This window comes from Drosophila persimilis, unplaced genomic scaffold (assembly GCF_003286085.1).
Source record: "Drosophila persimilis strain 14011-0111.01,24,50 unplaced genomic scaffold, DperRS2 tig00000715-arrow-arrow-pilon, whole genome shotgun sequence".
Classification (NCBI taxonomy): domain Eukaryota; kingdom Metazoa; phylum Arthropoda; class Insecta; order Diptera; family Drosophilidae; genus Drosophila; species Drosophila persimilis.
In genome coordinates, this window is record NW_020825343.1 from 1,348,942 (window position 1) to 1,488,634 (window position 139,693).

Consider the following 139,693-nt stretch of genomic DNA (forward strand, 5'->3'; position numbering starts at 1 on the left):
TTCGCCAAAAATCATGACGGTTACATCATTAAAATTGCCAAAAATCGGCCTCATCTTCGAGGTCGAGATTTTGATGCCGATCGACGGTCTGGATCCTCACGATCCTTGGAGAGTAGGTCCTCCCCCGATCTGGACCTATTTGCCTGAAATATAGCCTTGCGAAGATTTGAATTTGCGTATCTTTGAAATACTGGTCTCTTCTGAACGCTATATCTCGGTTAAACAGTGGCCGAGGTCGAGATTTTGATGCCGATCGACAGGCTGGATCCTCACGATCCTGGGAGAGTAGGTCCTCCCCCGATCTGGCCCTATTTGCCTGAAATATAGCCTTGCGAAGATTTGAATTTGCGTATCTTTGAAATACTGGTCTCTTCTGCACGCTATATCTCGGCTAAAATGCGGGCGATCGGGGTTCGGCATGTCTTTTCGTGACCGGGAGAGTCCTGCCAACCGAGATTTTTTTCTTCTCCGATGAGAGGACTCATCATTGGCAGGAATCTCCCGGTGACGAAAAGACATGTCACGCCCCGATCGGCCGCTGTTTGGCAGAGATATGGCGTGCAGAAAAAACTAGTATTTTAATGGTATGCAAATCCAAAACTTTTGAGGGGTATATCTCATGGATATAGACCCTTTTGGAAGGACTCAAACAACCCCACCCAGTTATATTTCCCGATTCTTCGCAAGGATGATTTTTTTCAATAGTTTTATTCACTAAAACTTATCTTAGTATAAATAAATGAACAAGCGGAAACAATTTGTATCTACTATCTAAATGAATGGAATTTCATATCCTTAATCTTAACAACAATGAGATCTATCTAGAGTCTAGTAGCCCGCGTAGCTCCTCCCTTGGTTACCATAGTCAAAGTCCTTGTTGTCGATGGCCAGGTCGAAGGATGACGATGGCTTGCTTCGGATCTTTCAAGGTGTGTGCTTCTGTCTTGCTGGGATAAGATTTTCTCTGTCTGGAATAGGACTCAGTCTGTCTCGAATACGCCTCGGTAATGCTTGGATAGGTCTCCGTCTGGTGGGGCGCAATCGGATAGTCGTATCAGGCGTGTGGCAAAGCTTTGGGTACATAAGTCCTCTGTGAAGGAAGATATATTTTAAAATAAATCCATAATTATATACTTTTTCACTTACGCGTCTCGATGCTAAAGCCGAGCGTTTGATTTCGCCGTCGATCACTGGTCCCTGCTGCAGTGGACTGGCCGCCACATTGTCGACTCAGCGACACAGCAGGACAGCCAATGGCTGCCACAGTCCAGCTAGGTGCACATCCTTTGGGCCTCCCAAAAATACGAGGAGCTACGGCGGAGGAGAAAACAGCGTGGGACGCAAGGAAGAGGGCCATGGTACTGTCCGGACCCAAAGGTCGCACAGGCCGCAGGCCACAGGTCGCAGCTCGCGACAGGAAGCAGGTCCTGAGGGGCTCACGGCGTCGTGGTCTCCTGCGCGAAAGAGCCTGCGAGGAGTTTGCGATTTCAACCGGTCAGGCGGCTGGAGTGGACAGCCGTATACTCGCTCATATGAACCGGAAGACCAGAAGGGTGAAGCCCCTGGTAAAAGATGGTGGGCATATCGGTGTCCACGGGCACGCAAGAGCACGTTCTGCTAAAAAGAAAGGAGGAGTTAAATAAAGTAAATGATAATAACAATAGCTTAATAGCTTTACCTGACGGGGTATGAGAAGGTAATCGCGGCACACAGTTTGTGGGCAGAGGGGGGAAAATCACCAGAGCGGCGCAAGGCACGAAAAAGTGAAGGTAAAGAGCTCGATCCGCTTATCCGGAGAAATAGATCATGAAATATGCACTCAGAGGAAAAAAAGCAATTCGTAATCTTTATTGGAAGCTGGGATCATCGGTTTTCAGTTTATTTTCAACAGGGTTTCCAGGGTCTTCGGCTCTGGCTTTCCGCTACCGCCGTGTCCTAAATACCTCGAGGACCGTGTATAAACGAAAAGAATAACGGACAGCTCAATAGGGGAGACAACGCACATGAGAGAATAACAGACGCAGGCAGCTCTATAAATGCTTGTTATGTACTATGTAATAGCAATAAAACATAGCATAAATCAACAACACAAGAAAGAGCAGCACAGCTGTAATTTCTAATCAATAGAAACAACACCAGAAAGAGCAGCAACGATAGAAACTCGAACGCTGCTGCTCTTTCTGGTGTTCATATATCTACATATGTATGATACAGCTTGGATTTTCTATTGATCATTTTCATATATGTGACAATTTTTTTTAAATTTTAAATACAAAAGGTGCCTATCATTCATTAATGAACATTTTTCATTGAAAAATCAGTCGGTCTGTATATTTTAAAAAAATTTCAAAATTTAACCGACACAATTTTTTGTATATATGTATGTATGTACATATGTATGTATATGTCTGGCAGCATTAATTACGACAGAGTCACGACTTATCGATAGAAAATTTGGAAAAATTCGGCTGTTAGGCCGCCACTTAAAGCACAATTTAAATGTTGTTCTTGCATGAGGCGATTTTGTGAATTCCACGAGTTTTCTATGGCAAAAATATACAAAAAAACGAAAATAAATTCATTTTAAAAAAATTCATTTTTAATTTCTTTTACAGAACAGTTCTTCAGAAAGCTTGCTCAAAAAGTTTTAGTATTGCATTGCCGTAATTACCAAAGAATATGATGGCACCGACGATGAGAAGTCCGGCCAAAAACATGAACCTGTTAGGAGAACGCTGGCGAAGCAGTTTCCTGACTTTTTTCCCTTTCTGAGCAGGATCACGTAATTCCTTGATTTCCTGTGTCAAGTCCTGACGCACCTTCTCAAGACTATCAACTTTCTTCTGTAACATATCTTTGTCCTGCAGCTCCAGCTTGATGGCAGCCAGGGCGTCGTACACACGATCGGACACTTCAGTTGTCTCTCCACCAGCAGTGTGGCGGATGGACGCGTCCAAATTGTTAGTCAACTCGCAACGGACCCTGCCTTCCCACACTTTAGTCGAGTCCAGACCCCTGAAGAACTGGTGCACATCATCCACGTGATCTGTAACTTCGCTAGCCAAAATAAGGAATTTGTGACGCTTCTCAAACAGGTTCGGGGTCAGAGACAACGTCGTCGGCTGCATGTAAATTTTTATGTTGACCGACGATTTGGCAGAAAGTATCCCAACGTTCGGGCGAACACAGAACAATTCTGGCGAGGTTGTCTTCATCTTGAACGCGACATCCTTTTCGGTCAGACTGCGAATAACCAGAGTGCGCTTGAACGTCTTGTCGAACGGCCCCTTGAAAATAAGGGCATCAGCTGGCTCGTGGGCTATTATATCTGCTATATTCTTTGCCATTGTAATTTTGAAACTTATTTCAGTTCGGTTTACGGAATTTTTTTGTTCTGTTCAAAAAACGATGTGTCTAGATAAGTTTGTGAGACGAAATGACGAAAAGAAAATAAAACCAACGTAGCAAAATAATGGACAAAAAAAAGGCCTACTTTTACGGTTTAGGTGTACGGCTTACAGCACTGAAACACAGCTCAGTAGAGTTGCCAAGCCTGCTGGAAGTTTCAAATGTTGTTTCGTTAGAATATTTTTTATTATTCTTTGATTCGTTTTATATACAGTTTCGTCGTGGTAAAATTCGTTGAGTAATTGCTCTGGAGTGCTCTGGGAGTGGAGTGTATGTGGAGTGCTACCAGAATATCATGCGTCCAGCATTTGGGGAAGTGGCCTTGGCCAGAATTATGCCCGACAGCTCTTCGTCCTCCAGTTCGTTGCTGTTTTGTGCATTGAAGGGGGTAAGGAGAGTCGCATTAGGCTTACAGTTAACATGGACTTATCATGGTTTATATACACATTTATAGCTAATGTTATTGGTGTTTCTTGATCTGTTTTATTTGTTTCATAATAAATAACAATATGAATGTGGCTTGTTGTCGAGACAGCTGATGCTGGGGTGGTGGTGGGAGGCCGTCGATCACATCACCTCATTAGATGGGGGTTTTCGATGAGTGTGCTGATCGAAGTCGATTCGCAGTTGTGGGTGGTTTGATTTTTGGGTGTTTGTGTGTGGTGTGCGTGGGCGGGCGGGAGTACAGTCACAGGGATAACAACAGTTACAACGAATTGCAGCAGTAGCCAATTTTGCTCTCATGGTCTGCAAAACAGAATCCAGATAGCGAGAAAGAGAGTGGAAGAAAAGAAAGAAATAGAGAGAAAATATACAAATGGAGAAAGAATCAAATAAAAGCTAATCGAAATTCCGTTAGCAGCACAAAAACAAGACACAAAACGAAACAAAAAACGAAACGAAACAAAAAGAGGAATGAGAACATGCGTATGAGAGATGGAAAGATGTCAGATGGACTGATAAAGCAGGTGGACAGGGGGCAGGTGGCAGGTGGAAATAATACACATTTCATTTTATTAATTCACATTTTTTATTCTTTTTGATTTGTAGTGGTTGTTCTTTTCTCTTGCGTTTTCTTTCTGGTTTTGTTTTAAATTAAATCGTTTCGAGGCACTTAGTAGGCCAATTTATAGGCACTATTTAAATATTAAATATATATGTATATTGCAAAAAAAATCAATTAAAATATGCTAAAAATTAAGTATTGTACAGCATTTGTTTCTGTTATGTAAATTTTGCATTTAAATAAATTTCAGTTTCGTTTATCGTTTAAATATCACTTAAATAGGTTCGTTTCAAGCCACTTAATTGGTTTTAAATTTTTTTTTTCTTTTTTTTTAACTTTTTTGCGGACGGTTACAAGAACAAATAAAAAAAATATTTTAAAAAATATATTAACTATAAATAGAATATTACATATAGGGTGTGTTTCTATTGTATTTTTGTTTCTTCTTTTTTTGTTTGTTGGTTTATAAATTAGGTTTCGTGGTTATGCAGTCGTTAATGTTGTTTTGTGGTTTGTTTTCTCATAAATTAGTTTATCAATTGCAGTTTAAATTCGCTTTCTCATTTGTCACAAAAGATAATTAGTTAATTTACCAAAAATCAACAACTAATCACAAGGCAAATAGACTTTCTAGAGCGAGAGAGAGAGAGAGAGAAAGATGGTGGGAGGAGGGACGTTCGGTTTTGCTTTTGGCAACGCAGGCGAGTTTTAGTGGATGGCTTAGCTTAACGAGTATAAACAACGAGTGGCGAGCGATAATTTGCTAGCGAGAGTACCAACACCAGAGGGAGAGAGAGAGACAGAGAAGTACAGCGAGTGGAGAGATAGAGAGTTGTGTGGGGACCAGGGGTAGGATTAGACGTGAGTATGAGTATGAAGAAGGCATGAGATTCGGTATTAGATGGCACAAATGCAACGAGTAGCGAGTAACAGGCACTTAGTGAGCGAAATACTAAACTAGATGAGTGGAAGTAGCGAGTGACGCGTCAAGACAGCTTCGCTTTGCTCAACGTTTTGGCTTTGCTTGGCTTACGGTTTGGCTTACTTTTTGATCAGCGAGCGAACCTTCTTCATCGTGCGATTGAAGATGGTCTTGTTGTTGCTGGCACTGTTGTTAGAGCCCAGCGACGAGTTGGACGTCTTGTTGCTGTTCAGGCTCCCGCCGCGATGCACATGCGCCGCCGCCCGCTGCTGGTTTCCATGCGGCTGCTGCACCTGCGACTTAGGCGACTGCCCATCCTCCCGCTCGCTCTCCGTCGAGCTGACGCCCTCGGGACTCTGGCGACTGTAATGCGGTTGCATAGGTCGCTCTGGCGTTGGGGATTTCGAGGAGGAGCTCTGATCACGTCGCTGGGGCTGCGGCGTCAGTGGCATGGCCAGATTCTGCATGCTCTGCGTCTCGTCCGTGGGCTCGATGCTCGGAGGCAGTAGCTCAGCCAGCGTCTGCTTCGACAGTATGTGATCCAAGCTCCGCGACTTGCGATGCTGTTGCACATTCGGCGGCGGCGCCAGGCGCTTCTCTCGCCTCGTCACATGGTCGCACGTATCCGTGTCCGCTGGCTCCTCGTCCTCCGGCTGTAGGGTGCACGTGGAGCTGGCATTCGTCAGCGCTGTGCTGCCGGCCGTCACCATGGCCGCCGCTGCCGCTATCCTCTGCTCCGGCGTGGCCAGACTGCTCTGGCTGGCGGAGGCCTGGTCCAACAGCCCATCGACGCTGTGCGACCGATAGCCACTGCCCATGCCAGCGCTGTGCCCCAGACCAGCGGCGGAGCTGCGTCGCGGCGGCAGATACGCCAGTGGCATCATGTTCTGCATGGAGGCCGAGCCAGCTCCGGATTTGTGGAGCAATGCCGCCTGCTGGGTGCGATAAGGTGGCAGAATGTTGGAGCGCTTTCCGTGCCTGGCGTAGCCGCTCAGCTGTGAGGTGCTGCCCCGTTGGCGGGCCGGTGAGGGGGATTGCCGGTATCTATTTGCCTGGTGATTAGCTGCGAGTTTCGAGCGAGTTTTTAGCGAGTATCGAGTGGTGTTTTTTTGCAATCAGAATTAAAGTATTATTATCATTATTAGGTGGTAGAGTAAGAAAGAGAGAGAGATAGAGAGTAATGTGTGTGTTTGTGTGTGTCAGTGGGTGAGAGAGACTGGGGGTGGGTTCGAGGAGGGTGGGAGATAGAGAGTAGTGTGCTCAAAGGCTTGAACTTTGACCGTAACTTGAGGAGAATCTCCGCTTAACCTTAAGACATATTCGAGGGAGGTCGTGAGGCTCAGTTTTGCTTGTTTTTTTTCTTTCTATGGGGTCTCTACGCCGGACTCTGGCTCCGGTTGGGAGTTGAATTTGCATTTGCATTTGCGTTTGCATTTGAACTTGAACTGGAGTTGGAGTTGGGAGTAGTACTACTCGTTGTTGGCCCACCTTGTCCGCTGCCATTGGCCGCCATCAGGCCATCCACCACACTGCCTGCGCCGCCGACACCACCGCCGCCGCCGCCTCCTCCACCGCTGGATGATGCTCCTCCTCCTCCTCCACTCTGGTAGTCGGAATCGTTGCTGTGCATTCTTTGGTATGACACCGCTCCGGGCGTCCCAGGCACCATGGCCGCAATGCGATCGATATTCTTTTCGCCGCGCAAAAATCTGCCGCATCAGAAGAATGGGAATTATTTGAGTTTCGAAAAATTGACACAGAAATTGCAAGATTGAGGAATTGAGGTAGATCCCAGCCAGATCCCAAATTGCTTCCCATGCGCGTCTCTAAATGCGTCGCTTAATATACCTTTCGAGCTTGTCGATGCATGCATCCTGGTAGTCATGGATCCAGCTGACGCCATTGAAGTGCGCCACACTGCGCATATCCTCTGGCAGCTTCTCCACCTCCGGCCAATCAAAGTGCTGATCCATAATTGGTATAATGTTGCAATTGGAGTTCAAGGCAGCCACAATTTCCTATACGAACGAGCGAAAGAACAAAAGAAGGGGCAGACCGTTCTTGAGTAAACATTTCCTTCACTGTTCGATTGAGAGACACTTACGCGATGCACCCAATCCTTACAGTCCTCGTCGGCAATGCAGCGATGCAGGGCATCGGGTGTTAATACTAAAACAAAGTTCTTTGCCTGCCGAATACTGTTCAGGAGTCCATTGTCGAACTTTCCCGCCTCCAGACGCTCCACATCGATGAAAACTGAGAAGCCACGCAGCTGCAGATGGACCTACAGAGGAAGAAGTGTCATTGTTCCATTATTATATATATCTCTAAACTATAGCAAAAATATCCTTACCTTCAGTAAGCTGGCCAACTGTGAGCCATTGGAACGTCTGTAGCTGACAAACACATCCAGAGTCTTGGCCATGTTCTCCTCGGAGGAGCTGGGCAGCGAGTTCTCTAGATTCTTCACTGCATTTAGGATGCGCAGGCGATGGATGGAGTTGTGGATGCCACACTCCGTCATTAGCATGTCCTCGTTGACGTGCGGCAGGGCGCATTTGTCGATGCCGGCATTCAGCATGGCGTATGTGTAGGTGCAGTAGTCGGTGCCGATCTCCGAGAGAAACTGGTGCATTTTGGCCGTGTCCTTGGAGGAGTAGTCGGCCATGCGTTTGAGATTTTGCAGTTCACGCTCGAAGCGCCGCAGCAGGATGCCGTTGCCGATGCCAATGTCGTCGCGCAGGTTGTCCTGGTTGAGCTTCAGCAGCAGATCGCCGTCCACCTGGGACTCCTCGAACCGGTCGATGTAGCCATTGAACCCGATCTGCTTAACCCATTCCTGCACATCCTCGACGGACCACAGGGGCACCTGTTGCGACAGCTTGTGAGGCACTGTCTCTCCGATGAGGCGCAGCGCCTGGGCGGCGAACTTCGAGGCGATGGCGTTCGGGCAGCTGGCCACAGTCTTGAGCGCTTCGATGGCATTGATCTCGCGGAAGATGTCGGTGTTTCCCTGCTCCCGCTTGATGCCCGCCTCCATGCAGAAGTGGAAGGCGGCCAGGTTGCGGGCCTCCTCGCGATTGGAGCTGAGGACGGGCACCAGACGCTTCAGCCAGTGCTTGCTCTGGCCGTGCGCATGCGCCAGGTTCGAGCGGGCAAAGGCCGAAGGATCGTGGGTCGTCACAAACGGTTCCACCAGATCCAGGCAGCCAGACTTCAGGACCTCCGCCTCGATCTCCTTGTTGGCCACCAGAACGGCAATGGCCAGACAGGCGTAGTACTTGATGTTGTCGTCGTTGTGGAAGGCCAGCGGGAAGAGCCACATGGGCACCTTTCGCAGTATCATCTCCTCCTGGTTCTCGGCCCCGCCGTAGAGCGACAGATTGGCCAAGGCACTGGCACAGTGTCGCAGCGTCTCCACGTCGCTGGTGCGGCACTCGAAGAGCACGGCATCGAGGCCTCCCAGCCGGATCACATCCGAACAGGTCCCCTCCGAGTGCTTGAAGAGGTGCTCGAGAATGCCAGTGCCGACGCGCGAGTGCTCCATGTTGGATTTCTTCGTGCAGACGCAGGCCACATTCACGACCTTGTCCAGGCCGTTGTCCACCACATGCTTGCGGTTCTCGGTGGTGAGGCACTGCTCCAGCAACTGGGCGGAAGAGAACTGCAGCGTGAGGTCTTTGTGAACGCAGTTCTTCATGAGCAGATCGAGGCCGCCGCTCTGCCGGAGGGAGTTGCACAGGGAGTAGCCTAGCTCGTGTCCGTGGGTGGGCACAGCCCAGGCCCTGCGGATCACCTCGTTGATCTTCTCCAGATACTCGGTCTTCTCCTTGCCGACATTCATCGCCTGGCCGCTGCTGGTGCCTCCACTTCCGCTCTCATCATCCTGCAGCGAGCTGACGAACGAGGTGAGCACATTCGAATACTTGTTGATGGTCTGCTCGATCTCCTGCTGGCCACTGCCAGCCGTCAGGGACTTGAGGTCGTCCAGCTTGAGGTCCGTGAGCTTCACCATTTGGCCATTCATCGCGGACATCTGGGAGGAGGAGGTGATCATGCTGCTGCCCGAGCTGGAGACGCCCTTGTGGGTCATCGAGTAGTTGGCCTGCGAGGCCGAGGACACGTGCTTCTCCTGGCTGATGATCCCGTTAGAGGTCATCGTCTGCGACTGCTGTGACTGCGAGATCGCCTTCTTGTCCGCGGAGAAGGTGTCGCTCTGCACCTTAATACTGGCGGCGGCCACATTGTTGCTCGCCTGTTGTGTGATGTCGCCGGTGCGCAGCGAGAGGGCCTCCTAAATGGGTCAAAGGTAAAGTATAACAGTTAGTATTACACTGTAACATGGTTGAGAATACTATATAACATGCTGCATAAAGTCAGGATTTACTCAAGTCGAATACAACAAAAGTCTACGAATGTCTTAACATACAGGGGAATGCTGGGAATTGTTTATGAGACGTATAACACTTTATAGGACAGTCTTTTAGCATAAAAAACAATTTTTCAGCTGTCATAGACTAACACAAAAACAGAAAATTACTTTTGGGGTTCAATTAAGTATGTATAACAGATTTAAAAGTTTAATACAAACTGTTATACACTTTAATGTACGCTTGAAATGGTTGGCGATGCCTAAATATGGACGTATAACATTTTAAAAAGTGTTATACGCACTGTTATTCCTTTTGGTTTACAAAATCAAGAATTTTCCTTTAGATTTTCCCCTCTAGTACAACATAACCCCTGTTATACTGTTATACCTTGCTCTGTTCTACCTCTATGGGTATTTCGCGCACATTATTCATGTGTTTGTTGTTGCTGTTGTTGTGGCTTGTGGTTGTTGTGGCTGCGGCGTGATTGTTGGTGTTGTGGTTGTTGTTGTGGTGGCTGTGGTTGGGCGCTGGTGGTGGCAATTGTTGTGGCGGTGGTGTCGGTGACAGTGGACGGTTGGCAATTGGCTGTAAGGGCGGATTAGAACTTTTACGTACTCTGGTGTGAGAGCTAGAGCTCGAACTAGAGGACGACGACGAGGAGGAGGCCGAACAGGCTGAGGATGCTGAGGCCGCAGAGGACGAGGCTCCAGACATTCTGGCAGCGGACGCAGTGGACATGGTAGCGGCAGCTGTCGTCGCACCCACCACCTGGATGGGCTGCGGGGGCGGTGAGAGCGGAGAGGTGAGCCCAAAGCGATTGCTGGGCGTGGCCACAGGTGGCGGCGATAGTGGCATCTCCACTATGGGACTGGGCGAACGTCCGGGCGTAAAGTCCGACTGTCCGCTCGAACGGAAGATGCCCTTGCGGACGGGCCAAGGCGCCTGATTGTTGGACATGCCTTTCGCCGACCCCGGAATACAGGAAGGAAGCAGTGCCGCGTGGTGCCGAGTATTTCAATGTCAAAGTTGTCGAATCGGTAGTTGCAGATTCCTTTCCGATGTTTCTTGAACTATATATAATCGGACACTGAATGTTTCTCTTTCGCTTTCCGTGTGTACTTTTCTGCTATTCCGATATTCAGTCTTATATACTTTTTACATATATTTTCATTCACATAAAAATAGCGCACAAATTGGCTGCGCCGACGTTGCCGTCACTTTCTCTGTGTCCGTGTTTAAGAGAGTGTATCGTATCGGATCGCCGTGTCGGTGTCCGTGTCCGTATCCGTGTTTGTGGCAGAGTGTGCTTTGTGGATGTGCGTGTGACACTGACCGACAAATAGAGCTTGTAATATTTTACAGTTTCATGACAATTAGCGGAGCACTTGACGAAGCTTTTCAGTACAAAATGGGGATGGGAATGGGGATGGCGAAGGCGATGGCGATGGCGATGCCGATGATGCAGTCGAACACTTGTTGATCCACAATTTGCATACAAAACGGGGGATAAAAAAAAAACCTAATTAAAGCTCACATAGCGTCGCAGGCGGTAGGCCATCTTGTGTCAAGTGTTTTTATTGGTTTCTTTCAATGGTATTTCGTTGGGTTCCGATCCGTGTTATTTCCCTAAATTGTTGCTTTTCTTGTATCACACATGTTTCGTCAAGTGGAATTTCATCACTGATTTCGTTCAGTTTTTCGATATTTCGAAACTTGCTCGATCGTCAAGGTCAGCTTTCAACGTGGAATACGTACATATTTTCCATATAGTCCATGTATGAGAACTTTCACACTCCGCAAACCCAAAACCGATTCGAATTGTTTTGTTTCCCAATTAGAGGGTCTTTGTCACTTGCACTCTACTATATATCGTACATACACATGTATATTGATACAGTTGTGGATCTAGCCACAGACACACATCGGATTCGTTCGAGCACTCATCGTATATATGCATACGATTATATTCGGTTCTGTTCTGTTCTGTTTTGCTCTGCTCTATTCTGTTATATGTAGTATTTCTATATCTGCATAGATTTCATGTGTTGCTGTTCGAAACGCTCGCGACGCTCGTCTGTCTGCTACTGGGGCCCGCGCGTATCGCTCTGCGCCAATATATTCTAAATAATTTTCGAAAATAAAACAAAAGAGAACCCCCCGAAAGCAACGGCAGAGCAATTCTTTCCAAAATTCAGAGCGCAAGACCATGGGAAATAAATCAAAAATCGGATGGGGATATTGGGGAGATCACGGGGACGGGACCGCGGACTATGATGGTTCTTTGTTACTTCTGGGAAATAGTTTCGGCGGGAGCAATGCGTGCCGTTGCTTGGCTGTTCTGCAATTGACGCAAATGTCCTAAGACGATTTGGATTGGGTTCGTGGAACCATAAAAACGATATCAAAGTATTTTCATTGGATTTTCTTTATTAATATTCACATCTTGAGCACTTGTTAGCATCGGTCCGGTACGGTCCGGTCCGGTCCCTCCTTCTGTATTCCACATGGAGCGTGGCTGACTGTCTGTCTGTCTGTCTGTCTGCCTGCCCGATTGTTTGGCTGAGGGCCAAGCACAAGCAAGCACCCATTGAGATTGATGCTCTCGTGTGTCTTTGTTGTTGCTGTTGTTGGGGCTCTGTTGTTATATTGGGGCACTGTTTTTGATGTATGATCTGTTGATGGGTCGTATTGTGATGGATTTTGAGGGCGTATTTTAAAGTGCTCGGGTATAACAGTTTTGAAGCTGTTCTATGAACTGTTCTACGCACTTTAAAATGATTTTATTAACTGAGAATATGACTCTTGTAGCTGTTATACGCATGTCTAGGGTGCTATTTTACTTTGTCCAGCTGTTATACATTGAAAATACCTGTTCGTTCTACATATAAGAAACACAAGAACTCTGACCCTTGGCATTTATCGTATCATTGCGGCGCATTTGACAGCAATATTTCATCAGGCCGTCGTAAAATGATTAAGGCTAATATACCGCCAGACAAATCATCAATGATGTAATACAGCAAGCCCTCGCCGACCGTCCGATTAGATAAATTCCCTCGAACAGCGAGTGGTTTTTCCGCGTTACCCTGGGTAACAGGTGTACCCAAAACAGAGGCACAAACAAAAACGATCTGTGCAGGGGGGCGGCAGGGCAGTTAGGAGTGCCTCGTACCTCGAACCTCGTACCTGAACTCTTTTCAGCATGCTTCTTGGGGCTTTTTCCTTGGGTCCTGTCTTCGTTTTGCAATAGTTTCGCATGAAGTGGGGGCTGCTCCGCAGGAGCAGGCACTTGTTTAGGAACATTTCACATAACGATTGCCCGCTTTTTGGCGCCAGGGTATTGATTTTCTTTGTTCCAAACTTTCACTTTCTTTTTGGAAGAGTTTTCACTGGTCAGGACTGGGACTTGGACTTGGACTTGGACTGGGACTGGGACTCCATTAACGCCTTGGCGCGTGTCCCTTATGCGACCTTAACATGCACGCGATGGAATTCCAACTGAAAGCCGAAAGGAGTGCCCGTCTAACAGTTAGCTAAAGCTACCCTCAAGGGTTGCTGCTCCTGCACGCTCCCCTTTGTTACGCTACCACCCACCCACCCCACACACACACGCCAGAAAGCTTTGTGCGAAAGCTTTTCGCTACAGAAAGGGCAACAGATTTCTGGGGGCTGGTTCAATGACAGGTTCAATGCAGCAGGTTATTAGCTTTGATTCCAGATTGCATGCCATTCCCCCTGGTACCGCTGGGACCACGGGGACCGCTCTGGGAGACTCACCTTAATGACAGCTGCATTCTCCTCCGTTTTGACGCCGTCCACCTCCAGTCGATTCCTCATCGCCGACGCAGCCTTGTTCTCTTTGTAGTCTATGTCCCCGGCCTGGAGTCGCTTCATCTCCGCCGAGTTGCTGGTGGCCTGCTCGGAGCTGTAGCCATCGGTGACGACCTTCGTCTTGGACTCCGTTTTCATGCGCTTCTCCTGGAACTTGATCGTGTCGATCGTCTTGCTGGAGCCACTCAGCCCACTGCTGGCGCTCAGCTGCGCTGCCGTGGGATGTGAGAGGTCGAGGCCGCTGCCAAAATGATTGTGCGGGCAGTCGTCGTCATCGGGCAGGGTCACGATCACATTGCTGTCGTCGTCGTCATCCACGAGGTTCTCCAACGAGGCGCGAAGTCTGCAAAAGGAGGCGTTTAGTTTCGTTTCGAAAAGGATTGATGATGATGGCTGGGACCCACTTCTTCTGGAGCTGTTCGATCTTGTCTTTACTGCTCATACCCCTGAGATCATCGATCGATGGATGGGCCGATTTGAGTGTGCCCGGCGTGAGACGGGCTGTTGCCGTCTGCCCGCTGCCGGGCATTATGGCTGTCGTGGGCGTGGCTGTTGCGCTGTTGGCCAAGTCGTTGATTTCCGACATGGACTTTTGTATGTTTGTGAGATCTCGCTTGACCGCCGCCGCCTTCATCTCCGAGGATGTGGACAGTGCCTGTGTGGTCGAGGATGAGCTGGAGGATGAGGAGGTTATGTGATGGTGCAGACGCTGGGATTTCTTCTCCACCCGCGTCGTAGTGCTGCTGCTGCTATTGACAACCTGCCGAAAGAACAACAAGAACAGGAGACGGAATGATAAGTAATTCATATTTTTGGCCCACAACTAAGGCTAGAAATATGCAAGGAATGTGGGTGAGTTGCGTAGACCCACATTTCAGACCCTCTTCAAATATTATATGGTACATAGTATATGGTAGATATATGCTTTATTTTCTTTGCTGTGTGGCGCTATCTTTATGGCCGGGGGCGCTTAGCGGGCTCCTTATAAATCAAATGAGCCATTTGTTTTGGAATCGACATACTATATATACGAGTGTTCCATTCGTCTGGCTTCGGGCTTAGGCACTTGCCCCAGAGATGGATGGATGGGCCTTTCAAATATTTTTGATAATTAAGGAAATGCTTTATGGCAAAAACTTTAATTTGATTTGAAAGATTTGATGATCACCGATTGATGATACCCTTGAAGGCAGCTTTTCCTTTGTTCTTCAAGTCATTGACCCGCCACTTACTGATTCCCTTTTCGGGCATATATTTATCTATATGTTTCTCAACAAATTTAAATAAATTAACTCATAAACTTATTGGGAAAAACCCAGCAGACAAAACACTTTTCTATTTATGGTTTTGTTGCAGAAAAGCTCGAGGTTTACGTGAATTTTTGACAAACGCTCGTTCAGGCGAATTACGAATCAAATCTAATTTTGGCCAAGAAGATGTGCCATGCCGCTAAAACCAAACAAGTTCATCTGTCGTGAGTCGTCTCGACTCGAGTCGAGTTGAATTGAGTCTCCCCATCATCGTGTGGGTTTGGTTCTCGCATTTATTATGGCATTCATTCCTCATTCTTCTGGTGGGGCAATAAAACATGTGCAAATACATGGGAATCGAGAGCGATTTCCGAATGGATGGCACTACGCATGCGACATGTTGGCCAAAGCCAGAGGCAAACATTGCCCTCTTCTATCGCACATCACATTCTTTCCTGACATTAACTTATCGGCAAGGTAAGGCGGCAAGGCGGCAAGGTAAGGTAACAATTTCAAGCACTCCACACACTGATCAATAAATATTTTCCTCACAGGGAGTTTGGTTTGGACATGAAATCAAATAGATTAGATATCATCGTTCTACAATATACAATATGTATGTAGTACCTATTGTTATTGTTGTGTTTTCTGTTCTCTTCAATTTTTGCGTCATTTACGAAATTATCTGAATGATGTTGCGGGACTAACCTTTTTGTGAAGAGATTGTCACACACTCACACAAGTGTGGGGGGGAAAACTTCTTGGAAAAGTATGCGAAATTCAATTGAATTTCATATTACGTATACGCCTGCGTTTCGATAAAGCACGGACACACATATGTGCATATATTCCTATGGCATATAGCAGTATAATCAGCCTGGGATGAGTGCGGGCTTATCAGAGACACACTAGCACACACACACACACACACACGGCAATTGTGGAATAGAATATACTACATGTACTATATGTGTACTAGACATATATTTTATTTTATTTTATTTCTTTTTTGGGCTGATTTCTTTCACGTTTTCCGCTTTTACAAGTTGTACACCTTTATTTTTGTTCGTTTCGATTTTGTGTGTTTGATTCCTCTTCGCAATACTGATAACAAAAGAGTGTTCGTTTTTGTTTTTGTTTTTTTTTATGTTTGATTTTGGGTTCGTTAATGCCCAAGACAGAATTCCTTGGGCATTGATTTCGTTTCTTCGTTTTGTAATTATTTAATACATATATTATTTTGATTCGCGGGGCATACACGCTAGCAATGGAAAATACAACGACAACAATTCCGCCTTTCGGTTTGGGGTTTCAGGTGTTTGGGGTTTGGTGGATTTTTTTCTTTTATTTGCTCGAGTATTTCCTGAATTTCTTAGCGCGTCGCCACTGCTGTGTTTCGTTCGTTTCGTTAACTAAAATAAAAATGAGCGCCGTGCCGAGAAATGTCTAGCTTAAGAGCAGCAGAGCAGCAGAACAGCAGAACAGCGGAGCAGCGGAAGCTTCCGAAGCTTTTTTTTAGCGGCGTTGTTGTCGTCGTCTTGCCTGTCGCCAGTTTTAAGTGGCGATCGGCAAGCGGCAGAGGAGGCACGAGTTAGAGGGAGAGGGTGATACGTTCGAGAGATAACCGGGAGAGGGCGAGAGTGAAACGTGCCCGTGTGTGCTCCCAAGAGTCGCCCTCTGTGCGTGTGTGTAATTCTAGGAAATCAAATTATGTGTCCCGCTCTCTCCTTAGGGTTTCTACGGGCGTGTGTGTTAGACGTTAATTTATGCTGTGAATAATTTGCATTTCCATAATTCTACCAACTACGGCCTGTCTGCCTACCCCCCTCCCTTCCCACCGCCGTGTGTAGTGTTCACGTTTTAGAGCTTTTGCTTCTCTAATTAACGCGTTCACCCGCTTGGCTGTTCGGTATCCAAGTTTCTTGGCTTTGATTTGCTGCCTTTGTTGTTGCTGTATCGGCAGCTTGTTGAAGATCGTATCTCGTTTTTTCTCATTTCAATTTGCGTTGTTTACTTTTCTGATTATCACGGTACTTTTTCGCCCCAAAGAGTGTGAAAGAGACAGACAGACAGGGCAGCGGACAGAGCGAAAGAGAGGCAGCGAATTTTTGAATCAATATCCGTTTAACTTTTGTTTCGGAATATTTGAATAATTAGGTGTTAATCGATGCATAATTGTTTAACGAATTCGCGTGGAATTTTCTAATAATTATATTATTATGTCGTTTAATAGGGGCTTGAGTGCATTTTAAAAGGCTTTTAGCATAATTAAAGCTGCTGTCTGTCAGTGATCTTTTCCTTAACACTTCCACGATCATAGCTGTTTCCCTTTTTGTTATATTTTCTTCTCTGATCTTCTGTATGTTCTATATTTTCTATACCTTCTACAGCACCGCTTTTCAGGCCATAATTATTTTATTTTCTTGTGCCTTACCTCAACAAATTCTACGAACAGCCAAATCATATCGCCAAATCGGTTTCTTAAACCAACTTAAATAACACATTTTTCACCAGAAAACGAAAATTGTCACCCGTTTCGTTCCGAGTCATTGAGACAATCAATTCGGACGAAAGTCAAGGGACATTTTGTGTGTTATTCAATTGAATGCGAATATGAATATGAATATGAATGAATATGCATACTATACTATATACTATACTATATGCGGTACCTAATAGATTAGAGCAAATCACACTTTTAATGTTTGAACTTGGACCTCTACCAGGATGTAAGCAGATAACCCCCATAAACCCCGAGCCCCCAAAACCCCATAAACCACGGCTAATTTAGCACGAGGCGAGTCTAAGGCGAATCTGAAGCGAGTCTGATGCTGATGATGGCGATGGTGATGCTGCTTGAGGGGACGGGTGAATCTCTGGATCTGCGACCGGTGCTTACGTCGAAGTGTGCCGCCGGCAAATGACTCACTCTCCATATATAAAGCACGACCCACAGCCAGACAAACAGAAAGAGAGAGAGAGATGACGTCTAGACAGAGTGTGGGAGAACAACGAAAACGGTAGTCGTCTGTGTGTGTGTGTGTGTGTGTGATAGGGAGATGCTTTCCCTCCCGCCTCCTGCTCCTCCCCGCCCCCAGCAGAGACCGACCTCTAACGTGTGTCATAAACGTATTACAAAAGCCAACTATTTTCGCCTCAGTACTCGTATTTACTTTGATTACGAGAGCACTAGACCATCGTTTACCGCCATAAAGTCATAAATTAATGGAAATACTGCTTGACCAAGTCAGTGGCTATTTTTGGGGGGGGCCCAGCCGAAAGCTGTCATCTTTTGATGGACGTTTTTCCTTCTGCTCGCTGATTGGCAACTTCCTTATCAAAACTTGGGAAAGTTTTTTAGATAAAAGCAACACTCGTATGAGTACTATGCAAATTCTGGTGAATACCCAAGCACATATCTAATCTATTCGAATCATAAAAACACAGAGAAAATCATAAATAAATTGTTAACAGATCGTTAAAATTGTTTAAACAACAATTGGCACAAGCGGCACGTTTTCCTCATTCCTCATTCCTCGTTCCCCATTACCCATTATCCGTTCCCCTTTTTTTGTTTGGTATATTTTTGTGTATTTCTGTGAATTATTCACTTATAATTTTGATGGTTTTTGTTCGCACTCGAGTGATTAATGCGAGTAATAACGATTCTGTTCAAACAGCAGCCATGATGTCGCCGATCAGGCGGGTGTGTGGCTAAAGCAGCAGCATAATCTTATCGGCGCGGATCGTGCATGCCAGTAAATCGTAGGCGAGAAAAGAGAAGGGCAATCGATGGCTGTTAACCTCTAAGTAGGCTTATCGGTGGAGCACAGGTACTGCGAAAATGTTGCCTGATTATGCGGCCTCCTTAAGTAATGGGCTAAATATAGGGGCTCTGGTCAGCTCTCTACCATATCTCCCGCTTCCATTACGATATCTGGGAGCTGATATCTGATGACCAGAGGCTACGTCAGATACCATTCTTGTCTAATCGTGGCGTAGTACCCCGCCCCACCCCACCCCACCCCACTCCACTCGATTTCGATTCGGTTGGGTTCTCACCTGCTGCGATGTGGATGTGGATTGATGGGAGGTTTCCTTAAGACTACTGCAAGAACTCGAGCTCGTGTTGATCTGTCGGCCACCATTGGTGGTGCCCGATCCCGATCCCGATCCAACAAGCACTCCTCCTCCTCCATTGCCATTCATGGCGGTGGGAGTGGTGCTAGTGATGCTGTTGCTGTTGCTGTTGCTGCCGCTGATGGGCTGTGGGGAGCTGTTCTTCTTGTGGAAATTCTCTATCATTGTAGAGGCTGGACTCAGCACCCCACTGGGCGAGCTATCCGAGAAGTCTGTCATCTGTAAGGACGAAACACGAGTGAAAGAGAAAGAAAACGGTTATTATCGGTGGGAAATAGTTGGTGCCTTGTGAGGCAATGGGTTTAATCGGAAATCTGTTGCTGGGTAAATCTCGGCAAACAAATGGGAAAAATGTGAATTCGCCTCAAAATACATTTAAATAATTAAAACAAATTATCATAAGTGAGAAATAGTTGCTGCCCTACAAGGCAATGGGTTGTGGTGGGCTTTTTTCAGACCTGTTGCTGAGGAAATCACGGTAATAAAATGGGAAAAATGAGATCACATTTTTCTCGGTAATAAAGTGGGAAAAATGTGAACTCCTATTAAAATAAATATTTAATTATATTCTGAATTCTTTAACAATGATTTGTGGTTGTAGCCTCTACTTTTCTCCTACTGAAACCGCAAAAAAGTATTGCCTACAATAAAATCCATTTCTGTTGTTCTTTATTGTTGTTTTTCTTTTTGGTTAACTAATGCCGCTAGATCTAGATAATAACAGCAGGCGTCAGAGGCAAGGCCGTGGAAATTAAGTACCAGGGATTTTCGGGGGATTTTTCTACAACAAACAAAAGTTCCGACCGGCTCGGCTCGACCCGACCCGACCCGACCCTAGGCCTCCCAGATTTCATTGGATTTTTGGATTTTCTTTGATTTTCTGTGTATTGTTTTTCATTCAGAAAATATTAACATAAACACAATGCATTGATTTATGTTTATTTGCTTGAAATGTAATTAATTTCTGCAGCGATTCGATTCGATTCGATTCGATTCGAGGCGCGTGGGCAGGATTTATTTATTGGCTCTTTATGGGGCTGGGCCGCGCTACCAGCAAACGTTAACGTGTTCGTGTGGGCAGCACGAGACCTTAAAAGCCAGGCAGAGAACAGAACAGAACAGAACAGAACAGGACGGAAGATCAATATTTTTGCAATTTATGCAAATGCAAAAGAGCGTACAACGAATCGTTCGGCTGCCAAGCAACGCCAAAGAAAGCTTTCGAAAGCTGCAACTTCGAAACTCTAACGCTCTCTGGCGCCCATTGACAACACCTACAACGCCTGGCGACGGCTTACAACACTGCTTCTGCGCAGAACGACAATCAGCTGTTTGCGTGGTGTAATTTTCGTGTTTTTTGTGTTTGTGTTCGTCCGAAGAAAAACTAGGTTTTTGTGCAAATTATTGCAGAAAAACGCAGGAAAAAGTGTGCAACTCGTACGGAAAGCTGTGTGGCACGTATTGGTCATGGAGAAACGCGTGTGGCAGCTCTGCTGGCTGCTGCTGGCGATGGCGTCAGCATATGCCGACGTCATGGCTGGTGTAACGACGCAAAATGCTCTGCTGGCGACGGGGGGCTCTGCGGCCGCCGCCGCCGCCGCCGCCGCCGCCGCCGCCGCGGAGACTCCACCAGGCAGCAGCAGCAGCAGCAGCACCACTGGTGTTTGCCCTCGCATGTTGCGCCACGTCTTTGAGAATGCCACGCCGCGCGACGAGCAGCAGGCTGGGGTCTTCGAGGAGTACAAGCCCGGGGGCGAGGTCGCCTCCGAGGAGCCCCTGGAGGAGGAGGCCTACCTCTGGAACTGCCTGCAGGCGTGCTGCGACAAGTCGCGCAACCAGACGAGCGCCTGCAACGTGGTGCTCGTGTTCCACGGCAAGTGCTTCCACATCCGCTGCAGCAGCAACGAGGGATGCCTGCCCAAGCAGCGGGTGCGCAACAACGAGAAGGTGCAGATGGTGCTGGTCAATCCCGTGGGGGAGTCGGCCACGTGGTCGCAGCTGCTGAAGGCCTCCAAGCAGAACGCCGAGATCCTGCCCTACGACGAGCTGGCGGCCCAAGGGGCGGCAGCCCTCAACTTCTGGAAGCAGCCCCGTCGCCTGGGCTACCTGCCACGCAACCAGGTGAGTCTCCAAGCAGAGTGCTCACTGAAATCAGACCGTCTAGTAACCCCGCACCTCCAAAGGACTCCCCCACCTACGACGATGAGGACTTCCCCTTGGCGGACAAGCGCATGAAGCAGCTGCACGATCAACTGGACGAGAACGATGTGCTGGCCAGCGAGGATCTCAATTACTTTGGCGGCGTGGAGCTGCCGCAGAATGGCAAGTTCATGACCTGTGACCTGGAGACGCCCTGCCCGCCGCAAGAGCAGTGCGTGCCCCTCCATCCGAATGCCGCCACGGGACTGTGCACCTGTCCCCGCGGCTTCGATTGGAACAAGCAACGGAAATGCGTGATGCGTGCCATTCCCTACAGCGCCTATCTCACCAGCAACGAGGCTGTGCAGCAGCAGCAGCAGCAGGAGGATGCGGTGGCCGCCGCCGCCAGTGAGAACTCCCCCGAGATGTCCACTGCGCCAGCAGCCAAAACGGAGCCCAGCAAGGACATTGTGGTCTCGGTGATGTCCAAGGAGGTGCGCCTGCCCGAGCAGGAGGTAACGCTGGCCGCCTTCACCGTGCCGGACGAGCAAACGAGCGACACCAAGTACAAGTATCTGTGGACGCTGATATCGCAGCCCAAGGGGCCGATGAACGGCACCATTTCGGACCAGAGCAAGTCCAAGGTGAAGCTCTCGAATCTCTCCGAGGGCCTGTACACCTTCAAGGTCACCGTCACGGGGGACAATGGCACCTTTGGCGAGGCGGCGGCCAATGTGACGGTGCTGCCCGAGAACCGCATCAACCAGCCGCCGCAGGTGATCATCTCGCCGGGGAAGCAGATCATCCGGCAGCCCTCGACCAACGCCATCCTCGATGGCAGCACCAGCACGGACGATGACAAGATTACCAACTGGCACTGGGAGGTCATTTCGGGACCCATTGGCTACCAGCCCTCGCTGCCGGAGGTGAACACGCTGCAGCTGGATCTCACGTCGCCGGGCAACTACACCTTCAAGCTGACGGTCACGGACTCCAACAACGTGACCAACTCGACGACGGCCACGATCGCAGTTCTCAAGGAAACGGACTATGCCCCGGTGGCCAATGCCGGGGACGCCGTCATCCTGTACCTCCCGAACAACAACGTGACCCTCAACGGCACTGCCAGCTCGGACGATCACGAGATTGTGGCCTGGGAATGGACCAAGGACGCCAGCGACGAGGCCAAGGCCGTGGACATGCAGAACACGAGGACCCCCTACGCCCAGCTCTCGAACCTGGAGGAGGGCATGTACACCTTCGTGCTGAAGGTCACCGACGGCAGCGGCCAGTCGAGCACGGCCAAGGTGCACGTGTTTGTGAAGCCACCAACGAATTCCCCGCCGATTGCGGAGGCGGGTGCCAACGCGGTAAGCCGGAGTAGGTCCTTATTTCACTCTTGCACTCAATCTGACCCCTGTTGCCCTTGCAGACCACGAGTCTGCCCATCAACTGGGTGCTGCTGAATGGCTCGGAGTCTAAGGACGACATCGGCATCAAAACCTATCAATGGAGGCAGCTCAACGGACCCAATAATGCAGTGATTCTGCAGTCCAACACATCGGTAACAGCATCGAGCGGACTGTTTCCCCTCGCTCGAGACTAATCCCTGTTCTATCCACCAGATGGCCAACGCCACCAGCCTCACGTTGGGCCTCTACGAGTTCCAGCTGAGTGTCTCCGATGAGAACAACAACACAGCCACGGACTCCACTTGGGTGAAGATTGTGCAGGGTAAGAACCGAGGCAAAAGTCATCTGTGGACCCTTCTAATCCCCGAATTCTCGCCCTAGAGCGCAATGCTCCGCCGGTGGCCAATGCTGGCGGGGACCACAGCATCACAATGCCTGTCACAGCCATCTACTTGAACGGTTCGAAGTCCTGGGACGACTTGGCCGTCGTCAAGTATCTGTGGACGCGGGAGGACAACAGTCTGGCAGCGGGCATGATTGTGGCAGACACCGACAAGCAGCCCGTGATGATTGTAAGTTCGGGCCGCCCCGCCCCGCCCCGCCCCGCTCCTCTGGCATGGGACGTGCGACTCATATAAGACTCCTTCTTGCAGCTGACGAACCTCGTGCACGGCCGCTATGTCTTCAAGCTGACGGTGAGCGACGATCAGGGGCTGACGAGCACGGATACCGTCAGCGTGAATGTCCACCCCGATCCGATGCTGATGTACCTCGTGCAAATGACCCTCCCCATGGGCATATCCGTCATCTCCCAGTCCGAGCTGGATTCCATCGTGCAAAAGCTGCAGCTGCTGCTGGGCGACGACAACAAGATACAGATACGAGAGCTCAAGTACGATCTGCACACGGAGGCGGCTGTCCTTGTGTTCTACGTGACGGGCGTGCAGTCGACGCCCCTGAATGCGCTGCATGTGGAGCTGCTCCTGCGGGCCAAGCTCCAGAGGGACGCCTCCATTCTGGGTGCCCTGTTCGTGGACATACGCACCACCGTCTGCCAGAACAACTGCTCCGGCCACGGCAGCTGCAACCCGGCGACACGCGCCTGCATCTGCGAGGCCTTTTGGATGCCGTCAGCGGGCTACTTCTTCAGCAATCAGGAGGCCAATTGCGGTAGCTATACGGACTGTGTTTCCCTTGGGGGTATCGTTTCCTACTTCAGTCTCTCTCTTACAGATTGGTCCATATTGTATGTGTTTGTGGGCGTGATTGTGGGCTGCCTGCTGCTGTCGGGGGTCTTCTGGGGCATCGCCTGCGCCTGCCGACAGTCGAAGAAGCCGCGCTTGCGGCAGAAAGTGCAGAAATATGCCCTGATAGGCAATCAGGATGAGGAGGCGGCCAATTGTAAGTTATGGACTGGAGTTCTATTACCCTGCCAGCAGCTCACTTTCCCCCGTTCCCCCTCCGCAGATTCCCGCACTACTTCACTCACGGAATCAGAGACAGACTCCGATGTCCTCTTCGAGACACGCACAAAGCCCTCGCACAACGGGATTGGCGGCAAGCACGGCCACAAGTCCGCCCACGGCCATGGCAGCAGTGGTGGCGGCAGTGGCGGCTCCTCGGGACGCGAGGGCCACAGCAAGTATGCCGTCACCAAATTGGGACGCAAAATCAAGGCCTAAATCCCGAGGGGCAACAGTCAGTCAGATATGCCTATATATGTGTGTGTTTTAGTCGATATCTGTACTATATATACATAGTAGTAGTGTGTGTGTGCGTGCGGATGTGTATGTGTATGTGTGTGTGTGTGTGTGATATATATTTGTATTTGTATTTGTATTTCCATATATACTACTATATACTTGACATCTTTTTGTACTTTCCCACACATGTAAGAGGAGACGGAGACGAAGGAGGAGAAGGAGACGTGGCTCTGTGCATATGTTCCTTTTTTTTAATTGTATTTTTAAAGCCTACGTTAAGTATTATTATTTGTATAGTTATTTTTTACACGAAGCTGCTGCTGTGCAACCGCAAAACCACCTACACCTACACATTATTGTTTATATCGTTTTTACAATGCTTTTTTATGTATACCCTTATATATTCTAGTATATTATGTGTTACCTCTGTATGTGTATATAGAAGTAGTAGCTGTTCCACAATCAAAAATGTAACGAAACAAAAACTACATGTAACTGCTGCTTAAAAGTGCAATGTGCACTGCAATGCATTATGGTATTCCCCCAATTAAACAGAACACGAAATGATAGACGAAATGGCAATGGGATTTTCAATGGGAAGCGCAGGGATTATAGGTTGATTGGCAGCACTTTTACCCTAGAAAATATGTATCGGAAACCCTCAAAAAAAAGGTTGGTTATGGTTTTTGGGTTCTACATCTTTCGAAGGGATGTGTGCCCAGTGATGGTCCTCACAGGTACCCAGAGCCCTGTCCTGCCTGAATCCACAGCCTTCACTCGGATTCGAATCATTCCGAATCACTGAAACGACTCGAAACATAAGACGGGGTTCGTGTGCCTTCGAAGCTGATTCGAATACCGAATCCCAGCGTTTCAATTTGGCAGAGCTGAGTCCATTTAAGGGCTCTCAATCATTCAAGCACAGCAATTAAGTGCAATCGTTGATCATTTAAAAGGCGATTTGCATGCAAAAGGCATCGACGTGTGCGATGCTACGTGAATTGTACTTGCTCTAGACTTGTTGGGGTTTACCTGACCCTGAGTACAAATCCCCACAAAAGTAAAGGAAATTCAAAGGCCCCATTAAAGATTTCCATTTGGTTCCTCTTTTCATTCGTTAAATCAAACATTTTCCACAATTTAAAGTGGATTTTGAGGATTTTGTGCAAACACCAGCACGAAAGTACAGTGCCACCGGGGGGCAGGCAGCTGTCGTCCCAGAGATTGACACGAACACGAACGCTCTTGTTTACACGACTTTTGTTGACTTTTCGCATTTCGATCGAACGTATGTATGTACGTTTTTCCACAGGCAGCTTCTTTGTTTTTTCAAGCATTGCGAAATGTATTTCATGCAAAAACCCGCCCACACAAAAAACAGTCAACACCAAACTAGGTTCGGGCTCGCAAGCGGATCTCTGGGCTGGCCAAAATTCCTGGTAGCCAAAAACGAAAAATTCTGGCGAAATACATCGCACAGCGTACATCGTACAGCGTATATCGCACGTATATCGTATCTGGAAGACCTGATTCGACCGCTGCTGATTCGGGGGGCTTAAGTATTTGCGTGTTTGCTATTGATTTTAGCCGGATTTGTCCGGTCCAGGCCCCTGCCTCTGGTGTTGGCCCCACCCCCGCGTCCCGGAAACCTTTGTCACGCGCGACCCATTTTTCACAGCTGGGAGCGGCCGCCGGAGACACGCGATTCCACCATAGCCGCCGCCGTCGACTGGCGCCTGTGTCGCCTCTGTCGCCTGCCACATGTCATGACCATTGTCCGCCCCCGTTCTTCGTTCTTCGTTGTCCTTTGGTTGTAATTATCCCCCAAGCTCCCTGGCCATAAACTTTTGCATGCCGCACAACTAATGAAGAGGTTCTTGAACCTCAAGGAGGCTCCTTTGCCCTGCACCCCTTCCCCCGCCCCCGCAGCACACGTGATGTGGCTCGTGCCACTTCGATTTTTCCTGGTATTTAAAGCTTCCCCAATTGTTTGTTTTCCTCTTAAAACTCCCAATTAAACGCCTGCCATACACAATTCACTTCAGAAATTATTCAATTCTGTTGAAAAAACAAAAAACGATGAATTTTTAATTTCTTTTGAATGTGCCATCAATTTCCATGCCGCATTACAGCTGTTCGGAGATGGAGATGGAGATGGAGATGTTCGGACAATAAAAACAATCACCGCCGATCGCTGGAGTGGTGGGGAGAGGGGGAGGGGGGAGAGGGGGATGCCTGGCTACTGGTATTATCATTATTAAGATTGTCATTTGTCAAATGATCGACCGAAAAAGTGGCTTGTGTTTGTCTTAGAGTTCGAGTTTCGGTGTCGCATTGAGTTATGATGAGGATTTTGCATAAATTAAGCGGATGGCTTTATTTTGTTCAAAAAGATTATTAACAAATACCAGAGGCATGAATAATCCGAGGAATTCGGCGGTGGGTTCGATTGAAAGCGAATTCAAATGCCATTCGATTGCAGTTCCTTTTGAAATCTCCTGGAGACTTGTGCTCCTCTCTGGGCGGAGATTTGGCCCCCTTCGAAAGAGTATTCCCTCCTCAGCTTTCCTTTGACACAAAACTAAGCCCCTTTCAAGGTACTCGTGGAGGTCCAAGGTTACAATTCTGGTTTCTCCCACTCCAATTTGCTGTGACGCTCGTTGGAGCCCAAGTTCAGGTCGGTTTCATTAAAAACTTATAAAACTTGAATCAATTAACATAAAGAACGATGGAGCGTCACATAAAAATAGAAAAGAGACCCGCAAGAGAACATTAACGAAGGAATAAAACTGGCTTTAGTTCTATTTTGGTTTGTTGTTTGATTTTTATGTGATTTAAATGAACACCATGGGGGCATGGAGTGGGGGGTGCCTCCTGAGTGGTGGGGCAGCATTTTTGCAAGGGTAACAAAGGGTGGAGATGGGGATGGGGATGGGGATGGAAGGGGAGGAGAACAACAGAAATTGGCACACGAGACAACGGTTGAGTGATTTTTAATGTTGTCGTGACAATAATTTTTTGGCGTTCTACTGATACGCGTTTTGGCCAAAGGGGGAGGGGCGTTTGGGGGGGTGGGGTGCCACACTATAATCATAAAATGTTTTGTTTCTTTTGATTTTATTTGCGTTTTATAATTGTTTAATTAATGCTGTCGCTGTCGCCCGTCCCTGTCCCCGTCCCTGGCCCTGTCCCTGGCCCTGTCCCTGGCATTTCATCTATGAATGACAAACTTTTGTTTGCTTTTGCTCCCTCATTCGCTCTCTCTCTCTCTCTCTGTGAAACGCTTTTCATTATGAAGCAACTTCCTTTGTTCCCTTTTTCCCCCCCACTTTGGCGGCACATTTCAAATGCACAAAAGCAAATAAATAGAACAAACAAATAGCGAACGCCATAATGGATAATGGGCAGACGAATGGTAGAGGGTAAAGTGCAAAAAACATAATGTAATAATGAAAGACGATCCGAACCGATCCGATTGGGGGTTCGGAACGTGGGTCGTGGGTTGAGGCCATTCTGTGGGCGTTGAAAAAACACACAGTGCCAGTGCAAGTGGGCGAGGACAGTCTTGTAGAGCTTGTAGAGAGTCAAGCGAATCCAGAGATCCCAAGAAGACGGCCGAGGGGCACTGCCGCATAACGCGTGGCAGGCTGAACCTACAGTCTACAAAAAAAAACCAATTCCGGAATACTTTTAATCAGCTTTTCTCAGCGTAAACATCAATAAATCAATGGAACCAACTTCGACAAAGGCCTGCCTTACTGCACAGTGCCTAATGACAGCACAGACATTCCATAATTCAATTTTAGCAACCCCCCCGCCCCCTTTGTAGCCCCCGGGAGCGCACCTTTTGAAGCACCGATGCACCTGCTACCGAGTGGCAGGCGACAAGTTTCGCAATTTGTGCACTCGACGGTGGAAAATGGAATGAGAAACAAAAGTTGGAGGAGAGACAGAGAGAGAGAAGCTATAAATGACATGGCAGTCAAAGGCATTTCCGCCTCCGCCTCCAACGCCAACTCTCAGTCGATTTTCTATTCAAATTGCTTCAGAGTGCCCCTGCCCCTGCCCCTGCCGCTGCCGCTGCCCCTGCCGCTGGCCCTGCCATTACCCGGCCCGTAGTAAACGTTGAAGGGCGAAAACCGCAAAGCAAAGCGAAGCAACAAATCGAACACAAGTTCAAGGTCAATGCCACAGGCATACCAGGCAGACAATGGCATTTTCTCTGTTGCAACAGCTGCCTGCCGCACTGAGATTCTGGGTCTGGGTGTGCCACTGCACCGCTGCAGCACCACCGCCACTGCCATTGCCAATTAGAAGGTTGGTTCCCCGCGACTGCACTGCGGGTCTAGACATCTGTCTCATTAGCCGCAGATTAATCTAATGCTCGGGAAATTTGACGTTACATTTGTCGGGGCTCGAGCCAATGCGTGGGTGCAGGAGGTGCAGGTGCGACCAGTGCCAAAAGTTAAACCAAGAGGAACGCCGCCCCGAGAGAGAGGCAGGCACTTCTAGGCACTTGGTTCTTGAGAGATTTGCTTGCTCATTCTTGATTACCGATTAAATGGATTAATGAAGCGAAATATTGATCAGCAGATGAGCCCCCCACCGAGGGGCGCTGCTGCATGACGCGTTGAGGGAAAGAATAACCTTTCCGTGGAGTCAAAGATGGGTTTTTGATGGACTAGTTACGAGTCCAGTCCTATAAATAGTACACTCTAACTACCAGGAACTACGACTATAATCAGTGGGGGAGAAGTATTTGTGTGTGTGTGTGTAAATAAATCCATTAAATTTCCTACCATAAAGTTACCCAAAACAAGAGCGGCCTGTCTCTCTCCGTAAACCCCTTGCTTGCTGTTCAACAAATGACGCATTTTGTGAATTGTTTTCGGCAACTGCCACCCTTTTGTCGGGGTTCGCGGGGTCAGATTGCAATCCCTGCAATCCCTTGTGGGGACAAGGGTGTGTGTGTGCTTTTTTTGGGCCGCCTTTGATTGCCCGATTGCGTGGGCCGGGCCAATGTCTTTTTGACAAGTTTGTCGCGTTCTGCGATTCGATAACGACTACGAGTGCGAGTGCGAGTGCGAGTTCGAGTGCGAGTTCGAGGTGGTGTAGTGGCTGGAAAGATAAGCCATAAATAAAACACTGGGGGGGACATTCAAGCCCCCGTGTATCGGCGTGGAGACAACCGGTCCACAGATTCTTTGGGAGAGCCAAAGAGGTGCCAAATTGTATGGGCTTCTGTTCTCTGTGGCGTGTAATCGGGGCAATCGACCATGAAACGGAGAGCCGCACAACTACGCCAAAACTATCTATCTATCCATCCATCCATCCGTCTATATCTAGGGGATCTAGGGGATACATACATGGGGCCGATCGCCAGAAGGAGGGAAAGGTGCGCTATACACCCCTCGCATATAAACAATAACAATGGCGATTTTAATGTCTTTTCGGGGAAACACACAGCCCACACAGTTTATAGCGAATTTCCTGTTGAACTGAGCGCTTTATTCCAGAATATTTTGAAAATTCGAAACAACTTGTACCTTTAGTTTTCACCTTTAAATGTTGCACATTTCGAGCCCCTTCCACCCGCCCTTTCACTTGTTGCCTTCTGGAAACGCACTTTATCAGAAAAAAAAATCAAAATAACTCAAATCGGTATATCTTTTATTTGCGATTGCGATTTGTGTGTGGAGTAAGCCACGATTTTATTACGTATTTTTTTTGCTCTCAGCTTTTGCACGCGCGACGGCCACAGGCGACAGGCGACGGCGAACACAACGGAGAAACAGAACAGGAAAAACGAAAATAAGTGAAAAGCACCGCAGCGGCGGCGTATGCTTGATTGTGTCTGGTTGAGAGAGAGAGACAGAGAGAGAGAGAGCGACTTCTTGCAGAGACTTCGAGAAAGAGAGCGGCAACAATCTTTGGGCGCTTGTCAACACTGGCACGGAGCATTGCCAGCAGCCAAAAGCAGAGAGCGGATGGTGCCTGGGAGAGAGGGAGAGAGGTAGGAAGAGTAACTTGTTGCTCTTGCTGTTATTTTTCGGATAAACACCACAAGGTTGTTGAAAAGCTCCTGAGCCATACAAAAAGCATTTTCGACAGCGTTTTCATTGGTCGAGATTTTGAGAGCAAGAGAAAGTGGTTCCGAGAGAGAGAGAAGCCAGGGCTGGATTTTGATCTCATACTGATCCAGGGCCGATACACAAGAGGCGCGCGTGAAATTCAAATTTAAATTCAAATTCTTTCCTCATTCCCTGACATTGTGCATCAAAATTTGTTTCAGAATTCTCAAAAAGAAAATGTAAAACATACAGATATAGTAGAGTTTATTGTTTTCTAAATTTATGGCAAGTTTTAGCCAAAAAACACACCTAGAGCCGTGCATATGAACCCAGTCGAATTACTCTGTATTGGATATACATATGTTCAATATATGTATGAGTGTTTATATTATATTATATACTCGTATGTACATATATTACATCGAAACATCGAATATATGAGGTATTTTTTTCAAGTTTGGTCCTTTAGAATTTATTCAATCAAGTGCCCTTCCTTCTGCGTTTTCCACTTCACTTCAATGCTCTTCAATGGCATGAGTCCGGACTCCGGAGGTGTCAAATCCGGAGACCTGGCTGGCCCTTTTTCGATACCAGACGTCCAGAGAGTTTTCGTTGTTGAAAATAAATTGTTTACTTTCCAGTGGTGCATGGCGCAGCGTCTTGTTGAAACGAGTAGCCATTGAGACCTTTCTCACGCACTTCGACGGTATGCACGACTATTTTCAGTGTACAGGGTGACCACTGCAGTGCTTTGGTTCGGAGTGAGGCGATTCATGAGTGAAACTTTACTCGATGCTTACATGGCGCATGGCGCACCCTGTATTGTGGCCAGCTCTCCCTCTCTCTGGCTTTAATTGCCGCCACCGTTGCAAATTTGAATTAAAGCTTTCTGTTGTTGTTGTTGTTGGTTGGCTCCCTTCCCTTCCCTTTCCTTCCCTTCCCTTCCCTTGTAATTGAGTGGCGGTAAAGTGTTTGTGGAGCGTGTGATATCTTTGTCGAGCTCCACTCCACTCCAGTCCAGTCCATTCCCCTGCACTCCCCTCCTCGCCTGTGCTCATTTTTTAATTGAATTCATTCATGAATTACGAGCATTTGAACTGGACCCCAAACAAGTTCACATCTCAGAGAGATCTACGAAATGGGTCTATAATTCAGATAACCTAAGTGAAATGGCTATTTCCCCCCATTTGGATGCCCACTGGAGCGGTGCGAATATTTTGGAAAAGCTTGGAATTTGAACACTGAATGGAAGTTCAATTCAGAGATTGTTCTCTGAGATCTGATAGATCTATTCATCGAATTCGTACATATATGATCTATTATCATCTGCTATAGATTTCTTGGAGATTTCCAGCTATAATACCAAAGAAAATGTCTAGGATCAGAAGATTAAATCCTTGTATTCCTCGAAAATGCGTTGAAAAAAGCCTTCCTTGGATTTCCCTACAGAAATTGCCTTCCCCTAAGAGAAGATCCAAGGCAGAACTCACTGGAAACTCAGTGTATGTCCAGTTTTTCCCACTTTTGATTCACTTTTCAGCTGCAAAAAGCACAGAATTTCCCAAGAATCAAACAACAATGAGAATATATAATTTAGTAACTACACTCGATTCGATCCATCAATGCTATAGATAGAGATACGAGAGCGAGAAGGGGCGCCGAAAGATACATATCTCAACTTTGTTGAGGCAGAAATTCCCCCCATTTCCAAGTCTATAATGGGTGTAGGGTAGGGGTCGTCCATCCACCAATTGACGTCAGTGAGTGAGGCAGGCCACAACCAGGCACCAGGCACCAGCCACCAGTCGGGCTGTGGCACGTACTGGAAATCAAATTATGTAGTTTTTCTATAGAGACAAAGGCATATAGAGAGACACGGCAGAGCAGCAAAAGGAAAACACAGAGCAGAACAGAACAGAACAGAAATAAAACATTCGGTTCCACTTTAGAGTCGAAACAAAAGAAAGAAACAAGAAAATGCGCACAACAAAGATTCAGATCCAGAACCAGATCCAGATCGTGGCAGATCCACGCACAATATAGATGTAGATATATATATATATATATAGAATAGAGAAGTCTCTACAGAAAATGTTCTTTGAAATCATTAACCAATTTGTGGGGAGAGCCCTGGCAGTGCCCTGGCCCCGGGCTGTTCTTTTTTTTCGCCTTGTCGCAGGTCGAAAGTGCAAATTGACAGATGTTTTTTTTCGGGGAACGGATCGGAACGGAATGGAACGAAGCGCTTGAAAGTCCCGTCCCCTATGGAAAACTGCAGTTGACGCACATTTCCATTCGAATCGCCATAAACAAACGCCGCATGAAATTAATTATAAACAAATTCTGGGCGATTTATGTGCCCGCATTTTGAATACTTTGTGGTTTTTCCCTGCCATTCTTGTGGTTCGATTATCGGGCATGGATGTTGCTCTGTTGTTTTTTGCTCTCCAATGAAACGCAAAATCACAAAAACGTGTTCGAATATTTATGTTTATGTTTTTTCTCGATGGGTGGGATATTAAATTCAAGGTACAGCTATCCTCCAAATGCGTTTCGGCTTTCGGTCTTGAGTGCGTTTCAGGTTCACGTTCTGGGATCGTAAAGCGATTAAAATCACATTTAGAGGCGTCACAGAAAACAGTTTTGAAGGAACTGCCATTGCCATTGAGGCCATTGCTGATTGTTTTTCCTAAACTGTGGAGCATTTGATGGCGTTATCTGAAGGAAGGAATTTCGAATGGGTTGCTCTAGAACTTTCGTTCCTGGAAGATGGTTTCTTTGACTCGGCATTCAACAGGCCCGTGGGCGTTCAGAGTCAGTTTCCTGACATTCATTGAAGCATTGAATGGCTGTTTGGCCTTTGTGTGGGTTCGTTCAATCTTTTATCTTTATTCCTAGTTGGAAATTCTGGAACATTTCACACTCTCCGCAGTCGTGATTACAGTCTCTGGTTGTTTCAATCTGCATATCGAATGAACAAATTGGCATTTCCTCTGGAGACCTCCCTCTAGATAGTATTCCCTTTGCTCAAAAATGCTCTTATCAGCGGAGAGGGAGAGGGAGAGAGAGAGAGAGAGGGTGCAAGTGGAAGTGAGAATAGTGGATAGGGCGACAACATTAACAGTTTTACATTCCCTGGACTGCGGACTGCGGATTGCGCCTCCGTCTTAGGCCCTTTTTGTGCTCTGTTCTTTCCGGGTCTCTCTCTCTTACTCTCGGGGGGAGAACAATGGGAACGAGCACAAAAATATGGAATCATAAAGATTTCTATACACACACACACAAGAGCCATAAATACAGTATTTCTGAGTGCGCCTTTCTGCCTTTCACTTGATTTTATAACCATTAGGAGAGACGTCCGTCTGTCCGTCCGTCCGTCTGTCCGCCGACTGTCTGTCGTCTGCCCTACCGGTCATTTCCAGCTATGGCACGGCGCCTTGGGGTTAATGTACGCCTGTGCCACTGCCACTCATTGCTCTATGCCCCCCCTGCCACGCACCAAAAAAAAAAACGCATTGTTATGTCTCCATTTAGGGACAGGGGGCGGGGGCCGGGGGACAGGGACTGAAGGGGATTATCAATTACCTGATAATGCTGCCGGGGGAATATCAAGCGGGATCGCAGTGCTGCTGCCGCCGTGTGGCTGCCACTTGAGGCGGCATTCGAGGGTTGCGACTGCGCCAGCAGTGGACTTCGCGTCGAGGTGACAACCATGGTCGTAGATGGATTCACTGTCCACTCTCCGCAGTATTCAAAGACGTTCTTTATCGTTCACTCTATTCGAATACTTTATCCGAATCTTCTTCACTTCTTTCGCTTCTTTCGATACCGTTCGGATGGGGGATTTTTACCCTATACACTCTTTTGTTTACTTTTATTTTGCTTTATTGATATTCTGAGAGGTTCATTGGCATTTTTCCTGGAAATTCTTAGGCCAGAAAGCACACGAGAAAAACAATAGCATATTTCATTTGCATTCATTATTAACAATTAACAGAACAGGTAAAACAATTAGCATTCCTTTCAGCAAACAGAAACCAGAGAGAGGCAGAGACAGAGGAAAACTTTGGCTTTGTGTTCCATAATCACATTCAGAAAATTCCATACATATTTTCGGCAAAAGTTCATGTATTTCCCTCCCCCCGGCCCCCCATTCGGGGGCGATTCTTATAAACAAAAACAATTATCAAGCATCTGGTTGTCTGTGCGCGGGCATTGTGATTATTTATATGTATTTATTTCGCATTCTGTGGAACCGTTAACCAGACAACAAAAGCCACACACACACAAAAGATACAAAGATATAAAAAAGAGCGGCTTACGCACAAGAAGAAATGCCACAAGAACTGGTTTGCCGTGTCGGCTGGAGTGGCTAGAATTTCGTGTATCTCGGAGATACTGTGGGCCTGGCACGGCATGCCCCGGGGGCCTGCATTTCACAGCCGAAATGGAACTGATGGAACTATCATTGAAAGTGTGGCTCTGTTTGATGGCTGATCTTGGATCTTAACAGGCCTTTTTATGGTTATCTATGAAACGCTATGGAAATGCTTATGGAATCGCCCTAAAGATGACTAACCTAACAATGCAGCTTCTACTGGAAACACAACACCATAAAAGGAAGACCTTTTCGAACTTGAATCTCCATGGGGATGGACCAGATCGAGTAGACATTCCAGAATTTTCCATTGGCTCAAACTCCATTTGAAGCTCGATGAAAAAACCCACAGAATTTACATAAACTAACGTTTTATGACATTTCCATCTTATGGCCAGAGAGACCTTGACTCGGATTCGACTTTCGACTGGTTTTTCACAACTCAAAAGCAAGTTCAAAGCCCACACACACCCAGGGAGTGGGGTGGGGGGGAGCTCTCTGTGTTTTTGTGGGGCCCACGTGCTGATGGTTTTTCCCCCATTTCCGCTTGCATATTTTTTGTTTTGGAGTGTGTGGCTGTTGTTTTTGTTGGCTAATGAGTTTCCGCTCGGGCGAGCCGCAATAGGCGTCGTCGTCAGCACTGCCTGTTTTCCTGTTGCACTTTTGTTTTGGGCCACACCACACCACGCCACAGCCACTAGACTGGGCCCAAAGCGTGGGCCTCTGTCTGATTGATTTCTTGTCTGTGGATTCTGTCGATGCGGCGATGCCTACGCAATGATTTTTTAAGCTGGTTTTTGTTTGAACTGGTTTCTGTTTCTGTTTCTCTGCTGCTCTGCTGCTAACTCGTTTCATTAGCCCACTAAATATTGTATTTCAACAATTTATGAAAATATATTCTAATGTGCACTAAATTTTGTAAATTATTTCCTTGGAATTGCATGTAAATTATTATTTCTTTTCTTTTTTTTTTTTATGAAATTATCACACAAATTCTTCATGATTTCCATTTAAATTTATTTAGCCATTAATTCCATTTATTTTGTAGTAAATTATGCACAAAAGTTCTTAATTATTTCATGTAAAATTCCGACATTTTCATGGCGACAAAATGTGCTTTTAAAATATATTAGAAATATATTTTTATATACTTTATTTTTAGCATTCATTCAGATTTATGCTCTCAATTTTACGCACTTTTCACTTGGTTTTGAGGCATTTTCCCATCTATTTCACAACAAACAAAAACATTTCACGATTTATTGTAATTTTATATGCAAAAAAAAAAAAGTTTCATTTGTTGTTGGTTATTTTCAGAGATATTTGTTGCTCTTTTTAGAAAGATATTTATTGGATTTTTGTCGTTGTCTTCGAATGCGCTCAATGGACTCGACGGTTGAGGGTTCGACACAAGACTGACGGAGGCCCGCAGAACGGAGGCGCACTAGACGTCGGAGCCGCGAGAGAGAGAGAGAGAGAGAGAGAGAGTGAGAGGGCAGGAGAGAGAAGCACTGCCTGAGCGATCATCGTTCCTCTCCCGCTGGGGGGCTCTCTCCTGCGTTGGGGCCCAAACAAAGTGGTTTTTTGTTTGATTTTTTGGCGCATTTATTTCTCGCCTCAATGCAATTTTTATTTTTTTTATTTTTTGAATTCGTTGAGGGCGTGCCAAAGGCGTCAAAACAGCACACAAATAAATATGATTTCTCGGTATTTACTTAGTAGTTTTTACACGTTTTTCCTTCAAGCAAAGCAGGCATTTTTGGCAGGCACTTTCATGGTTTTCATACGAAAACTGGCATCGATTTTCACCTGCATTTTGTCTATTTAATTTGTATTTATTTACATGATTTTGCCATTTACTTTGTTTAAACAAAAGCCGATTTGGAAAACAGACACGTGTTTCGGTGGCTTTTCAAATGGAGCGGAGAACATCTTCTGGCATTTGTTTGGCTTTTGGGTTTCTTTCCTTCAATCTAATTGATTTTTTGGCCCATTTGTTTATCGAAAGTTGTGTGTTTTCCTTTTAGCGTTTCCAGGAAATGGCCAAGTGGAGCAAAATGTAAGCAAAACCGTGTCCGAAAAGCGTGAAAATCCACCTTGAACCGACTAGATACTCTCTTCACTTCATCCGCGGTTGTGTGTCCATTGAACTGCCTGGGAAGGTCACACATCTGTGAGTATTATGCAATCCATACGACGAATGGACCATTCATCATTCCGTTCATCGCTCAGAAGACACACAAATCCCTCGTTCTTTCAGATACTTTGGCTATTCGGGTCACCCGCAAATTAGTCACTAAATGCTGTGCCCATTTCTTTGAGTGAGAGATGTTTTGTGTCCAAATTTAAGACACAAACTTAGTCAAGTCCTGCCGCTCCTGAGTCACTTTCCATCTGAAAAGTATCTACAGCTGCTGCTGCCCCTCCTCTTCCTCCTCTTCCCGTATGGGAGGTATCTTCTATCCATGAATGAATCAATGAATGGTCGCGGCTTTCGCCTAAAAAAAGTATGAATCATCCGCACCTTAAAGCCGGGTATCAAGTCGCCAAATGTGCAGCAAAACAGCGATCGTGTGTCAAAAGTTTTCAGCGCTGACTCATCCTCGTGGGAGCCGCCGGCTGATGGAAGCATCCGCCATGCACGTATGTACATATCTAAGGCCTAGCTTGGGGCCGCAGCTCCACGCGAGTGAATGTGCAACACGCCCTTTTTCCAGGCCCCAAGCACCAGGCACCAGTGGGGGCGCCTGCGCTTCAGGTTTTCTCGTAGCTGGAATTTTCATGCGTAATTGATTTCTGATGCATTTCCCTTTTCCCTCGTCTGGAGACTGGAGATTGTACATTTTATTTATATGCAAAGCGTGCTTAACACGTTCTTTTCTCTCGTATCTCGTATCCCTCGTTTCTCCCTTTTATCTCTGCCTTTTTCTGTGTATTTCGTGATTTATTTGTTAGTCGAAGAATTGGGTCACTTGAGAGAATCGAGAATCGTAATCGTATTGCCTGGATGCAACATTTAATCGCTGCAACATCCAAAGGGGAGCATCGGCGGGAAAGACTGGTTCCTGCTTGGACCTTGGGGGGAGGGGGGCAATTTATGCTCCCTTTTTTGGTGTTTTTTATTTCACGAAGATTTTTACTGAAGTTTGCAATGATTTTGATGGAATTCCTTTTTGAAACATAATATCTGGAGAAGTACTACTTTATACGATTTATTTAACTACCTATTTAGTGATAGACTATCTATTATAGAAAGTATTTGAATCTAAAAAGCTTCAATTCAAAGTTGATCGTGTAATGCAGCAGTGCCCTTCGGTCGATGTGCAATTTTGCCTCAGAAGACCTACAATAGATGCAGACTCCAACGTAAACCTTTGAAGCGCTTTTCTTGCACCTTCTATTGAATAATCATCTGATAACCCTTTTAATTTATGCCATCATACATCCCCCCCCATTTATCCGAGTATTATGTACAATTTCAATTAGAGAACACTCATAAATTATCTGCGATAATCCCCAGCGACGAGACACCTTACAAGCATCCGCCTTTACACACAAGAAATGCTAATGACACCATCATCATCATCATCAGCATCGTAGGAGTCGCACACTGACACCCCGACCTTATCCACAAAACAAACAAAAAACAAAACAAAACCCAAATTATTTCATAGTTCTGGCCATGAACCTCGGAAGCATATCAAAATAATTCAAGTTTGTCTTTTGTTTATAGTTTCATTTCGGATTCGGATTCGGATTCCAATTCCCATTCAAATCATGACATAATTGTGGAATTCCATAGAGAATTGCACCGCACTTACCTTGACAGCGGAAGGCAGAAGTTGGGGATTGACTTTCATGCTGTTGCTGCTGGGATCCGCTGCAGTGTGGATGGGGTTTTGGATAAGCTCGCGATAGGTATGTTCTATGGTGGAGATGCCCGGATCTGGGTCAGATTTGCTGCTGGCCGATCCTTTCTTGTGGTTATCCTTCGTTAACGATAAACGACGGACGCTGCCAAGGCGAAAGGTGCCTCTGAAACCATCACTGACACTGCCACCGCCACTGCCACTTGACTTTCTTCGGGTTCTCTTGGACTTATCCGTGGCAATCTGGGGGTTCTCCTTCTCCTCACTCTTGCTGCTGATGTTCAATGTTGTTTTCTTGCACCACAGACCGCTCAAACGATTGCCCATGCTATACGAATTTTGCACATCCACTGCCGAAGCACCACCGAACACTCGACACTGAAACACGACACTGAGGGAAGCAAACTACAGCCACGGGCACAGCTCTCCTCCAGCGTTGGCTCAAACATTCAGGCAAAAGTGCGGCGAGTACTCGAGTAGGTAAGTGTAAGTGTCTGGGCGATTAATCAGAAAATATTTTACATAAATTCAGGGAGAATCCACAGAGAGATAGAGAGACAGAGACCGGAGACGGGAGACCGGAGACGAGACCTTCGACCGAACCGGTGCGCATCTCAATTCAGCAAATACTGAAAATGGAATTCTTTACGAAAACCACAAAATGCCGCACCAAAAACACAGTCTGTCTGTAGCTTTCATATATCTGAATCTTTGTGTATTTGTATCTGTATCTGTGTTTGTGTGTTTTTTGGGAGCTTTGGGTATATTTTACCCCACAACAAACCTCTCCCCGACATCGCGTTAGCTTTTTTTTTTTGGTTGTGGCGTCCCTCCGGCTTCATTCCCTCTGGGCTTCTGGGCTTCTGGTTCTGTCCGACTAATCGATTTTCTCTCTCTCTCTCCGTATAACACTCTCTTTTATATCTCTCTCTCCCTCTCTGTGTGTGTTCTTGTGTTCTCCCTCTCTCGTTCTCGCGGAAGAACCAATTAATGTGTTGTACATCCAACTTCTCATATAATCTTCACTATAATCTTCCAAGTTCGACAACAACTCACGTTCCTGCGTTCTTCTTTTGTGTGTTTGGAACTGAAGAGCTTGTCAAATAGTTAAGAATCGCCCAAGAAGAGAGAAATTAATTGATCATTGGGTTAAAGGAATACCCTATAGATCGGCAAAGAAGAAAAACCGATTTGATCGAACGGCGGGGAAAATCAATAACTATTTTTTTGAACTTTTAGGTTAAGATTCGAATCTAAGGCTTAAAATACTATTTTTAAGCTTCGAAATTTGCATAAAATACCATAAAATCTTTTACAAATTTTAATTTAAGGAATATTTGGATCTTTTATAACTTTCATATAATATTCTTAAAACGATCTACAGAAAGGAAAGCTCCCCAAAGGTCTTCCAAATGATCATCAAGGGCACTATAAATCATCTTTAAAACTCCAATAAAAGTATATAAATATCTCATTCTTGTACGCCCGTAATCATCTTATCATAGCCTCAAATATGGGTCATCTTTCTCCTGTTTTTAATTGAAAGTTTGTTGTAGGTCCCACCCCCTGATTCGATCTACAATTAATGTCCGACATTCCCCCCAATCGGTAATCAGTAAACAATAATACTTATGGAAAAGTGTGACAAACCTTTTGGTAGGATCGGATCTACCCCACGTAGGGCATTTCGCTTAACGACGCACGAGCCATGCTAAAAAATCAACGCCAAATGCCCGATTATTCATAACCATCCCATAAGCCATCCAATAATGTGGTTTTAGCTTTACGAATATACATACATATACTCTCTCTCTCTCTCTCTCTCTCTCTCTGTCGTTTGCCTCTCTCTTGTGACTCGTTTTGAAAACGTGCTAAATGTTATTTATTAATTAAGTCGAGTCGAGTCGAGTCGGACGCTATTTTCTACCTATTTACATAAAGAACAGCCACAACAAGCGCGAGAGGGAGAGCCGGTTTTATGAAAGTCCCCAAGAAAGGGAGTGCCTCCCCATTCCAGACCCGAGAACCCAGTCCCCAGAACGAGAGTCGTCGCGTGTGAGGTGTGAGTTATGTATTTTTGGGTAAATATGGCCTGTATGTAGAATGGGGGGGACTTCTGACTGCAAAGCTCAGTCTGGACTTAGCTCTGGGTCAACAGCAAAGGCCCAGAGCATGGTGTATCGGAAAGGGGCTCCCAAACGTGGAAGGAGGGGTTCAACTTTCAGAACTGGCCCTAAAGAGTTGTACCTCCTCGAAAGAGAACCAAGGGAAGACCCTCGCTCCAAAGTGAGTCATAAGCATTGGCTGCCGTTTCGAGAATCGAGACACAGCCTTGGGCTGAAAGTTAGCTCAAGAATACCCTACAGTGTGATGGAAATCTTCAATCCTCTATTCCCCAACTAGAGCCCGAGATGGTAAGCTACCCAATCTTCAACCGATCCCTTCTTTCCTTCAAGCGATTGGTTTGTTCCCTAACCTCTCATAAGAGTTTAGTTCTCCATCCGTTTCATCTCATATCTAAGGATCTATCAATGGTTGTACTCACGTTTCCATAGCTTCGTATGCTCGAAGGACTCAGGCTGAAGAGCCTTCCCAGTTGGTGGTGATGTGTGGGCGAGCCATTGCTGTTGGCTGAAGACATGTCCGTGAACAGGGGAGAGTGGGAGTGTTCTAAAAGCACAATTACAATGGAATCTTCCTCTGAAAATATGTATCTTTTATTCCACTCACCGTTCAACTCCAAAGCTGGCGACATGTCCTTGGGAAATGCAAACAAATCGTTGTTGTTCCTTATATCCGAGGAGTTCAATGTGAGGCTGGGCTTTCGTACGCCCAGAAAATTCGAGCCCGAAGAGGCGCCACTCGAAGAGCAGCCTCCTCCCACGCCTGCCACATTGTAGGCGATCCTCCCGCTGCCACTTCCACTCCCACACCCACTGTGGGGCGTCACATTGGGCAGGTTGTGGGACTCCAACGGTGAGGCGGACTTGGGGATGCTGCTGCTTCCAGCCGCTCTCTTGAGTATGGGCGCCGGTGGCAGCTGCGATGGCGAATGCCGATAGATGCCCCCCGTCTGTGGATGCGGATGTGCGTGTGCGTGGAGCGGCAGTGGGTGTGTGTGGGGGTGTGGATGTGGGTGCGGAAGTGCCAGTGGATCCCCCTGATGCTTGGGTATGGCCAATCGAAGAGTTTGCCTCGCGGCTAGCCTACGTCCAGGCGCATATTTATTTCCCGCTGGCGTCGGCATCGCCATCGGCATCGCCCCGGCGTTGCTGCCGCTTCCGTGGCCGCTGCTCTCAGTAGAGTCGTGTGCTTGCGCCACCAGCTGCGGCGAATTCATGGCTACGTGACGGACGCCTCTCTCTCTTTCTCTCTCTGTCTCTGTCTCTGACTCTTTCGCTTTTTATCAATGAATTCAGTTTTTCTCTTTCAGAGAACTGCAGCAACAAGTTGCATAATTATTTGTATAAACAAAAGCAACAATTAATTGCAGCGAACAACTTTTACGACAGCTGTTGGCTTTTGCCTCTGTCTCTGCCTCTGCCTCTGCCCCGGCCTCTGGCTCTGCCACTGCCACTGCAATTTTTTCTTGGAACGTGACCGATGGCTTGTGACCCACTTTTTGCCTTGAGAAATGTGCACTCAGCACCTCTTAAATGCGTTTCTTTTCTCCTCTTTATTTGTCACGCTTTAAATTAATCTTTCTTTCGTTGGATAAGCGGCAAAAGATGGTCCTTGGACGATTGTTTCTTCAGCACTTCTTTTCTCTGAGTTAAATTACGGCTTCGAAGCCATTTTTATTCATAGATGCACTTGGCTATAAGCATGGATGCTGCCACGCCGTCGTGGCACAGCTGTCGTCCGTCGTTCACTTTTGAACTTGAGTCGCGTTACGTGGTCGCATAGACAATGAGCAGTCGCTGTGTGGCGTCCGTCGCTTTGCTCAATTTTCGTGACTTTGCGTGGGATCTCCAGCGACCATAATATGGTTATGGTTATATGCCATTTAATTCTCGGCTTAATCTGTAATATATACAAAACAAAAAAACAAAAAACAACGCATAAACACACACATACATCGGCATCTGGGGTAAAATGAAATTAATTTTAGTTAAATTACTTGGAAACGCGAATGTATCTTAGGCTCATGGCTTTGTTTGTCTAGAAGTTTCGTGGGTGGAGAGATCGTTGATACCGAAAACTGCCCTTGAACCCGGGAACATCTGTCGTTATCGGGGCCTCTGGGGCCTTGATCTATGTGGAATCCTAACACCCAGTTCCCCTTTCACTTGGTGTACAGTCGCATAAGCCACTATGGGACGGCGTTTTCCAACACTGTACTGCTCATAGCTGCTTTGTGCTGGAGGAGGACCTTCTGGTACTCTTTCGATTGATCGATCATCGAGCCGCTAACCCAATTAGACATTCGCCATGCACAAATGCTGACAACTAATTAGCGTTTCTGTCAGAGGTGCACACACACCACTGATTGATTTTCATGCGACAGTGCGGCAGTGCGGCAGGGTTGCCAAGCCGCCGTCACAGATATCAGGCGCAAGGAATTTTCTTTTGAAGTGCCAGAGAGTCGCGGGACCAATTTGCATATGACAGAAAAAGAAAAAAAAAAAACAAACGTTCAGACAGAAAAGCGAGATTCATGAAAAGCCGTCGGCCTCTGGTTTTGCCTTAAAGAGCTGCAGCACAAATTTGTTGCATATTTGCACACGGATTTACAATAAATTGCAATTATGCAAATTGCAGCGAAACGAACGCTTAAATCTGAAAACGAAAAAAGATGCCAAAGATGCCAGACATTAATCATTCCAATTGAGACAGGCTAGACCGGACGGGTACGGGTGCGGGTGATGGAGTGGTGGAGTGTATTTAGCAATTATCGATATTGACAGGGCGTGTCAGTGTTGCACAATGCCAAGTTATTTAAGAGTGTAGGCAGGCCGGGGATACATCGTTTACTTGACACCGAAATTTATCAGTGAAATTTTCAAGAGTTCTGCACCAAAATTGCATTTTAAAGTTATGGCGAATACGCTGAATATACTGACGAGGGCTGTGTGCGGCCAGGATGAGAAGAAACGATGAAAATTCACTAGCAGAAGTGCAGTTGAGTACAGTACTGTTCAACCAGTCAAAGTTCACACTAAGGAGGCCTATTTGTACATACTTTCAGCACTGAGAAGGTGACTCCTCTCACGGCTCGGAATGTGAACCCAACTGGATTGCAGATCAGGATGGGGTGGTCTTCAAACATCATGCTCTAGACTTTTGTCAAATAAATTCAAATCTGTGAGTAAATAAATCACTTGCTTAGACGGCTCCGAGGCACTACTCCTCTTTGTTTTATTTTGTTTTAGCCCTGAGCTCCACTGGAAATAGGCTCGAGATGACATATGAGCTGAACTTGGAGAACCTGCGGCCATATCTCGAGCTTACAGACACGCACAGGCACCAATGCCGGGAGCTCTACTACAGCCCCCTTAAAGCCAAGGAGCTGGAGCACAAGTACGTGAAGCGAACGGATGACATACTCAAGAGGACCGCCACCATTGGATGCGATCAGGCGTGCGATTGCTTCCTGACCTTCGATGCCATTTCGCTGAACGCCAACTATACGGCTCTGGTGTTTAGCCTCTGCGGCATTTCACATCCCCTTCATCTCGTGCTCTACGCGAGTGCCGTGGAGGATGCCAGGGTGGCGGACATTGCCGAGTTTCTGAGCGATATTCTGGTGAATTTGGTCCGAAATGAGTTGCCCAAGCTACCGATGTTCCCGGCAGTTTTCGTGCTGCTCCACAACAACGTGATAAGCCAGAATGTGCTGAGGAAAATCTCCGACAAGGCTCCGTACGCGAAACTCTTTAAGAAATTTCTATTTGTTCTAGACGCTACCTTCTGGCGGTACTACAATATACACATTCCCTACATCCAAAACGCGTGGCTCGACATAATGCACACGGAAATCACAAAGGCCAACATAAAGGACGTCTTCCTGCAGCACCAGGAAATCGCCAAAGTCAAGCATTTGGGGTTCATGGAGGAGTTCGTCAGCTCCTACTTCAGCCTGGCCAAAATTTTGTTGTCCACCAGAGCGACCGTCATGCTGCGCCACTGCACCCTGGAGCGCGTGGATGACTTTGTGAAGATTATTCGAGCCAATATGAAGGTATTCCAGAACGACGACTCAGTCACACGGCAGCAGGTCTTCCAGCTGCTGCGGGCAGTGATCATCATCTACGACCATTGACCACTGAACGACTGAGGGGGCATCGACCATCGACCATCGACCATCGGGCACCGGGCATCGAGCGGAGAGTGAAAATTATTTATGTGGAACAACAAATTATACACAAGTCAACGAAATATGCACTTTACTTTTCTTCTATTTGTTCTCTGGCATCGGCCACGGTTCTAATGGCACTTTGGGCACTCGTCGGACACAAGTCAGGATGGCCGAGTGGTCTAAGGCGCTGCGTTCAGGTCGCAGTCTACTTCTGTAGGCGTGGGTTCGAATCCCACTTCTGACAAGATTTTTTTTTTTAGCATTTTGTATTTTTAATTAAATCTTAATTAGACATTCTCTTTAATTTTTTAAAATTATAAATCCTAAAAATAAAAAAATAATATAAATTCGTTTTAGTTGGATATGAAACTGGAATCTGGCACTCGCTGCTTCAACAGTCAGGATGGCCGAGTGGTCTAAGGCGCTGCGTTCAGGTCGCAGTCTACTTCTGTAGGCGTGGGTTCGAATCCCACTTCTGACAAGATTTTTTTTCATCTTACTCATTTTTCTTCATTTATTTTGTAAAATATATATTTGTACGAAATTCGGTTCGATAAGCCCTCTGAAATCACACACACAAGCAATTGTTGACTATAGGGCTTCAATAAAACAGCAAAAGCTCTATCGGAGAGACACGTTTTCCGAGTACTTTGCCGTTCGAATCGTAAGAGGGGGCATTAAAGTGCATTAGGCGTGCCGTGCCGTGCCGTACCGCAAAAGGGCTTATCACGAACACGAACAAGTCATTCATCAAATGTCTGACCATGAGCTCCATTGAAAGAGCTAATGGATACAGGTTTATGGCACTAGGAAATCCCTGCCCCGGCAATACGAGCCGCAATCGGTGGCAAAACAGACCAGACCTGCGACTGCAACTGCGACTGCGACTGCACTGATATAAACCTGTCCAGACCTTGTGCGACAAATGCCTTCGCTTGCGATTCCCATTACCATTCCCCCAATTTGTTGACGCAGTCGATATGCCATTCGATCCAGCTTTTTCTGCATATGTGCAGTACGTAATGCAACACAGAAATGACCCAGAGAACTGCACGAGAAATGGCATTGAGCCCCTAACCTGGAATCGCAGTCCACGAATTGGAATCAAAATACAAGCAAAAACACCAGAAATACACATGAAAAATAAAAGGGGAGAAATGCCAACTCTCCACCTTTACTCGATACCAAACGGTGTCACACATCACCTTTCTGTATTGCTGACAGCAGACTGGCACACGAGTCGGGTACGGGTATGCTGTATGTACACTGTACACTGTACATATATCTTGTTATGTGTATATTTACTTTATTTAATGGTTTTTTGATGCATTCTAAATGAATAAAAAATTGCGTGCGCAATTGCTGGCCTGACTTATGAGCGCTGACCCATTTCGATGATTATAAATTACTATAACTTATCAGCCGACTTTTGCCTTGAAACTAGAACTGGCTCTGGTTTTAGCTCTCCGCCAGCCCGTACTTGTACTTGTACTGGTACTTGCACTCGCACTCGCATTCGCACTCCTCTTCTACCTCACTTGAGAGCTGATTGCCTTTCCCCTGGAAATTGTTTATTTCATTTGCGGGAAAATCACAAGTTCAATGGCAAAAATCATTTCTCGCAGCTTGTCAAAACAATTTTCAATTTGAATTCCGAGTTTTCCTTTTTCTTCTTCTTCTTCGTATTTTTTTGGTTATTTTCCTTTTGGATAAACAAATAATTAGCCAGAAAAATGCGCAAATGCAAATTACGTTCATCTTTCAGACAGCGAAACAGACATATGTCTGGGCATATCTATCCGCAAATGTACACACACACACACACACATACACATGTGTGTGGAGAGGAATATATATATGTATTTATAGATGTCGGCATTGAGTCAAAGGCAAGGCATAAACAATGGCTCCGTCTATTCCATTCTGCTCTTCGGCAACAAAAACTAATTTCGAATTCTTTGAGGGAAAACTGTCGTCAAGTGTTTGCTCGAAAATCTCATTAAAATCAACATTTTCCAAAGATCTTCTTCGCAGAGAGGAACCAGCAAAGCAGCCAGCAATCATAATAAATTATTTTACGGAATATAAAACAAGACGAAATCCCCACAATAGAGGGGCCGCCGCCGCGGCGTCGGCTAATGAGAAGGGTTCGGTTCCCATGGTAGCAGGCGGCCACGCCCCCTCCAACCGGATTATTAGCGAGAGTTCGCTTTTGGCTTTGGCTTAAATCAGAAGAATGCTGCGGGTCTTGACCTCATTTCCAAGTCGCCTTTTGTGCTCCCCCCTTTTTGGGAAATTCATAAAAAAGATATCCATAGATATTAATATTGTCTGGGTTGTGCGCTACGTCACTCTTTTGTTCTGTGGCCGGCCCCACCCTCTAGAAGATAAATCTTATCGCTAGGCGAAAACCGACTTTGTTAACAATTTGTCGGCATTTGTACAAAGTGCAGCAGCAGCAGCGAGCAAAGCAGCTGATCGAATCGTTTCGATTTGCAATTATTCCGCATCGGAAATTGTACAGTTCTTGTTACTCAACAGCCAATTAGTATTGTAATTGCAGGGCATTAACAATAAATACAAACGGTAATCGAGTCGAGTCGAGTCGAGCGAGTCTCCAATTACAAGAAAAAGTACAAAAATTACCATACAAATATGGTTCTTCTCGCATGCAAATAGACTTTCTATAAAAATGTGTTTATGGTTCGAATTATGGCAGCATTCGAGTGCAAGGCCACCGATAGGAAATGTGCTTTTGGTCTGCTCATCCCAACAGTCAGGATGGCCGAGTGGTCTAAGGCGCTGCGTTCAGGTCGCAGTCTACTTCTGTAGGCGTGGGTTCGAATCCCACTTCTGACAAGAATCTTTTTGTCCTGTCCCATTTTACTCTATATTTTTCTTTTGTTTTCCCCACTTTTACTTATATTTTCACCTATATTTACTTTTCTGTTTTGTTTCCCTAAAATTGCTTATTATTTTGTGCAGTTTTTGGCTTCCATCAGGCAAAAAATGAAAATAAATACACCTCGTGGGTTTGCTTGTGTGGTGTGTGGGATCTATTTATGGAATATTTTTATTCTAAACAAAAACATGTGCAAAAGGCCAAAACTTCAATCAAGTGAAATGGAAAATGGATATGGAAATGGGAAAAGCATGTGGCGGAATATACAAAAACAAGCTGTTTAGAAAAACCACAGGCTGGTCATGAGGTTACGGATCGTATGTATGCTTCCCGGAATCACCCACCGCCCAAAGGGGGTGTGGACCGTGTGGACCGTGTGAACGATGTGTGTGGGTGTCATCAGCCGCTAGTTTGTTTGGAAATTAATGCGATTTTAATAAACTTTTTGCCAAATAAATTGCAGGTCTTTAAGGCAGGGGGCCTTGTGCTGTTTGTGTTTAACATTTAAATTGCTTCTTGGTGCTTGTCCGCCTTTAAGAGGCTAATATGAGCACTAAGAGATGGTGGCTATGCAAAGATTTCCTGGTATCAATGGATCTGTAAGGGTATCCAACTATTCGACTCCGCAGAATCGTTGCCATCCTGATTTTTCTGATCTTTCGTGTGAAATTTATCTGCAGAGAGCGTGTGAAGAGTATCGTTTGCCCTTTTCCTCTGATTGACGGGACGTTTATGTCGGTTTTTATGGGCAGAGCATTGACGTGCGTCTGTCTTTACAGTGGAATAAATTCCCCAAATGTATACACTTTCAGGGTTTATGACTTTGCAGAAATATACATTTACAAAGGTACAATCGTACCGTATCTGTGGGCTTAATTGGATGTGCAGCGAAACTTACAGAAAACGCGATTCATGGGACGATTCATTTCATTAGCGATTCACGTCGGCGTCGTCAAAATCTGCGTCGACAGATAAGCGCAACGGAAGCTGCGACCGCGACCGCTGTTGGGGCGCTGCTGCTGCTGCTGCTGCTTCTGCTGCACTGCTGCTGCTGCTGGGGAGGAGGAACAGTGGGGTTTTTTCACAAAATTCCTGCAAGTCAATCAACCCGTCAGCTTATGCTTTTGATATCTCTCATTTTTAGCTCTTTTTCGTCTTTTGTTGTGCCTCTCCTGCCCCGCTCCACCGCTCGCCAGCTCTATCACTCACAGTGGTTGTTATTTATAGACGGACACATGGAAGCCAGAAGCCAGAAGCCGAAATAAAATTAAACGCACAAGAAACACACACACATTTCACACAAGATTTCGTAATTGCATTCGCCGGGGATCGGGTGTTGGGGTGCGGAAGACACACATTAAAACTCTATTCTACATCACTTAACACTTTTCACAACAAGAAAAAGCATAAATTTTCCACAATTCTGTTATTTTCTTCAATCCGAAGTGAAATACGCGCGAAAACTTTCCGCCAAGAAAAATACTGAACCGTCGCGCTGCGCTTTTTTTTGTTGACTGCGACGATGCAGGCAGCCGATCGGCGGAGAAAAAGCTTATTGGGCAGAGAGCAGAGCCGCCTTGACTGTAGCTGTTGCTTCGCATGGTAAGAGGAAAGTAGGGTGTGTCTCTCTGGCAATGCCTCATCTTTTGCAAGTGCAGTTACAGTGAGAGAGGTGTACTGGCACTCACAATCTCGAACACGAGAGCCACGAGAGCGCTCTCTAGTCATGCCTCACCTGTATTTGATCTGGCGTGTGCTGGCATAAGCGGCAGAGACAAAGACAGAGGGAGAGAGAGAGAGAACGGGGGAGCTATAAACTTTTGCTGTTTATTTCGTCTTTTTATTTACTTTGGCTTCTTCACTTGCGGAGAGGAGGGGAGGGAGAGGGAGGCCGAACTGCTGCTGCCAGCTGCCAGCTGAGGCGTCAGCGTCGGCGTCAACAGCGTGGGTGTGAAGGCAGCACCCGCTCTGCTGCGTCAGGCTGCACGTGCAATGGAAAAACCTCGAAAAAATTGGTAAGAAAATATATTTTAATTTTGAAAAAATACAAATTGCTTGTTAAATTAAGTGTCTATTAGACACGCAGTTAAAACGGGTTTTCAGCCGCTTTCTTTGCACTGTCGCTGTCGCAGGCCCCTCGCCCCTCCTCTGTCCCTCTGTCGCACTCTCTGTCATTCTATGTCTCCCCCTAATAACGTATACGCCCCCATAGTATTTTTGTCCATAAAAACCGAAATACGAAAGGGAAACACACACACAAAAAAGCCGCAAAAACACTCAAATAACAATGAAACCTGTTAATTAACTTTTGTACAAATTTGGCATAAATGTCGCGACATAATATACTACAAAAATATTCGAAAAAGATCCAACAAATATTGGATGGAGAGAATACGAATTGATTAATGCTCGACCAAGTGGCAGGCGAAGAGGTCTGTCTGCAGTTTGTTTCGGACCAAGTCTCTTTTTGGCTTTGCTTTTTCGGAGGGGGGTATACTTTGAAGTGTTCTCCGATCTGACTTTGAACTTGAAAAGGAGCATTGACTCTGGGTATGGGGAAATATTGATAAATCGAAAATTAATTGAACTCGATTTTGGGCGGAGTCTCTGGTGGGTTTTGAATGGTTTTCGGCTGGAAGAAAGATTCGGGCGAGGAATTGTATAATTGTGCTCAGTATCTTAGGTTTTTCAGTGAGTTTTATCGTTCAATACTAAGAGGTTAGTGATGGATTAGCGTAAGAACAACCTACCCCTGAAGTATTGTACAATTTATCATATAAATCATTCGAACTTTCCGATTTGTTCATAAGAAAGGAGTCCTTAGAAGAATATATGGAAATTTACTGTTGTAAATGTGATTGTTGTGGAAATATCTCTTTCAACAGTTTTAATGAAGAGTTTTCCTTCATAATTTATGATATTTTAGCTGTTAATTGTTATGGTATATCAATATATCATTTATGATAATCTAAGCTAACAGATTTAAACCTCTTTGAGTTTTTGACTCAGAATTAACATTGACTTAATATTTGACAATTAGACAATAACTTCATTAGTCGCGTGCTGGCACTAAGATGGATTCAAGGTAGTCTCTCTCTTAGCATTCATGCGGGCTGTGCTGTTAATCCGAACTCCATTTGCATTGACCCCACGGTTGACCCATCCGAGCCCCTCCCCTGCCCACTCGATGCATAACCTTTTGTGAGTATGCTAGGAACTCCACTGACACATGTACGCGTGTGTATCATTGGGGGGTTCTACTATGTTGTATTGTTGGGGTGTTCTCTATGGTTCCATGGTTCTGTGCTCCATTGTTGACCCACATATTTCCCCCAGAATTGTTATGGTAATTTACAACCTCCAGTTAAATGTTTGGAGCTGCACCCAACTGTTGTTGCAGTTGCAACCGCTCCTCCGCTGCTGCCCCACCGCTGCACTGCTGCACTGCTCATTGCTGCCTCTGGGGGTTATTTATACTATTTGTATGGTGATAGAGTTGACAGTAGCACAAATTTTGATTGATCACTCTTGATTGACATTCGGGCAATTTGCTAATTCTATTTTCGAGCGGAAAACTCTTGGAACATTGGAAAATGTGTCGCCTTTGTGGGTCACTCTGGTTGTGTGTTGTGCTGTGTGTGCTGTGTGTGCTGTGTGTGTGGTGTGTGTGGTTATGCTCACTCAGAGGTCTTTCTGAAACCATTCTGCTCACTCAGAGATCATTAATCATAATGAATGCTATGGCGATTGCGATTGTCCCTACTTCGAAGCAATTGCTGTCGGATTGAGGTAGTCATTGAAGGGGTCTCCGTCTCCATCTCCGTCTCTGTCTCTGTCTCGGTCTCCACACACTCGAGAGTTTAACGAGCAAATTAATGGGAATTATGCATGCTGCTTGGCTGCTTTAGCTGCTTGGCTGCTGGGCTGGTTAAAAGCGTAAACTTTAATTAACTTTGGCTGTCAGGTCGGTCCGCAATTGCCGTACAGCCCGACGGACACCCGATTAACATATACAAATGCCTATCAAGTGTCTGCCATCGCGAACGGTCTATAAAAATGGAAAATATATCCAAACGCGCAGTCACAGGCTCAAAGTCAAAGTGGAGCGGCCCGGGCTAATTGAAATGCATTGAAAGTGCGTGAGACCAATAACAGCAGCGGCAGCAGCAAGTCGTAAAGATATGCTGGGAGATTAAGACTATAGGATACCCGCTAAAACGATCCATAAAATCATCTACATATATGTATACGCTCACACTTGACAGAACGCAGTACGGACTAGTGCAGGATAGCCCCCATGATATCCCCCTGCCTGTCGCATACTTCCGCTCGAACACCATATACCCTTGACACTCCCCCAGCACCGGGGTATACCCAACCGCACCGACTGCTACTGCTACTGCTGCTGCAGCTGCGTGTGAAATGTCAGGCTGTGGCAAGCTCCGGCTGGTTGACATTTACCAGACCTGCGAGTAGTAGGCCCAAAAATCGTAGTCTCGTGCACTCTCGCATAACTTAATTACTCGAGAGCTCTGGAGGCTTGGCGAACGTCTCTATTCGAGCCGATCTCTCGCCCTTCCGCTGCCGCTGCTGCTGCCGCTGCCGCTGCTCTCCTGTAGGCCAATGAATATTACAATTTAGGCAACTGTCATTTCTTGCATAATAAATGGGAATATATAAAAAAAGTGACACTTGCCAATCTGCACCGTGTGATGTATGACGTTGACCTGATTTCTGCCTGCTTTTTATTATCATTTCCATCGGCTGCATGTTGATTTCTCAGGTACAAAACACAATCCGTGTCTTGTCGAACTGTCTGCCCCTGTCAGTACACACCTTTCCGTGACGCGCCGCCGAGCGGCAATTTGTCTTTGCCTCTGGGGCGCCATTTATAATATTTCATCTGGAATTGTTCGCCGGCCTGGGCTGGTGTGTGGGCAGCAGGTTCAAAGTGTTAAGTGTTAAGTGTGATTGGGCCTACATGTGTAATACAAGGCGTATGTCCATCGAGAGGTACCATTCCATAGAACCGCTTTGGCCGCCTCGCCGCCTGTGGCAGCCACAAGAGTCAGGATGGCCGAGTGGTCTAAGGCGCTGCGTTCAGGTCGCAGTCTACTTCTGTAGGCGTGGGTTCGAATCCCACTTCTGACAAGATTTTTTGCACCTTTTTCCCAAAGAAAGTTGTTGAGATTAATGGTTAATACTTTATAGAATAAAGTCTGTAGTTAATCTGGCGATTATGTTTTATTTAAATGATCGTGGCTTGATTTGAACTCTCTAAAAATACTCTTTAAATTGATTGGGCGAGTAGAGGTCCTGACTCTCGTTGTTTCAACAGTCAGGATGGCCGAGTGGTCTAAGGCGCTGCGTTCAGGTCGCAGTCTACTTCTGTAGGCGTGGGTTCGAATCCCACTTCTGACAAGATTTTTTCACCTTTTTCCCAAAGAAAGTTCTTTAGATTAATAGTTAATACTTTAAAGGATAATTTGGCGATTGTGTTTTATTTTAATGATCGTTGCTTGATTTGAAGGAAGCGTTTTCGACCCCATAAAGTATTTATAGTCTTAATCAGCATCAATAGCCGAATCGATTTCTTCATTCTGGACGTTGATATGCAATGACTGCATCTTTCAAGTGGCGGTATATAGTTTCTAGTGAATCTAATAGGAATCATGAGGGTTATCTACATCACCCTTGATCAAGTTGTACTCATTTTTCTACGATCAACTAAGGATATAGCCATGTCTGTGTATCCGTCCCGATGAGCGCCTAGATCTCAGAGACTATAAGAAGTAGAGCAAGCAAATTTTATAGCCAGACTCCTGTTATAACACACTGAATCAAGTTTTTTTTCGAAATTTTGAAACGCCGTCTTCCGCCTCCACAAAGGACGAAAGTCTGTAAAGAAACAAGAATCCCGAGTTTACGTGGTTTTTAGGATTGAGGATCCTAGAAAACCAAAAACGCAGAATTGGAGAAAAGGACCATCTAGTAGATTGCCGAATCTAAGTATATCAGTTTGGATTATTATTATAGCCAGAAGGAATACAATAATTTTCAGTCCACGCGCTTATTCCTGTTCCGTCTCTCTCTCACCCACTCTTCGTCGTGTAATGAGTGCGCGGACTCTGGCGGACGGGGCCATACCGAATGGCCATCGGGTATATGTAGATGTAGAGTTGCGGTCGCAGCAGCAACTCACAATGTTCCCGCTCGTTTTTAATGGTACATAAGACAGACAGAGAGAGAGAGAGAGAGAGAGCGAGAGAGATCGTATGGCCATGATTAGCCATGAATCGGAATGGGACCATTCCCCCTCGTTTGTAATGAAACCGCGGAGGCATCTAACGAACGTTACATGCGTTGCGTTACCAAATTCTGGGATAATCATCTACCGTTCCGTTAGCCGAGATTGGGCCATTTTTCTGGTATGTTTTTGTTTTTTAGAGAATTCATTATGTTAGACGGGCTTTGTGGAAAAACTTCTATCAAGAATCATCTCTCTCATAGGAGATAATAGAAAAGGAAAATATGTACATATGTCTATAAAAATACCAAAAGATACCGAAAAGGTAAACTTTTCCTAATTATTGTTTATCAAAGTTATTGATAAGTTATTTAGTTATTTTCATTGACTTTTCATGTTTATCGTAATGTAATGCTTTTCATGAAATAGGTTTCTGCAGTGCTACCTAAAGTTACAACGTCGAAATCTTCCCTTCCTTTCTTTTTCATGTAATTCTATTCTATTCTAATTATATTTTTTTCCAAAAAAAAAATCCTTCTTCGAAAAGTATGTTCTGTCACAACGGTTTCTAAGAGTCAGGATGGCCGAGTGGTCTAAGGCGCTGCGTTCAGGTCGCAGTCTACTTCTGTAGGCGTGGGTTCGAATCCCACTTCTGACAAGATTTTTTGCACCTTTTCTCTAAAGAAAGTTATTTTGATTAATGGTTAATACCTTAGAGGATAAGGTTTGTAGTTAATCTGGACATTATGTTTTAGTTAAATGATCGTTGCTTGGTTTCAACTCTAAAATACTCTAAAAATACTCTTTAAATTGATTGGGCGAGTAGAGGTCCTGACTCTCGTTGTTCCAACAGTCAGGATGGCCGAGTGGTCTAAGGCGCTGCGTTCAGGTCGCAGTCTACTTCTGTAGGCGTGGGTTCGAATCCCACTTCTGACAAGAATCTTTTTGTGATTTTTTTTCCATTCCATTCCCCATACAAAGAACGATAGTTGTTTGCCTCTCCTGATCTTCATCGAATGGCAAGCAAATTCCATGATGAGGGGCGCCATAAAAAATTACAAGTAAATCAATTTGTAGCCGCCTAATTGTCAATATTCCAATCACATAATCTGCTGGCAGTTAACGACGATTGCCCTCCGGCTGTCGCTCAGACATACAGAATAGACCACACAGCGATGATGGGCGATGTCGATGGGAATTATCACCGTCTGGCATCGCCGCGTCGGCAACGGGGGCACACACTTCCACTCGGAGAAGTCTATTTCATTCACTTCAATCAGACAGAAATTAAAATGCTGACTGAGCGCGATTTCAAATGCAGTCAGCACTCCGCTCCGGTCGGCCCACTCACATCTGTTCTTGGGAAAAACAGATCGGGCCTATCTATAACTATGCTTCTTTGCTGTTCTGTTCTGCTCTGTTCTATGCCCGTAGCCATAGCCGGTCATAAAATGCAATCAACTTGAGCACACACACAGACAATTGACAATTTGGCCGGAATAATTAATTGCTGGCAAAAACAATGAAAATTAACCCCCACCCCCCCATCAAAATATGTAGTTAGCTATTAAACTTTTATGATGTGCATTTTAGCGCCTGCAAGGCCTGGAAAATTGAGGCTGCCTCTGGCTACGAGTACAACTGATGGAACAATTGACAAGTGACAGCCGATTTCCATAGACAATTCGAGTGGGGTGCGGGTGGGGGTGGGGGTGGGGGTGGGGCGTGGCTGGGCTCCAGATGGAAAGAAATATGAAATATGAGTGATGTGACAAGTGGATGCTTATCTTTAGATCCAAGCCCCTTCTTTTTCAGCGTGGTTTTTCTCCATCGCCTAATGAGCAACTATTGAAATTTATGACAGTGTCGAGCCGCCAATTGATTGGCTTTTAAATAATAGTCAAATGAGTATTTGCCAGCCGCAAATTGCCTGTAAAATGTATGTAATTAATGAACAGAAATAGCCTGAAAAACACCTGCGTTTCTTCGAATTTTTATTTATGGAAAAGCTTTTAACACTATTAATTTTGAGTTGGTTAAACTTGTCGATTCAACATTGCTGCTAAATTTATGACTCCTCGTAATTGATAAGCGCAACTGCTATCCAAATTTAAATTTTAAACGGAAAGCTAAAGCTCTTACAGCGATAATTAATAAATCCAAAGGAAACAAAACGTTGAGAGCTTTTAACTGAAAGAGATCCACATGCTCATGCTCTCTCTGCTCTCAAAAACCAAGCTTAATCAGCTTTCAAAAGCTTTCTGCGCCTTCAAAACGACGAAAATGAAACTTTGGTAGTCATACCGTGACGTAGAGAGTAGAATCATCAAGAACAGAGCCCGGGCCTGAGGCACGGAACGGCACCCAGCGTTAATTAAGATAAGCCATGCCATTCGAAATCAAAGGAATTCATCTGAAATTGAATTTTAACGTGTTAAAAAGCCCCCAGTGGAAAATCGTCACACTGATAACAACGGCATTGAGCAGCGGATAGAGAGAAGCGCGGGTATTCAACTTAAGAGTGCAGCTTCGGTGCAGCAACAGACTGAGAGAGATAGAGAGAGCGTGAGAGAGTGAGAGAGCGATTAGGAGGAGGAGGAGTAGTGCAACAGGTAAAAATTATGTACACTAGATACAAAAAAGGGATGATGCGAGTTAAAAGTAAATGAGTCAACCATTTGTGTGGAATTTTCATTGGTTTTTTTCGTAAATATTAAACGGCCAGACAGCAAGAGCAACGGCAACAGTAGCCAGCCAGCCACGCGGGGACCGTGTAAGCTCTAGTTCTACGAAAGCTGAAAGCTTTACATAATGCAACAAAACAAAGCTGTCGCCAGAGTGGGATAGAACCCAGCCGGAGAGTGGGAGCGGTGTGTGCTTTTCGCTCTTTGTGGTTTTTCACTGCTGACGCTGGTGTATTGTTGTTGCTGTCTGTGGCCTCCCTAGCATGCTTCAGCTAAGTACATGAACAAACAGAGCAGCATTACGCGTACATACTACGTATTACTTTCTTATCCGTACATGTGTTTCTTCCAGAATGACGAGCAATCTGCAGATAAGCCAGGCAAGGTCCCTGCATCCCAGTGCCCAGACTTGGTTGGCGGTACCTTCGAGGATTTGCCTGATGGGCTGTCAGGACGTGAAGCAGTCGGAGCTGCGTCGCTTTCCAGTCAACGATGCCCAACGGTGAGTTGCCAGAATTTCCATAATTCCAGAACCACTTGAAACCTGTTTACATAGGAATTCGTTCCGTCTCCAAAGCTTTACGATCAAAGCTTAGCTTGTTGTTTTCTTTTTGTTTTGCCCAAGACAAGAGAGAGCTTTCGCTTGTTCCTCTTCGATTATTACCAGTCAAAGGTTATTGAACTGTCTGTGTCTCTCTGCGATCGCTTGGATATCATAGAAAATTTCAATGCCAGCAAAGTGCATTTGTGTGAGTGTTGCAATTATGCTGATGTGGGTGAGCAGCAGCTGGAGGAGGGGGCGCGTCATTGCGTTTATTTATAGCTCTCACGCTCTCCTTTAATGCGTGTGGGGGCTTCTTCTTCTCTTCCTTTACATCTTTCTCTCTCTTTTTGTTGTTATTCTGTGATCTGCAAAAACATTCTGTTTGCTTTGGCATTGGCCATGGAGCTTAGGGTGGACCGTGCTTGCGATGCCCTTTGCATAGGGCATTACTGGTATGATTTTGATTTGATGTTTGCACTGTATCTGAAAACATCAGTTGGTTAGGAGAAGATATAAAAAATAGAGGATGGGCAAAACAGCTAACTAAAAACTTCGAATTTACAGTGTATGTATGCATGTAGGGGCAACAATAATTTACGTAATAATATTCATGTAACCCATGTAGCATGGTCCACCCTAATTGGTTGACTTGTCGACTTCTTGCCTATCCATAGTATATGAGCAGCACTTCCACCATCATCCACCACAGCGTCGGAAGCGCGAGAGGAGAGGGTGGAGTAGAAGCTGCGCTGCAACAACACAAAACAACACAACACAACAGAAATGTGCCGGTATTAATGCAAAGACATGCATGTCGCTAAACTTCCGTTCAGCTTTCGTTCTCATTCTCTCTCTCTCACAGACTAACCAAGCGCGTGTAAGTAATAGAGGGAGAGAGCATGTGCATGAGCATAAAAAAGCTTTCCTGACACAAAACTTCTGTGCGTGTGTGTGCTGGGAGAGAGAGAGAGAGAGAGTGGGATCTAATTTGAAAGCTGCGGCGGGAAAGCGTCCAAAAGAACAAAACTTCAATGCAGTTTTTGCAGTAAACAAAGAACTGCCAAAGCGATTGCACTATTTGCGCCATCACTCCCTCTCTCTTTCTCGCGATCTCTGTGGAATAATTGGTGTGTTTACCTACAAGAATGGTTGTTTATATTTGATAAATGGTTGATAAAATGTGTTAAGTTAACTAAAAGTTGGGCTTCGCAACAAACAATACCCTCGCACACACATACTAATGCTATCCATGCTACTCTTGCAGCTGCAACCATTGGCTTCGGCATTTCGGTGTGAGCGATCAACGTGTGGAGAAGCTTGGCGGTCTGCAAAAGCTTCGCATCTGCTCCAGGCATTTTCAGAATATGGCCAAGACGCGCATCAAGATGACGCCGCTGCGCAAATCCAAGGCCATACCAACGACAACAAACACAACAGATACAAATACTACAGGAGGAGGAGGTGGAGTAGGAACAGTAGGAGCTGCAAAGCCCATTGTGGATAACAACACCACCATACAACTGGTTAATGTAAGTCAGGCCCTAGCCCGTACCATTGGACGTCTTAACAATCGTCTTCTTTATTTCAGATCCCCATAAGAGATCCACAGAAACCGCAACAGGCCAAGAAATCGGTGACTACCATCACCCCCGTGCCTCAGCGCTCTCACTCCATCTGCTCCTCGGCCTCCAGCGATGTGCAGTCCATCAACTCCGACTACGAGGTGGCACTGCCACTGGCCTCCCTGGTGGAGTCGTCACACAATGGAAATTGTTTCCTGGAGAATGGAACTACTAGCCCGAAAAATGCCATGGATCGCCCGGAGAATGGCCAGCCGAAGAAGCGGAAGCTCTACTTGATCACTGAGAAGTCGGACGAGAAGAACGGCCATGATTCAGAGACGAATGGCCAGCCCAAGAAGCGAAAGATGTTCGTCGTCGTGGAGCAGGAGAAAGAGTCCGTGCCCAAGAAGCTGATGATTGTCAGCGACAAGCCACAGGACAATCTCACCCAGCATTTGGAGAAGCTGCTGCCCCAGATACTCAACCGCATTCAGGACAAGGAGCAGAAGCAGGCGAAGCCGCCTCCTCTCGCAGTGACAGTGAAGGAGAAGCCGGTGGTCCACAGGCCACACATTACATTGCCGCCCAAGAAGAATCCCACAAACTTTGTCAAAATGGAACCGGACTCGGTTCAAGCCACAGTCTCCGTTGTAGCTCCACTGCCGCCACCTATTCAATGTGTCAAGATCATAAAGTCCGAGAAGGAAGAAAAGGCAGAAAAGGAGGGGGAGGCCACAAAGATGATTTCCGAGACCAACATTAATCTCTCGCCCGACTTTCGCTTCCTCATGAAGATCTTGCCGAAGTTGGAGCAGTTGCCCGAGCCGCACAAGCAGGACGTGAAGCGGTCTATTCAGATCTTCGTGGAGAAGAGCTACAGTATCTATGGCAAGAAGAATCAGATATAAGAACATACATATATACATATGTAGGTATACAGGAAGTATACTCGTCCTAATTCTAATATTCGTTTGGTCAAGTTCCCCATTTATTTGAGAAAAGGCATTTTTAATTACGTTGTCTAAGACTGAAGCAGAACCAATTTAATTTTATAAGCAAATCAAAAGCAGAGCTGGAACAGCCATCTCATCCCCCATTAGGATGTTAAGCAGACCAAAATTTGATATTACCCAATCAAAGACAAAAATGGGTACATTTTGAGAGAACTAAGCCATACACAAGCATCTAAGCATACAAGACAGAAATGTTAAATTATTCGAGAGAAACAATTTCTATATTGAATATAAAAAACCGTTTTATTGAGCACAACTATCTGGTGTTAATTTCACTGGGAGCGCTGTTTGAGATGTGGGCAGGGTTGTGAAAATCACTCGATCTGAGATACTTTAACGAACACAGGAAGCTATGTCTAGTCCAAATGGGCCCACAAATTGCAGAGAGAATTAAATGTTTTGGACTGGAAAAGGACTCAGCAAGGACTCCATAAAGTCAAGGATGAGACGCCGCACGCCCAGGTCGGTTTTCAAATATGCAACAAAATGTTCTCCAACCAAGGATCAAGGATATTTTCCCCTGTTACCCATACATACCTACGGTCCTTCGCTATTTATCATTCGATCAGGGCGTGCCACGACTTTTTGTTATCGGGAGAACATCCTCGATCGATTGCAGTCAGATTCGGATCAAAGACAATAAGGTTTAACGTTTTTAACGTTATAAACCGCTATAGCTCCACCATATCTAATCCGATCTTGGCGTGACTCTCCTCCTTGTGGTCGCGATAGTGTCCCCGATCGTTTTCAATCACTTGGGCATTGAGAACAATAAGGATATTGCCTCTTAAGCGTTATTCTGTAATAGATTTTAAATGAAAATAAAAAATTAGGATAAAAAAAAATAATAATAATAAAATAATATTTGATCTTGCATGCCCATCTGGAGCTGCTTATTGACATGGCCACCAAGGTGGACGAGATGTAGGATATATGGGGATCGAATTAATAATTACAGACAGCTACACTTAACACTTACATACTTCATACGTCAATATTCGACTCCTTCATTATCATATTTTAAATGGCTCTGTTCAAGTGTTTCTTGGTTGTTGTTCTCTTGCTTCTTGGTTGTAAAATTAATTAATACACTTAAATACTTTTAAATAGATGTGTAAATAAATATCTATGTTTGAGCCCGCAGAAGTTTCTTTTCGTCTCAATTTGTTTTCTAATTTAGATTTTTTAAACATGTTGCTATTGTGTTGCATGTGTCTCCGTGAGTGTGAAAAAGAAGAGAATGGCATGCCCGATTGGCCCCGACTGAAGGAAATATCCTTGATTCCTAGACTCCATCAAATCAGGGACATCTTTTCGTGGCACGCCAGGATCGGCCCACAAATAACGGAGCTGAGGGTTTTGGCTAGCCCAAAAAGTATGTTTGATATTTTGTGAGTGGGCCATGCCAGCCCAGAAGTATGTCATACTTTGGGGACTGTACACAGTAGTAGAGTTTAAGCGAGCGGGAACTTTGTGAGCCGCGGCAAGGGCCACGGCTTTACTGAACTCAATTAGTATATACAAATGTGAGCTTATGATTGATGTTATTTATACAATAAATTTTATATGTGGTTGTCACTGTTCGCAAAAGGGGCCAATTGATTTTTTCCCACGAACAATTTTCATAGTAATCGCTCGAACCGTTTTTATATATATTCGATTTGATCGGTTTTCATTTTCTTGAAATTTTGCTTGGCGCTTTCTCTTCTTTTCTATTCTCTCACAAACAACAGCCGTTTTATCTAGTTCCCTTTTGCCAGAGTATGCACATTGCACGAGGATGAGTGAGATAGAGCGATAGAGAGAATTAGAGGGCGCGTGGAAGGGAAGCTCAACCGCGGCAATTTCTTTGTTCTTTCCGATCTAATACAGATTCGGCAATCTGCTAGATATTCTCCAGTAATAATATTGAATGGGCGTGCCAGGTCCAATTTTGATCGGCTGGAAAGGAAAGTAAAGGACAATTTGCTTGGTTTTAATATAGATTTTCTTTATATATTTCTTTGTATACATATATATTCGAGTGTATGCACACAACTGCTTGGATTAACACATCCTAAAACTGGGCTTTGAATGATGCTCGTAATACTTAGGGAGTTTGAGGATGGGGTCTTGGGATTATTGAGCCTCGTAACAGAGAGAGAAATCGAAGTAATTATTTGTTAATTTGGGACACTACTTTGGCCTCACTGTGTTTTGTGCTGAAATTGGGGCTGTCCAAAGTGTTTACAGGAGTTCAAGTTATTTGTGGTGTTGTGTGATATCCTGGGTCCTCGTTTATAAAGTGTGTTCTTAGAAAGGGAAGCTATTACTGATTGCCTTGAAGCGGTTTCAAGAGTGGGATTTACAAACCTAAAATTAACTATTTACATGTCTCGGATGTTGCACCATTTGTAGGAACAGATAAATCATATATGTATTCAAATTTTGAATGGAGCTTGCGGGATTATACAAATTGGTTATAAGTTTCTCATTTTGATGAAGGGGCAAACATTTGTTGTAGAATTTTATTTGTATTATTTAATAACCGCACAAAAAATACATCGTATGTTCGTCGTGCCCGATCCTACTCGATGTAGATGTCCTCGATGGGATAAGCAGTTTCAATGAATTTCTGATAGAAACGCTGAAAGGCCCGTCTGAGGAAGGATACAAGAATATATGTTAAGGTTTATCTTTGTGAGCATTTGATTTGAATGAAAACTTTACCCAACTGCCTCGGCCACTGGCCTGGTGGACTCTGAGCCCTTGAAGACGTGGCAGGCAAAGCGCTGCACTGTGGGATGCTTCGTAATGAAGCCAATGAAGCGATGATCGCGAGGGTGAAATGCACAGAACGAGACGTTCTTCAGCGAGTAGAAATAGTCGATGCAGGGCTTCTTTTCCTTTTTGTTCTAAGGGGAGAACAAACACAAAGGCTTCCTGTAGGATGACTCATTAACAGTTAGAGCGACATTCAGTACTTACATTGGGGCCCGAACGATCCACCATGCGTAGTCCCTGATCGGAGACCTCCAGAATACAGGTCTGTCCGGTGGGGGAGGCACCGTATTCGCCCACGATTTTGCGTACCGCTTGACAGACCACGCCGGTGCCCTTGTGCGCCAGCGTCTCCACGGATCCGAGGTATCCAAGCAGATAGCGCTCCTTCTTCACCAGCTGCACCGTCGGATCGAACTCGTTGTAGTCCAAGTCGACGGCATAGGCCGACGGGAAGATGCCCTGCCTTCCTGTGCGCAAGTTCACGCCCTCGCACCACAAGTCCTCGGCCTCCTTCTGCACGTAGATGGCATCGCCGATCTCCAGCTCGATCTCGTCATGATGTCGTGGCACAAACTTGTGCAGTCCGCGGTGTGTGGCCTCCAGCATCTCCAACTGCCCGAAGGGCACGCCACCAAATGGCGGAGGAAACGGTGACTGGGAGACGGGCGATGTGATCTGTGGCGACATGCTCTTGAAGTCATTCGGCGAGTGCGCTGTGCTGTGGCCACTGTCCACATCCCCCAGGCTCTGCAGCCGCTCCGAATCGGGGCTGGAGTCTTCATCCATTAGATAGCCGCACTTCAGCGACAGGAATGAGCGTTGTTGTCCGGTGCGCGGTGCAGCCAAGGGACCTCCAATGATTCCGCCGCCTCCAGTTCGAAACTCATCGGCCAGCGATCCGTAGTTAGTGCCACCTAAAAGATGCAGAATGGAAGCTGCAACAAGGCCATGAGTGGGTAAGACTTCAGCTACGAATGGGGCAAGGATTCTGTCTACTTACATTTCTGGTTTTTTGGTATCTCGGGCAACTTGCGACGTCGCCGTGTGGCTGCCGCATTCGGAGTCAGCAGATCCGTGCTGGCGCCAATGGTCACGGGGGCCGACGAGAGAGCATTGGGGGCCATTCCCATGATGCCGCCAATGGCATCCTGATGGTTCAATGGGTGATGCCGATGTGAGTTGAACGAGTCGTTTGTGTCGAGAGAACCGTCCGATGAGAGTGTGACTTTGAGACCATCCCCCAGCTCGTCGTCCTCCACTTGGCGCAGCTTGGGCTCACGTTCACGTTCCGCCATGCCCATGCCCCCAATGCCATCCTCCTGGTCCGAGCCATCGCCATCGCTCTTCGAGGAGGTGGAGTCCTCCATATCATCGTTGGGAATTAAACTGAGGCAGAGTAGAGGAATTGTTTTGAGGACAGAATATTGAAGGACAGAACACGAGAGAATAACATCTTGAAAATTCGATATTTCAAAGAATGTTATCCAGAGGTTCTTTCGGAGCCACGTGTTTCGTTCGGGGAAAAAAATACTTTTCTTTTTACTTACGAGTAAAATGCATGGGAATTATTTTTCTTGTTGGCCGCTGCACCTGCTCCAAATGTGGCAATCGTATGTGGCTCAAATATCGGCCTATGGAACTCCTCGAACTCACTGTCCGCCATGGCTAACACTTGGGCTGCTGCTGCCAGCTGCCACACCCACACGGACTCAAGACGTTGCAAGTGCCTTCAATTAGAGGAGCTGCCTGAATCGGAACTCTGGACAATCCTCCCAGGAATTGGACAACTTTTCCACAGTTTTCCCAGAACGAACTGTCCAATTGAGTTAGAATTTTCACTTCTTCATGCGAAAATCGATAATTTCCTTGACGTTGTCTCGCTGCTGCTGCTGCTGCCTGGCTCTCGCACGAGTACTTGAGGCTTTGGCTCTGGCTCTGGCTCTAGTTCTGGCCCTGTCAGATGTCCAGACACGAGTATGCGTACGCGTATTACTGCTGCTCCGCTCTGCTCCGGGGAAATTTCAGAGGAATTTCAGCTGTCCAACTTTCTCTCTATTCTCTCTTTCTCCCTCTGGCCTCTCTCCAAACTTGTTTTTGTTTACAAGCTCTGCGGCGGTGGAGTCTCTCTCTCTATCTCTCTTGGGGGTTGACAGGAAACGCGCATGCGTCTGTACCGTACATCCGCTTCTCATGCGCTTGGGGGTGGCTTCAGAATTGCAATACTGTTGCGCTTTGGCTTGCGAGACACTTCCAGGGCTGGATTTCCGATGAAACGAGGGAGCATTGCAGTAGGGGCAACAAAATTATGACTTGGTGCAGACATATGCACTTTTCGAATAGAATGGAAGGATTGAATGCCAGGAATTCAATACTGAATAATTAATAAGGCATAAAGAATGTTGTGAACTACATTTAGACTGCCTTGATTGTGATGCTTCTGAAGCCAGGCAAATCAGTGATAGACTGATAAGCTTATTCCCAGTATTCTCAAAGATATTCGAAACAATATTCTTGAGTAAAAGTACTTAGAGCTGCTCAACCCATCCTCAAAGCTGATGAGACCTCAGGGGTGTTTCTCGATGTGAAACAAGCCTTCGACCAAGTCTGGCACAAGGGAGTTTTATGCAAACTAAAGATTCTCTTACCCGGCTCATCATCCACCTGCTACAAAGCCGTTGTTGAGCAACTCCAAGTGTACCCCGAATCCGCGGAAGATCCAGATCTAACCCTCAATAGTAGTCACTGCCACCTCGGAGTCCACTTTGATGGAAGTCTGACTTGGAGACCACACAGCAGAGCGGCTGTCATAAACTTAAAAAGTGTCTGTAAAAGGCTATGTTAGTTCCCAAATGGGCATACGGCATTCAAGTCTGCGGATGTGCAGCGAAGACACATTCTCAGAAAATATGAATCAAGCAAACGTAAGCTCTAAGGGCGATGACAGTTGCCCCTTCATGGGTTTGGACCACCATGCTTGACAGAGATGTCCACATCACTATAGTGGGTATCCAATAAACCACTATAGTAGCCGATACAATGATATGTTGTCGAATCATCCAAACGGAGCAGCTAGAGGATAACTGCACCCTCAAATCCCATGCAGACTCAAACGTCTACACCCCTCGAACACTAAAAGTAGGCAAATTTTGTAAATACTAAATGGAATAGTAAAAAATTGTAAACTCTTACCAAGAAATACCAAAAATATTTAATCATAGTTTAAGTAAAACTGTTTTCTAATAATAGGTAATAAAAACATATATATTTATACCCGATACTCAGTGAGTTTGGTTCCTCAGAGGGTCAGAGGGCGCACACTGCACGATGAAGAGTGTGTGTGAGCGAGAGGGAAAGAGTCAGCGCGTGGAATTATTTGCTCCTTCCTGCTTTAATAATAATCCGATCTGATCCAGATTCGGCAATCTGCTAGATTTGGTCTCTATCTATGATTCTGCGAGCTTTCCCGTATCCTCAAAGTTGTGCATGGCACAGATTTTCGTCCCATAGACCCATATAGTACTCTTTGATTATTATAGACTATACAATCTACAGATCTGTGACTGATTTTCGTTGAGGAATCCCGTGGTTCATCTTGAACCAAAGTAAGCTAATGTAATGGATAGTTTTTCCCTGCTTTTCTGATGGAAATATCATGCAGTTTTGTTTATTCGCACGCGAAAATAATCCAAAAAGTGCCAGTATACTGGGTAACACCTGTTTCGGTTGAATACCTTCAGTTAGGAACAGATTAAATGGGTTTAAAGTTTAAAGTTAGACAATTTTGGGGTGAAGAAAGTTCTTCAATCAGAAACCATCCACTAGATACCAAACATTGCCTGATTTTATTGAATAAATAGTACGCACATGCTGTAATAGCTTTAAAAATTGTGCTCTGGGCATCTGAGCATCTGAGCATCGAGCAGCCAATGAAAACGTATTAAGTGTTGTTTGTGTTCCCCATTGTGTCGAATCAAAAATTTCATCCCCCATGCGAATTAGTTGCTGTAACTTAATTATGCCGAAAAATCAAGGAAATTAACAACTGCCATTCATCGTGACCTCGTCTCCGTTTCGGTCTTGGTCTCCGTCTCCGTTTCTGTCTGCTGCCTTTTTAGCAGATTGGAATGGGAATGGGGCAAGGGGCAAGGGGCAAGGGGATGCCATGTAGTATCCTTTGAGGCACAGGCTCGGGCGGTGCTGCCGGTGCCGGTGCTACCATAAATCCATCAAACGCTTGTGCAGCTCTCGTGAACAAATAAAATGTGTTTCAACGTCCCCGCAGATCCCACCACCCCAGCACTGTCGACAGACAGCATCGTTTGTCGGTCAATCAGTTAGCCAGCAGCCATTAAGTTTATCGCTTCAGCTGATGAGCCCAAGGACACCCATTCCCATTCCCATTCCCATTCCCATTCCCATTCCCATACCCAATTCCATCAGCATCCTGAGGCATGTGGGATGTGCCACTCCAAAGGCACTAGCACTCTCCCCCATTGGCATCCGCTTTCGCATATTTTAATAGTCAAGTAGCCATGACTGTGGCTTCCCCGGGACGCTGTTTGCTCTTCTCGAAGCGCAAACAATAGAAAAGAAAACCCCAAAGAACGGAAAAGAAATTGCCATTTACTCGGGGATCTATTATTGACTCTGTCGCTCGTCCTCCACCGGTGGCGACATGAAAGCATCAAGTGGTTGCGCGCTCCTGCCACGTGGGTGGCAACACTACCAGTATCTCCTCCATGGGACCATTACCATCCTTTGACCATTCTGAATTTGTGTTTTAGAATCTGTTCGGCGTATTGATTTTTCTAGAAGGAGTTTGTGGAGGAGTTCGCCGAGGTACGCACCTCTCACGGTACGTTAGTTACTGCTGAGACCCGCATAAATTCAGCATTTGGAAAGTCAAGCGCAGGACTCGCCCCACTCTCCCCACTCCGACCAGCTCCCCAACACCCCTCAGCCCTATATCCTTCCCCCATTCGGAACTTTCAAAGTTGTTGCTGCTGATTAGAAAGTGAAACAGAGGCGGGTGCACATCCAGCCTTATCAGGCAATGCCCTGCCACATTTCCCATGCAGGCTGCAGATGAAAGTCGAGGTGCTTCTGTTGCAGGGTATCATGACGTCATGCGTTAACGCTTTAGCCTGATTCCAGGATGATTTGGCCAATCAGAAAAAGGAGCAGAGCCCACCCCCAACCCCCAGAAGCGCAGGAGGTGGGGCCTGTGGCTCTCACTTGTAGCTTTTATATTCTTCAACGAATTTATCTCTATGCCATGCCACGCACACACTTAATAAATACAATTGAATATGTATATGTGTGCCACCTCTGCGATTGCATGGGGCATGGGCATGGGGCACAGTCACTGCTCTGCGGGCCGCCTATAAAAGGGCTGCCACAGCCGCAGGATCTTGCAGTTGTCGCAGAGTTGCGCATCCGACGCGTGTGCCCCGTGCGAAGAAATCTCCTCAACCTTTTTTTTAGTGCAGTGCAGTCCAGTGATGAGTGCCTCAGGGAAGAGTCTCCTCGGCCTGTGGCTCTACAGGAGCGGCGAACAGGAGTGGGCCGTCAAGCAGGGCAGTCCCCTGCATCAAATCAAAAAGGAGGCCTCTGTGGCCGCCGCATCCAAGTCGCATGCAAGTCTCTCGCGGCACGCGTCGGCCCCTGGTGACAATTTTCTATGTTTTTCGCCTCCTCACAAGCAGGATCGCAGCGCGGTGGAGCCACCGCCCAGATTGGCCATCGGCGGGCCGGTGGACACCTCACGGCAGCACTCACCTGGCGAGCGCATTTCCATCATCTTCACGCTCCGCAATCAGGTGGGCAATCTCGCGCGGGCCCTGCAGGTCTTCCAGGAGCTGGGCATCAACGTGCTGCACCTGGAGCTGTCGCCCCTGGAGATGGGCACCAATCAGGCGGACGTCCTGGTGGATGTCGAGTGCGATCCCCGTCGGCTGGATCAGGTGGTGAAGATGCTCAATCGGGAGGTGGCCTCCGTTAGCTATACGTCCGTGAATGCCACGAGTCACATGTCCAGGGCCCCATCGCTCTCCGCTTGCTCCAGTTTCGGTGAGTTTTCTCGCATGCGGATCCCGGAAAAGTGCACGGCAATACATTCTCGGGGATCTTCTGCTTCGGTTCAGATTTCGGCGACATGGTCTGGTTCCCCCGGAAGATATCCGACCTGGACAAGGCCCAGAATGTCCTGATGTATGGCTCCGACCTGGATGCCGACCATCCGGGCTTCAAGGATCCCGTGTACCGCAAGCGGCGCGAACAGTTCTCGGCCATAGCCAACAATTTCAAGCAGTAAGTGACACGACACCTGCCCCATCTTGCCACATCACGCATCCCCTCTCCTCACACCCCCCATGCAGCGGCAGTCCCATTCCACGCGTGCAGTACACACCCGAAGAAGTGAAAACCTGGTAAGTTTTCCAATTGAGTTTTCGCCTTGGCCCTGGTGGGGGCACAGATTGATTTTGGTTTGCGAAAACTTTCTCCTTCGAAGGGGCACTGTTTTCCTCGAGCTGCACCGCCTCTACGTGCTGCACGCCGTGCCGGAGTACATGGAGAACTGGCCGGACCTGGTCAAGTACTGCGGCTATCGGGCGGACAATGTGCCACAGCTGCAGGACGTGAGCGTGTACCTGAAACGGAAGACGGGCTTCCAGCTGCGTCCTGTGGCCGGGTACCTTTCGCCGCGGGACTTCCTCTCGGGCCTGGCGTTCCGCATCTTCCACTGCACGCAATACATCAGGCACTCTTCGGATCCGTTCTACACTCCCGAACCGTGAGTTTTCCGGCTGCTATCCCGCGGGGGGCTTTTCTTATGCCTTTTCTTGCAGGGACTGCTGCCACGAGCTGTTGGGCCACATGCCGCTGCTGGCAAACTCCAGTTTTGCTCAGTTTTCGCAGGAGATCGGCCTGGCGTCCTTGGGGGCCAGCGATGCGGACATTGAGAAGTTGGCGACGGTGGGTTTTCGGGGTTTAAATTCCTTTCGATTCCTTAAGGTTCCATCCTCCATCTTCCGTTGCTAGCTATATTTCTTCACTGTGGAATTCGGGCTTTGCAAGCAGGCGGACAGCAGCTTCAAGGTGTATGGGGCAGGTCTGCTGAGCTCTGTGGCAGAGCTGCAGCATGCCATCACCGCCGGACCAAAGATCAAGAAGTTCGATCCGGAGTTCACCTGCAAGGAGGAGTGCATTATAACCTCCTACCAGAATGCCTACTACTATACGGACTCCTTCGAAGAGGCCAAGGAGCAAATGCGGTAAGAGTCTTCCTTCTGAGAGATGTGTGGCATCCCACTTCCACAGCTAGTTCCTCCCCTTCAGGGCCTTCGCCGACAGCATTCAACGTCCGTTCGGTGTGCGCTACAATCCGTACACCATGAGCGTGGAGGTGCTCTCGAATGCCCAGAAGATCACGGCGGTGGTCAGTGAGCTCAAGGGCGACCTGAGCATCGTCTGCTCAGCGCTGAGGAAGATATCGGCCACCGATGAAAATCTGGACGTGGAATGCATAGCCAATATGCTGCACAACAGCCTGAATGTACGCGGAGCAGCCTCCGGAAGCAAAGCCAGCAGTCCCGACAACTCGGACAACTCCACGGCGGAGGAGAACTAGGGATCTCGATGGCAGATCGGGGAAACGCAATCGGAGTATTTGGGACCATTTGTTTAGAAACGAAACTACAATACAATCTACTATACACCATATATCGTATATGCAATATATATCGTGTACCCGTGCATCTCTTTGTCTATAACTAATTGTTGTTTATTTGCAAAGCCTAAAACTATCTAAATGTAAAGGCACTTATTATAAATACAAGTAATACAAGTAATAAAAGTCGCAGCGTCTTGGTGTACCGAACTTGCACTTGCACTTGTACGAGTAGGGGATTATAGTATCCTACTTGTAGATCATATCACAGTCGCTGTTGATGAGCAGCTTTTTGCTCATGTAGCTGGTCACACACTCGACAATAAAGTTGGGGATCGTCCAGAGGTTGAAGCTGAGCGCCAACGAGCGCCACTGCTGCAGTATCAGCCGCACGTCGTACAGCCAACCGAAGCGATGGCCAACGCGCTTCGACACCTGCGACGTCACGCCACGCACCACACCGCCGGCCAGTCCGCTGACGCTCACACGGCGGCCGCGCTTCCTCTCGCCCGATTCCTCTCCGGAGCTCGATCCCGAGTTCGAGCGAGAGTGCGAGCGCGAGCGAGAGCCCGATCTTGACCCAGAGTTCCCGCCAAAGGTCAGGGCGCGCTGCTCAAACTCCGGCTTGAGATCGACGCGTGGCGCGATTTGTATGCGATCGACTGTGTCACAGATTTCCGCATTGCTGATGAGGATCCCCGCCACAATGTACATCATCTTGAAGACCCTATAATGGAGGATTGTGGGATTAGTAAGGGCAATCGCAGGGAGAGCCAATGCACGCACCTCACTGTGTGTGAAAACATCTTGGGCTATAGTTCTAAATATATTTTTGCACTAGAGAAGTGCCACGCCTTATCAGTCCAGTCACTGGCTTTCTGCTTATAGATCTGGCCGATCTGCTGATTTATTTGCTAGTTTCTATGCTTCGAGCACATGTGAACAACCTGCACCTGCACCCTGTCAACGTCTCGCTCGTTCACTCTCTCTCAGGAAAAGATGTTCCGCTTCGACTGCTCTATTCCGCTGCTTGAAACCAACTGAATGCCAGGGCAGTGGATCGCCCATCCATTCCTTAAACATTCGGCAGGCGATAAGGCTGCAGTTCCAATGCTAATGCTTGTGTAGATATGATCCCATCCCTCATTCAAGTCCATGAGATTATTATTATTAGTATTTTATGTGTCTGCAGTTCATTGGAGGTGCTGTCTCTGTTCTTCTCTTTCGCTTCTCATTCTTTGGCTCTCTCTCTCTCTCTCTCTCTCGGCTTCTCTTGTGATAAGACCTCCACCTTATCGATCACAATTTTATGGATCACTTTTTCTATGGGACGACGACGGCGTCAAAATAACTCTGAATCGCTTGGAAACTACGTAATGTTTGCCGTCTCTCTTTCGTGCACTTTGGAACCATATTCACAATCCCATTCCCATTCCTATGAACTGTATGAGTGTTCAGTGTTCATTCCCTGAGAATGAGATTACCCATTGGTTTGGACATGGGCCGATGTTTTGGGTTCGAACGGTCTGTCCCATGTTCTAGGTCCGTGTGCTGGCCGGCCTTAGATTACGAGTAGTGCTCCGTTCCGCTCCGCTTCTCTAATCTCTGCCAGAGATCTCTTCCACCCAGACACCTGCAGTTTTTGTCAATACCTCGTATGTGTGTGTGTGTGTGTGCCTGGGCTTTCTTGGGTTCTTAATCCACATTCCAGATAGAGATAGAGGTTCTGTTCTGTCTCCCTTCCACTATGACTGTCTTGTGGCAAAGACTCTACCTGCAACACGGACCCTGGAACGGAACCCACCTTCGAACAAGTTTTGTCTTGGCTCCAAAAATTCTCATCAAATTCTGCAGTGATTTTCTTGGCTAGAAAGGTACAAAAAATGTGCTTTCATCACTAGTAGCCTTGTATAACAGCTTTAACGGACAGAAAGCTCTCTTTTTCCAGGTTTTCAACACCTTTCATGAGCTCAAAGTAACGAAACCGCTTTTTCTTAAGCTTGCTTTACGAAAAGCTCTTTTCTTTTCCAACAAGCTGCACTTTTTTATAAAGCTTATTGTAACAAAACAGCGTTTTCTGAAGCTTTATTAGCGAAAAGCTCTATAGCTTTGCAAAAAGGTGTACTTTTGTATAAAGCTCTCAAAAACGAAACAGCTTTCCAAGAAGCTTTCTTTACGAAAAGCTATTTTCCTTTCCCTAAAAAGCGAACCTTTTAATAAAGCTCACAATAGCGAAACAGCTTTGCCCAAAGCTTAATTAACGAAAAGCTCTTTTTCATTCCATAAGGTGTACTTTTTTATAAAGTTTAAAGTAACAAAACAGCTTTTTCCGAAGCTTTATTCACCAAAAGCCCTTTCTCCTTAATAAAAGTTTAAGGCACTTTCATTAGAAAAAAGTAAATTCTTAAGACATTAGTCTGATGATAATCCAAAATATAAAGAATAGAATGAAATTCGGAAACTCTTAGAAAGGGCTCCCCATTACTTGTAACATTTCTCTTGTCTGTCCAGAAGATACACTTTCTTCACGTTCCTAGAACTTGAGTAAAGTGTAGATACTAGATATTTCCCCTTTCCAGTGCCTACCGAAAAGAAAGGACAACCAAACGACAAAGGACACCCGTCCACAGCCAATCAACTGTTTGTCTACCGCACCGCAAGAACCACTTAATTTGTTAACTGAATGAAGGCCTATTCCATCAACAGTAGTTGACTTTGTGCCACAGACACACCAGAGAGAGAGAGAGAGAGAGAGAGAGAAGAGAGGAGGTGTCCATCCTGAGGAAATTCTTAAGCAACACAGAGACGCCACAGAAATTCCCACATAAATTATGCACAAGTCCAGAGCCAAGGGTCGAGAGGCTTGACCACTGTCGGCCGGCTGGCGTCCAGTCGACAGGCAGGATCCGGCTACGAGTCCCTGTTCGTTCGGGTGGGGCGGGGCGGGGCGGGGCGGGGCGGTGTGGGAGGTGTGTGTAAAACAAGATTATTTACAAAATGCACAACAAACCACAGAATCTTAAACACAGCCCCCGGGGGCGGAATGGGTCCGGGATGGAAAGAAAACAATTTTCACACAATTTTCTGGAGCCACACAACGGAAAGGCTAACAACAAACAATCAAACGACCAAACAGCAAAGATACAGGACTCAGGGACGAGGGTGGGGTGGGGTCGAGGAGGCCAGAAAGTTGGCAGCCAAACAAAAGTAGGGATGATGATGGGCCACGGGGGCATGCGGCTGGGGCTGGGGCAGGGGCAGACAAGTCTGAGCTGCCAAAAGGTATTCCCCAAGAATGTCGACAATAAGGAGCCAGAGGATGGGAAGGCACTGATTTGTCTCCTCATTCTCTCTGGCTGTTTGTGTGTGCCACAAAACACTTCCTGCCACACACACACACACAGACAGCTCCTTCTCCTCATTTACAGAACAGACTGTTGCTGCCGCTGCTGCTGCTGCTCCTTGCTTTCATTCACAAAACACAGCTTCGTTTCTCATTCGCACTGGCAGGGCAGCACACAGAGCTCCTTCTCCCAGTCGCACACACATTCTGCTTGGGTGGAAATGGAGACGTTATCGTCCTCATCATTTGGCATCGTCTTGGAGCAGGAAACGGCAGCAACAGAAGCAGCAGCAGCAGCCAGACGACGGCCTTGACACACAATTGTGGTCAAAAACAGGAGCAGGCACCCAGGCACCCAGGCATCCAGGGATCCAGGGATTTGAGGGTCGAGAGCAGGGATAAATGCTCATTCAAGTGTCCAGTCTGAAAAATGGCCTCCCCCTACTCCTGCCACAGCTTGGGGCATTCAAGGAAGCTGCACAAGTCCCACACAGAGCGAGAGCGAGAGAGAGAGAGAGAGAGTCGACGAGGCGAAGAGAAGGTCTCGTCGGTTAATTGTGTGTTGCCACCAGTACTTGGGTCCTTGGCTTTCGAATGGGGAGGAGTCCCGAGTCCTTGCTCGTTTCGACTGGGAAATGGAAGCAGTCCTTGGCCTTCGACTGGGGAATGGTTGGAGGCGGAGTCCTTGGTTCTTATGGGGATTCCTGCATCTCCTGGCTGCTGCTGCATGTTTGCTGCACTTCTGGCTGACATTTGCCGGAGCCCCAGCCCCAGCCACAGCCGCAGCCACAGAGTCGTGCCACCAAGTGCCTGGCCAGCCACTTGTTGCTCAAGTGAAATGTGCGACTTGATTGGCCAAAAGTATAATTGAAGGGATGCCAGGGCGCCTTAAAGATTACCAGCAGACGAGCCAGCGTGCAGCTTAAATGCAAATTGAAAACCGAATGGAAAATCGGTGAAAAAAAATGAAGAAAGGAAAGCTAACGAAATAACGAAAATCGCTTAATAAATTGGCGAACAACAAAATGGAAATTGAAAATAATGAAAATGCATAAAAAACTCACACAGAGAGAGAGAGAGAGAGAGAGCGCGCAGAGGGGCAGAGGAGGAAGCACTTGGAGCTTAAATCGGAGGAAGGAAGGGGCAAGTCCGGCAAGGTGTTCCTCTGTAGATGATATATGATGGAACCGCAGCAGCAGGAGCAGCAGCAGCAGGAAATAATTCCCAATCCCCAGGCAAATGCTGGGGGTAGGATGGGGCACATGCAAATATTGAAACGGGTGGAAACCAGAGGAGGATTCTGAACGGGCCGGGGATGGGGGCAAAAGAAATCTAAACAACAGCAGCAGCAGTCTGTATTTTTGGCCACAGCCACTAACAATAAATGATGATGGCCAAAAATCCAACTTGCACGAAGGCAGAGATGTGGGGGGGGGGCCCTTCTCCCCCTCTCCCCTCCTGGAAAACTCCGCTGATTAAACGCGAGTGCCACGAATGCGTCGCGAGGTGACGACGACGGCGACTACGACATGGACATGGACATGGACATGGGTCTGGGTCTGGGAGCAGGACTCGGAGTCGGAGTTGGAGTCGGAGTTGGAGTCGGAGTTGGAGTACTACGTGTCCAGACAGGCACTGACTGCAGTCGAAGCGCAGATCCGCAGACAAACGACGACTAGAAAGGGATTCCGCTGGAGCTGGAGTCGGAGCAACTCCTTCTCCTGTTTGCCGATGACGTCGCCTGATGGCTCCCCCCCCACCCCCCCCACCCGACCAAGTCCGCAATCGACTCCGGAGTTCGAGTCTGTGGCAACATTTTTCGGAACACAAAGGACCAGAAAACTGCAGATTGCAAAAAATCAACTACGATTTGGCCAGAGGTCTGCCACATATTTGTTGGGGGCTATATGCTTCGGGGATATACTACATATGGCCACACGCCACTGCCACTCCCCCACTCCCCCATTCGCCCACCGCCTCTTTGGTTTTTTGTTAGGCAAACATTTCCGTTTGGATTTTCTTTATTTTTTGTTTTTGTTGTTGTTGTTGTTTTTCTCTAATTTATTTCTAGATTTTATTTGTTTCGCTCTCTCCGAAAAACACTCCACTCCGCATGCAAATGATGTTGAATGCGATAAGTGTTTTGAAGGGGTTGCTGCTGCTGCTGCGGCGCTCCTGCCCCTGCCCCACACCTGTGTCCATCCCCCCCCCCTATGGAAAATGGGGAAAAAACTGCAGACACCAGGAGGTGGGGGGGGATGGAGGTGGTTGAGAATCGCGGAATTTGAAATATGAACTTGAGGGACGACGCGTATTGTCTGCTGCCCCCTGATTATGTCTGGGCAGCATCTAATTCCTCCCTCTTTCTGGGGGAGGCCAGCATCCAGCCGCCCCCCCCATTGCGCCTCGCTAGCGTCCAGCGTTTGCTGCAAGTTGATTTATTAAGATGTTTTTATTAGGACAATAGAGGACACTGGGGGACACTGGAGGACACTGGGGGACACTGGGGGACAAGCCCTAATTGCTGGCTGAAGCCACAGCAATGCCATCAATTAGGAGGGAGATCACCGTGTGGCTCCCCGAAAGCACTTAAGGTTGCAAGAGGCACGAGGCTTCAAAGGAAGGTAGTTTCTAGGAAGATTCAGAGGTGTCGCCAGCTACCACACGAGGTTTCTGGCAAGGTATCGCAGCTTTCAGAAGAGCATGAGAGCAGGTTCTAGGGGGGGCTTTGGTGGATGTATCGGAACCACGGCAGGTACCTGCCAGGAGGATTCAGTGATTCCATCGCCGTGTAGCTCTTTTATATTTCATGCAGTACAAAATCAAGCATACGCCGTGCCCCATGCCCCACACAACCCCCCAAACCCTGGTCGATGCATCATCGCGAGCGACATTGGCAGGCGGCAGGCCAGCGCAGTGCATTACCATAAGCACTCCTGCCCCGTTGTGTCCTTTGTGACATGACCCCTGCAAACCACTCTTCCCCCCTCCCGCACCTCCCGCCAGGGTTTTCCTCTATCTTTGGCTGCTTTTCCCCCGCCCATTTTCCTTGTTGCTGGCACATAAACCAAATATGTATGTAATTTTTTGCAATTTTCTAACAAAATTTCGCATTTTTTTCGTGTTGGTATTTTATTTTGCATGGCTCGTTGGCCCGGCCCGGACAGGACCGTACAGGACAGGACAGGACAGGACAGGCGGGCCAAGGCTTTTGGCTCTGTCAATCCTGTCCTGCAACGTCGTGGTCCTCGCCAAGGACATGGCCAGTGGAATGGGGGAATGGAGGGGGAGGAGGCGGGCAGCCAGCCACTTGGCAGCCGGATCACGTTGTGAATATTTTCAATGTCCTGAGCGGCGATGTGTGGCAGGGATATAATAATTTCATGTGACATGCAGCGGACGTCGGAGCTGGAGCGATGAGGCGAGGCCATGCCTCCTTCCTCCCTGCCACCTTCAACCTAGAGCATCCTTTTCTCTCCAGCATTCGGGTTTTCTTTTTCTGGCTGCTTTGATATATAATTTTGCATTTTTTAATGCCTCACTTGCCCCAAGCGATGTGGCAAATGGCAAAGGCAGAGCTCAGAGAGCTCTGGTCATGTGAGTGTGTCTGTGTGTGTGTGTGTGTGTGTGTCCTGTGTGTCCTGCACTTTTGGGGCAGCGCATAATCTCATTTATTTGCTGGCAAAACGCTTTTTAAAATCAAATTTCCGCTAAAACATTTTTCTATTTGGACATTTCGTTGGCATTTCTCGTCCTGTCACACAAATGGGAATATTTCCATCGTCCTTCCATCTTTTGTGCTTGTCTCCCGGGGGGCAAGGGGGAATGGGACGCAGGACATCCGGCCCTGCCTGCTGTTCAATCACATCTTTAAGAGATATTTGCGCCAAAGGATTCACTGTGGTGTTTGCTTTCTTCGTAAATAATACTTTTATCCGATTCGCAGATTGATTGATTCCTGGCCATGCGTGGAGGGAGACGGACAAACGCATGTCCATCATAATTAATGGCCAAAGACCCTGCCCCCAAGAAGGGGGTACACCTAATCCTTCGGCTCCTGCTGCTCCTTCTGCCCCTTCTGCCCCTGCTGCCCCTGCTGCCCCTTCTGCCCCTGCTGCCCCTGCTCCTATTTCTTGCTGATTTCGTGTTGAATCTCTCTCCACGGCGTTGGCTCCGCCTCCCAGTGCCAGCCGTTGGTGCGTCCGGCGCGTTATATACCGAAAAAACCCCCAAACGATAAGGCGAAGGAGAAGGCAAAAACAGCAATGGGGAAACAGCTAGCAGCTAAAAGAGGAGGCTCCAGGAGGAGGCAGAAAGAAGGCAGCAGAGACCAAGAGGCAGTAGGCGCCAAAAGAGACGACGACGGCGACGACGACGACGACGACGACGACGACGACGACGAGGACGACGACTGAGTGCCGAGTAAATGAAAATGAATGGCAGGCCGCCTAAAAGTAGGCAACGCACTGCCACTATATGCACATAGTGCCCGGCATGGAGGGGGGCAAACGATGCGGCAATCGAACCAGGGAAGCGGGGGGGCTCAGCGGGGGAATCAGGAGACAGAAAGAGAAGCAAGAGTCAGGCGCCATGAGGCAAAGAAAACCCCACGCGGCGCATGTGGCATGTTCGAGGCGTCCTCTCTGCCACTCTGCCACACCGCCCCCCTGATGCACATTCAGCGATGTATAAATCAATCAAATGGCGGAGATTCGTGGCTCTGGACATTCGCTTAACTTATTTGCGTTAAATTATTTTCCAAGCATAGGAGACACCGATAACCAGGCGACACGAGGGAGATCCCCACCCCCCGCCCCCCGCCTGAAGGAACCCTGCCCTGGAATGCAAACAAGCAAAACGCTCAGGCACTTTAGTCAATTTAATTTCCTAATTAGCTGCGGCAACAGTCGTCGTCATTGGGCCAATGTCCCTGGACCTTCGCCTGCTTTCAGCTCCTTCCTGCCGTCGTTGTCCACCTTGTCATTAATGTGCGTTTGCCCGAAAGCACAGAGAGAGAGAGAGAGAGAGGGTCCTGCTCCTGCTCTTCTCTCCGCCTTCTGTCTTCTGTCGCCGTCGCCGTCGCCGTGTGTTGGTAATTAGCAGCAGCACACGTTGGGTCCTTTAACACCCAGCCAGTGGGGCAGCCAGCCCGTGCTAGGGCACTGATGATCCTTGGACGGGGCATGCAAATTAAGTCAAAACAATTGTGCACACACCTCCAGGGGAAAGACACTCCACACACACGGATGATGGAAGGGACGGCACACCGAAGGGAATCCATTTTTTATACATTATAAATACATATATTTATATGTGCACTGGAAGAAAAATCTGATGCATTTCGAGAGGGTAATCGATTGGTTCTCCACATTATCCACACTATGAAAAATATTGAAATGTTTGTGGTAGGATAGCCCGGCGTCTCTAGCTTAGATTAATAATCCATGAGTGTACGGCCACTCTAGAGAAAATACCGAAGATACGGCCACATAGAAAGTATGTAGATTGACGCTCGATTATTCCAAATGTCGTATTAGGAAATTAAAGTCTTGTTCGGAGAAGTAAAATATCCAAAAAAGATAAGATTCGTGCTTTTGTAGGTATCTAGGTTTGAGAGTCCACGGGATCCACAATTCTTAAATCGCGATCCCATAAAAATCAATTACGCGTTGATCTATTCGTGTGTGTGTTTTGTGACTCGAAGACTAAGACCAGCCTTACATTGGGAACATGCGAAATAGTGTACCAGAAAGAGAAGACCATCGAATCAATCAAGATAACACAAATGTGCGTGTGAGCAAGTCGCAATTCAAGACCGGAACGCCAGCACGTACAGCACATCAAGCATTAACATTCGCTTCGTTTCTTCGTCTGCCATTCGAGTACGTGCCAAATATTGAGTGTTCCGCTCATCCGAAAGCGCTGATTGGTGCCATCAGGCGCTCAAATTCAAACACGAGTCAGCTGGTATGTATCACCATGGAATAACTTGCTTCAAACATGCTCCCGAGGTCCATTCGCGTATTCAATTCATGCTGTGAAATCCTGGCTCCCAATACTGTGGCAAATGGCTTTGGCGGGTCAGCTGGTATATGCCTGTCCCAGATTATTGGATTGCTTGGCATTTGCCATGTATTCGTAGATAGTTGCTGTATCTATAAGGAGTACAAAGTTTGTATCATCAATAGGGGTATTCCTTTAGCCAAAGAACCATTGAAACCGGAATCGTTTTTGCGCAGTGTATTTGTATAAGTTTTTTACGCTCGCCGCATAATAATGTGTCCGTTAAGGCAAGGATAACGTAATAAAATAAAAGCCACTTCACACATCGTCAACGGGGCAGGATACGGACACTCCGGACACTCCGCTTCTCCGGTGCTGTCCAGTTTGGGTCCTGTCCGGTGTCCGGGTCGGTCATCCTGTGGCTCTTGTGGCTGTGGCCTCCACTTGATATCTTTTTTTTCTGCGCTAATTTGTTTTACTTTGTTTATATTAAAAACATTGTTTGCCTCGTGCCTGCCCCGTGCGCCTGCCCCGTGTGGCAGCAGTGCGGTGCAAATGTGTTAACCGCAAAGGATAACATTTGCCCAGCGGATGTCCTGGCACTGGCCCTGGCCCTGGCTCTCGCCCATTGTCCTTTCCCTGTTCGCTCTGTGTTTGACATTATGTCAGCAATTAAATTGTCATGTGAGAGGACATTGTGGATAAGTAAATTATGCGGCAAGGACATCTGTTTCTGCAGTGGAAGATGCTGCTGTTCGGCTGCTGCTGGAACCCCAAATTAGAGCCAAGCCAAAGGGATGCTGATATCCTTTTTGTGCCGCTGCCAAAGTATCCTTCTGTTTCTGCTGGTTTGTCGGCTAAGTGACCGGAAAATTGGGATCCTTTACGGCACATTTAATTCACACATATGAGCGGGGCACAATTACCCAGAGCAGAGCACACGCCCAGGACATCCACAGATTTCACAAGCCGCATGCCGCTTGCCGCATGCCACATGCCACATCCCTTAGCCCCATGTAAACGTAGACAAATAACACTTAAGTGTGAGATGCCAACACTGGATTCCAGCGGCTGCTCTTCATGCCCCAAAAGCCACTGGATGGAAGGAAGTGCCGCTGCTGGTTCTGGTGCTGGTGCTGGTGCTGCCCAAGAGGCGTGCCGCGTGCCGCAGCTTGCCACAGCTTGCCGCAGCTTGCCACAGCCGCCGCACGGGGAGAGATCCACTCAACTGCAACCTCGACAAACGACAACGACGAGGTTTTTTATATTTTCACGCACACAAATTTATACAATTCTCTCTCGGAGGTATGTGCCCCACTGTGTGGCAAGGAGTTTATCCTAAGGACAGCCCCAGCCAAGGGACGCCACGGCGTGGTGTCGCCCAGCCAGTAAGTGGCATAAAAACATAAAATCTTTTTCTATATATATATATATATATATATCGTACATATAGAAACAACAAATGCCTCGCGGAATCTGTGGCACACAGGCAGCTGTGGCTGCCGTGGCTGCTGTGGCACTTGCTGGTGGTACTTGCCGCCGCCTCTGGGTGACAGGCTGACAAGCTTGGGATGCCTTTTGGGTCGTCGCGTGCTTTGCTTGTGGCAACAACAGAACACAGCAAAAAAAAAAACGAGGAGGAGGAAAAACACAGCAGCCAACGGAGCAGAAAAATGCGCTGGCTTTGTGGTTGACTTTACCCTTCACACAAAAGGACTACATTCCTGCCACAGGAGTTAAGGATTATTTAGTAGATATGGCGACATCATTAGGGGATCATCACGCTTCAAAATGGAACATCCAAAAGAGCTGCGATGATTTCTTTAGGCGAAATGCGATTGGATATGCCTGTGGTTATGTCCTTCTGGTGGGAGATCTTTCAGATCAGTTCAGATCACACTTGATGCTCAGAAATCATGGCAGAAATGAGTAGAGACCATTAAGAATGGTTTATCCCTTGGGACTGTATCGAAAAGTATCAAAGATTCTGCTTCGGGGAGGGAATTTTGGGACAGTTTTAAGAGACTTTTGATACACCATTGGCTGATTATTATTCTTAGCATTTTGCAGAGTGAAATCCACTGAAGAGCATCCAATATTCACTGACCTGCACAGACTTTTCCCAGCTCCGCTTCTGGCTGATTTTCCTGCTTTTCACGCTTTCCTCCGCTTATAAAGATGGGCGCTTAGCAGATTTATTTGTGTTAAAACAAACGGCTTATGACTTCTATAGAAATAGAATTCCTGCCGGGAGAGGAGCTGCAGCAGCAACAATGGGGCAGCAGCCACTTGTTGGCATGCCCCATCGCCGTTGGCACCCGGCGAAAAGGGGGGGGGGGGGGGGGGGGGGGGGGGAACACGGGAAATGGAGAGTGTAGATTGGAGATTGCAGATTGCAGATTGGAGTGTTAAATACCCTTTTAATAAGAGCTCGCTTGAAGATAGCTATGCGGTTGCCCCTCCTTCAGCTGAAGGATTCCTCCTTATGGCTTATTAAAGGAAAAATTCAGACTCTGAATGGAAATGGGGCAAAGGACACTCGAATGCAAACAGTATCCAGATGATGTTCAGACCGGAGGCATGGGCGTTAGCCGAAAATGAGGCAAAGCCAAAACGCATAATCAAACACCGAAAAAGGCAGGTCGAATATCCTCCAGGAGGCTCCTGCTGGCCGTGCCACCTCCTTTTCGATCTGCCTCACTTGCAGCCTGCTGCATTTACCTGTTCGATTGTACTTTGCCTCAAACAACATTCTTGTTTGTTGTCTTCCGAGGCCTGGAAATTGCGTTTCCGCTCGAGAAGGCAGCCGCTGCCGCTGCCCCCCAACCACTGCATTTCCTACTCGATTACCGGAAAATATTCCGGGGCAAAAATGTTGTCTAGAAAATCCAGCTGGAGATGCGGACATTTCCCTTCGGTCTGCGGGCACAGAGAGAGAAATCCCTCGACCTTCGCCTGCCAGCCAGCTCTCGCTTTTCTCTCAGTGTCTTGGGTCTGCTTTTCTCTCAGTGTCTTGGGTCTGCTTTTCTCTCAGCGTAGTGCGTGGTTCTTTCTGTTTGCTTTTAGGTTTTTGGTGGAAATTTTGCGCCTGCAAATCGCACGGAAAATTTCGTGAACGAAGCCTCCTTCGGGGCGAGGCCGGTGCCTCCACCTCCACCTCCGACTCCGCTCCACCTCCGCCTCGTTTGTTGGTTTTGGGCTTGAGCATTGGTCCCCTTTCCGTGCCGCTTTTGCCACTGCCACACATGCCCCTTCGAAGAGGATTTTCATTTCGCAGCTTAGGCCGGACGACGGGGCCGGGGGGACTGGGCAGGGGGGAGTGCCTCTGCTTTTCTAAATAATGGGATTCGCGAGCGGCAACTTGGAGGCACAGTCTGGCCGCCACCCTGCAAGGCCCCCCGCCCGTATATGTGGCACGAACAATGCAGCAGCAGACGCATGCATGGAGCAGCGGCAGTGGCAACTTGGACCAGCTATCGATTGAATTTATTTGCATTTGCAACGGCAGCAGGATGAAGGAGGACGAGGGAGGACGAGGGAGGAGGAGGAGGGGGAGGCCTCAGCAGCAACGGCCTCCTGGTCAACAATTCTTTCGATTTTCATTTCCGTGTCCTCTCCAGGCACCAGAGGCAGGCATCAGCAGTGCTACCACCAGCAATGGCATCAGGCAGTGCCATCAGGCAGTGGCTGCGGCAGTGGCTGTGGCAGTGGCAGTGGCAGCAGTGCCAACAACAAACATGGCGCAAAAATCATTAGAAACTCTTTTGTTAGCCAGGGCGCAGCACGTTTTCCATCCTCCAGAGCCAGGAAATAAAACTGCAGAGAAAACTCCTTTCTTTTTGTCGAAGGATGAGGCATCTGCCCATCGCCGCCGCTAGCTTCAGTTCCATCTCCGTCTCCATCTCCTCCTGCCATCCGCCGGCTCAACGACAACGATGATGGGCGACGACGTCGCGTATGCGCAATTTTCCAACAAGAAAAGTTGGTGACGCCAGAGGGCGGTGGCGGAGGCGGGGCCGGTGGCGGGTGCGGGGGCAGGCTACCCAATTGACCGAGGCGGCTCGGGGAGAACCAGAAAGGACCTCGAGGGCCAGTCGCTGCCACTGCCACAGCCACTGATGTGGCTACTTCTATTGTTGCCTGCCCCGCCACGAATGTGAGTGCCCCCGCCCCCTCCCCTCCACCCTGCGGCACTGTGGCCAGTCTCTCAATAGCCATTTTTTCCTGCGCCGCTGGCCGTTGATTCCAGCATGAGCCATACTTTAAGAAGACCTTCCTCTGCGAAAGCTGAGGACCGCCCTTAGCCGCACTCTGGATCTTCAAGGATCTTTTTTAGGAGTCCTAAGTCCTAGAGCACCTTCTTCTTGCTCAAAGTTTTGTCAGTTACCAATGCAATCCCCTGGCTAATGCCCAGAAGCCAGACCCAGCGCATCCTTGTATGTGTTTTTTCTATCTGTTCTCTGTCGTTGGGCTCTGCTTTGGCCTGCTTTTCCACTTCAAAATCTTGAAGGCGGCTCTACTGTTGCTTTCTCCTTTCCCTTTTGGCAGGAAAGAGGAGCTTCGAGAGGCCTTCGAGGGCCTTTCGAGAGACGCTTTGCACAAAACTGGCAAAAGTTTGAGAGGTTTGTTGTCCACTTCGAAGGGACACGCCACAGCAGGGCGATGGCCATATTCCAATATCCTTTTGCCCTCCCCCCCCACAACACCACCTCCTGCATCCAGTAGGCTTTTAGTAGGTCTCTGTTTTGACTAAGTTTTTCTTGCAAATTGCGTTCCCTTTTCGAAGGGAGTGTCTCTTAGGGATCGAAGTTTGCAAGTCTCTAATTTATTTATTTAAAAAGATTTCAGTAATGCGGCGAAGTCGGGGATGTTCTAAGGCCAAGAACAGCCCAACTTAGCCCACTTTTAGTTAATTTTGTGTTTTTTTATTAAACACTTATGGCCTTCGATTCCTGTTTCTTTTATCCCGATTGACAACAATCGGTTCATTTTCGATAGAAATTCGATTTCAGCAAAAGAACAAATATTTTAAATATATTTCACGATACAAATATTTATGGAAATCGATATACAATTGTTCGAAATTTATAAATGATTGAATAAATATGATTCATAATTTAATAAAAAAAGAAAAAAATATGTAAATATATTTACATTCGTCTTATTTATATCGGGAGATATTTAAATAAGGGCATTCCCGTTCTAGCGTTATTTTACATTCGTAAATTAAAATGGTTAAAAAAATAATGAAAAAGTCAAAATTAGAAAACAAAATTATTCTAGTTGATTAATATTTGGTTAGCCCTATATTCATCAAAAAAATGACAAATATCGAATGTACGGTTTTAAAGATATAAGCCAAAATATAAACTGTCCAAAAAACAGAAGTGGCTTTCGAGGTTTGAGTACAAAATTGCAAATCTCTGCGGATCGGGTAATATTTTTTGTATAACTTTTTGTGTGCTAATTTTTAAAGTATTGAGTGTTAATTTTCCAAGATATTAAATGTAAAAACCTCTTTTGTTCTTTAATAAAGTCCGCGGCTGGATCTTACGTGGGTTACGCTACCAAAGTCTGGGGTAATAAGAGTTTAAAAATATATCGTTTCTAGGGTTTTTTGTTTTAGATAGTTCAGCAAGTTAGAGAGACTTTGAGGAAAAACTTTCATCAAGAAACGTCTCTCTTATAGGGGATAAAAGTAGGAGAAAAGTTAGGCCTCCAGCGGGCCCTACATATGCCAATATGTCCCTTAGTTATACGGATTCAATAAGTAGAGGAAAATATGGAAAAAAGTATGGAAATTGGGAACTTTGAACAATTTTGATAGGTTTTTAAATCAAAAGTAATGAATTTATATGCCAATTGTTTGAATTATTTAAGTTTCATTCAATTTAGAAAATAATATCTGGACAAAACCATATGGAAAGCGGTTTTCATTGACCTTTAATGTTGCGGAAATGCCCATATTTCATATATATATTGTGTATCGTTAGATATGTAAATATATCAGATTTATATCGGGAGGATCTTTCGCTTCAAATCAGATCTCTTTGAAAAATTGTTCCTGGAGATCGAAGAACCCTTTCGGAAAGATAATGCAACATGCTTCGAGTATAGCTTCGCTTTCATCCGATTCTTTTGTATTTCAGTTTAGCTTTGAGAAAGATCTTTTAAGGGTCTTCGGTCCACTTTCATCGTTCCTCTCCTCTTCTCAGCGTTCCTCACAGCTCCTGAAGCCTCTTCCTTGGAAGAAACCCCTTCAAAGGGTATTCCAAGCATCAGTAGCCTTCATTTGCGACTTGTCTTTCAGTGGCTTTCGTCATTTCCTGTCGCCATTTGGTCTTTTCTTTCTTTTTATCTTCTTCGCTGTAGGTGTAAAAGAAAGGCCAAGTATTGGTGTGTGTAAGAAGCAAGTGTGTGTGGGGGTTTTTTTTTGCATTTTTTGCATTTGGCCGTTTGGCAATTGCGAACTCTTTTCGCTCTTTTGCCGGCGGATGTCCTTTAACGTGGTTTCCAGACCACTGCCCAGCATGCTTTTGCTTTCTTCACGCTCTCCTCCGCGCTCTCCACGCTCCTCTTGCAGTAATTTCACTTTGAAATTTCCTAGTCGCCGCTGACGGAACGGAAGCGCGCTAGTTTCCTCTCCCAGAGCACCCAGAAAGGGGGGACAGGGGGACAGGGGCGAGGGGACAGGGGACCTGTTAGTTAACTCGTTTTTTTTTTGCCATCTTTGGACTTGTGAAAAGCGGAAAGGGCCTTCATTTCCGCCTCGAAAGCGTGGATTCAGCGTGGGTCCAGTTACGTTATCAGAGTTCAACGGCAAAGGGGTTGGGGGAGGGGGGGGGGGAGTACAGAGAATGTTCCACTGAAATCATGAGAGTATATTCTCTAAAGCCTACGCTGCCCAAAGCCCTGCCTTCGTTCATTTGTCAGGGAGAAATCTTTAAGAAATCCTTGAAGAAGCACCTATTCCAGGTAGAACTTGATCTTGAGAGCCCTTAGAGGTGCCTTAAGTGTATTACAAGTGCAGATTGGTAGAAGGTATCTGCCAGATATGTAAAGATCATAGAAATCATACCATACGACGACTAGAATCGTCAGAATCCCTGATTATTCCGTTGCACTCTTCAGGGATGGATCTCTATAAGTCTTAGAGATCCATTCAATCCCTATCCATTGCAGCATACTTTTCGGTGCCGCACAGAGAGTCCTTTGTGTGTGGCTTTGTTTCTTGCACCCAAGATTCAGTCCTCGAAACCCTGGAGTCCCTGATTTCCAGCTCTGAGAAACCTCATCTGGTTGCAACATCTCAAGGCTTCTTTCTTGGGCCTCCATTTTGTTTTCTCGAAGAAATCGGGACAACAGTGGCGGGCGGGGCCTAAAAAATATTTTGTACGTAGCCCCAACGCTTCTTTGGCCCCGAACACACACACACATCCGCCCCATATATATATATATATATATATTCAGATATATATATATTTGATATATATTTTATATGTCGGCGACCAATCGGCGTCGAGCACGAAGCTGGTGGCACACGAAGGTCACACACAGAAAAAAGCGAGAGCGCAAAATGGAAATAAAATATGCAAAATATACTACAACAAAATCGCATCGGATATATACACGGGGGAGAATATATTTTAAGTTGTTGTTATTGGTTGCACGCACACACGCACACACGCACACACACCTGTCACAACTTGCAACAACAACAACAACAAACGTGGTGCAAAAGGCCTACAACAATGGAGCCGACGACTATGAAAAATGCGTTCGTAGGCGCCGCCTACCGCATGACGTCATCGGGGCACACATACGAGTGGCAGCAACGGCAGCAACGGCAGCAGCATTGCACTTCCTTCCTCTTTTCTGCAGCAGCAACTACCCCCCCGCCGCCCCACCGCCCCGCTGCCCCTCTCGCTGGGCGAGTAGTTGTTGCAATTTCTTTCTTTCGCAATAATTTTGCTCTTTTCGGGCACCACCTCCTCCAAAGAGCAAGAGGCATGCAGCAGCAGCAGCAGCAACAACACCAAAGGCCAAATGGCAAGAAGACAGCAGAGAGAGAGAGCGAGAGAGTGAGTGATAGAGAGAGAGGGAGAGCAAGAGCTAGAGCGAGAGAGAGAGACAGAGACAGAGACAGAGAGTGAGCGCTTCGGCTCCATTCGTTTCGTTTCGTTTCGTTCGCTTCGTCTTTTTGCGTTTTTTTTGTTGTTTCGATTGGGGGGCCCTGGTGCCCACCGCCCCTCCCCCTCGCCGCACCCACTCTCTGGCGCTTCGGAGGGAGCACCAACTAAGCTTGCGCACTCGCTCGCACCCATGGCATTGGCTGCCTGATGGCCAACATTCGGGGGCGTGGCCAAGTCGTGCCGTCTCGCGCTGGCTTTCCAGTAGTTTTTCTCTTTCTGCTCTTTTTTGCATGGCCATAGTTTTGGGTCTAAGCAACAGCCCCATGCGCCTCACCTCACGATGTGGCTGCCCCATGCTGGATGAATGGCTGGAGACGATGCCGGATGCCGGATGCCAGATGCCAGAGGGGTTGGCAGGCGGCAGCAGCACTTCTTACTGGACATTGGCCGGCCGTTCCCGCGTCTCTCTTTCCTTCGGCCTAGAAGCTGCGATCCGCTCCGCCACTCCTCGGGTCTCTGGGCCAAGGTGCAAGTGCAGCAGCAGTAGCAGCAGCAGGTGCCGGGTGCCGGGTGCGTGCCCCCTCCCCCTCTTTGGTTGCGTAGGCATAGTTTTTCTTTTCCCTCCTGGAGGAGGCTTCGATTGTGGCAGCAGGGGGGGGCAGCTAAGCTTCGATTGGGAAGTGCCAGAGGAGTCGGAGACCCAAGCCAATGGATGTCACGGATTGCCTGCCAGACTTGTCCAAGGCAGATCTTGGACCTACATCCCCCCCCCCCCCCCCCCCCCCCCACCCATTGGAGATCCCCTTGGGATGCTCCGATCATAAAACCTCAAGCGAAGCCGAAGAGAAATCCTCTCCGCAGCCCTCGCCCTCTCTCTGGGCCATCGGCAGGGCGCTCTCTTACGAAATGCCAGACGAACGAATTCGCCGCACAAACCGGAATGCGACGACGACGGAAACGACGCCGGCGCTCTCTTCGGGCGCTCGCTGGCTCTCTTCTGGCCCGCTGCGCTGGGCCGGGGGGGTGGCTGCGGCGAGCGGCCAGACACAGCGCTGGCGGCGCCGTTCGCGCCGACTGCGACGCCGCTGTGGCAGCAGTCTCGAGTTTCATTCATTGCACGAGGCGGCCGACACAACGCGAGTTCATTCGAATTTCAACTTTCGCCGTGAGTGCAACGTTTTCTGGGGCGCAACAACAACAACAAAAACAACAAGAACACAAGAGAACGAAACCGTGCAACAGTGACAACAGAGTGGCAACCGAAAGTTGCAGCCAGCATTTGTTGCATGCAGTGATCAAAGCACAACAACAACAACAACAACAACAACAAAGCAACAACAACAAAAAAAAACACTAGAAATATAAGTGGTGAAATATTCCGATTAAGTCTTTGGCCGATTAAACGGAACTCCAGGCGATCCCCAAGCGATCCGCAGCAACCAATCGACTCCCAGAGGCGCCTCAAAAGTGTACGTGCAACTGTTGTATGTTCTCTATTTTTTTTGTTTGTTCCGCTTTTTTTTCTTGTGCTGGCGATTATTATGATAATGATGGTGTTTTATTTATGACAAATGACAAATGACAGAGTCGGAGAGGGACGGTGAGGGACGGTGAGAGACGGTGAGGGGACGGTGAGGGACGGTGAGGGGACGGTGGGTGCACTTAATAGTCGACTGCATGAAAATCGATTTTCCTTTCTTACATTATCAAGTGGCGTCGCACAATTTTCCGCGCATTTTGCTCGGCTTCTTCTCCCCAAAGAAATTGTAATTTATTAATTTATAACACAATCCACCCGAGCCCGCACCCGCCACAGTCCCTGCCACAGAGCACACAATCCACACCCACCCAAAAAGGTCGTAAAAAGTGTTGTTGCCGTTGCTGTTGCTGCCTCCTCCATCTTATGCCCCAAAGTTGGGAGCCCAGGAATTAAGAAAACTTACGCGAAGGAGAAGCAACTTTTCCGAGCAGCACCAGCAGCAGCAGCAGCAGCAGCACCCCCGTCCTCCGTCCGAGTGGGGTGGCATGGTGGCACGCGCCAAAAACAGTTTTGTAAACAGTTTTCCACGTACCACACAGAGTTCGTAGGAGAGCAGAGGCAGAGGCAGAGGCACAGACGGCAGACACGAAACACGGCAGCACAATTCTGTGGCAGCAGCAGCTGGTAGAGAAGTGGCAGCCGCTTGTGTAATTTATTACAGACTGCATAAATAATAAATAAGCGTTAATAAATAAATACAATATAAAATATATATAAAAGTGCCTTCCGTTCCTCCGTTTGTTCCCCCCCTGCGTATGTGTGTGTGTGTGCCTCCCCCCCCCCCATCCCCATCCACGTGCAGATGAGAACCCAAGCGAAAATAAATTAAATAAATAACTAAAAAAAAAAATAAAAATAATAATAAATAATTGAAAAGCTCAGAGGAAAAGTTGTTTCGTTGCCGTTGCCATGTTTCCCATTTTCTGACATAAATTATTTATCCAAAATATATATATATATAGAAAAAAAGAAGAGAAATAAATAAGAGGAAGAGGGAGGGGAAGAGGGAGAGGCGGCAGCTCCTGAGACTCCACAACAGGAAGTGCCCAAGCAATTGGCAAACAAAAAGAAAACACACACAAAAAAAATTGATACGAAAATTGAAAATACAGATTTCCAAGAAAACAAGTTCATAAAAAAATTCCACTACGCCACAAAATTTTGTGCTTAGTTTTCGCCGAAAATTCCACTATTCCACAAGTTTTTGTCTCAGTCTCAGTCTCAGTCGGAGTCTCAGTCTCAGGCTTTCTGCATTTAGGCAATTTATTCATTTATTTTTGTTATTTATTTATTTTTGGGCGCTGACTTTTGTCCAAAAAAGAATCATCAAATTTAATGCGTGGCATGGCAGTGTGGCAGACACATGAATAAATGAGTGGCACAGTTGGGAGGGGGTTGGGGGGCAGGGCGCAGGGGGCGGGAAGTGCCATAACAATAAACCAAAAGTTGCCAAAAAGGCGAAAAGGAAAAAGCGGAAGGAGCCCCACACAAAGACAGAGAAAGGAGAGAAAGAGCGAAAGAGAGGAGACTGGGGGGGAGAGAGCGAGTATTTTCTTATTTTCGCGGGGGGGTGGAGTGGGGGGGTGGGCCAGGAGTGGTCCCTCGACACGAGACTCCGTCTCTGGTTCGGTTTCTGGTTCTCCAGCAAACAATAAAAACAAAAACACACCAAAAACAGGCCAAGACAGAGGCATCGAAGTGCTGGATACCCTAGAAAAATGATCGTTGCCAAGGGGGGAGATCCCATGGGCCTCCGTTTGTGAGGGAATTCAGGCCAAAAAGTAGCCATCGTCCCTCCGTTTCCTTTCTCTGCGTGTCTCAAACATCTGCCCAAAGGCATAATACCCTTCCTCTCCCGCTCTCCCTCTCTCGCTCTAGTTATCTGACAAAAAGGGTATAAAAATAACAGGCGACGACATCGACTCCGTGTGGCATAGCATTTCGTGGAGTCGCGTCGCGTCGCGTCGCGTCAGCCGCAAGATTTAATTGGAATGAAATAATAATAAACATAAAAGTAGCAACGGAACGAATAAGAAGAAGCAGCAGCAAAAGCAGCAAAAGCAGAATTATAATAACAATAATAATAAATATAATTAAATTTGATGGCAGAAACGGCAGCAAAAGCAAAAGCAACATTTCCACCCCGAAAGGCACAACAAATACTACATATAACCCAACCCCTCCTCCCCCCCGCCGTCACCCTCCTCCTCCAGAGTCTTTACTCCGCCGCTACCCTCACACCGCTACCCGCACAAATTCAAAATAAATTAAAATTATACAACAAAAAAAAAATAAAGGAGGAGAATAATACATATTTAAATAAATATAATAATTACTTGCGGGGCTACCCGCCGCTCCCTGCTCTCACCCTCTCTCGCTCCCTCTCTCTCGTCACAGCCATAAATAATAATATTTAATTAAATATAAATCTATGTGCGCAGGGAAGTACATACATACATACGTACATACCTACCGCTCTGCCACTGAAAGTACAAATAAATAGATATAGATATAGATATAGATATATATGTAGATACAGCAGGTACAACAATCGTTTTGGTGGAGAAAACAGAGCCACAGAAAGCACTAAAGTACAGTAGAGTGCAGCAAATAATTGTGGCAGGCCGGGCCGGGCGAGGGGGGCAAGGGGGGGGGAGGGCCGAACGGCTTCCACCGTACGAGGAGAGTAATATAAATTAAGCCGAAATTAAACATAAATAAATGTGTGCTTAGCTTTTAGCTAATAAAGCACATTTCGCACAGGCCGAATTCCAAACATAAATTAATAGAAATTCATGGAAATATTCCGCACAGATGGGGGTAGGCAGTAGGCTGGGGGCAGCGGCTGGGGGCAGGGGCAAGATTAATAGGCTTATTTAATAGAATTATGACTCAGAGATATACAGATACGGATACAGAGAGATCCCCTTACTGTGGGGGGGGGGGGGGGGAGGGATGGAAAATCAATTGTTAATTCCATTAAATATACAATAAGAAAATGTGATTCTATTCCAGAGACATTTAATGACATTTTTCCCCTTCCCCACTACCTTGCAGGGCTCGAAAACCGTTGCCAGCACAGAACCCAGAGAGCTGCAGCATTCAAAGATGTTTTGAGCAGCCAGCAAGCCAGCCACAAGTACAGTGAACCCTCTGCCACAGCATACTATCCACATAATGGACATGACCAAGCAGATAATGGACTTTGAAATAAAGTCAGAGAGCGGCGACTGCGAGGCCAACGACTACACAATGGCCACGGCCACAGAGGAGCCCAAGGGGGCGCCGGAGGCAGCCACCCAGAACGACGGGGACACCAAGTCCTCCTCCCATGAGGAGGAGGAGGCAGCCACAGGGACACAGGCCACAGCCACTGGCCCTGCCACAGAGAAGGCTGCGGCCGATATGGACGATGCGGACGAGGAGGCAGCGGAACCAAAGCAAAATCTGATCAAAGATCCACCATTGACACCGCCACCGAGGCCCCTGACCTCCAGCGAAGTGGTGGGACTGCGGGATCCCGACGATCCCGAGCTGCGCCTCCAACTGGAGGCAAAGAAGTCGCGATCGCTGCCGGTGTCGCCACAGCCGCAGGCCAGCCACAAGCTGGCGGCAGCCGCACTCTTCGAATTCGGACAGACATCGCCGGGTCGCGGATCGGGGGAGCGGACTCCCGTGAAGGCGATCAAGCCCGACCAGAAGGTGGCGCCCGCCAGGCGGCGACTGCCGCCCGTGAGCGGAGGCGCCACGGACAACCAGCAGTTCTGCCTGCGGTGGAACAACTACCAGTCGAATCTGACGAACGTCTTCGACGAGCTGCTGCAGAGCGAGTCCTTCGTGGACGTGACCCTCTCCTGCGAGGGGCAGTCGATCAAGGCCCACAAAATGGTGCTCTCCGCCTGTTCGCCGTACTTCCAGGCCCTGTTCTACGACAATCCCTGCCAGCATCCGATCATCATCATGCGGGATGTCCACTGGTCGGACCTCAAGGCCCTCGTCGAGTTCATGTACAAGGGGGAGATCAACGTGTGCCAGGACCAGATCAATCCTCTGCTGAAGGTCGCCGAGACCCTGAAGATCCGCGGCCTGGCCGAGGTGAGTGCCGGCGCCAGTCGCGACGGCGCCTCCGCGCACCCCATGCTCCCCGATCAGCGGATGTCCGTCTACGGGGAGGACGAAGAGGAGGACGAGGAGCTGGCGGCCGCCATCTTGCGGCAGGATCACGAGGACCCCGAGCCGAAGCGGGCCCGACTCATGGCGGACACCGCCCTGGACCTCAACCAGCGGCAGAGGAAGCGCTCGCGGGACGGCAACTATGCCACGCCCAGTCCGCTGCATGGCGAGACCCTCCGCCCCGACGTGGAGTCCGAGGCGTCGCCGCGGACGGCCGTCACGCCCAGCGGCCAGAGCCAGCCCACATCGACGATCGTGAGGAATCCCTTCGCCTCCCCGAACCCCCAGTCGCTGCAGGCGCACCTCCTCACGGGCACAGGCACCTCGTCCTCGGCCTCGAGCAGCAGCTCCGGAGGCACCTCCTCCTCCACGGTGGGAACGGCCGCCGTGGGCACATCGTCGTCGTCGGCGGCCTCCTCCTCCTCGGCGGGCACGTACCGCACAGCGGCCCGCAGCTGCTCACCGCCACCCCACCACCAGCACCAGCACCAGCACCACCATCCCTCGGGCAGCAACGGCAGCTCGGCCGGAGCCCTGCTGCACTCGCCCACAGGCGGGGGATCGTCGGGCGGATCGCAGTCCTCGCTGCCCCCGCACATGGCCGCCGCAGTGGCCGCTGCCGCACATCATGCCGCCGCCGCTGTGCCCCAGCAGGCCCCACCACCGGTCATGCATCACCATGCGGCGGCGGCAGCCGCCCAACAGCTGGCGGCCCAGCACCAATTGGCCCACTCGCATGCGATGGCCAGCGCCCTGGCGGCCGCTGCAGCGGGCGGCAATGGAGGCGGCGCCGCCGCTGCCCCGGCCAGCGGTGCGGTGGGGGGCTCGGTGCCCTCTGCCTCGTCGGTGGGTTCGTCGCATCACGATGACATGGAAATCAAGCCGGAAATTGCCGAAATGATACGCGAAGAAGAGAGGGTAAGTGATCTGTAGATACTTACCAAATAGAAAGATACAAGATATATGTATGCCATAGATGGGTGGGTAGACATGTGTGTTCTAAGTGTTCCCATTCCTTGGGGTTTCTGCTTGACCTCAGGGGGCATGCGCCACACCGAAGAAAAAGCTCTTTACATAATGCGCATACGCCCGGGCGGACAGACGGGCAGGCAGTGCAACGAGTGCATGCATATTAACGAAATGCATTTTAGCATTTACCTCCACAGCAACAACAACAATCGAATCGACAACGACTTTGGCGACTTAAGCGACTTACGCGAGAGAGTCTTTACCTCGAATGCGATGCGAGTCTTGTTATTTCTATTAGATTGCAAATTAAAGCTGATTTTCTATTTGTATAAGAAGCAGTTTACTAAAGAGCCAACAGGGGGGGGGGGGGGGGGGGGGGGGGGGGGGGGGGGCAGGGGGGGAGGGGCACGGGGGGGGGCAGGGTCGGGAGACATTAAGTGCGTCAGCGACTTGAAAAATAATTCAACAATTCAACAACATTTAATGCTAATGACGAAAATTGCACAATGCACGCGGGCAGGGCATACAAAATGCCAAAGACAACTCACAGCAACGATGTGGGGCACACAGAAGCGGCAAAAGAAGAGAGGGAGGGCGGGGCAGGGGGGGGCAGGAGGGGGCTTTGGCGGGAGAAGAATCAACAAAATTATAAACAATTGCCATAAAAATTGATGGCAAATGCAAACAAAAGTCGCAGACAAATATTTGATTTGTTGTGTGTTGCCTCTCGTGCATTTGATTTGCAAAATAATTGTGGCCTAATGTGTGTCTCCCCCCATTCGAGATGGATTCTTCAGCTCCACCGAAACGCTTGACTCTCCTCCGAAGGTGCATTCGTACCAGTGATCTGGCCCTTCCTACCCACCCATCCACTCCTCCTCCTCGTTGGCCAGCGTTTGGCCTCCAGACAAAGGAGGAGAAACCTTTTCCCTTTTACGACTAGGCGAATGGATGGTCGCCGCTCCCTGTTTGCTATCTTTTTGCACACAATTTACTCGAATTTCTTGTGTTAATTTATTGAAATGAAATGAGAAATAAAATCAAGAAGAAATGTACGCTCGTTCGCCCGCTCGTACGGGTAATAAAAACAAAAACACACACACGCTCACACGCACAGAGACTTGAAGAAGTTTTCGCAGTGGCATGCCCCACCCCCCGACATGCCCCGAAAATCTGTGGCGACGTCACTGAGGGAAGCCCCCTTTCGGTGTGTGCCAAAAAATATATAGACTCAAGACAGACGATGACGATGACGACGACGACGACGATGACGATGGCGATGGATGGTGCGTGTGGGGTGTCTGAGGGGGAGAGCGCTGAGAGCCTGTTACTTAATAGAGTGTCTTGCTTCTGAGAGAGGGCTGCTCTCTCTCTCTCTGGTGCTGGCTGGTGCCCCCCAACTTCCGGCCGAAAAACTTTCATTCACAGAACGTCACACAAAGAGAGAGAGAGAGAACACACAGACATGGCGAGAGCGCCAGAGAGTGAGGAGACACACACGCAGCATTGTGGCAACCCAGCATTCAGCAAAATGTAGCAAGTAGATGGCTCCATCTCGTGCGAGAGTTCCTTGACTTTTTCTTGTATTTACTTTTCCTTTTCTTCCACTTCTTTTGTACTTTTGTGCTCTCTGTGCCTTTGCCAATTGTTTTTGCAAAAGAAAATTACTGGAAATTGCCTGAAGTGTGTGGAAAACTTGTGCTTCTCTCTGCTCTGCTCTGCTCTTTGTCTCCCAAATATTAGTCATAATTTGGGCTATATGCTAAGCAGGTGGCTTGAACTCTCTTCCACAAAGGAAATGGGTCTGGGAAAGGTCTGGGGCCAGCGTGAGAATCTCCCAGACCTGAGAGCTGCGGTCTTTCCTGTGCGGTGCGGCGGGTCTTTGGGGCTCATTAGAGGCTCATTTTGATTGATTCGAGAGGCTTGGAAATAAATCAAATTTATGTTCCGTTGGGTTTTACATAGGAGGAGAGTGGAAAAGTCCCTCTTATCTGCCACACACATAAAAAACACGGCATGTAAGAGCCCCCTGCCCCTCCCCCCTTAACCAGTAAAGATTAAAGGATTTCGTAAGGCAAAGTGCCGCAATTGGAATGGGAATTATATATGAGAATTCTATAATTTACGAGCCAATTTCGATAATTTCTTTAGTTTTTTTTTTTGTGGGGGCCCACAGAGTCCCGCCATAAAATGTTGCAGCAATTGTTCTTGGCATTTTTTTTTTGGTTTTTTTTTTTGTATATTTTTATTATGTACAAAATGTATATATGTATGTGGAAAGAGGGAATTTCGTGTCGCTTTGTGGCGGGGCCACTCGAAATAAATAAGTAATTTATTTTATGGCCCTGGCGATGGACAAATGGGGGGGGCTGTAAACCCACATAGATCTTATCGCCGGAGCTAGAGTCCGGGCAAATAATACAACAATATAATCATAATAACATTTATTTGTACGTGTAATCTTAAGTCGCGTCGATTTCCACCTGATAAGATCCCCATGCCAAACCCCACACCCCCCCATCCCCCCACACCCCACACACCGCATTTTCTAATTCTATTTCTATATCATTTCGGACTCGGATTTGGGCCCTGAATGACGCAGTGAAAACGCCGTATAGCCGCACTTTTGGCCAATTCATCTTTGAGCCTCGATTTACAGGCCGACGGTGATTGTTTAAATAAAGAGACTTTCCAAAACGATTATCGTATGAGGACTGCGTATGGGGACAATAGAATTTTTATAATGCTCGTATATCTGGTGGGAATTTTAGCGGGCCAGAGTCATGGTCTGACAACGTGCCAAGAGCCCACTCGTAATTATAGTATAAATATTGTATTTTTTTTTATATGCACCACCTTTAGTGGTGGCCAATAATAGGTATTCTTTGGTTTATTGCTCGGGTGGAGAAGGACCTTTGAGGTCTTTGATTTGATATCGGAATTGGTTTCGTTTTGTGGACTTTGCATCCATCCTCCATCTACGATGTTTCCCCGGTTTTCGGTTCAAAAACTACATTCCAACGGAGGGCCTCCTCCTGCTTCTGCTTCCCCTCTAGCCTTCTCTACTCTATTCTTTCTCTCTTTCGCGTTTCCCTTCTCAATTTGTTTTCCTTATGACGATGATGATGGCTGTATTTGGGTTAAGTTTTGTTATATTTTCATTTATTTGGGCAGCCTTTTGTTACATTTTATTTATTTATTCCGCACTTACACACACGCACACGGGGAGTAACTGTATCTGTGTGTGTGTGTGCGTCGTTAGTGCAGTCGCGGCGACTGTTGTCTTTATGACGACAAAAACAACGTCGACGACGACGACGACGACGACGACTCCAATGACTCCAACGATGATGATGATGATGATGATGATGATTATTATTGCCATAGCCCGTTTCTGTTGCTGCCACTGCCACTGGCACTGCCACTGCTGTTGAGAGAGAGAGAGAGAGAGAGAAACAAGAGACACAAGAAAATTATAGGTATCTGCCCTTATGGCGCAGCGCAGCGGAGCGAAACAATAAAATATAAAATAAAATATGTACGAGTCTGTTTACGCAATTACAAACAGAGACAAACAGAGGGGCAGAGGGGCAGAGGGACAGGCAGGCAGGCAGACGGAGTCGTATCTGAGACTCAAGAGATACAATATTTATAACCAGCAGATACAACGCAGGCACAGCCACACAGCCACACAGCCACAGAGATACAGAGATACAGAGCTACAGATACACGTACGCGTCTTGCATCTTGCAGATACTTTTGCCAGCGCACAGCTGAAAGACAATGTTGCCGCCTGCCACAATTAGGGGCAGCCAGAGATAAGAGTAGTAATGAAAACTCCAAATGAGTGAAAATTATCCCCCCCACATTCCCATTTTCCGACATTCCCATAGTTTTTCAACGTGCAACTGCCACAAATGGCATTATAATTCGTGCTATAATTCGGAAATGCTTGTGCAACAGTTTCCGAAAATCCTACCCACCTCCTCCATCCTGCCACAGTGCCGCATCAAGAACCCTCATCATCTGCGTCCGTCTGTGTGTGCGGCAAACAGGGGAAATCCTGCGTAAAAAAGGACTCTCTGTAAATGCCTCTAATTTGGCAATCAACTACTACTGGAAAAAAAGGGGGAACCCCCCCTAATCCTTGTGCTGCACTTAGCGGGCAAAGCGATCGCTCTCGCTCTCCTCCGAAGGGCATAATGGTGCATGCCGCCGCACTATTGGCGGCTCCGCGCCACTTGAGGCACTGGCGTGGCATGCTACAAGCTCCAGTTTCCTTCTTTATGCAAAGGCAATTTGCTGGAAAGGTTCGATTTGCGTGTTCTGCACTGAGAGAAAATTTACATGCACTTTGTATGAAAATTTTCAGGGATTATGCCAGGACTATTTCGAGGAATATTTATTTAATATTCATATTTTAGTTGTAATTTTTAATATTTAAAGAAAGGAATATTTAAAAAAAAATCAAGTTTATTTTGGCCCAAAAAAAATGACTTTCCAACTAAAATTTTGCGCTTTTTTCCTAGATAAATTCAAGAAACTACCCCCTTTTCGCTCAGTGTACACTCCACTAGCTCTCGCTGGTGGTGCTGCTGATGCGGCTCGTGGGTTTTCCAGTTGCTTAGGCACTGCGGCCGGGAATCCTTTTGTGGCAGCGTCTCACCGGATAGCAGCAGCGGCAGCATCCTTGTGGCAGGAGCATAATTTGGTGTGAAATTAGTGGCAGTGGCAGTGGCAGGCAGGCAGCAAAGTGAGCGAAATCGAGGAGCGGAGTCCATTTCTTGTACAAGAGAGTGTCTGTGTGTGTGTGTGGGTGTGGGTGTGTGTGTGTGTGTTTTCTCGATGTTTATTTATCCCGCGATTGCATTCGATGGATGTTGCATTTGCTGCTGCTGCTGCTGCTGCTGCTGCATGCATCTGGCTGTAAACACGGGCATTTCGACCAACTCGACTTTTCCTTTGAAGTTGCGCTGCCACATCGCTCCATCGCTCCATCTCCCTCATGCCACATCGTTTGATGCATGGATCTTTTGTGTATTTGTTGCGCCGGGCATTTGATTTGTTATTTTATTACTTTACGAATTTTAACACATCTGCTGCTGGATGCTGGCTGCTGGATGCTGCTTCTGGCTGCTGGCTGCTGCAAATGCATCTGTGAATTATTAAATGTATCTTGTGGATGTGTATCTGTGTATCTGAAAGGAGAAACACATGTAAGAGGAATGTTCTTGCACTCCTCGCTGCCCTCTCCCTCTCTCCCTCTCCCGCTCTCTCCTTCTCTTTCGGGAACATCAATATTTATTACTTTGTGTACATTTCCCGTAGAACAAATTCTCTCTCTCTTTTTTTTGTGTTGTTGTTGTTGTTGTTTTTTGTTTTCTGTGTTTCTTCTTTCATTTATTTATTCTCCCGCTTGCAACCCGCAGGCCTCCTTCTCCTGTTCGTTGCATTTCTTAATTTAGCCATTCCTCTACCTCTCCTTCTCCCTCTCTTCCCCTTCCCCTTCCCCTTCGCTGCAATTGTTCTTTCTGTTGCACCCCCGCTTGGTGGCCAGAAAAGATCCGAATGTAAGAGTCCGAGGAGGCGGAGGTACGCCGCTGCCACATGAATTTATCTCCTTTCTCCCTCTCTCTTCTCCCTCTGCTGCTCTGAGGCGTATAATTATTACGATTGGATATATAATTTGTAAAGCGAAACATATGTTTCCATTTTTTCCGAGTTTTTAATGCCTTTTTTTTCTGGGGTTTTTCCTCTACTCCATTTTGAGGCATTTTATTAGTTTTATGAGGCAAGAAAATTGTTTAGAAAGTCATTGCCCAATACCCTGCCACAAGGGTGGGGGGCGAAGGGGGGGGGGGGGGGCAACATTCTTTTTAGCAAGAATTGGGTCTAGCCGTGTGTATCTTGTGGATACACTCCACTCCAGAGACAGCTGCCACCTGGCTGTGCCGCAGAAAAATGCAAATGCAAGTGCAGGCACTCCCCATACCCTTCCCCCTTCCCCCCCTGGTCTGCTGTACCATCGGTTTCTTTCGTGGACAAACAGCAACTATCGCATTTACAATATTTACTCAATGAATACGAATACGAATACGAATACGAATACATTCATTTTCCATTCAATATTTATTTAACGGCGCACACACGGCGTGTCAACAGACGTTAGAGAGCCCTGGCTGTGGCCCATGGCCCATGGCCCCAAGGAAATGGCCTGGCCTGGCTTAAAGACAAAAGCCAACTTCGTGGCGGCCTCTGACCACGCCCTGCCCTGCCCTGCTGCCTGCCTGCCTGCCTGCTGCATCTGATGGAGAGTCGCTACGCTGCGGTTGCTAAATTGACACCGTTACTCGCGGAGAGTGTGTGGCAGATACAGATACATGCGGTTCTTGGCTGCTCGGACACACCGCATCTGTAGATGAAGCTGCTGCCTGCCGCTGACAGGCCGCAAAAGCCGCACGGCACACAGTTGTGCCCCAGCGTCTTGTCACGCACTTTTTGGTGTCACTGTATGAGAGTCGCGTCGCGTCGCGTCGCGTCTATTTGTCTGCAGGCGACAGATGCATGCAGCAGTGGCAGCAGTGGCAGTGGCAGCAGCAGCAACAGATACACGCAGCAGCAGCATTAATTCTTAAGCAATATTTATAGTTGTATTTTGTCAAATATTTGCACAGTTTGTTTTCTGCGCTGTCAAAGACATTTATCAAGGCACTTGCCCCAGTCTAGAGGCACAGGCACAGCCACAGCTACAGTGTCCACAGAAGATACAGATGTATCTGCAACTTCTGCTGCCTGCTGCCTGCTAATTGCACTCGCAGCCGTTTGTCATGCCTCTATTTGGGTTCTGCCTCTGCTGCGGCTCTCATCTTCTGGCATTCATTCATTCATATTGTCGCCTGTCTTCGCCGAAGACTCTCTGTATCTCTGCGTTATGTCTGTATCTGTATCTGTAGCTGTATCTGTATCTGTCTGGTGTCTACATCTTTGTGAGGTCAAATTTACTTTATTAATTACAAACGCAACAGCAGCGGCAGCGGCAGCAATAAATTTAAATGAATCGCAAATGTGTGCCGCCGCTCATTTTCGGTATTAAAAACACGACAAAAATTGAAAACTAAATGCTGTCTAATTTTTCCTAAATGCCTCACGCACCAGCCAACATCCCATACCGATTGGAAAAGCTCCACAGGGGGACTGAGGGGGGTGTGGCTCTGCGGGAGAGGCAGCCCAACCTTTTGCTAGCTCTAGCTCCATCTATTTCCCCATCTATTTGCTTATTTATTTGCCGCATTTCCAGGAATACTTTTAGTTTAGTCTCATGCCCTCTCGCTCTCTCGCTCTCTCGCTCTGGCCATATAATTAATTAAATATTTTTATATATCGCACATAAATGTGCACAGCAATATGTTTCCTCCCCCCCCCCCCCCCCCCTCCAGCTCCCTCTCCTGCCATGTGTGTGTGTGTGTTTGCCTACTTTATAATGGACTGAGGCACAAAACTAAATAAATTCTGCGCCCGAGCTATAATTAAATTTATGTGGCTGAGTCATTTTCCGTGTAGCTTGCTGCCTGCCACCACTGCCGGCGTCTGTCTATGTCATTGAGTGGCTTTTTACAGGGTATCTGCCAGCCTCCGCCTCAAGCTGGCACCTTGGAAGACCTATTTCTTAGATATATACCCTGTATTAGCTTGAAAAACGCTGCTAAAGGCCGAAATTTATTTGTATAATTATAAGATTAAGTCTTAAGACCCCATCTGATCTAGGGTATTTCTTTGGTACATTTCTGGCATTATTTATGCACATTCTATTGCACAATGAAATCGGTTAAGCATGGCAAAACCGCAGCGTCAGCGACTTGCAATTTAGACAAAATAATTCCCACCAGATCCGTATACGAATATCTGTATCTATCTATCTATCTATCTTTGCCCCTTGCTGCTGCAGCAGCAGCAGCAGCAGCTGGTGGTGGCATGGCTGTATGCCCCTCGCGTTTCATGATAATTAATTGCTTGTATTTATTATTATTCATCTGTTTGAATCGCCTGAATCGCCTGAATCTGTTCTGTGATAGTTTCTTGACATTTAGTTTATATATTTCTGTGTTCGCCGGAACAGGTCTTTGAACTGTCTTTCGCATGTGCGCCAGATACAAGATACAAGATACTCACACATTCGACGGCTTCCTATTCCACTTCCACTTCCACTCAATGTTTGCCTTTTGTTTGAGGCATAATTATGTATGTATGTGCAAATGCTGACTAAGAGATGCAAATGCAGATCTTTTGGGGGTGGGGGAGGGGGTGCAACGGCTGAGAGGATTCGTGGAGGAGCAGGCCAGGTGATGCTGCTGATTCATGTCAACGGCTTACAATCAAAAATTGGTTTATTAAGCGTGTTTTGGGGAGTGGTCCAGCGCCAAGTCCAGGACGGTGACTCAGTCTCTGCCTCGTGCCCCAAGCCTTCTGTTTAAAATTCCCTTTGAAAAACGTTTCTTGTGTCTGTAATTACCTTTTTGGTATTTTTGGTATTTTGGGTGTTTTTTTTCTATTGAATCCAACAATTAAAACTTTGTGTAATAAATACTACATATAGAAATTACAGACAGACAGGTGCTCATGTCAATTGAAAGCCAACGCCTGCCGCATGGTCATTAAAAGTGGTCACCCCCCCCCCCACCACCTACCCCACCCCCTTCGCCCACTCTCGAATATGAAAGTGGGAGAATCGCATCGCATATGCATAGCGGCCAGAGACCTGGAGACAAAGAAACAAGCGACAATCCTCTCTCCCCCTTCCCCTCCCCCTCCCCCTCCCCCGTCCCCGTCTCTGGCTCTGCCGCACTGTAATTATAAAGAAATTTAAATAATAATAATACAAAAAGTGGGAAAACTTTTACGTCGCCAGCAATTAAAAATATAAAATGTAAAAGAGCGAAAATACCAAGCCCCTCCCCTCACCCCTCACCCCTCACCCCGAATACAATAAAATATGATCGTGTAATTTTGTATTCTTTTTTTTTTATAGTTTTTAATTAATGGTTTTTTTACCCCCCCCGCCCCCCGTGCTTTCCTGCCATAGTTTTCCCTCATTTTTGTCGGTCAGTTTGAGGCACATTTATTTGTGCGGAGTAATTATATAGTTTTTCCACTGGCTAAGATATATGGAATACGAAAACGAATACGAAAACGAATACGAATACGAATAGTAGTAGGAGAGCCAGTCCAGCCGTTGCTTTGTCATCGTGACGAGGCAGGTTTTGGTGGTAGAGGGGGCAGCGGGGGGGCAGGGGGTCTCCCTTGCACTTCTCTCGAAACATTATTATTTTTTTTTGTATTTTTCGAGGCATTTTCCTGCCCCCTCCGGTTCGTTTCCCTTCTGCCCCCCTGGGCTCTAGCGGAAATGAATGAAAAGTCGTTTTCAGTTGCCACATTTAGTGGCAAATCTACACAGGACACTCCTGCTTAATATTCCCCCCAAAACTGCGTTATTCCAAGTGGCAATTTATACATTAATCAGGCACTCTAAGCATTCGCCACGCTTCTCTCGATCCACCGATCTGCCCCGACATTCCCGTTACTCAATTAACATTTAAACAGTTAGCCACATAATTATTCGGCCCCGTAGAACATATGGCACCTGCTGGACCTGTAATCGCTGCTCGTTTGCCATTCCCAAAAATCCACTCTTGAACTCCAATTCCCATTCATTCGAACGTTGCCTCGTTATTTATAGCCCCTCGGCCCCCGCCCCCCGCCGCTCAACCCCCCGAAAGTGGCGTTATTAATAATATTTATTTAAATTGTTACTTTATTAATCAAAAGCGCTGTTACACGTGCGTTCTGATTTTGTTGTATCTTCTTTTGTTCTTCTTCTGCTTTTTTTGTTTTTTTTTTTTTGGTTTTTTTGGTTTTCTTTTTTGTGGATCGTGTCGCTGGCTTTTTGTGTGTTTATTTGCATTAATTATTAATTTGCTCGTTTGGCAGTTTGCGCATGCGCAAATGTTATAAAAAAACAACAACAGAGAGAGAGAGAGAGAGAGGAGGGGAGGGGAGACGGCGACGAAATGTTTAAATTTTATTTTAATACATTTGCTGCGGCCTTTGGGCCAGCGATCTGCTGTCCCCCTCCCCCCTGGGGCCCAGCCGCACCTCTCCATCGACAATCGGCGTGTGGCGGCTGTCGAGTGAAAAATCAAATACAAAGTTTAGCAGTGCTTAAAAATAGCTACGTTTTTGATTGATTCACACTTCGGGCTCGGCTACGTGCTACGAAGCAAGGCTGCTGTGGCAACTGCCCAGGGCGCGAGGGGGGGGGGCGACCTAACGAGGCTTGGATCGAGACCATTTCTAAGACAAATGCTAAATGAAAGCATTTCAATTGTCTGCATGAATGAAAATAGCCCCCCCCCCGTCCCTACCCCCCTCCCCCCACTCCTCGTCTCCAAAACGAAACAAAAGCCACAAAGCGGACAGAGCGGACTCTTTTTTTTTTTATGGCTCGCTCATGACGCGGCGCGTTTTGTGCGCGACAATAAACGCGCTGAACTGCAGATACATCCCATTTATGGGCCAGAAGGGCGGCAACATGGGGCATAATAATAAAATAATAAAACTTTATACTAAAAGAGTGTTCCTTTGTATGAAATATCAAAGAATATACCCGCTAAGCGTACTCATCTCCTCCCCCCCCACCCGATGCTTTTTGCCATAAAAACTATCTTAAACAGATGGCCAAATGGATCATAAACATATATGCATATATATAGATCGTAAATCCAATGTATAGAGCCGCATTTATTAATCAAAACTATGTAACCCCCCGAAAAGAGGGGCATGATGATTGTGTTCAAGAGGAGGCCTTAATCGATCCATAAGCCATCTAAAATATGGATATTTCCCAGTGGTTTCCATAACTAAATGAGACTTTAAAGGAAATCTTTCTTGTAACTAAAGAGGAACCACAAAATACTCTCCAAATTCAGAGATCCATTGAAATATAATCTATATATCATCACCTGACCATCTTATAGATCGTTTAACAGCCAGATATCATATCCCCAACGACTCTCAAAGGGTATCCAACGCTTCGGGCAGCATTGTGTGGGTTGTTTTTTGTGGAACAACTTTGTTGTTTTTGTCATAGAGCACGGCATATTTGCTCGTCAATTTTTACTAATAAAATTTAATTTATTTAAATTTCAAACGCCAGCCCATAGATGGGACATAAAAATCGAAAATCAAAAATCAAAAAAACATTGTTAAATGAAGCGAGAGATAAAAAATAATCATAGAAATACACAAAAATAAGGAAAACAACCAGCAGTCCAACAAAAAAAAACAACAAATATTTCAATATCAACAAAATTGAAAGAAAACTTGAAGCCAAAAATGAGATAAATAATTTATGCCCAAAGACATAATAAAATATCAGTCGTTTTGGTGTTTTTGTTTTTGTTGTGAAACCAACAATGAGAAACGCATCGAATGCGATGTACCCCTTGAGAAGAGTGGCAGGTGCAGAGCCCACGGGGTCCAATATACCCCATCGAGGGGTGGGCAAAGGCACAAATTACACAAATTTAAAAATAATAAAACTAAAACGTGTCTGCATAAATTAATTAATAAGTCAATTTTCGATTGGGAATGTGAATGTGAATCCAAAAGGCGAATGGTAGATGGCGGATGGCAGACAAAAGCGATGGAAATACATTTAAATATAATCCACACTGCAGATAAGTCGCTGAAATCCAATGCTGTTTATTGAAGATGAATCTGGGAAGGACTTGAAGGTACTTTGGGTGCACTACACCCCCCCAGCCCACCCTGTAGAGCCCCCAAAATGCCTGTCATTGGCCGGCCATAAAAAATACAACGTAAAACATTTTAGTTAATGTCTAAAAACAGATGAAAACCTTCAAAAGGGGGCAAAAAAAACAATATGGAAAATGGAAAAATAAATCTACAAGAAAAAGTAGAGCCCTAATAGTGGCAGCAACAATTTTAGCAACTCACGAAAGTCCCCATCCCCAGCACAAATAGAAATCTGTGTGTGGCGGGCGACTCATTAAAAGTAAATAAAAAAATCAGATACTAAAACAATCGAGAGAAGCGTTTCGTTTCGAGGGATGCTTGTTGAAAAAACGATGTTAAATAAACAAAGCAAAAAAAAATAAATATAAATATATACAAAAAAAAAAAAAAACAGAGAGAGAGAGAGAGAGAGAGAGGAACAAATAAAATATTGGAAATTCAAAGAGCAAACATTCAAAAGGCTAGTGGGACAGTGAAGATCGTATACCACGGACAATAGATGATGGGTTTGGGATTTTGGTGTAAATTAATAAGCCCAACAATCCATCCATATACATTTTAAGATACATATGTACGCCCCCTAATGGCTTACGCATTTGGCATTTGGCTTTGAATTTGGTTTCATTTTCGAACGAGGATTTTTGATTTATTTCTTTTTAGCTGCGAGGCTAAAAATACATACATAAATACCGCAGCAAATAAATACAAATCTAGTTTTTTTTTTTGGCCATTTATTTATTTAATCAATTTTCGTAGGGGGGCTGCTTCGTGGCCTCTCTGGGTGTTGGGGCGGTGGGAGGGGGGATTGTGGCTTTTTCTTGGGAAAACGTAAATGAATCATTTATAAAGATATTCACTGAGATGAGTATGAGTACACGCACGAGTACGTTTGTATTTATTTCGAGCGTTTATGTAATACGCGTTTTATTATTTCATTTTTCATTTAATTTCTTGCTCATTTCACAACAATGTGCCGCCCCTGTGCCGCCCCTGAGCCGCCCCCGTGCCGCCCCTGTGGCTGCGCCTTTTGTTTATAATTAAACGCAGAAAGGCAGCGTATTTCTTAATTATTTATTTTATTGTTGTTTATTTTTAAATGGGCTACAGACAATTTCCGTGCACTTTAAGCGAAACAAATAAAAGTGACGCAGCCTTTTGGCACACACTGTGTTCTCGAGAGGAAGGGGGAAAACTACTTTTCCTTCATTGGAGGACTCATTGGAGGTGCTTCCCCCCCCCCATCCCCCGCGCACGCCCCCTGCCATAAATGCCTCCTTCGAGAGCATTACCAAAGCCGAAACATTAGCCATATATTTTGGACTTCAAACAGATTATGAATCGCTATCAAACAGAGATAGAGACGAATGCTTGCGGCAGGTCGTCTGGGCAAACAGCAGCCACACACCCCCCCACACACACACACACACACACACACACAGGCATAGTGGCCAAGCCGCTCCTCAAGAGAGCCTCCTTCGGGCCTCCTCTGCTCGGAATGTCCTGCTCCTGTCGCTAATTGCCAGAGAGCGGTTCCTAATGCAAATTTAATCCATGTGTGTGCGTGTGTGTGTGTGTGTGTGTGTGTGCTTCGAATTATTTTCGCTGTTTCCGCAGATGCGCGGCAAAATCAATTCCAAAGCTGCCACAATCTGTGCTGCAATCTCAGCTGCAACATGCAACCTGCAATTCTGCGGCAAGCTCTTTGTGTGTGTGTGTGCGTGTGTATTTACATATGTAATGGTTTCCTCTCTGTGTGTGTGTGTGTGTATCTGTGGGCAATAATTATCTTGAGGCAGACAGCGAATGGCGGCGGCGACTCTCGGCCTAAATCAATATTATGGCTGACTAATAAAGGTGTTGCTGCCACACACACACACAGATACAGATACAGATGCATCACAGATACAGAATTTCAGAGATGCGAAATGCATTTGCAATGGACAGACTTTTGACAGGAGGCCTGACAATTGGCATTAGAAATAAGTTTGAAATAATATAAAATGGAGAGACCGGCGACCGGCGACCAGCGACCGGCGACCAGCGACCAGCCCACGTCACGTCACGTCATTAAAGATGCATGCGGCCTGTCCGTTCGATGGCTGCTGCTGCACTTGCCCCGCTTTTTGGGGGGGAGCAGTATCTGTACCTCCATGATTGGTATTAATTACACGTACCCCATGGATGCCTCTCTAGGATGCAGGACCACTCTCTCCACTCTATCTCTCTCTCTCTCTCTGGTAGAAAAAAACAATCAAATATGCATTTTAAAAGTTGGCCGAAGCCCCCGACTTTCGAGAGTCGAGAGTCGAGAGCCGAGACTCCCCCATGGCCCCGTGTGCAACTCAAACAGCAGCCAAAGGCCCCCAGACCCCAAAACCGTTATTTGTCTAACCTGTGAGCACACACACACACACACACACACACACACACATGGATATAGAGTGGGTGGACGGGGCCGTGCCTCTATTTACCCAGGACCCCCAGTAGCCAGAGCCCAGAGCCCGAGTGCATGCTGCGCTCTATGTTTTAGACAGTGCCTCCTGCCTCCTCTCTCTCCCGCTCTCTCTCTCTATGCTATTCAAAAAATTTAATGGCATTTTAAATAAGAAATTACACAGGCCTTGCATATTTCATAAGACTTTTCCGTATGGCTCTGGCGATGGGCTTCTGACGATGGCGGCGGCGGCGGCGTCGGCTCAGAGTTCGACTCTTTCTGCTCTCCGGTCTGCTCGCGACTCCCCAAAGTATCAAATGGGGAAAAACTCTGTGCAGCGGGGCCCCCCAAAAGCAAAGAAAAGCGTGCCATGGCTGCAAAATAGTGTTGCAGTTTTTTTTTTTTTCTTTTTTCCAAAGCCAAAATCGAAAGTCAAAGACTCGGCGGATACCCTGCAGCCCAAGCCGGGGGTATGCCCCTTCAAGAGCGTGGCATGGGCTGCACCGTAGCCTTGCATACCCGCGCCCATGCACAGGACACAGAAATAATGTCGGAATGTTAGCTGTAATTCTACTTGCAACACACACGGAGAGGCTCGGGCTACCTTTTTTGCATAGTAGCTTTTGTGCCTCATTTAATATTTATGTCTCTCTAAATATTAAATATTATTTCAAGGCTTTGCTGTGCGTTGCACCCTCCACCCCTTCCGGCGATTGCAGTTGCAGTGGCAGTTGCATGGTGGCCCGGTGCCTCTTCGATTGACAAAACGGCGCACAAAAAGCGTAGCATACATTTCAGCGCTTGACCTGAAGACAGCGGCTGGGCAGGGGGGGGGGAGGGGTGCGAGGGTTTACTTTCCTTTCTTTCGTTGCTTTCTATTTAAACTTAAGAGATTTGCTCGCACATGAATAATGAGTGACGGCACCTCCTGCCCCCGCCCCCTGCTGCATAGAGGAGGCGTGTGGGTGTGTGTGTGTGTGTGCCTTCTCCATGGTATTTTTTTCCAGTCGCTTGTCTGTCTGCTGCTGCTTATACAAGTATTCATATTTAATGACTGTGTGCAGCCGTTTTAACACTTTGTAGACTTTCTCCTCCACCCTTCAGGGGGTGGACTGCGCTTTCAATCAGCTTTCAAAGGACACGCAAGCACCGCAGTCCAAGAGGCAACTCCCAAGTCGTTACAATCCAGCCACTCGTCGCAAAGCGCAAGCTTTTGGTGTCCCAGCCCAAGCCCCAGCCCAAGCCCCATATATCCTCATTATCCCCTCATGCTAAACAACAAAAAGAAAGGGGGAAAAAAAAACAGAAACAGAAACAATAAATTACTATTTGCAAGAGGTTAATTTTTACTGTGGAAGTGGCAGCCAGTGCCCTTCCCTGCTGGAAATTACATGAGCAACGCAGCAAGCGACGGGCAGAAATTGTTACAATTGTTGGCCCTCGGAAGCCTGGGGCCTGGGGATGGCATCGTGACACCCCCAGGAGGCTTGCCGATAGATGACAATAAAACCAATTGGATCTGCGATCAATATCCTCATTTAATGTGCAATGAGAGGGAAATCAATTGAATACGAGTGAAATACGAGGGATATTGGGGTTCGATGGATCATCAATATATATCCCGAGAGAACCCCAAGTATATTCCAACAATAAATATGCTTGGTGGATCCTCTTTTAGTTCAGTTCACGCGTCATCCAACAGCCACCCTCGGTTGATTGCCAAGGCAAGCCTCGTGTCACGTTGCCATCACTGACAAAAGGCGCGTCTCTCCACAGCAGACCGAATGAAGTCCAAGTCCGAGTGCCTGATGGAAGGCAAGAAGGACTCGCCTTCAAGCGGCTGAAGGAAGGGGGAGGAAGTGCAATCCACGAAAGGACGAGCGCTCGCAAGACAACGCCTGGACTCTGTTCGGGGGCGCCACAAAACAGTACAAATAGCACACAAACAGAACAGAACAGAACACAGCAAAAACCAGCGAAAGGGAAGAGTGCCTGCCCCTTTGGATCGCGCGTTGTTGCATTTTTCGAGGGTCTGAAAGAAGGCTGGCGGCTGGCGGCTGGCGGCTGGCCGTGTGCTTCTCTGGCTGTTCTGTTCCGTTCTGTGCCCCTGCATTTGAATGTTTTATAGCGAATTTCAGTTGTCGGGCTGTGGTTACTTCTGTTCTGCGCCTCCCTGCCTCCCTGCCTCCCTGCCCCCTTGCCACCTTTCCCTTTTCCCTTGTGCCGAGGCATTCATTCCCTCTGGTTAGAGTTGGCAACTTGACACACCTCAATGCACGTTGCACGTTGCACGTTGCACTCAACACTTGGCGTATAATTATTTATTACATTTAAATTATTGTTGGCTGCCATTGTGTTGTGGCTGTTGTTTGTACGAGTGCTACCCATTATAAAGGGTACTACGGCTCACGGGAGATCTTTGTGGCGCTTCGAGGGTAATCTTTTTATTCCCAGAAAATTGTATTTATTCAAAAATATTCCCTTTCAAAGGTGTCTTTATTAAACATTCAACAGACTCTTTTTTTGAGTAGTTTGTGTATTTTCGATAGTGTTTTCAGTATTTATAGCATTTTGTAGAATTTTTGATGGCCTTTCTAATTTTTGGTATAGTATTTCTAGTATTTTTATAGCATTTTAGTATTTTCGATCATTTGAATGGTATTTTTTAGAATTTTGGATGGCCTTTCTAATATTTGGTAGGGTATTTCTAAATTTTTTTTATAGAATTCTAGTATTTTTTCAGATTTTAATGGTATTTGTAGTACTTATGATGGCCTTTCTAGTATTTCGTATGGTATTTCTAGTATTTTCCAAGTATTTTTTCTAGTTTTGATTTCTTAAATAGTATTTAGAGTACTTGTATCGCATTTTTAGTATTTTAATGGTATTTAGAGTATTTTATTTACCATTTCTAATATTTAGATGGTATGCTTAGTACTTTTGATAGTATTTCTAGTATTTTCAATAGTATTATTTTTAATTTTCAAAAAGAATCTTAATATTTTAGTACTAGAGGATAGTATTTTTGGTATTTTCGATATGATGTATTTTATTTCTAGTATATTCGTTGGTATTTATTGTATTTTGGGTGGTATTTTGTGCACAATCTATTATTTCAGGGTATCTAGGGCTGAGCTACGCTCCCCATTTCTTTTTGTAAGCTAAACTTTCCCCCCTCCCCCTTCCCCGCGGCAGCGAAACCAAGAGGCATGCGGCAGAGAGAGCGAGCTTCATGCACTCGCACTTGGCTTTATGATTGCTACAATTATTTGTGGCATATGTTGTTGTTGTTGTTGTATTGTTTTTGTGTTGTTGCAACTATTTCCCGACGCCTCCCTGCAATGCCTTGGACTCTCTTGCCCCTCCTGCCACACAGCAATTGTTTATGGCCGCCCTGTTTGTTGTTTTGCATTTCATTATTATATGCATTCGAATACGCGAAACGATATATAGAAAACAGAGACAGCCACTGCTCAAGAAGAAGAGTTAGAGAGAGAGAGTTTTCCCCGCAAGGGTGTACACCTTACGCCCCCCCCCCCCCCCCCCCCCCCCCCCCACCCCTCAGTCCGCAGCACTCCTTTCTGCACCTTTCCTTGTGGCACTCGCTTTACGAAATGTGTTTTTCACATTATTCCCATGAATAATGCATTCGGCCAATATGCATATTTTATGTGAAATTCGTGCAATAAAATACTATTAAATATTTAGTTGCTGCCACCGCTGCCGCTGCCGCTGCTTCTTCTGCCTGCTGCTGTCTTGTGGCGCCCCCCAACCCCCCAAAAAAAAGGATAGGCAGCTGCTACTACTTTTGGGTGTCCTGCCAGCCAGCGGTACGAAGGGGATTTATAAAAATGCAAATCGATTCGCGGTGCCAAGCCAGCAAGAAAATGGGTCTAAAGATACAGTACAGATCCACAGATACACGGGCCCCGCTGCAGTGGGGAGGGTCCTCGATAATTGTGGATTGAAGCAACTTCCGAATGGATGTCGATGTCGATGTCGATGTCTCTGCCGTGTAGCCCCATGGGAGGTGTACGCTTTCAAATGAATTATTTCTGTAGCGTCTTATAAAATTAATGAATGGCACGAGGCATGGGGCATGGGGCATGGGGCATGGGGGGGGGGCACTAAAAACGAGCGAAGGTGCGGCCGTCGTCTTGCGGCGTAACAGGAATCGCAGAAGCAGGAGCTAGTAGTTGCAGAAACAGAGAGAGAGAGGGGCAGAGAGAGGGGGCAGAGAGAGGGGGGTGGCGTGGCATGCGTGTGGTTTGGTGGCCGAGAAATACTCGCACAAATAAATGAATGAATGAATGAGCAGAGAGCAGCAGCAGCAGCAGCAAAGATGCCACAAGGAGCGACTGAGAGAGAGAGAGAGAACACTCTCGACACTCTCTCTCGTCCGAGAGCAACTGAGAGCTCTAGAGAGAGAGAAACTACTGGAGGCAGTAGTAATAGTGAAGGCTAAAAGGGAACAGGCGCCCATCAGCCAGAAGCAGCAGCAGCAGAGGCAAAAGTAGCCCCGGAAATGGCAAGGTCCTTGGGGCGGGGGCGGGGGTGGTGCCAACAGGGGGATGTTGGCGCGTGAGTGGGTGGCACGGCACGGCATGGCGGCTCTGTGGCAAGCAAAGCAACTTGCAGACAAGAGAAATAACAAACTTGAGACACCGCCGCCGACGCTGCCACCGACGCTGCCACTGCTGCCGCTGCTGCCACCACGGTAAAACACGAATCGAAAATGAATAATAAATAAAGTGTTATATAATATAAGAAATATACAGGCAGCAGCAGAGGCAGCGGCAGCAGCAGCAGCGGTAATAGAAATGGAGGAAAAAAGGAAAGGGAAAACTACAGCAAAAGTTCGGTTAAGGAATACGCGCGATGGTCGGACGGGGGGAGGGCGAGGGCGAGGGGGAGGGGCAATTGGGTTGGGATAAAGGTCTCGACACCCCCGCCCATCCATCTAGTTTTTAGTGGTATATCTTACACTTGGAGAAATAAGGGCCTCAAACGAAAAGGAGTTCTGTTTCCGGACCAAGAAATTAATGCATTTTCCTAAGAAAAATGGAGTATTTTTGTGGTATTTTTTTGGTACTGATAATCCATAAAGGGGGGGCATCCCCCTGTTTTCTCTCTCTGTAGCAAGGGGAGTGGCTGGCCGTGGTGCGGGGGCAGTGAGGGGGGGGGGAATCGAGTGCTGAGTTTATGTGCGCGCTTGAAAAATAAAATTAAAATTGCATTAGAATCCAAAGGGGTATTACAGAACAGTAGTAGGAGTGGGGGGGGGGGGGGGGGGGGAGTGGTTGGGGGGGGTAGTGAAAACTTGAAGGCTGTTGAAAAGGTAAGGGGTGGGGGGGTGGAGTGGGGGGTATTCCTTTCCATGCATTTCGATTGATGGCAAAAAGAGTGTGTGGGGGTGGGTGGCTGTTGGGCGGTTGGGCGGCAGGGCGGGGCGGGCGCGTATAATAAATTTATATTTTATTGCCAACAGACACACACACACACACACACACAGACAAGCAGAGAAAAAGTTATAGAATTCTATATGTAATCCACAGATATTCCCGTACGAATGAGAATGCATGAGTGGCGGTTGGGGCGGGGGGCCCGGGGGTTGGGGCTGGGTTTGGATGGTTTTTCCTATATATACAAAAATATTGAAAAAACCAACTCCACAAATATATTCCTTTTTCGTTTTCTCAAGAAGCAACACAAAAAAAAAAAAAACAAAAAAGGAAAAAAAAAATCAATAAATTTTTATAGAAAATTTTGTAGCCAGCGGAAAAGTTAATTAAATAAATTATTATGTGAATGGGGGGAGGGGGGGGGCACACGATGAGTAATTGGCAAGAAGAAGAGCCGGCAACGAGCACTGTGTGGCAGCAACGTCAGCGTCAGCGTCAGCGGAGGCGCCGCAAATTAAATTAAATGAGTTGAAAGAAAGTTGAATGCGCGCACACTTCAGAATTTGTTTTTGTCGAAGGAAAATTCAGTGGGGGGAAAATACACGCACACACAGTACGGTCTAGGGGGGGGGGGCGGCAAGACGTTCGGAATTGAAAATTTAATTAATTAAACATTTTTGAGAGCCACAGAGCAGAGACAGAGAGAGAGCCATAGAGACAGAGCAGCTCGTAATATTTTATTATTATATGAGGGAGAGAGTAAGAGAGACAGACGAAGAGGGATAGATGGCTGCCTGAGTCTTGGCGGAAGGCAGGTCACGAGGTTGGGGGCTGTGACTAATGCCCCAGCAGATGTGGATCTCTTCAGATCAAAGCCAAGAGTGCGAGGGCCGAGGATGATCCTCAACAGAGCGGCCTGGCATAACCCATTCCCCCAGAGAAGGCCCCCCTCCCCCCCCCCCATTTGTGCTTTACAGCACACAATAAACTGTTCACACTGCCAGCCATAAGTCAGTGTACATCTAGAGCGGGTTGCAGGTGGGCCTGGGGGGGGGCTTGCCTGGCCTTCATCATTAACAAAGTGTTTTACATAAAATAGCATTTTTAACGCCATATTCCTTCGTTACATTTGTTACAGTTACTCGTGCCACTCGTGCCACGTTGTTGTTGTTTTTGTGTGTTTTGGTGCCTGTAAAAAAATGTAAAAATGCTTCCGACTTTTCAATTTCAATTATTCATACGTTTTATGACCTTTTTCCTGCTGCATGCCACTCGGCATGTACATGTACATGGCTTCACTGTACCCTGGTACAGTGTGCCCTTCTGCCGTTTCTGTAGCGGCGGCGCCTACTTTTCAAATATTTAAGACTTGCATTATATTCGTTTCTCTTTTTTATTCCGACGCTGCCGCTGCCGTTGCCGTTGCCTTTCCTGTTTGTGCCTCATGCCACTCCTCGTTGCACATAATTTGTATTACGCCCCAACGTGTATATAAAATGCATGGCTACGTGCCTCCTCCCAGCGCGTTGGGGGGGCGTGGCCTGGAACTGGACTTTGAGGCTCCGCAGAGCCACGGAGCTGCTGGTCAGGCAGGCGGGCGCTTTATAGCCTCCGCCATAGCCATGGCCGCTGCCGCTGCACGTTGCACGTTGCACGAAACGTGCATCAATTTTAACTTTTTTTCTTTTCTATGCTCAGGGGAGAGAGGGGGGGAACAGAGGCCTGGCTTTGGATACACTCAAAGAATGATCGTTTGGCCAAGGCCATCAAATATCGATTAACTTTCGATTAATTCTCGATATTTTGGCCTTAAAGAGAATTTGGTGTAGGGAAAAAAATAAGTATTTCTCACAAAAAAGGTATTTCTTTTCTTTTCGATTAATTTCGATTAATATTTCGATAACAAATTGCTAAATACACGTACATTTTAGGGTGTATATTAGCTAATCGGGCCTCTAAACTTGTTTTAAGAACGATTAGGCTATGGCATAAGTCCCATATGTACGATATAGAGCGCCGATCTATGAATTTTTGACTTTCTTCCAACCAAAAACAGGATCTCTGAAGGGTTTTCAGCAGTTCTAAACAGGAAAAAAGATCTACAAATCGCTTCGATTGCAGTCTCCGATGGAGATCAAGAACCTACCTCATTTCTCTGACGTTCCTCCAAGCGAGTGTACAGTGGAGAAGAGGGAAACCTCCTTTTCTGCCAGGAGTAGGCCCCGCCCCGCCTTTGGGCTTAACCCTTAAACGGTGCAGCTGATTAAGACAGCTTAAGGGTTAAAGTCGGTCTCAATTACAAGGCAGAGTACTGTCTCCCTTCCTAGTTGCCCCCCCATCCCCCCCTACCGCTGAGTTCCTCATAATAGCAATAAATAAATGGTGGTCCCTCTCTCTCTCCCCCCCACAGCCTTTTGGGGCCATAAAAAGCCGCCAAGACAATGGATCGGGAGGTTCAAAGGGGGGCTGGGGGGCTGAGGGGGGCTGGGGGGCCCCACTTTGTATACTAATTTGCTTTTTGCATACGAAAAATGTGCTTTTGGTGGGACAGCAGCAGCAGCAGCATTTATGGCAAACATAAACTTTTACGGCTCGGGGAAAATGTCGCGAAAAGCCAAACCGAAAAGGAAACGCGACTAACTTCCTTGTTTTCCCATTTTCCCTTTCCATTTTCCAGGCAAAAATGATCGAAAGCGGCGGCCATGGCGGCTGGATGGGCGCTGCTGCCGCCGCAACAGGCGCTTCTGTGGCGGGTAAGTGTTGCACCTTTGTCCCCCGCCCCCCCCCACCCACCTTCCGTTAGCAGCTAGTTTGCATTCGTGCCTCTCGCCCTCTCTGTCCTTCCAGCAGACAGCTACCAGTACCAGCTGCAGTCCATGTGGCAGAAATGCTGGAACACCAACCAGCAGAATCTCGTGCAGCAGCTGCGCTTCCGCGAACGCGGACCCCTGAAGTCGTGGCGCCCCGAGGCCATGGCCGAGGCCATCTTCAGTGTCCTCAAGGAGGGGCTGTCGCTGTCGCAGGCGGCCCGCAAGTTCGACATCCCGTACCCGACGTTCGTGCTGTACGCGAATCGGGTGCACAACATGCTGGGGCCCTCCCTCGACGGCGGCACTGATCCGCGGCCCAAGGCCAGGGGCCGGCCGCAGCGCATCCTCCTGGGCATGTGGCCCGAGGAGCTCATCCGCAGTGTCATCAAGGCGGTCGTCTTCAGGGACTATCGCGAGATCAAGGAGGACATGGGGGCACATCAGTACGCGAATGGACAGGCGCATGGCGTAAGTGGAGTCCCATCACCTTTCACTCAATCACTCCTTCAATCGATGGATTCGATGGATCATTTCCCCGTCTAACTGTTTCCTTCCTGCCGGCGGCTCTTTCTCTTCCTCTCTTTAGACCTACATCGGCGGCGGCACCACTTCCAATGGGTATCACAGTGCCGCAGCCGCCAAGATGGCCGCACAGAACGCCGCCTTGGCCCCGCCCGATGCCAGCAGTCCGCTGAGCACCATGACAGAGTCGCTGCGCCGCCAGATCCTGTCGCAGCAGCAGCAGGCGGCCCAGCACCAGCAGCACCAGCAGCAGGCGCCGCACATGTACAAGTCGCCGGCCTACTTGCAGCGCTCGGAGATCGAGGACCAGGTCTCGGCGGCAGCGGCCGTGGCAGCAGCGGCAGCCAAGCATCAGCAGAGCGGCGGCGGCGGCGGCGGCGGTGGCGGCGGCCGGGGATCCGAGAATCTGCCCGATCTGACGGCCCTGGGGCTGATGGGGCTGCCGGGCCTGAACGTCCTGCCGTCGCGCGGTGCCGGCGGCAACGGGGGCGGTGGCGGCGGAGCGGCGGCTCCCTCGAGTGCCGCCAGCTATGCGCGGGAGCTGACGCGCGAGCGGGAGCGGGATCGGGAGCTCAAGGAGGCCATGCAGGCGCGTCAGTACGGCAACCAGTCGCGCGGCGGCAGCGGTGGCAGCAACTCCTCCGCCAAGGCACAGTCGAATCGTCCTGGCGCCGCCTCCCCGTACTCCTCGCACTATGCGAAGCAGCAGCAGCACCAACAGCAGCAGCAGCAGCAGCAGCAGCAGCACTCGAAGCAGCAGGAACAGCATCCGAATTACGCGTACAACAAGCGCTTCCTGGAGAGCCTACCGGCGGGCATTGACTTCGAGGCCATTGCGAACGGCCTGCTCCAGAAGTCGGTGCAGGCCCAGAACAAGAGTCCACGCTTCGAGGACTTCTTTCCGGGGCCAGGGGGGCCGCAGGACATGAGCGAGCTCTTTGTCAATTCCGATGCGGCGGCGGCGGCGGCGGCAGCAGCAGCGGCAGCCGCGGCCTATGCCCCCGTCCGCGAGTCCCCCCTGATGAAGATCAAGCTCGAGCAGCAGCAGCATGCCACAGAGCTGCCGCACGAGGATTGAGGGCGGCCTGGGGACCGCGCGCGGGCGAGAGGAGAGGCAATGGAATGTTTTTGGACTGCTACTTGAAGAAAACCCCCCAACGTTTTTTTTTCTTAGATTTTAATTGAAAATCATGGTTTTTTTTTTGTCGGCTAGGATCTAGAGGATATACAGATATATATGCGTATAGGATATAGGATATATAGAGGATTCTTAAAGAGGTATACAAAAAAAAAGTATTAAACAAAATGTAATCTTAAAGGACACCAAAACAGGATCCCCCCCATCACCATCCCCACCATGCACACACACACACACACACACACATACATACTTCGGTACTTTCCTTTAAGGATAGGATCTCTCGTGTTTTTTTTTTTGGTTTGTTTACGTATTTATTTTTTTGATTGATTCGATTGATTGATATGATTGGATTGGATTGGATTGGATTGCCTTTTTGTTGCCACGCATCGTACGAGAGTGAAGAAATAATTATGAATTAAATAGAGCTAAGGATACGAAAGAGAGAGACTTGTGCATTTCTTAAATGTAGATTAAAATTAGTTTAAAAACTCATTCACACGCACACTAACAGACACACACACCATTGAATAATCTACAATATAATATATATACACATATAAATGTCTAGATACATATACACATATAAAAGATACATCTACATAAACTATCTACAATTATACGGATATGATATGATATATATATACGATATATATCGTACATCAATTAATGGAATTCCCCCCGATGTAAATAATGTACAAATTTCCCAATTAGCTTTAGGCTTTTTTTCATCTCTAGATCATAGATACACACTTGACAGATACAAAAGTATCTAAGGGCGGCGCATTGACATCTATTGAATGCTCACCCCCACAAAAGCACATGCACACGCCCCCTACTACACGCCCACACACACGCACACTCGCACACACACACGCACACACACACACACACGACTGTATCTATTGTGAGTGCAACTAATATTAAATAAAAAATTTTTTTTTTATTACCATAATTATTATTATTAACGTCTATCCAATGGAAAGCAGAGATGCAGCTGCATAAGGCATTCTCTTCAGAGTTTTAGGTAAAGCCGTAAATTATAAATCAACAATAAATACAAATAAAAACAAAGAAATAAAACCACAAATGCAAAACTAAATGTAAAACGTGAAAATGTTTGTCTTTTCTTTACCAAGGGAGGGGGGAAGGCAGGAGCCTGACAGATCTTAAATGATTGAAAGGTTCGATGATATATGGCTGATTGCTGGGTGGAAAGAGGTTCCTGGGCTGGAAGTGCTGGAGCTACGGGACAGGCACACAATCTTCTAGAATCAATCTTAAAGATTGAAGGAAAGTTCAAGGGAATCCCTGCCAAAATATGGCATCAAAAGAAGCAGTGGGGAGATTATACAGTTTACCCCAAAGAAAACTCCAACAGATGGGAGAAAAATGAAGTTAATTCCTTGGAAATTTCGATAAAACATGGCTGAAAACCCTAAAGCAAAGGACATTCCGAAGTGCCGCAGTTCCAGTTTGAAGTTCCGAATGAATGTGAGACAGGGACTAGCGATTAATGAGACCAATCTATAAGAAGTTCGTATGCCTTTGGCACGTATCGGAAGTATCTAAAGATCTGCAATGCGCTAGAACCAATAAAAGATGCTTGCTGCCACAAAAGCAGATCTCATTCATAGTTTTTACCAATTGAGGGTTAGGCTAAGGACCAGAAAAGGCTCATCATGGCAGGGAAAGAGCTGGCTCTGTGTCTGGGTGAAATGTTGTAGAAACTCTGGTCTTCCCTCTTCCATCCATGGACCCTTTCAACGACCTACCTTGACAGTTTTTGGGTCAAGTTAAAGCTCTCACTCCGCCCACCAGCCGTGGCACCATTGTGTGCCACTAAGTAGACCGATACGGCTGCCCCCGCACACCCTCGAAGGGGGGCAGGGCAAGGGCAACAACCGAAAGAGTGAGAACACTCCACACTCCTTTTCTGTCTCTCTCCCACACAAAGACAGAGGGAAGCCTCAAGGTCAAGTGGCAAAGTGAAAGCAACGTCAAGCATTCCATGTTGCCCCATGGCCCGTGGCCCGTGGCCCATGCCCCATTGTCCTTGTTGTTGCTGTTGTTGTTGTTGGACGAAAGAAAACAATTACTTTGGCACTTAACAGCTTAACACATCACTTTACACTTTACACTTGATGCAAAACTCTCTGCCACTGGACTCCAGTCGCCCCGTCTCCCCGTGTCCCCGCCTCGGACTCCAGTCTCCAGTCTCCCCTCTGCAGTCTCTGTGGTCCTTTGGTCCTGCTCTCAAACATCCTTAACTGCAAACTGCAGATAAATAGAAGAGAAGGCCAGAAGCCAAAGTCACAGCCAGAGCCAGAGCCAGCGCCAGAGCCATAGCCAAAAGCAGGCGGCAGGCGGCAGGAGGCGTGGCAAGGATAGCAGGGACGTACATTTGTAATGCTCTCAAGGTCATTCCGTAGGAGTTGTGGCAGCAACGGCTGTGTGCCACTGCTAATGCCAGTGGCTGTGGCAACTCCCAAGCAAAACCTGGGTCTCGACTCGACTGGAGGGGAGCCCAAGTGGCTTTCATCTTGTGAGACACCCACCCTGCCACACACACACACAGGCACACACACAGACAGACGGGGGGTGGGCGGCTGTGGCAACCAAAAGGGTCGAGAGAGTCGTCTCGGGTCTCGGTTCGGTCAGCCTTGAATGCGACCCACAAACAACTTCCTTCCTTCCACAGCAGCAGCAGCAGCAGCAGCTTGCCACGGCCTGTGGTTGCCACTGCTGTCTGTCTTCCTTGTGTTCCTCGTCTCCGTCTCCGTTTGCGTCTCCTGCTCCTGCTGCTGCCACTCCTCTGCTGTGTGTCTGTGTGTCTGGAAGTTAAGCAGCATTTTGCGGCTGCTTGTAGCCCAAAATCCTGGGCTGTCTCTCCCTCTCTCTCTCTCTCTGTCTGCCTCTTCGCTGTGGCAGCCACAACTCGGCCGTTAGCCGTCTTGACAAGTGCTTTGGCAGCCCTTAACCCACTGAGAGCCACAGAGGCTTTCACGGACATTAGCTGAGTGCCCTTCTAAGCGTATTATGGCGTAGGACTCCAGCGGGCTGCAGCTTCCGCTTGAATCCTCTGGCAGGAAGTCGAAGCCCTTGATACCCTGGGCTGCGCCTGGGTTGCGGGCATCTCCTTGGGTTAAAAAGTGCAACAAAATCGGCTTTCTGGAGCCGGGGCCGTGCCCCAAGTTGCCTGCTTGCTGCTGCACTCGAGAAATTACAGATAATTTGTTAAATATGTGGCACAACGGCAGCATGTGGAGATTTCGGGGCAAGACCAAAAGCGAAAGTGCACACAGAGGAGGAGAGGGGGAGAGACGTCTCCTGCTTCCTGCTTGCTGCTGCTGCTCTTTCCTTATCCTGCTGCTTCCTTCCTGCCTCGTGCCGTTGCCCCTCCTGCTGCTGCTGCTGCTGCTGCTGCTGCTGCTGCTGCTGCTGCTCCTCTTGCAACATGGTTGTGTCCTTGTCGTCGACTTGAACACTGAGTCGGTCACAGAGTCGTGCCACAGAGCCAGAGCCAGAGCCAGAGCCAGAGATGGAGACCCTGTGGAGGAGGAGGAGGCGGCTGAAGTGGCAGGAGTGGCAGGAGTCTGGCAAGAGTCGAGAGTCAAGAGTCGAGACATTTTGCCAGACACTTTTGCCTCTGCCACCCTGCCACACGGCCGCCGCTCTGTGTTGCCTCCGCCTCCATGAGGGGCATTCCTCAAGGTTGTTTCAATTTTACTTTAGTCCTGAATGGGCGTGCCAGTGTGCTGTGTGTGTGCTGTGTGTGTGTGCCACATGTGGCAAGCTATTAAAGAAGAGACTGCCTGCCACACACATGTGGCCGTATGTGTGTGTGTGTGCGTCAAGGCAGGAAGCTGTTGATAGTGTAATGTGGCAACATTATTTGCTTGATTGCTTTATTTTACGCAAAAGGTGTTTGTGGCTTGACACCACACACACACACACACACACACACAGACACACATGTGGCACACAATTATTCACTTATTCCGAGAGAGAGAGAGAGAAAGAAACGTCTTCCGATGTGGCAGCTTCTCCCTCTCTCTCCCTCTCTCGCCGCTCAAACGTTTTGCTTAAGTAAATGTTTGACCTGTTGAAATTTTCTATACATTTATTAGCTCACTTCACTGATGTTGCATGCCCCATCCCCCCCCTTTGCCCCCCTCCCTGTGCGCCAGCATGTGCGTGTCTGGCATCTACGACATTTGCCCCGAAAAATAAATTCAAAGAAAATATTTTCTGTAAATAGGCTTTCTCCTGCTGCCGCCTCTGCCCCTGCCCCTGCCTCTGCCTCTGCTGCCGTTGCTGTTGCTGTTTGTGGCATAAGAAAGCAATTGAGAGATTTATTCGGATATAATGCACTTGTGGTCTTTCTGGTCAATGGACAGACACACACACACACACACACACACACACACACACACGGAGACGGAGACGGAGACGGAAGGATGTGACGACAGGCTGAAGAGTCTGGCCTGAAGATTCTGCTTCGATTCTTGGCTTTGTGGCAGACGTGTGTGCGTGTGTGTGAAAGTGTGAAAATTCCCTAAGGATGCTTTTGCTGCATAATTGCATGCGATTTATTGGCATTGCCACAGCATTTAGGGGTGAGGTTGGGGGCAGGGCAGGGCAGGGCAATCGAAAGTGAAATTTGTTTCTTTTTCTGGGTAATTCTTGGGCCGGGTGCAGGGCAGAGTGAGGCGCCCGGGGAGGGGCATGGGCATGTTGCCAACCGACCGATGAGCGCTGCTGTAAGACGCGCCAGACGAACCTTGGAAGCTAGCTCTCCCTCGCCCTCTCTCTCCCTCTCTCTCTGGGGACTTTGGAGAGTAAGAGGAGATGCTCTGCGGAAGGCCGATGGCCGCTGCCGCATGACGCGTGATACGTGTAGTCTTGAGCTGCATTCTTGGACCTCCCTGGCTCTATGGCTCTTCCCCTTTCCTTCGCTCTTTTCAGATTGTATTCCAAAGATACATAGATACACTGTTGGAGGGCTAGATACTTCTAATCCCCAGAGATCTCCAACAACAACAAAAAACCGTCTGCCATCGCACTCAAAGATAAAATGCACAAATCAAACAAAAACTTCTATGCATACACCGCCTGTGCGCGTCCTGGGCGTCCTTCCTGCATATCCTTCATCCTTTTGCCAATATTTTAATTAAAAATTCAATTTTAATCAATGCATTAGCAAAATGTCTCGCTCTCAAGAGCAGCGCAGCGGCGGCGGAGGAGAGAAGATAAATGTGGAAACAGTGTAACGAGGTAGCAGGACCCAGCAGCCAGCAGCCAGGACCCAGGACCTAGGACCCACGTAGAACAGTGCAAGGGGCAAAGGGGGGGCTTTAGAGGGATCCTCTGCTGCTGCTGCAAAAAACACAAGTTTTATGCGACGTCGAGTTTTGAGCATTGAAAAATAATAAAAAGAGCGCAATCGAGGAAATAAAAAATAGTACGAGAGAGAGAGAGAGAGAGAGAGAGAGTGAGACTCCTGTGTTGTATATACAACATGCAACAGCGTGGGGGAGGGGAGGGGAGGGGTAAGGGGCAGCGCTAGAAATGACAAAAAAAAATATGTTGCCGCCGCACACACTCGAAACCAATAACGAAGGAAAAAATCTATGGAAAAGTAGCCAGGACCTGGCCGCCCCCCCCCTCCCCACACACACAAGGGGGTATTTGTATGTGGCACATAGTGTAAGTGTGTAAGTGTGTGTGTGTGTGTGTGTGTGTGTGCGGCATGTGTCTGTAAAATGTGTTGCATTTTTATTATAACTTGAAAAACGTTGATAACTCCGCCTACGAGTAGCAGAACGAGTAGGAGGACGAGTAGGAGAACGAGTAGGAGGACGAGTAGCAGAACGAGTAGGAGGACGAGTGCGAGTGCGAGTGAGTATTCCTCCAACGAATGTACGCGACACGTATACGTATACGTAACGAAAACGAAACGAAAGCAAACGTAACGGTAGTGGCAGTGGAGTGTGGAGCCCATCGGAGAGACGATGGGTGGCATGGAAACAAAAAAACAACGAGGAGGAACGCAATCTGCAGGAACAGGCAGGCAGCATCGTGGGGCATACAGAATACATTCGATTGAATTTAATATGCATGCATACAATGGCAGAAGCAGCAGCAGAAGCAGCAGCAGCAGCACACATGGACATGGGGCATGAACATGGGGACTGGCAGCAGCAGCAGCAGCAGCACCAGAGAAGATGGGAGTCTGGGTGTCTGGGTGTCTGGTGTGGTGGCAGGAAGCCTGGAACATCCTCGTAGTCGTAGTCCTAGTCCTAGTCCTGTCGTTGCTGTCGTTGTTGTTATTTTTAGGCCCTGATTTCCCTATGTATTCGTGGGCCAGTGTGTGCAGCATCAAAAAGCATCAGCAACAGCAACAGCAACAGCAGTGGGAGCATTCGATGGCGATGGCGATGGCGCTGGCTTAGGCCAAAAGTGCGAGACAGAAGAAAAGCAACGTCGATGGCGACGACGACTCCAAACGATTGGCGACATTGGGCGACTGCTTTTTGGATGCCTTTTTGCTGCGTTTCATAGTCGATGCGATACACTGAGAGAAATCATAGAGGGAGTGGGAGGAAGGCAGCAGAAAGCCCAAAATTCATGGCACAAAAACAAATATTTTGGTATTCAAACAATTTGAAATTTCCATTAATTTTTAATTAATAATAGAAGGCATAGAAAATGAAGCTTTTACATAAACAAATTTTTTATCTTGAAAAAAAAATGTTTTTAAATTTAAATAAAAGATAAATTTAAAAAAGATTTTATATGTAAAAAAAATAAAAAAAAACCTATAGAAACCTTAAATCTAGTAACAAAAAAAAAGTTTTGATATTCAACAAATTTGAAATTTCCATTAATTTTTAATAATAGAAGCTATACAAAATTAAGCTTCCACATACAACAAATTGTTTATCTTAAACAATTTTTTTTTTTAATTGAAATAAAAGAAAATTAAAAAAAAAATTTAAATGAAAACAAAAAATAAAAAAACTTTTAGAAACCTTAAATTTAGTAACAAACAAAAAAGTTTTGGTATTTAAAAAATTAGAAATTTCCATTTATCTGCAGTAATAGAAGGTATAGAAAATTAAGATTTAAAATAAATAAAATTTTGTATCATACAAAAATTAATTTTTTTTTTAAATTTAAATGTAAAAAATATTTTTAAAAAATGTATGTTTAAAAAAAAATAAAAAACCTTAAATCTAGTAATATTCCCTATATTTTCCATCATTTAATCACCAGCTACCGATGGGAATCCTCCTGGAACATGCCCCTGTTGCATGCCTCGAATATCGCATCGATTTCGAACGGATTTCCCTGTGTTTCAGTGCATTTTATCAATATTCCACGCATAAATGGAATGACTGCTGGATGCTGGGATGCTGGGTTGCTGGGTTGCTGGGTCCTGCTGCTGCGGTTCCTCCTCAATCATTTGGTGGCGGAGAGAGGGCCAGAGGTAGGCGCCTCTGTGCCTCAGAGGCAGCAACACACACACACACACAACCATGGAAGAGGAGGCACAGCAGCAGAGGCAGGAGCAGGACTAGGACTAGGACTAGAACCAGCAGAGGCAGAGGCAGAGGCAGGACTCTCTCCACAAACACACATGAGGCAGCATCGAAAGCCGCACCAATGCCCACGACAAAAACAACAACAGGCAAGCGGAGGGCTGTCCCCCCTCCCCCTCCCCCTCCCCCTCCCTCACTCCCTCCGCCACCGCCACCGCCACCGTGTGGGGCAGACGACGATGGCCGCCACGACAGAGAAATAGAAAATGACGTTGGGTGTTCCTCTCCGGCTTCCTACCCCCACCCCCACCCCCTCCTTACCCCTTACCCCTTTCTGGTTGCTGGTTCCTGTTCCTATGGCTCCATGGCGATGGCGATGGCTTTGGCTTTCGGACGATGACGACGACGACGACGCCGAAAATTTAAACTCGAATGCGTGTGCGTTACGCCCCCAAAAGAGGGGCAGGGACAGGGGCAGGGGCAGCCATGGTGGCAATGGGCACATAACTTTTTCCCTGCCAAAAAAGGGAAAAGGGTGTAGAGGGGCGGTGGGGGGTGGGGCGTAGGCCCATGCATTCGCCCATTTGCAAAATTTCTAATATGTAAAATGTTCAATAGAGAAAACTATGTATGCGAAAGGAGCAAAGGAGTCGCCTCCTCGGACTGGGCACAGGCGTGCATCAGTGTGTGTGTGTGTGTGTGTTGGTGTGGCATGTGTGTGTGAGTGTGTGTGGGTCAGAGGCAAACTAAAAACGAACATGGCGGCGGCGTCTGCTCTTTCTCTCTCTCTCTCTGTCTCTCTGTCTCCCTCTCTCGCTGATGATGCTTCTGCCCGGGCTTGCCCCTTGCCTCACTGCCACATCCTGTGTCCAATGTGTGTGTGTGTGGGTGCCTGCTTGTGCCTCGAAAATCGAAATCTATCGCAAAAGAAATCTCGCAGGAAAAGATGGGGGAAATGGTAGGCCCAGGCATTGGCCATGCAATATGCAACAACAACAACAACAAAGAGGCAACAACAGAGAGGATAACATCAATCATTCATTCGTCATATCACCTTGCAACGGACGACTCTCATTAAGGAAATGCCAAAAGCCGATGGCAGGTACCTCATTTGCCTACCGCCTCTGCACCTGCCCCTGCCTCTGCCCCTGCCCCTGCACCTGCCCCTGCCCCCGCCCTGCTGCCATGGCATAAGATTTCCATTGATAACTAGATGGTGCCACATCTCTTTGGCCCACCCTTTAGCAGCATGCAATGCCGCCTTTCCTTTTGCTCGTTTCACAGGCCGCCGTCTACGGGCCCTTCTGCGATGCCTTTGCCTAGTTTTTGCCCCTGATCGATGGACGGGGACGGGGGAGGGACGGTGGGGGCGACATCAGATGCATCAGATTCGGGACTGCGTTTCAATTAGCAGCACACACCATCAAAAAGCAGCAGCAACGGAAGAAGGAAGGAGGACGAGGAGGAGGTGCAGGCAGCATCCAGGACTGGCGTTACTTAAGCCATCGACAGGACATGCGAGGACATTGGCAACTAGAAATCCCGTGCATCATCGCATCGCATCGCATCGCATCGCATGTCCTTTCCGCTCCTTTCCTTTCGTCCTTCGTCCTTTCGTCGCACGAGCACGCACAAGGCAATAATTGAGTTTTCATCAAAGAGCAATCAGGCGAAATTTTGCACACCGAACGCGTTCTTAACTAAAAGGGACCCCTGCCCCCCTGCCCCCCTCCTCCCCCTCCACACATCCTGGCTGTGTCCTGGCTTTGAAGGACCAACCGACGGACATTGCGAGGATAAGCGCCACGCAGCATCCGCCTCCAAGTGGATGCAGCAGGGCCATAAATTTCTGTAGGGTCCACAGGGACTCCGTCGGTAGGGGGGGGGGGGGGGGCGGGCAGGGAAAGGCGTCGAAATGGTGGCATAAAATAAAATTTAATTAGAAACGTAACCCAGGAGCCCTGGATACGTTAGGATGCTGGACACAGCACGCAGGACCTCCTAAAACGAGGCGCTGGCTTTGAAATATTTCCCTCCTTTCGATGGCTGAGGGGGTGGGCGTGGTGGGGGGGCAAATGCATTTTTGGCCAAAAACGAAAATTCTGCAGGAAAATGCAAGGCAAGCGAGAAGCCACAGCAGAGATGCAGAAAGCGTTGGGAAATTGGGTGGGAAAATGTGGCAGGGGCAGGCAGGGGGCAGGGGGCAGGCAGGGGTAATGTATGTAAGCGTTAGGCGTGGCACGCAGGGCTGCCCCCCCTCACCCCGCATTTGACACAAGACGCAGGACACTCACATGAGCGGCAGGAGTGGCAGGAGTGGCAAGTGGCAGCCTATGTACAGGCCCTGGTTCTGTTTCTGGATTGAACAAAGAACAAGTTGACGGAAACCACGAAACTAAATTGCCGCCCCCCTCCCCCCCCTAAGCCCCCAAGGAGCTGGCTGACCAGTCAACGTGCGAGGATATGCGATGGCAAAAAGATAGCGCACTTTTCTGCGCAGCCAAAGGCTCCTTCGGATCGGCAGCAGCGGCAGCATTGATGCATTACGCGCACCCACGCGTGTCTGTGTGTGTGTGTGTGTGTGTGTGTGTGTGTATGGAGGGCGTTGTCTAATTAGAGATTTTCCCCGGCCAAGGCATCAGAAACGAAGGATAAGCAAGCCAAGGATTGCAACGAATGGGATTTCCTTCTGTTTCGAGTTATTGAAATTGATTTGGCTTTGCATAAATTCCATTCAATCCGCCGCCTTCCCCCCCGCCCGCAAGTAATTACAATATATCCTTGCACCTGGAAACCGGCGCCCACACCCACACCTCTCCCCGCCCCCGCTCTGGGGGGGGTTCTACCTTTTTTACTAGTATTTTTCCCTCTTTTCTCTGGGGATTTTTTTTTTGTGTCGTTTCTTTTTGCATAATAAAAAACTCTAAGTAAATTTAAGGGGGGGTGGTGTAGGGGGTGGGGGTGGGGGTGCCTGGTTATATACGATTGCATACTATATAAATTGCAAGCTTTAGTTTTTGCAACTCTTTTCTGCTGGAGAGTGCCGCCCCTCCTTCTCCTCCACCCCCTTCGTTCTTTGCGATTTTCCTCCATTTTCCAATTGTTTTAGTTCGTTATTCGTCACGTCGATTGGCTCTTTCGGATGTCCGTTGCAGTCCCCCCCCCCCACCCCCCCCCACACACCGCTGTTCTTCGCCCACTTCTCAGGCCCCTCTTCATCGACATTGCAGCCCCTCTTCGCCCACTTTTCAGCCCCCTCTTCTAGTACTGCCTTCAGCCCCTCTTCTTCTACTTCTTACCCCTCCTGCTCCTCCTCCTCACCCCTCCCCCTTCGTCTTCCCTTACTTTTGAGTGCAATTCCTTCTCGTCTTGTATTTGTTCAGGCTTTTCCTCCATTTCATTGTAGTTTTTTAATCGCATAATCCTTCACATTTCCTTTGAATATTCCTTGGATTTCCTTAGCACATTTCATGCATGTGGCATGTGATACAGGAGACTCCTCCCCCTTTTCGGAAATAACTTAATAAAGGACAGGCCTCCTGCAACCGGTTCGCCACTCCACGATCATTACGGAGTCTCCTCCCCGGCCTCCCTGGCCTCCTTTCACTTATTTTCTGGGCTTTAGGCTAGAGAGGGTCTCTGCATTTAATGCACTCCCCTTCCCTTTCCCCTCCCCCTGCCCTGCCCCTGCCCTCTGTGTGAATTCCTCTGAAATTAGCAACGCCTTTGGGGGGCAAGCACTTTACATGACATCCCTGCCCCCGCCCCTCCCTTTGCTGCCGTTTGCTCCTCAAAAGTGCAATTAATGTAGGCTTTTACCCACATCTATGGAACACGCTTAAGGCCATCTCCTTGGGTCTCCACACGGGGGGGTCAGGGGTCACTCTGCCGAGTATCTGCAAAAGTGCACCCAATTATGGCCCATGGCAAGTCCCTATCCCCTGTCCCCCGTCCATGTCAATCCATAAAAATCCATTTGGCTGCCGTTTGAGGCGCCCTTTGACCCTCCCCCCTCCCCCCAAACCATCGGCCAAAGGTGTGACAAATGTGAGCGCCTCCAAGGAGTGTAGGAGGCGTGCCACACCCCCCCGCTGAGCACATCACGGAACGCTGAAGCTTTCAATGGAAATTTGTGCCTCGACAGAAAACAATTTTCTAGGCCTTTTCCGTGTAGCATTTTTCTTTCTGTCAGGCTTCGTTTTTTTTTTTCTAGCATAACTTACAGCAAGGGGGGGGGGGGGGGGGAGCAGCTCAGACATTGATATAAAGCGCTTTGGCTTAGAGGGAGGGCTATGGTCCAGAGCATGCGTCGGAGTGGCATGCCACCAGTGGCACAAAAAAAGAAACAAAAAGAGAGCGAAACGAATCTACAACTAAAAAATGTATATAAAAAGGAAATGCAAGGACAAGGCAAACATAGAAGGACCACCGACCACCGAAGGAGGCGACTCCCCCCCCCCCCTCCCTGCCACACTGAAGCTGAGACTGAGGCATGGGGCATGGCGAGCCATTCGATTGGTGCTGCAGCAGCGCAGGCGAGTGAGTGGCCGGCCAGGAACAGGAACAGGAGCACCAGCAGCAGCACCAGCCTTGGGGCAAGAGACTAGTGCGTGTGTCTGTGGCAGCAAAGTGGGGAAAACCAGTGGCTGGGCGGGAGGGGGTGGGGGGAAAGGCGAAAAGGAAAACGAAGAGGCACTGGCAGACACACGAGAATCTCTATTTATTTTCTTTTCGCTCTTTTTTAAACCCCCCCTCCCCCCCCCCTCGCCACCTTCATACATTTTTGTGGCAGCTGCTCTTTACTTTGGTGGCATCGTCATCGTCATCGTCGTCAGGCTTTTAGCGCAAAAGCTTTGTCGCATGCAAATTCATTTATTCCGAATGCCCATCATCCCTGCCCTGCCCTGCCCTGCCCTGCCCTGCCACATGCCACACATGCCACACATCAGATCGGATCACATGGGGTTCAGAGACCTATACGCAGAACATGCCCCAGAACATGCAGCCGAACATGCCCCATAACTAGCCAACAATTAGAATTCGAAAAACAGGCGCAGGAGCAGGAGGCGGCGCACAAAAACACGGCGGCAGTGGCTGTGGCAGCATAATAATAATATATTATAATAATTTTCGATGCTGAAAATATCTTATGATTGCATGGGGCAGCTACTGCTGCCTCCGAGACTCCTGCAACATCTAACAGACAAAAAACAAAAAACAAAAAAAAAACGATGCCACAAGCAGCAGCAGTGGCAGTGGCAGTGGCAGCAGTGGCAGCAGTGGCAGCATCCATCGATCAAGCAGCGGCTCTCAGGCAAAAGTCTCAGCGCCAGTGGAACGCCCCCCATGCCACAGACTCTCGACTCTCGACTCCCGACTCCCGACTACTGTTTTAGAGGTGCAGCATGAGAGGAGCATCCCAGTAGTAGGTTGCAGGGGCATGGGGCAGGGGGGAAGGAGGGGGGGCCTTGTCAGACGGCTTCTGTTGTACGCAGTAATTTCGCTGGAAGACGACGACTTCTTCCACGATTCGACGATGCTTTGCCTTTGAGGCAGCAAACTGCTTATTACCATTAATTTTGAATTGTTTTTCGTGATCTTAACGATTGCCGCGATTTGCAGCTTAACAAAAAAATAAAGGAGCGACGGAGCGAGGGAGGGAGGGAGAGAGGGAGAGAGGGAGAATAGAAAGGCACAGGCAAAGAAGAGCCACGGAATGGAATACCCTTGAAAATTCAAAAGAAATAAATCTACAAAAACAGAAAAAACAGAAAAACAACTAGCAGAAATCCTCAAAAAAGTGTCTGAGAAGAAGGCATATTGAATGTTATTGCTATCCCCAGAAAAACAGGAATATCTCGGCATCGAATGGAATGGCATCTACAAACGAAAAGGAGCTCCCAGAATATATCTAGACATTTTTGGGAGTACACTTTTCAGGCCTTTGGCTGCGAAAGGGGCAGAGGAAGAGGAATACAAGGAACTGCATGGCCCCCTCGAAGAAAATATATCTCTGGAAATTAACCATCTTTTGTATAGCGAGGCGAGTGTGCAGGGGTCGTCGGGCAAATCGTTGCTGTACGTAAATTCTTGATAAAAAAATGGTGATGCCTCAATGGTCCAATGGTCAAAAATACAAAATATAATCCTAATTATAATACAAGAAAAAGTTTAAAAAATTAAAAAAAATACAAATTACATTTTTAATTCCTTTTTATTTCATTTTAATTTAATTTAAACGAAATAATATATAAATCAATAAAAAATACCTTTGAAAATTACAAACCAATATTAAAAAAACAAAAAATAAGCCAAAAAATAAATAGAAATCATAGATAAGAAATAACATATAAAAAATAAAATAGGTGAAAATAAGAAAATCGTCTAAAAAAAATTATAAAAAAAGTTTTCTTAAAAAAAAACCAAATTACTTTTTTATTTTATTTTAATTTAGTTTAAAAGAAATAATTTATAAATAAAATAAAATAAATAAAAAAATACCTTTGCAAATCACAAAAAAATATATAAAAAAATAAATAAATAGAAATAATATATAAATAAATACAAAATACCTTTGAAAATTACAAACCAATATTAAAAAAAAACAAAAAATAAGCCAAAAAATAGAAATCTATGTTATGATGTTAAAAATAAAATAAGTAAAAATAAGAAAATCGTCTAAAAAAATTAGAAAAAAAAGTTATCTTAAAAAAAAATTAAAAAAAAAATAAATAATAGCTAAAATCCCAAATTTTGTTCAATCGAAATTAGAATAGATAAAAGGGCCAACCTTTAGAGATCTTCAGACCCAAAAAGTGCCTCTAAAATGTGAAATCTTGGCCGCTTTCAAAGCCCGTGTCTTGGGAGCTGTTTAATTCGCATAAAACCCGAAAGAGTTGGCAGAACGATGGACCCCCGTTGGCCGGTTAGAGTATCACACACACAGAACTAAGAAAAAAACAACATAATAATATGAAAATTATACATATATTTGTGGCTGCTGCGAAAGTGTGCGTGTGTGTGTGTGTGTGTGTGTTTCCTGCCACAAAACCAAGTTCGTGAGTGAGAACTGTACAGCCAGCCAGCAGTGGGGTTTCTGCCACACTGCTTTGCATGCAGCAGGAGATCATCGTTCTTAATAGACCATTATTATTGGTGGAAGATCCTGCTGCTACAATGTACGAGTATGTATCTTTCGATGGAATTACTATGTATCTCTCGCCGTCCGCCTTTAGAGAGAGAGATTATCAGATTATTGAGCAAAAACCAGGCAGCAACTTTATAGAGGAAAATGACGAATCGAAAAAAACAAGCAGGAATTAAATGGGGAAAATACTTACCAGAACAGAAAAGAAGAGATTCGAAGATTCACAGATCGATTCATCGAAGAGCAATGCATTCATCGCATACTTATTCCTCATTATTCAAATCGCATATATCGGGCTCCTTTCGGATGTCTCTCTCCTTATAATTTGCCACAGCCATTTGCATGTGTGGCAAGCGATCTGTGGCAACAGCTCCCTTTCCATTTGCTGCTCCCCGTGTTTTTGCTTTGGTCTGAATGTGTGATTGTGATTGTTAATGACTTCGTTTTGGGCTTCTCTTTTTATGAGTTTTCTTTGGAATTATTTATGTGTGGACTTCTTTTTTGTTTTGTTCCTGTGCGTGTAATTACAGTAATACGAGTGAGGGTAGGGGGCAGGGGGCAGTGGGGGGGCACAACAAAAAGAGAATCAAATTAAGCGTTCGATTCGTTTCGTTTCGTTTCGATTCGATCGATTCTTTGGCAGAAATCATCGCCCATTAAGAAAGTTGAGGAGATCCAGAGACCAGGCCAGGCCAGGCCAGGCCAGACGATGATGTTTCCAATTACAGTACACGGTGCACGGTGCACGGTGCACTCTCCCCCTCCCGGCGTATACACTGCAAGAAATCTGAATGGTGGGGGGCTGCAATTTAGAATGGAATGGAATGCATTATGAAATTAAATAAATTATTATCAACATTCGCATACAGGATGGCTGGCAAGGTGGCGAAGGGGGCAAGGGGTACGGCGGGGCGGGGGGTGCATGCCACGCATACGCGGCGTATACGCTATTTGAGCTATTGAATATTCATGCAGGCGAAACCCCAGCCCCCCATTCCGTACCAGCCCCCCTCCTTCCCCTCCTTCCCCTCTCTCCACTCTCTGTTGGTGGCTCTGCAATGTCGAGTATTTCGGCCAGAAATGCAGTTTGTTATATAACACACATAATTATAGGCAAATCGTGGCAACGAATTTTCGCCACGCACACACACGCACACACACACATGCAACATATACATACAAAGCGCGTGGCAAGGCGAGGCGAGGCGAGGCGAAGCGAGGCTCCTCTAATGCAAACTATGGAGGCGCCACCCCACGATCCATTCCTCTCTGGCTGTCAATGAGGGGCAGTGGCAGCGGCAGCGGGAGGGGGCGGGGGTTGGGGCGGGGGCGGGGGCACTTATGTGGCATTTGTGCTGCATTTTGGGTGCTGTGCTGTGCTGTGCTGTTGCTGAGGCGCAGAGCGCAATGGACACATAAAGAGTGGAATGGATGGGCAGGAAGCGGGGAATCGGGGCAACAGGGGGTACAGGGAGGGGGCATGCGGTACATCTCTAAGTATTATACATGCCTCCCCCCGTACCGCCACACACACACACATAGGTGCATATGTAGGTGTGTATGGTAGGCGTATGGCCCGTATATTTGTATGTTTTCTGACCATTATACATGATTTCCTCGCTTTTGTAGGCCTCTCCTTCACTACTTACTCATCAGTGTGTGTGTGTGTGTGTGTGTATGTGCCTGTGCATGCGTGTGTGTGTGTTTATTGGTAGAATGTTTGTTGCATTTATGGGTACTGCTCCTAGCAGTTGTTGTCCTCCTGGAGGAGCAGCAGCAGCAGCAGCAGCAGCAGGCCTCTGCATCGCGCGGCAAAACGAAAGAGGATTTTCAATTCAACGAAAAACGATTCGAAATTCATTATTTACAAAGGGGGGAGGGTGTTGAAAAAGGGTTTAGGGGTAAGGCGGCGGTGCATCTATCGATTGGAGAAAGAGGATTGGCAAGAGGAGATTAAGGAGATTCGAATAGGAATGGAAATATAGAGTCTTCTGGTAGTACTAGATATTTTCAAGACCCTCCTGAGATCAAAGAACTTCTGTCTTCAAAATGTTTATAAGAAAAGCTTAAAGAGATCTTCGGCTAAGCTTCTTTTAAAGTTATCTCAAGATCTGACTGCCAAAGATGCTTCAAATCTATGAGAATATCTTGAAAGATTTTCATTAATTTCCATTAGTTTCTTTCTCTGGAGTTTGTTCAGAGATATTCCCACTTTCAATGGAAAATACCTAGAGATTTCCCTTAAGATGCACATCGTTTATTCTTACCCCCAAGAAGAACTCACAGAATCCTCTCTGGAAACTCTGTCCATCATTTAAGGCACCAACAAGTCTTAGGCCAAGAATTCTCTGGGAAATAGTCCTCCAAATATTACATATATCTTGCCCCAAACGATCCACAGATATAATCTTTGAGGAGAGGCTTCAGTAGAATTGAAAAGTGACAGAAAGAGAGAGACGGACAGACAGTTCCAATGCCTAAAGACAGAGACAGGGAGAGAGTGAGAGTGAGAGAGATAGTAATCGAAGAGGGTGAAGGGTGAGCAGGGGTGGTGGGGTGGTGGGGTGGTGGGGTTATATTCCCGGGGATAATGGAAAAAGCGCACATTAAGTTTTCTGCCAACTTTGGCCAGGCCTCTGCCTCTACTGCATGCGGCAGGCTCCATGCTGCATGTTGCTGGTGGCAAAAGAGTTGGGTGCAACCTCCCGACTCGATGCCTGCCCCAAAGCCACACGCACACACGCGGAGAGGCAAAGGCAGTGGCAGTGGCAGTGGCAGTGGCACACACAGAGAGAGAGACGCATCAACAGTCGAGGCCCAAAGTCAGCGCGTCATCGATATGGCGACTGCAACTGCAACTGCAACTGCAATGGCGACTGAAGCTGCAAACGATGGCAGGGCAACGTGGCATGGAGTGGGCTAGGGGCACGCACACACGCACACACGCACACGCACACACACAGTACTTCGGACTCCGTTGGTAGGGACTAGAAGAGAAATTGGATGCGTGTGCAAAATGCATTTTCTAACACAACGACGATGGCGATGGCGATGGCGATGGCGACGACGATGCAGCGCGAGATGCAAATGCAGGAGGCACACACGCACACATACACCGACACCGACACAGGGGCAGAGGCAGGGGCAGGGACAGAGGCAGAGGCAGGGGCCAGAGGCAGACAGGATCCAGGATGAGTGGACCTGGTCCATGGGTCCCTGGGTCCCTGAGTCCCTGGCAACGTTTTTGTGATTTATTTTTAATTGAAATTCTAGAATGCGTGCAAAATACGCATGCAAAGTGTCTGTGCGGAGAACGGAGAACTTTTTGGGGCAGGCAGGCGGGCAGGCGGGCAGGCAGGGCCCCTCCTGGCCCAGTGCGTGCGTATGTATTGGCATTAGTATTAGAGAGAGTCCTGGGCCGGCCACCGCCCGCCTCTGTTCTGTTTTTCGGGGCGGGAGGCCTGCCTCGAGGCCTGCAGGCGCAAATTGCATATGCGTAAGCGTACGATGGGGCAGGGCGGAGGACTGGGGAGGACCTACCTCCGACTGCACCTAAAGAGGGGTCCGGGTCCGGGTCCGGCTCCTGGTCCTGGTCCTGGTTCTGGCTCTGGTCCTCCGCATGCAAGGCCCTGGCCAAAGTCAACCAAATGCTGTAGCTCTCCCTCTCTCCTTCTCTCCTTCTCTGTGTGTGTTTGTGCCGAGTCCTGCAGAGTCCTGTGTGTGCGGTCGTCGTCAACGAGTCTCTGGTTTCAGATTCTGTTGTTGTTGTTGTTGTTGTAATGTTTTTGGGCAACGCCAAAATTTTCTACAAAAACAAAAATTGGAATTAATTTTGTTTTAGAGAAAATTTCGCTTGTAGGCGCGACAAACGTTGCATGCACCCAGACTGTGTGGAGTCTCTCTGTGCGTGTGGCAGGTGGCAGGGTGGCAGGGTGGCTGGGTGGCCGCCTGCAAGTGGGTGGTGGCAGGCAGGCGGCTCTGCCTGCTGCATATTTGCTGATAATAATTAAGTGCAGGAAGGCGTATAAAGGCGGGCCCCGGACACCGGACCCCGGAACCCGGACCTCGGACCACGGACCCGAACCTGTACCCGGATCTGGTCCACAGATGCAGTTCTCTGCGGCAGGCAGGGGACATGGGGGTAGGAGGCAGGGGGTGGGGGGGGGCTGCAAGTTTAGAGCGCAGCCAATGCATTGCGGTATTGATAATTGGCCAAACGGGCAAACGACTTTTAATATCACTGCCATTGCACGGTGGTGGCGGCGGGGGCGGGGGAGGGGTAGGGGTAGGGGTTTGAAACATAAAATTCGAAGAGAAGGGAAGTACTTCTATGGGGACACGCCGCGGCGCTTCGATCGGTGCTTTATTTTCCAATGGATTCTATAAAAGACTCTTCAGATACTCAGGAAAGATACAAAAGTATCTTTACATACGAAATATACAAAAGTATCTTTGCATAGAAAAGATATAAAATAAACTTTGGGCACAAGCAAGATTCAAAACTATCTTTCGACTCCAATAAGCTACAAAAGTATCTTTAATACAAAATAAGATACGGAGTCATTTTTAGACATCGAAAAGATACAAAACTATCTTTGGAAACCTAAAAAATTCAGAAGAATTTGTACACCAAAATAAGATACAAAAGTATCTTTTGACCTCAATACGGTGCAAAAGTATCTTTTGACTCCAGTAAGTTACAAAAGTATCTTCTGATTCCAGAACGGTATAAAAGTATCTTTCACATCTCATTAGATACAAAGGCACCTTCAGACATCGAAAAGATACAAAACTATTTTTGGAAACCTTAAACGTACATAAGAATTTGTATTCCCAAATAAGATACAAAAGTATCTTTTGACTTCAGTACGGTAAAAAGGTATCTTTTGACTCCAGTAAGTTACAGAAGAATCTCTTCACTACAGAACGGTACAAAAGTATCTTTAATACCTCATTAGATACAAAGGTTCCTTTAGACATCGAAAAGATACAAAACTATCTTGGGAAACCCTAAGAATACAAAATCATTTATATACACAAACAAGATACAAAAGTATCTTTTGCTTCAATAAGCCATAAAAGCATCTTTAATACCACATAGGATACAAAAGTTATCGTCAGATACTAAAAATGAACGAAAGACACAAAACTAACTTTAAAATGCTGAAAAGATGCAAAACAATCTTTTGACTCAAAAAGACACGGAACCAAACAAAATTAAAGATACAAATATCAATAGAATATACAAATGTATCTTTTGAAATGGAAGAACTGCCACTATCTTAAGCAATTTTTAAGATACAGAAGAGACTAAAGAAATACAAAAATGTATCTTTGGATACAACAAAACGTTACGAGATGCAACAAAATCTTTGGACAGGAGAGATGCAAAAGCATCTTTGAACACAAGCAAAATACAAGAGTATCTAAGGACTCAAATACAGTACTAAAACTATCTTTTACAACTGAAAAGCACTGAAAATCATCTAAAATAATCCTAAGACTAAAAATGACGAAAAGCTATAGATACAAAAATAAAAGAAATATCAAAATAATATAGTAAAAAGTATCTTTCGAAATGGAAGAGATGCAAAACTAAACGAAAACAATTAAAAGATACAGAAACACACACAAAATGTACACAAATCTGTATCTTTGGCGGCAGGAAAGATTCGTGGATAAAAGGCAGAAATATGATTTGATCTAAGCAAAAAAATGTATCTTTAGAGTGAGTTACAAACGTCAAAAAGGTATGAAATATTTGTTCGATCAAAATGATTTGATTCCGCTAGAGATCTAAGGTAAAAGAATCAATCTATGGGTTTGTTTTTAATCCTGGAGCAAAGTTCCTTCCTTCTTTCTAGAGCTCGTTAGGTTTTTGGCGACCGAATCGTTTTCGATTTGATTCCAAGCACGATCTGGGGGTGGAGTGGACCCCGTCTTTGAGCTTTGAAAGCAACTGATTATCATTCTTCTACGGGGGTGCTGGGTCCTGGGTGCTGTGTCCCCTTTCTCGTCGTAGGGGGTTCCACTTCCTTTGCCGTTCAATCCGTAGGAAATTTCGTTTGGATTTGCTTGGGCCGCTTCGTCATTTCCGGCATTGAGGTAACGAAATTTTATGCATGGCAACTGTTTTTGTTGCTGCATCTGATGCTGATGCTGCTGCTGTTGCTGCGCCTTCTGGTGGCTGTGGGAGTGGCTGTGGAGGGGCTTTGGGGCAACGTCGTCGTCGTCATCGATAACTGTGTGGTGCCCTGAAAAGTCCAGCGACTTTGACCAGATGAGGCGCCCTCGAGCGGAGGCGCCACCCTTTTGGATTCAGCTTAGGCCTCCACCAATACACAGACACACGAGCACAAGCACAAGTACACGCACATATTTACAGAGGGTGTGGCATGCGGCAAACTGTAGCAGCAGCAGGAGCGGCAGCAGGAGCAGGGCTTGGAGCATAGGATGTTGGTCCGTTGTGCAAATGTGCAAGCTGGCATCCGTTTTCTCATTTTGAAAGATTTTTGTTTTTGTTTTCTCTATGTTCAGTCGT

General features: G+C 47.2%; 10 protein-coding genes and 7 non-coding genes across 21 annotated transcripts; 12 read left to right on the top strand and 5 right to left on the bottom strand.

Moving 5' to 3' along the window:
• Positions 1–761: 761 nt before the first annotated feature.
• On the bottom strand, positions 762–1,433 carry LOC6602159. The gene is made up of 2 exons (XM_002027199.2): positions 1,147–1,433; positions 762–1,090 (listed from the first exon to the last, which is right to left on the bottom strand). The coding sequence occupies exons 1-2, from the start codon at positions 1,355–1,357 to the stop codon at positions 981–983; spliced, it is 321 nt and encodes a 106-aa protein (XP_002027235.1). The 5' UTR covers positions 1,358–1,433; the 3' UTR covers positions 762–980.
• A 1,144-nt stretch (positions 1,434–2,577) lies between these two features.
• LOC6602160 (vesicle-associated membrane protein-associated protein B) lies at positions 2,578–3,447 on the bottom strand. The gene has a single exon (XM_002027200.2). The coding sequence runs from the start codon at positions 3,345–3,347 to the stop codon at positions 2,625–2,627; it is 723 nt and encodes a 240-aa protein (XP_002027236.1). The 5' UTR covers positions 3,348–3,447; the 3' UTR covers positions 2,578–2,624.
• Positions 3,448–3,575: 128 nt separating this feature from the next.
• On the bottom strand, positions 3,576–41,599 carry LOC6602161 (sterile alpha and TIR motif-containing protein 1). Of its 3 annotated transcripts, XM_026992178.1 has the most exons (11): positions 41,233–41,599; positions 41,048–41,172; positions 18,853–19,149; positions 13,945–14,300; positions 13,487–13,883; positions 7,690–9,630; positions 7,441–7,620; positions 7,185–7,354; positions 6,825–7,045; positions 5,460–6,399; positions 3,576–3,775 (listed from the first exon to the last, which is right to left on the bottom strand). In XM_026992178.1, exons 1-11 carry the CDS (start codon positions 41,255–41,257, stop codon positions 3,691–3,693), a joined length of 4,737 nt encoding a protein of 1,578 aa, XP_026847979.1. In that variant the 5' UTR covers positions 41,258–41,599; the 3' UTR covers positions 3,576–3,690. The 3 variants fall into 3 exon arrangements, with proteins under 3 accessions (XP_026847979.1, XP_026847980.1, XP_026847981.1); XM_026992179.1 differs by lacking the exons at positions 41,048–41,172; positions 41,233–41,599 and adding an exon at positions 38,455–38,844; XM_026992180.1 differs by lacking the exons at positions 41,048–41,172; positions 41,233–41,599 and adding an exon at positions 33,841–34,029.
• On the top strand, positions 20,300–24,291 carry LOC6602164 (dyslexia-associated protein KIAA0319). Its single transcript, XM_026992181.1, has 8 exons — positions 20,300–21,051; positions 21,114–22,439; positions 22,502–22,633; positions 22,695–22,803; positions 22,863–23,053; positions 23,135–23,651; positions 23,715–23,882; positions 23,949–24,291. The coding sequence occupies exons 1-8, from the start codon at positions 20,398–20,400 to the stop codon at positions 24,161–24,163; spliced, it is 3,312 nt and encodes a 1,103-aa protein (XP_026847982.1). The 5' UTR covers positions 20,300–20,397; the 3' UTR covers positions 24,164–24,291.
• A 1,928-nt stretch (positions 41,600–43,527) lies between the features above and the next one.
• Positions 43,528–45,015, top strand: LOC6602167. Its single transcript, XM_002027207.2, has 3 exons — positions 43,528–43,623; positions 43,691–43,806; positions 43,875–45,015. The coding sequence occupies exon 3, from the start codon at positions 43,904–43,906 to the stop codon at positions 44,762–44,764; it is 861 nt and encodes a 286-aa protein (XP_002027243.1). The 5' UTR covers positions 43,528–43,623; positions 43,691–43,806; positions 43,875–43,903; the 3' UTR covers positions 44,765–45,015.
• On the top strand, positions 44,961–45,044 carry Trnal-cag. Its single transcript has one exon. It is a non-coding gene; the product is annotated as a tRNA-Leu (tRNA).
• Positions 45,045–45,197: 153 nt separating this feature from the next.
• On the top strand, positions 45,198–45,281 carry Trnal-cag. The gene has a single exon. It is a non-coding gene; the product is annotated as a tRNA-Leu (tRNA).
• A 2,294-nt stretch (positions 45,282–47,575) lies between these two features.
• On the top strand, positions 47,576–47,659 carry Trnal-cag. The gene has a single exon. It is a non-coding gene; the product is annotated as a tRNA-Leu (tRNA).
• Positions 47,660–52,769: 5,110 nt separating this feature from the next.
• Positions 52,770–52,853, top strand: Trnal-cag. Its single transcript has one exon. It is a non-coding gene; the product is annotated as a tRNA-Leu (tRNA).
• A 186-nt stretch (positions 52,854–53,039) lies between these two features.
• Positions 53,040–53,123, top strand: Trnal-cag. The gene has a single exon. It is a non-coding gene; the product is annotated as a tRNA-Leu (tRNA).
• A 1,400-nt stretch (positions 53,124–54,523) lies between these two features.
• On the top strand, positions 54,524–54,607 carry Trnal-cag. Its single transcript has one exon. It is a non-coding gene; the product is annotated as a tRNA-Leu (tRNA).
• Positions 54,608–54,801: 194 nt separating this feature from the next.
• Positions 54,802–54,885, top strand: Trnal-cag. The gene has a single exon. It is a non-coding gene; the product is annotated as a tRNA-Leu (tRNA).
• A 1,406-nt stretch (positions 54,886–56,291) lies between these two features.
• LOC6602175 lies at positions 56,292–60,008 on the top strand. Its single transcript, XM_026992186.1, has 4 exons — positions 56,292–56,561; positions 56,986–57,135; positions 58,442–58,706; positions 58,766–60,008. The coding sequence occupies exons 2-4, from the start codon at positions 56,987–56,989 to the stop codon at positions 59,645–59,647; spliced, it is 1,296 nt and encodes a 431-aa protein (XP_026847987.1). The 5' UTR covers positions 56,292–56,561; position 56,986; the 3' UTR covers positions 59,648–60,008.
• A 2,225-nt stretch (positions 60,009–62,233) lies between these two features.
• Positions 62,234–64,538, bottom strand: LOC6604210 (JNK-interacting protein 1). 2 transcript variants are annotated; one of them, XM_026992205.1, is made up of 5 exons: positions 64,063–64,538; positions 63,516–63,901; positions 62,720–63,429; positions 62,462–62,646; positions 62,234–62,391 (listed from the first exon to the last, which is right to left on the bottom strand). In XM_026992205.1, the coding sequence occupies exons 1-5, from the start codon at positions 64,176–64,178 to the stop codon at positions 62,319–62,321; spliced, it is 1,470 nt and encodes a 489-aa protein (XP_026848006.1). In that variant the 5' UTR covers positions 64,179–64,538; the 3' UTR covers positions 62,234–62,318. The 2 variants fall into 2 exon arrangements, with proteins under 2 accessions (XP_026848006.1, XP_026848005.1); XM_026992204.1 differs by having other exon boundaries at positions 62,720–63,450; positions 64,063–64,537.
• Positions 64,539–67,957: 3,419 nt separating this feature from the next.
• LOC6603951 (tryptophan 5-hydroxylase 1) lies at positions 67,958–70,214 on the top strand. 2 transcript variants are annotated; one of them, XM_026992191.1, is made up of 8 exons: positions 67,958–68,151; positions 68,221–68,584; positions 68,659–68,824; positions 68,893–68,943; positions 69,027–69,308; positions 69,364–69,490; positions 69,557–69,789; positions 69,854–70,214. In XM_026992191.1, exons 1-8 carry the CDS (start codon positions 68,017–68,019, stop codon positions 70,143–70,145), a joined length of 1,650 nt encoding a protein of 549 aa, XP_026847992.1. In that variant the 5' UTR covers positions 67,958–68,016; the 3' UTR covers positions 70,146–70,214. The 2 variants fall into 2 exon arrangements, with proteins under 2 accessions (XP_026847992.1, XP_026847991.1); XM_026992190.1 differs by having other exon boundaries at positions 67,958–68,584.
• Positions 70,215–70,274: 60 nt separating this feature from the next.
• LOC6602177 lies at positions 70,275–71,216 on the bottom strand. Its single transcript, XM_002027210.2, has 2 exons — positions 70,971–71,216; positions 70,275–70,911 (listed from the first exon to the last, which is right to left on the bottom strand). Exons 1-2 carry the CDS (start codon positions 70,988–70,990, stop codon positions 70,434–70,436), a joined length of 498 nt encoding a protein of 165 aa, XP_002027246.2. The 5' UTR covers positions 70,991–71,216; the 3' UTR covers positions 70,275–70,433.
• A 17,653-nt stretch (positions 71,217–88,869) lies between these two features.
• LOC6602178 (protein bric-a-brac 2) lies at positions 88,870–118,576 on the top strand. Its single transcript, XM_026992228.1, has 8 exons — positions 88,870–89,146; positions 92,260–93,773; positions 93,888–93,987; positions 94,027–94,293; positions 116,669–116,744; positions 116,839–117,269; positions 117,388–118,020; positions 118,084–118,576. The coding sequence occupies exons 2-8, from the start codon at positions 92,380–92,382 to the stop codon at positions 118,399–118,401; spliced, it is 3,219 nt and encodes a 1,072-aa protein (XP_026848029.1). The 5' UTR covers positions 88,870–89,146; positions 92,260–92,379; the 3' UTR covers positions 118,402–118,576.
• The last annotated feature ends 21,117 nt before the right edge of the window (positions 118,577–139,693 follow it).

Excerpts from the sequence above, each read along its gene's own strand:
- LOC6602159 (XM_002027199.2), bottom strand. The coding sequence starts at position 1,357 with ATGGCCCTCTTCCTTGCGTCCCACGCTGTTTTCTCCTCCGCCGTAGCT. Across the intron at positions 1,091-1,146 it reads CGGCTTTAGCATCGAGACGC|AGGACTTATGTACCCAAAGC; the intron begins GTAAGTGAAAAA and ends CTTCCTTCACAG.
- LOC6602160 (XM_002027200.2), bottom strand. The coding sequence starts at position 3,347 with ATGGCAAAGAATATAGCAGATATAATAGCCCACGAGCCAGCTGATGCC.
- LOC6602164 (XM_026992181.1), top strand. The coding sequence starts at position 20,398 with ATGGAGAAACGCGTGTGGCAGCTCTGCTGGCTGCTGCTGGCGATGGCG. Across the intron at positions 23,054-23,134 it reads ACAAGCAGCCCGTGATGATT|CTGACGAACCTCGTGCACGG; the intron begins GTAAGTTCGGGC and ends TCCTTCTTGCAG. Across the intron at positions 23,652-23,714 it reads CAATCAGGAGGCCAATTGCG|ATTGGTCCATATTGTATGTG; the intron begins GTAGCTATACGG and ends TCTCTCTTACAG.
- LOC6602161 (XM_026992179.1), bottom strand. The coding sequence starts at position 38,829 with ATGGGCAATCGTTTGAGCGGTCTGTGGTGCAAGAAAACAACATTGAAC. Across the intron at positions 6,400-6,824 it reads GGCCAATGGCAGCGGACAAG|CTAATCACCAGGCAAATAGA; the intron begins GTGGGCCAACAA and ends CGAAACTCGCAG. Across the intron at positions 3,776-5,459 it reads GTTCGCTCGCTGATCAAAAA|CAACGAACTGGAGGACGAAG; the intron begins GTAAGCCAAACC and ends TGCACAAAACAG.
- LOC6602167 (XM_002027207.2), top strand. The coding sequence starts at position 43,904 with ATGACATATGAGCTGAACTTGGAGAACCTGCGGCCATATCTCGAGCTT.
- LOC6602175 (XM_026992186.1), top strand. The coding sequence starts at position 56,987 with ATGACGAGCAATCTGCAGATAAGCCAGGCAAGGTCCCTGCATCCCAGT. Across the intron at positions 57,136-58,441 it reads CCAGTCAACGATGCCCAACG|CTGCAACCATTGGCTTCGGC; the intron begins GTGAGTTGCCAG and ends CTACTCTTGCAG. Across the intron at positions 58,707-58,765 it reads CCACCATACAACTGGTTAAT|ATCCCCATAAGAGATCCACA; the intron begins GTAAGTCAGGCC and ends TCTTTATTTCAG.
- LOC6604210 (XM_026992204.1), bottom strand. The coding sequence starts at position 64,178 with ATGGCGGACAGTGAGTTCGAGGAGTTCCATAGGCCGATATTTGAGCCA. Across the intron at positions 63,902-64,062 it reads AATTCCCATGCATTTTACTC|TTTAATTCCCAACGATGATA; the intron begins GTAAGTAAAAAG and ends ACTCTGCCTCAG. Across the intron at positions 62,392-62,461 it reads CCAGTGGCCGAGGCAGTTGG|ACGGGCCTTTCAGCGTTTCT; the intron begins GTAAAGTTTTCA and ends ATCCTTCCTCAG.
- LOC6603951 (XM_026992190.1), top strand. The coding sequence starts at position 68,017 with ATGAGTGCCTCAGGGAAGAGTCTCCTCGGCCTGTGGCTCTACAGGAGC. Across the intron at positions 69,491-69,556 it reads ACATTGAGAAGTTGGCGACG|CTATATTTCTTCACTGTGGA; the intron begins GTGGGTTTTCGG and ends TTCCGTTGCTAG. Across the intron at positions 69,790-69,853 it reads GAGGCCAAGGAGCAAATGCG|GGCCTTCGCCGACAGCATTC; the intron begins GTAAGAGTCTTC and ends CCTCCCCTTCAG.
- LOC6602177 (XM_002027210.2), bottom strand. The coding sequence starts at position 70,990 with ATGTTTTCACACACAGTGAG. Across the intron at positions 70,912-70,970 it reads ATGTTTTCACACACAGTGAG|GGTCTTCAAGATGATGTACA; the intron begins GTGCGTGCATTG and ends CCTCCATTATAG.
- LOC6602178 (XM_026992228.1), top strand. The coding sequence starts at position 92,380 with ATGGACATGACCAAGCAGATAATGGACTTTGAAATAAAGTCAGAGAGC. Across the intron at positions 93,988-94,026 it reads CGCACATGGCCGCCGCAGTG|CAGGCCCCACCACCGGTCAT; the intron begins GCCGCTGCCGCA and ends GCTGTGCCCCAG. Across the intron at positions 116,745-116,838 it reads AACAGGCGCTTCTGTGGCGG|CAGACAGCTACCAGTACCAG; the intron begins GTAAGTGTTGCA and ends CTGTCCTTCCAG.